Source organism: Bos javanicus, chromosome 3, assembly GCF_032452875.1.
Source record: "Bos javanicus breed banteng chromosome 3, ARS-OSU_banteng_1.0, whole genome shotgun sequence".
Taxonomy (NCBI): Eukaryota; Metazoa; Chordata; class Mammalia; order Artiodactyla; family Bovidae; genus Bos; species Bos javanicus.
This window is the reverse complement of record NC_083870.1, coordinates 3204410-3348588: the sequence shown is the minus strand read 5'-3', so window position 1 is coordinate 3348588 and position 144179 is coordinate 3204410. Positions and strand designations below refer to the sequence as shown.

The 144179-nt window shown below is 41.9% G+C and overlaps 2 protein-coding genes across 3 annotated transcripts; one reads left to right on the top strand and one right to left on the bottom strand.

Annotated features, from left to right (window-relative positions):
- The first annotated feature begins 75508 nt into the window (after nt 1-75508).
- MGST3 (microsomal glutathione S-transferase 3) lies at nt 75509-99224 on the top strand. Its single transcript, XM_061399786.1, has 6 exons — nt 75509-76124; nt 93562-93685; nt 94811-94884; nt 95696-95753; nt 98130-98202; nt 98982-99224. Exons 2-6 carry the CDS (start codon nt 93569-93571, stop codon nt 99116-99118), a joined length of 459 nt encoding a protein of 152 aa, XP_061255770.1. The 5' UTR covers nt 75509-76124; nt 93562-93568; the 3' UTR covers nt 99119-99224.
- A 15118-nt stretch (nt 99225-114342) lies between these two features.
- Nucleotides 114343-143418, bottom strand: ALDH9A1 (aldehyde dehydrogenase 9 family member A1). 2 transcript variants are annotated; one of them, XM_061399766.1, is made up of 11 exons: nt 143046-143418; nt 140964-141109; nt 130619-130748; nt 129684-129818; nt 128158-128354; nt 127363-127503; nt 123916-124104; nt 123596-123683; nt 119814-119955; nt 116840-116952; nt 114343-115097 (listed from the first exon to the last, which is right to left on the bottom strand). In XM_061399766.1, the coding sequence occupies exons 1-11, from the start codon at nt 143230-143232 to the stop codon at nt 115003-115005; spliced, it is 1563 nt and encodes a 520-aa protein (XP_061255750.1). In that variant the 5' UTR covers nt 143233-143418; the 3' UTR covers nt 114343-115002. The 2 variants fall into 2 exon arrangements, with proteins under 2 accessions (XP_061255750.1, XP_061255755.1); XM_061399771.1 differs by lacking the exon at nt 143046-143418 and adding an exon at nt 142888-143002.
- Nucleotides 143419-144179: the final 761 nt, after the last annotated feature.

Below are 144179 nucleotides of genomic sequence, written 5' to 3'. Positions count from 1 at the left end.
ACTGACTCAATGGACATGAGTTTGAGCAAACTCTGGGCGATGGTGAAGGACAGGGAAGCCCGGCGTGCTGCAGTCCATGGGGTCGCAAAGACCTGGACACGATTTAGCGACTGAACAACAACAATAAATCTTCAGTAAATGGTTATTATTAGTAACCAGTTTGTACCTAGAACTTGAGATCTCTCTCCTGATGGCCAAATTCATGCAGAGAGCTGTCACCGGGCAGGATCCCCCGAAATCTGAAAGTAAGCTGGTCATCTTTGTCAGCTCCTTCAACCCTGCTCCTCCTCTGTGTTACAAATATTCATCCAATCATCCAAAGTAGAATCAAGGGACGCACTGTATAATTCTCTCACTATCCTACTCCCCACATCCATCTGCCATCAAATCCTATAAGATAAAGTTCCCAACAATTCAACTGGTATAAAAAGCCCCTTATTATCTTGTTCCAGCTTCTCTGCCCAATTCCCACTAGTTCTTCTATTCCCCAATATACTCACATGGCCCACTCCAGCTTCATATCAGGTACCTACCATTCCTCACAAACAGCAAGCAACTGGATAGAAGTACCTTTGTATATTTCATTCCTTTTCCTGGAATGTCCATCTTCTTATGCCCAATATGGATAATTCTTGCTTGACTTTAATGACTCAGCTTGTGTCACCTTCCCATGAAGCCTTTCCTGGCTGCCAATGGGCAGTCAAATGCCTTTCCTTCTGCTTCTATAAAAAGGTGTATTGCCCTACTGTGACAGTTACCACACTGGAATTATTGATTTGCTTTGTCTCTTTTCTCTAGTAAATTGTAAGGCATTCACAAGCAAGGACAATGTCTTATGGCCCAACTCTCTCCCTCAACCCCCAATCTAGCATAATATATAGTTCATAGCAGGTTTTCTGCCAATGTTTTCACATTTAAATGAATAACTAAATGGTCAAACAAAATAAGATAATCCTAGAAGGCTCATGCCCTGTTTTGTCAGCATGATTAATCATAAAATTCATAATAAAACAATTCAAAAGGTTTTCTGATTTAGTCCATACCTCTGGAACAATAAACAATAGTTTTTCTATCTTATTTTTCAAGATATGTATCTTTTCAAGCTAATGGGTGGTTTTTATTTTCTCCTTCATGCTTTCCTAAATGTTCTCTGGTAAACCTCTTGATTCATATCAAATCAGTCACCTGATAAAAAGAAAATTTAAAGGAAAGCCTGAAAGAAATTCGTCTTCAAATATGAGGACTTAATCCAAATGGTTGGGTAATGTGACGTCTAAAGATCATAATTCAAATTGCCAAATTGTCATTGTACGGGGTGTTGAAGACCAGGGTGGAGGATAAATTCCAGGTAGCAAGATATTTTTAAAAATTAATAATTTTTTGAGCTTTTTATTTTAAACTGGGCTTCCCTGATAGCTCACTTGGTAAAGAATCTGCTTGCAATTCAGGAGACCCCGGTTTAATTCCTGCATCTGGAAGATCCACTAGAGAAGGGATAGGCTACCCACTCCAGTATTCCTGGGCTTCCCTTGTGGCTCATCTGATAAAGAATCCGCTTGCAATGCAGGAGACCTGGGTTCAGTCTGTGAGTTGGGAAGATCCCCTGGAGAAGGGAATGGCTACCCACTCCAGTATTCTTGCCTGGAGAACTCATGCACTGTATAGTCCATGGGGTCGCAGAGACATCACTCAGACATGACTGAGTGACTTTCACTATTTTGTATTGGGGTCTAGCCGATTAACAATGTTTTGATAGTTTCAAGTGAAAAGTGAAGGGACTCAGCCATACATATATATGTATGCATTCTCCCTCAAACTCCCCTCCCATACAGGCTGCCACATAACAAGAAAAAGATAATAATTTTTAAGCACATCCCTCTAATTCAAAGACAATAGGTCCTACTAATCCGGGATGAGGATAAGAAAATTAATTCCCAGTGAGCTTATAAGATCAGTGCTTGATACCTATCAAACGTCTCTTTTCATGGAGGCTGTGTCTATTTTCATGCAATTTCTTGGGGTCAGCCTCACTACCCCTTCTTCCCTATACCTAGATTCTTGGTGATCAAGGATGCTGTAAAGCATCTTATCCTGCCATTAATCCACAAGGCCCCTGCCCAAACCCACCTCCTGGGAACCTTGACTCCGAGCCTGAGCTGTCTCCCCAAGTGTCTGAATGGACAGCAGCTCTGGATTCTGGGCTGCCTTTAGCACTTTAGGGGTTGATACTATCCTCCATTCCTGAACTTTTCAATAAAAAGCTCTCTTGCACGTTGAGAGAATGAACCTCAGATAATGAAAGGCACAAAGAAAGGAAACTCTGAGGGACCAGCCTGCCCAGAGATCAGTGACTTAGACAATACTGCCACCCGTCGGTCAAAAATAAAAGTATATCTGGTCTCACCAAATCTGGAGTGATCTAATGGAAGATTTCAGCTTCCCTGCTGGCTCAGACAGTAAAGAATCCACCTGCCGATGCCGGAGACCTGGGTTCAATCCCTGGGTCAGGAAGATCCCCTGGAGAAGGAAATGGCAACCCACTCCAGTATTCTTGCCTGGAGAATCCCCATGGGCAGAGGAGCCTGGTGGGCTACAGTCCATGGGGTCGCCAAGAGTCGGACATGACTGAAGCGACTTAGCACATAGACTTAGCACAATGGAATATTTCACATAGATTTGGAATGGGCAATGGCTGAATTTTTATTACCATTATTACTGGTGCTTTGACAATAAGCCTTTTATAACATAATCACAATTACAGCAGGCCGATGAGCAGGGGCTGTGGCAGAAATTGAGGTTCTGGGAATTGGAGGAGGAAATAGTTTGGAACCTAAAAGAGAGTAAAGGGCAAGAAAGTTTGGGCAAAGTGCCCCAATGATGAAAAATAGATGAAAAACACAGAAAATAGCAGTCTTGGTAGACTGAGTGACTCCCATACACCACCAAACAACTGGCCTAGGTAACTTCACATGAGGAATGTAATTTAACCCCTACTAAAACCCCACTACCAAGGGAACATTTCATGCGAAGATAGGCTCGATAAAGGACAGAAATGGTATGGACCTAACAGAAGCAGAAGATACTAAGAAGAGGTGGCAAGAATAAACAGAACTGTACAAAAAAGATCTTCATGACCAAGATAATCATGATGGTGTGATCACTCACCTAGAGCCAGACATCCTGGAATGTGAAGTTAAGTGGGCCTTAGAAAGCATCACTATGAACAAAGCTAGTGGAGGTGATGGAATTCCAGTTGAGCTATTTCAAATCCTGAAAGATGATGCTGTGAAAGTGCTGCACTCAATATGTCAGCAAATTGGGAAAACTCAGCAGTGGCCACAGGACTGGAAAAGGTCAGTTTTCATTCCAATCCCAAAGAAAGGCAATGCCAAAAAATGCTCAAACTACCCGCACAATGCACTCATCTCACACGCTAGTAAAGTAATGCTCAAAATTCTCCAAGCCAGGCTTCAGCAATATGTGAACCATGAACTTCCAGATGGTCAAGCTGGTTTTAGAAAAGGCAGAGCAACCAGAGATCAAATTGCCAACATCCACTGGATCATCGAAAAAGCAAGAGAGTTCCAGAAAATCATCTATTTCTGCTTTATTGACTATGCCAAAGCCTTTGTGTGGATCACAATAAACTGTGGAAATTCTGAAAGAGATGGGAATATCAGACCACCTGACCTGCCTCTTGAGAAACCTGTATGCAGGTCAGGAAGCAACAGTTAGAACTGGACATGGAACAACAGACTGGTTCCAAATAGGAAAAGGAGTATGTCAAGGCTGTATATTGTCACCCTGCTTATTTAACCTATATGCAGAGTATATCGTGAGAAACGCTGGGCTGGAAGAAGCACAAGCTGGAATCAAGATTGCCAGGAGAAATATCAATAACCTCAGATATGCAGATGACACCACCCTTATGGCAGAAAGTGAAGAGGAACTCAAAAGCCTCTTGATGAAAGTGAAAGAGGAGAGTGAAAAAGTTGGCTTAAAGTTCAATATTCAGAAAACGAAGATCATGGCATCTGGTCCCATCACTTCATGGGAAATAGATGGGGAAACAGTGGAAACAGTGTCAGACTTTATTTTTTTGGGCCCCAAAACCACTGCAGATGATGACTGCAGCCATGAAATTAAAAGACACTTACTCCTTGGAAGGAAAGTTATGACCAACCTAGATAGCATATTGAAAAGTAGAGACATTACTTTGCCAACAAAGGTCCATCTAGTCAAGGCTATGGTTTTTCCAATAGTCATGTATGGATGTGAGTTGGACTGTGAAGAAGGCTGAGTGCCGAAGAATTGATGCTTTTGAACTGTGGTGTTGGAGAAGACTCTTGAGAGTCCCTTGGACTGCAAGGAGATTCAACTAGTCCATTCTAAAGGAGATCAGTCCTAGGTGTTCTTTGGAAGGAATGATGCTAAAACTGAAACTCCAGTACTTTGGCCACCTCATGTGAAGAGTTGACTCATTGGAAAAGACTCTGATGCTGGGAGGGATTGGGGGCAGGAGGAGAAGGGGACGACAGAGGATGAGACGGCTGGATGGCATCATGGACTCGATGGACGTGAGTTTGAATGAACTCTGGGAGTTGGTGATGGACAAGGAGGCCTGGCGTGCTGCGATTCATGGGGTCACAAAGAGTCAGACACGACTGAGCGACTGAATTGAACTGAACTGAAAACTCCACCAGACTGGATACTTCCGTGCCCTTGACTAGAGTGGAAGGAGTCAAAGAGGTGACAGATTTGCATAAGCTCAATCAGTCATTCAGTTCAGTCACTCAGCTGAGTCTGACTCTTTGTAATCCCATGGACTGTAACACGCCAGGCTTTCCTGTCCATCACCAGCTCCCAGAGCTTGTTCAAACTTGTTCAAATGTCCACTGAGTCAGTTATATCATCCAACCAGCTCATCCTCTGTCATCTCCTTCTCCTCCTGCCCTCAATCTTTCCCAGCATCAGGGTCTCTTTCAGTGAGTCAGTTCTTCACAACAGGTGACCAATGTATTGGAGCTTCAGCTTCAGCATCAGGCCTTCCAATGAATATTCAGGACTGATTTTCTTTAGGATTGATTGATTTGATCTCCTTGCAGTCCAACAGACTCCCAAGAATCTTCTCCAACACCACAATTCCAAAGCATCAATTCCTCGGCGCTCAGCTCTCTTTATGGTCCAACTCTCACATCCATGTATGACTACTGGAAAAACCATAGCTTTGACTAGATGGACTTTTGTTGGCAAAGTAATGTCTCTGCTTTTTAATATGCTGGTTAGATTTGTCATAGCTTTTCTTCCAAAGAGCAAGCATCTTTTAATTTCATGGCTGCAGTCACCATCCCAGTGATTATGGAGCCCAAGAAAATAAAGTCTGTCACTGTTTCCATTGTTAACCCATCTATTTGCCATGAGGTAATGGGTCCCAAAACCATGATCTTCATTTTTTGAATGTTGAGTTTTAAGCCAGCTTTTTCAATCTTTTTTTTTTTCACTTTCTTCAAGAGGCTCTTCAATTCTTCCTAACTTTCTTCTATAAGGGTGGTGTCATTGCATAAGCTCACAGCTCAGCAACAGCAGGGCTGGTTTGAACTCAAGTCCATCTGCGCTATTCCCAAAGTCCATTGTCATACTATTGTCCAAAGCACCTGTTCTCACTTCTCAAATTTGTGTGCATGCATTCTAAGTCGCCTCAGTCATGTCTGACTCTTTGTGACCCTATGGACTGTAGCCTACCAGGCTCCTGTGTCCATGGCATTCTCTAGGCAATAACACCGGAGTGGGTTGCCACGTCCTCCTTCAGGGGATTTCCTGACCCAGGGACTGAACACAGGTCTCTAATGTCTCCTGCATTTGAAGGCAGGTTCTTTACCACTAGCTCTACCTGTAAAGCCCCAAATTTGTAGGGCAGACATTGAGTCTATAAGACAATTTTCTTGTTTTGATCACAATGTCCTACTGGGGTGTCAGATAAAGGAAGTTGTTGCTTTGGGTTTAAAGTTGAAATGTTGAACAGAAGAATGCATACCCTTGGAAATCTGGTGCCAGTGATGCTCCATACCCAGCAAGGGCTTTTTTCTCCTCTTACATGCCCCATTTCTCTCTCCCCTCTGAAATCCTCTGCTTAACTACAGATACAGTAACAGTTTAAAGCCATGCTCCCAATTCAACAGCCACTGACTACAAGTGGATGCTGAGCACTTGAAATGTGGCTTGTCCAAGTTGACATACACTGTATGTGTAAAATATCAGATTTCTAAGACATCATACATAAATTAAAACATAAAAATACTTCACTAATGATTTTATATTGATTACATAGTGACATGATACTATTTTGAATATATTAGATTAAATAAAGTATATTGTTAAAATTAATTTCACCCACTTCTTTTTACTTTTTAATGGAACTACTAGAAAAAATTAATTACATATGAGGACAGCACTATATTTCCACTGGAGAGTACTGTGGTAAAGTCATGCAAACATGCTTTCATTAAGGCATTCCCTACATTAATTAGTACATGATCATGTGAAATGAAATCTATTTCTTCCTTAATTGATAGACAGAAAACTGTCACCTGAGGTTCAGTTAAGACAGTTGTAATTATAAGGCAGGAGTTTCACATTGTGAGGAAACTAATGAAGTCTGATTTTCTCAGATTGCATCTTACAAGTGACTGAAGAGTTCACTAATCATCCCAAAGTTTGTATCCTACAGATCACATTAATAATAGTGTAATTTATATAAAGAAGCATGTAGCCTATCAGACTTAACAAAGAACTTCACATTCTTACATTAAAGAAAATAGAACCATTGCTGTTCTACTCAGAGGTGTGTTCCTAATGCTGTATCATCTTCTCATCCCTAATTAGTTCAGTGCCTTTAAACTGGTGGAAAGCTCATTGTACCCTAAGATTAAAGCAGTTCAACCTCCAAAGCTCAATTTCAGGCTAACCAGCTTTCTTGACAGGTTTTTCTTATCTCATAAAAAAACAACCCTGGAAAAATGCCCTTAAAGAAATATACAAGCCCATGAACTCCTAAAGATAGCATATATTCAAAGTTCCTAACTAGAGACCTAAAGAACAAGTTTAGTCAGTGGCTCCCCAGGGTGACAAATCATTAGTGCAAACCACGTGGCATTACTGCCTCTGCAGGACCCTCAGGACAACAGTGACCTGAGACTAGAACACGCCAGCAAGGATGAGAGTCAGCAGAAATGCTTCCTGCCTGCCCAAGAATGTTAAAGAGCCTCTACCTCCCTTTGCCTTGGAGACAGGCTCTCTGTCCACAATGATGCTGAGTTTCCAGTCAGGAGGAGGATGCACTGATTGACTCCTCAGGTTCACCTTCAAAACCAGACTCTGACTTTCAGCTCTCTGCAGAAAGGAACACACCCAAAAAGTTAAACTGAAGTAAAAAACAACCTTGGTCTGAGGTCTCCTAGGAACCCTTTGCAGGATGCAAACTCAACAGCTATCTTCTGCCAGCTCTTCTCAATTTTCTCTGCTATGTGTGATATTTTCCATGGATGAGACCAGAGATGTTGGTTGTAAATGATAGACAGATGTTTAAACAATTTTGTAGCTGAAACATGATAATTTCCAGAAGCCCCTTTTCTGTACACAGTGTCTTTCAGTAAGACCCACCACAAAGAAAATGAATTGTACAAGAGGAATGGCAGAAGATCTGGAAATTAACCAGGAAACTGGATCATAACATGCCTCAGAAAAACAAAAAACCATTAATTGGAAACAGGCCAGTTTTAGGGGTCAAGAAAAGAATACACCCTGAGTTCTCAGCAACTGGCTACATTTCACAGTCAGTAACCTCCAACTTGTCAGGGAGGATTGTGGTTAATGCTGCGAAAGACATGTGCTGAAAGGTTTCTAGTTGCCCTTAAATTCCTGAATTTCTAGTCAGGATATCATACCACACATGTGCAAAGGAGAAAAGTCTGGTTTAAATGGGACCTGCTGTAAGTAAACCCAATATATAAAATCTTATAAAAATCAATACATTAGAAAGTGGTCATTTATATCAAAACAGTATAACTTCAAAATATTTTAAGTGAAATTTTTCTTATTCAGATATTAGGTTGAATCACATTAAATTATCAATACTTGACTATTTTGACCAAATATAAAACAAAATCCTGGTGGTCCCATATGGTTCAATATATACATTTCATTAACAACAAAGAGGCTACAAAATTTTAAAGAGGGAATTAGGAATGTCTACTAACTCCAAAGTGGTAGTAACAAAAATTCTTTTAAAGCTTCTCAAATAATAATTCAAAATCAACAGAAAAATATGTTAACATTTTCAATTTTGATCTACAAAATCTTTCAGTAACACAATATAGCCTGTTTAATTTGAGTACCACTCGATATAATCATTGATGACTAAGAATTTTGATAATAATTTGGTAATGTCTAAAATAACTGTAATAAACTTCATATTTATATTTTTCACATTTCAAAGTAGCTTTAATTGAAATCAATTAAGTCATGCCCCCAAATCCTTTGTGAAAATGAGACAAAGATGGAAGAGAGGGAGAAAAAAAGGGAAAGATAAACTAATTTTGATTATTAGAATTTATACATCTAAACAAAGTTTGTCTTTCAAAGGAGTCACCATAGGAAGCTATATGTCTACAGGTGATATGACCACATAGCTCAAAATGTCTGTGGAATTCCTCTTGGAACTGCCTTCAAAGCTATATAAGAAAAACAGTACAATGTTTAATAGTCATATTTCTTCTATCCTTCTTCTTGCTTTTAAAATTCAAACTAGGATCAGCCAGCTACTAACCTGCTACTTCACAAACTTAGATCCAAATGCTTTGGGGTTATAATATTTGCTGAAATACACATACAATTTGTCCAGACTCATAGAATGGACAACACAAAGAGTGAACCCTAAGGTAAACCGTGGACTTAGGGTGATGATGATGTGCCAGTGCAGGTTCCTCAATGTAGATAATAAGTGTAATAAAGATGCTGATAATGGAGGAAGCTATGCATGTGAGGGGTGAGGAGGTACATGGGAAATCTCTGCTCCTCAACTTTGCTGTAAACCTGAAACTCCTCATTAAAAATAAATTCTTAGTTTAAAAAAAAGGAAAAGATTTTCCTGGTGGCACAGTGGATAAGAATCTGCCTGCCAGTGCAGGGGTCATGGGTTCAATCCCTGGTCGGGGAGGACTCCACATGTATCGGAGCAACTGATCCCGTGTGCCACAGCTACTGAGCCTGCATGCTGCGCTACTGAAGCCTGCATGACTTGAGCCGTGCTCTGCAACAGCAGAAGCCACAGCAATGAGCAGCTCAAGCACAGCAAAGTAGAGTAATGCCTGCTCACCGCAAGTATGGAAAACCCACACAAGCAAGAAAGACCCAGGGAAAACAAAATTCAATAAATAAAAATTCAAAACAAAATTTTAAGGAAAATATAAAATATATATATAATTAAAACTATTTGGGAGAAGGAAATTTGTCTACACTGAGGTTGTCCAAGAATGATCCCATTTCCATTTTTGTCTGCTTAACCCTCCTCATCTCCATTAGTTCCCTCCACCTCTGAGAAGAAAAAAGCAATCTGCTATCTTTGCTGTTGTTTAGTCGCTAGGTCGTATCTGACTCTTTGTGACCCCATGGACTGTAGCCTGCCAGGCTCCTCTGTCCACGGATTTCCCAGGCAAGAATACTGGAGCGATTTGCCATTTCCTTCACCTCTGTTACCTTTAAACCAAGGTAATCAGGAATGAGATGGTGGGAAAAACGTCCCGAACAGTGGCCAACTCCTATCCCACTCCGAGTGACTTCAGAATGTTCCTTTACTCTTCTTTGTACCTGTTGACGTGTATGAATATGGTAGAGATTTCAGAATATGGCAAGGATTTGTCACGTAGTCTCTTCTCTACATAAGAAGAAATACAAATGTCGAGCAAGCAGATAAATGACAAGCAGGGGAGTGTTTTTCTCATAGAAAATGTAGGGAGATCTGACTGCCAAAGTTTTCACAGTTTACTTATTTTAAAAATTACATTGACCCATAAAATAAAAGTATTTCTTATGCCCATCTGAAAGTAAGTGGGTTTTTACTCTGAGGTTGACAAATAAAAATACTTTGGAAATAAAGAATGAAAGAACTGGACATGGAACAGCGGACTGGCTCCAAATTGGGAAAGGAGTACATCAAGGCTGTATGTTGTCACCTTGCTTATTTAACTTATATGCAGAGTACATGATGTGAAATGCTGGGCTGGATGAAGCACAAGCTGGAATCAAGATTGCCAGGAGAAATATCAATAACCTCAGATATGCAGATAACACCACCCTTATGGCAGAAAGTGAAGAGGAACTAAAGAGCCTCTTGATGACAGTGAAAGGGGAGAGTGAAAAAGCTGGCTTAAACTCAACATTCAAAAAACGAAGATCATAGCATCCGGTCCCATCACTTCATGCCAAATGGATGGGGAAACAATGGAAACAGTGAAAGACTTTATTTTCTTGGGCTCCAAAATCACTGTGGATGGTGACTGCAGCCATGAAATTAAAAGATGCTTGTTCTGTGGAAGAAAAACTATGACAAACCTAGACAGTATATTAAAAAGCAGAGAGATATTACTTTACCAACAAAGGTCTGTAGAGTCAAAGCTACGTTTTTTCCAATAGTCATGTATTGATGTGAGAGCTGTACCATAAAGAAGGCTGAGGACTGAAGAATTGATGCTTTTGAACTCTGGTGTTGGAGAAGACACTTCAGAGTCCCTTGGGCTGCAAGGAGATCAAACCAGTCAATCCTAAAGGAAATCAGTCCTGAATATTCATTGGAAGAACTGATGCTGAAGCTGAAACTCCACCTGATGTGAAGTACTGACTCATTAGGAAAGACCCTAATGCTGGGAAAGATTGAAGGCAGGAGGAGAAGGGGACGACAGAGGATGAGATGGTTGGATGATGTCACTGACTGGATGGACATGAATTTGACCAAGCTCCAGGAGTTGGTGATGGACAGGGAAGCCTGGCGTCTTTGCGGTTGCAGAGTCAGACATAACTGAGCGACTAAACTGAAAGAATAAAAATGAGAGAAATGGGGCGATGGAGGCGATTCCATCTCTCCTGTCAATCTGGAAAGGCTTGCTTGAAGAAACTAAGGTTAGTGTCCTTGGCATGACCGGGGTCCACCGGGCTCCACGCTCGTCCAAACTGCAGACCAGGGCCTGACCTTCCACGGTTGCTAAGGCAACAGGCCGCCTCTGAGGTGCTGCCTCTGACCTACCGGTCCCGGCCTGGGGCTTTCATTTCCACCCAGTTTCCAGCGACTATAACGCCGCCGAGAGACTGCCCAATGGGATCGGCCCTCTCTAACGGGCCCTCTGTGATCCACGAATCAAGTGCTGCCGATAAAGCCCGAAGCTGAATGGTCAATTCCCAGGGAGGGCGGGGTTGGGGAAACAGTAGCTGTACGGAAATAGGAGCTGCTTTTCGGGGGCTTTGTGAAATGGCTGTTAGTCACTGATACCCGGTGTTCCATTTAGGGCAGAGGACGGGATCCTCAGTGGGGGTTCCTGTGGCGCTAGAAAAGCAGGGTTGCCCCAGGGAGCGAGAGTCCCCTGGACTCCTACTGGGATATGGGAGAGACCTCCTTGGAGCCCACTCCTGGCTGAGGTCCTGTTAGGTCCTGGCAGTTCCCTCTGCCAGCATCTGATTAACCCCGGGGGAAGTGACTGTATCACCAACCTCAGGGTTTGCTCCCTTATATAGAAAAACAAAACTGTTATTATTGTTGCCCTTGGGAGGGAACAGTAAGCAGCAGGTCATATGAAAATCTGTGTGAAATGAAAATATCTCCCGCCATATTAATAAATAAGAATCGTCAGAGCCATCAGCGATTTCTGGCCTCCAAATGTGAATGAGAGCTCCCAAAACTGATCCAGCAGATGCTGCCCCTCCACCACTGTGGTTGCTGAGGAGCTGGGGGAATGCAAGAAGCTAGGAGAACAGCTTTGGCCTCAGATAGCTGAGGTGCAAAAGAAAGGAATGAATTCAGTGAGCCCAGAGGCTTGCATGCTCGCATACAAAGAATGCTAAATTCCTTAACTTGAAACCTAATCTTTGTCGTTCAGACTGCCTGCTCCCTTTGTTGCAAACTTGTATACAGCCTGACTCCTGCCTCCTGGGAGCAATTTTCTCAGAGGTACTGAGGTGCTGTTTCCCAGGCTCGGAGTCCTAAACATTCCCACCAAACCTCTACTTCCCGTTTGTGACTATATTTTTTAGTTGACATCTGTAATTGAAAGTTCATGGAAGAGCTGAACATGCAAGGGAAGTATTAGTAAGATTCTAAGTTGAAGAAGAGAATGTTTTGATTTGTTTTTCAAACAAAGAGAATACCGTCAGGAAGAAAGCGAATGCAGTGAGATGACTGGTATTCTGCCAGCCCAATTCTACAGACCAGTGAGGCCTCCTAGCAGGGACCAGGGCTTTTGGGAGAAAAGAAAGACAAAGATGATGGAAGATAACAAGGAAAAAAGAAGAGGGAAATATTTGAAAAGTCTGGAAGAAGAAAGGAAACAGCTGAGCCAATGGAAAACAATAGAAGAAAAAGAAAAGTTTCTGCTCTGCAGTAGAATGACTGTATTTTCCAACCCAACTTCAGGATATATGAACAAAAGCCACTGTATTTGTAGAGGAAATTAAGGCTGATTTAAATTCGTCCTGCCCCTGAAAATCCAGGATGTATGTTTGTCCACCCTGGGGTTGATTAAAGACATAGACCCATAAGCCTGCCCCAGTGGAGTAAGGATACTGAAAGTCTAAATGTCTGGAGAATTCTCATCTATCAGCACTCAGAGTGGGTAGGGTGTAGTCCTCAGGAAGTCTCAGAATATGGTCAGTCCTTTATCAGAATTATTTTAGATTCACTTTTATTTTTTCATCAAATGCACGTAAAGCATGGACTTGTGCTTCTCTTGAAATTGTGCTGACCTTGTCCTTTTCCTGAAAGTGTACCTGCTCCAAGAGGAATAATAATAATGTTTTTAAAGCCCTATATGCATGACCTCTTTGTACTTTTCAAATCATTGTCTTATGCCCTTCCCTCCCCTTCCTACATTGTGCCTGATGCAGTCACCCTCGTTCTCACAGTAGCTCACAGTAGTGACTTCATGTAGCTCTCATTGTTACACTATTTTTTATTTCTTTTTCAAACTTTTTTCTGGTTTCTGGAGAGGATGTTGTTAATTCTTAACTTACTACATAAAGAGTTCCTTTTCCAGAAACATTATTAATGCAAGGAACGGTCTCTCTTTTCCATAATGGATATATATCAGTGCTTCTTACCTCGTGTGTTGACAGTCTTTTCGCTCTGTATTATGAAACTAGCTTCACTGTAATTACTTTTCACTCTCTTGAGAAGCTCTGCTAGTCAGTTCTCCATTTGCCCCTCAAGAGTTTCTCCTGTTTCATCTTTGCGTTTTGAGAGCTGGGATCTATACTTATTTGGAGTCAAGTGCCTTGTTCCTCACAGAGCTCTGAAATTCTATAGCAGAGTGAAGGGTGTAATTTTCCAACAACTTCAGTGGCAGTTGTTTACTTTCTACTGTTTCCTGACTCTTTCGCTTTCCAGACAGCTGATCCAGCTTAATGATGTTTTAAGCCATTCTATCCACTAGTATTTAGAAAAGTTGTATCATAGGCTTTCAAGTCCTCTGAGAGTACAAGCAAGACTGTTAACATCTATATCTTAGATCTGTTGGCTTGAGGTTCTCAGTATCACTCCCCCACCCCCATATGGGCAGATGGTGTGTATTGTTCTTTGATTTCACTTTGTATCCACCTAATTGGACTTCTGCATGCTAAGCCATAGGAAGGAAAGAATTGAGTAGGAATCACCTCCCCCAACTGCTGTTGTTCCATTATTTTTTAAATGTCAAATATTTGAGACATACCCATTTATTCCTGAATCAGCATAATCTGAGTGTTTGGAAAATAAGTGTTAGGAGGAGACGAAAAGATGAGGGAAAAAAAGCTGAAGTGAAAGACTTCTCTCCAGAGCTCGGGAGAAATAGCTCCAGAGGACAGACTCTTCTATAAGTAGTAGAGTACACAGAGGAAGAACCAGAGTTCACAAGCAGATCTGAACTCAGCATGCTAAGTGGAATGTAGGTATGAGGGAGATGGTGCAAGCTGGGGGTCGTGAGCACAAGCATCTGGGTTCACATCCTAGCTCTGGCATCTACTATCTGGGTGACCCTAAACAAGTCGCTCAGCCTCAGTCTCCTTACCTGTAAAAGGGAGGTAGAATGGTTCCAGCCTCATAGGGTTGTTGTGAAGATTAGTGGGTTAATTATATAAATTGTTTGGAATAGGACCTGGTCTTTGGAAGTGCTAAGTAGGTATTAACTACTGTTACTATAAAGCCATAATCTCCAAACCACAGCAGTTTGCCACCATGTGTCTCTAACAGAGGTCATACATGGTGTCTCAGATACTAATTAACCAAACAAGTTTTTGCTTAAAATTTAGTAAAAGCATGGAGAAGGCAATGGCACCCCACTCCAGTACTCTTGCCTGGAAAATCCCATGGACGGAGGAGCCTGGTGGGCTGCAGTCCATGGGGTCGCTAAGGGTAGGACACGACTGAGCGACTTCACTTTCACTTTTCACTTTCATGCATTGGAGAAGGCAATGGCAACCCACTCCAGTGTCCTTGCCTGGAGAATCCCAGGGACTGGGGAGCCTGGTGGGCTCCCGTCTATGGGATCGCACAGAGTCGGACACGACTGAAGTGACTTAGCAGCAGTAGCAGTAGTAAAAGCATCCCAATCCATTTTCATTTCTCCTGCAGTTCAAGGGTGAATATGAACCCTCATGCATTGAGGATGGAATTTCCCAACAGTAGCTTCACTGTGACCGTATTAGTGACAGCAGCAGCAGAGAAGGAAATACATGAGGGCCTTCTCTATTCCCTGCCCCTTTCCCCTATGCCTCTCAGAATTCCACAATTAGATCCATTGCTGCCAAAAAGAGGCCAAAGAAATCAGTGCCCTGAGATTCATCACTGAAACTACACATTGCCGTGAACATGATTCACGTGATTTTGACTTTCAAACGTAGGTAGAGATAACAGGAAGTGGAAAGGTGCAAGGGAAGGTGGAGTGATTGATGGAAACTGGTAAGGTAGGCACAAGGTGGCACAGGGTGGTAACCAGAGTGCTCCTCCCCAGTGACTGCATTTGCACTGAGGGCTGTTTCTGCTGCCCTGACTCTCTTAACATCTTAATATTCTGAAATGCTCTCTGCATCACCTTTCTCTTCCATTTTCCACAATCTGTGGTCCCTTCTCTTTCCCTAGTCCCTCTTTTCTTTGAAAAGTTCTCCTCAGTTCTCACTGTTACACTGAACATGTGTTCGTTCCTCTCTCAGTTGACTCTGGTGGCAGGTCCTGTACTCAGCAACTCTCCACTTCTGGAAGGTGGGCTCCTCCAGCATATCTCTAAGTCATATTTTCTTTTTTTTCTAATTGAAATTGATTTACAATGTTAGGTTAGTTTCAAGTATACAAGCACAGTGACTCCCATATATTCTTTTCCAGATTCTTTTCCATTATAGGTTATTACAAAATATTGAATTTGGTTCCCTGTGCTATAAAATAGGTCCTTGTTGATTATTTATTTTATGTATAATAATGTGTATTATATACCAACCTCCTAATTTATCCCTCCCCTCTCCTTTCCCCTTTGATAACCATAAGTTTGTTTTCTATGACTGTGAATCTCTTTCTGTTTTATAAATACATTTATTTGTATCTTTTTTCTTGGATTTCACATGTAAGTGATATCTGATATTTGTCTTTGCCTTACTTCCTGTAGCTATGTCCATTTATGTTGCTGCAAATGGCATTATTTCATTCTCTATGGCTGAGTAATATTGCACTGCATATACACAGATAGATGGATCATATCGTCTTTGTCCACTCATCTGTAGATGGACATTTAGGTTGCTTCCATGGCTTGACTATTATAAATAGTGCTTTTATGAACATTAGGATTCATGCTTTTTTTTTGAAATAGATTTTTCTTTGGATATATGCCCAGGAGTGGCATTGCTAGATCATATGGCAACTCTATGTTCAGTTTTTTTAAGGAACCCCCATACAATTCTCCATAATGGCTGCACTAATTTACATTTCCACCAACGGTGTAGGACCTATTGTATAGCACAGGGAACCAAATTCAATATTTTGTAATAACCTATAATGGAAAAGAATCTGATATCTGTCCTGGTGTTTTCCGAATTTAACATTAAGAAGCATGGGTTCTCTAGATTGGGGGAGTGTTATGGCCTGAACTGTGTCCTCTCAAAATTCACATGTTAAAGTCCTAAACCAGGCTTCCTTGGTGGCTCCATGATAAAGAATCTGCCTGCGGTGCAGGAGGCCTGGCTTGTGCTCTGCAATGAGAAGCCATAGGAACCACACGCACCCTGCTTGCCGCAACTAGAGAAAACCCTGAGCAGCAACAAAGACCCAGAACAGCAAAAAGAAAAAAATCCTAAATCCCACTACCTTAGGATGTGACCGTATTTGGAGATAGGATCTTTAAAAAGGTAGTTAGAGTAAAAAGAAGTCATATGAGTGGACTCCAGTTCAGTGTCACCAGTGTCTTTATATGGGGTTTCTCTAGTGGCTCAGATGGCAAAGAATCTGCCAGCAGTGCAGGAGACCTGGCTTCGATCCCTGCATCAGGAAGATTCCGTGAAGAAGGGAATGGCTACCCACTCCAGTATTCTTGCCTGGAGAATTCCATGGACAGAGGAGGCTGACAGGCTAGAGTCCATGGGGTTGCAAACAATCAGACATGACTGAGTAACTAACGTTTTCACTTTTTCAATGTCTTTAAAAGAAGCAGAGATTAGGACACAAATACACACAGAAGCAAGTCACATGAAGACGTTGAAAGAGGATGGCCATCTGTAAACCAAAGGAGAGCTCTTAGAAGAAACGAGCCCTGTTGGTATCTTGACCTGAGACTTCTAGTCTCCAGAACTGTGAAAAAATAAATTCACATTTAGTCACCCAGCCTGTGTGCTTTGGCATGGGTCCCAGCAAACTAACATCAGGAGCATTATCAAGACATGTCCCTTATTATCATTGTCCTTGTCCTTTATCCAATGTCCCTTGTCATTATCAAGACAGGCCCTTTCCTGATGCCTCCTACCAGATGCTTACCTTCATCTACTTGGCAGCCTGGAATGGCCAGTTATTAAGACTGGATCTTTCCTGGTTTGCTTATGGGGTCAGGACACTCAGAATCAAACCTGTATAAGTGTTGGTACTTAAGACCCTACTTGCTGCTGCTGCTGCTGTTAAGTTGCTTCAGTCATGTCCGACTCTGTGCAACCCCAGAGACGGCAGCCCACCAGGCTTCCCCGTCCCTGGGAGTCTCCAGGCAAGAACACTGGAGTGGGTAGACCCTACTTACTGCTGCCTAATACTTAAGGTACTTACTGAACATTTATCAAGTCCTAGGGCCATGGGACGGAGAAGGCGATGGCACCCCACTCCAGTACTCTTGCCTGAAAAATCCCATGGATGGAAGAGCCTGATAGGCTGAAGTCCATGGGGTTGCTAAGAGTCGGACACGACTGAGCGACTTCACTTTCACTTTTCACTTTCATGCATTGGAGAAGGAAATGGTAACCCACTCCAGTGTTCTTGCCTGGAGAATCCCAGGGACGGGGGAGCCTGGTGGGCTGCCGTCTATGGGGTCGCACAGAGTCGGACACGACTAAAGTGACTTAGCAGCAGCAGGGCCATGGGAACATAGAGAAAAATCATCTAGGGCTAGAGAAGAAATCTTTCCTGAAAAGATGGTAATTTAGACAACTTTAAAGACTCAGTAGCAGTTGTTAGAATGGGAATTGTTAGAGAAGGTTGGGTGGGGATAAGAGAATTCAAGCAGAGAAAACAGCTTGTACAAATATACAAAGATGTGGAAGAGTAACATGTTGAAGGAATAGAAGTAATCCTCAGTGACAGAAGTGAAGAGTCCGTGTGACCTGTGGCATAGGGACAGGCAGGAAGTCAAACACCAGGGTCTGTTTTTTTGGCTGTTCTGGGTCTGTTGCTGTCCGCAGCCTTTCTCCAGGTGTGGCAAGTAGGGGCTACTCTCTAGCTGCGATGCGCAGGCTTCTCGTTGTGGCAGCCTCTCTTGTTGTGAAGCCTGGGCTCTGGGTACACAGGCTCAGTAGTTGTGGCCTGCAAGCTCAGCTGTCCTGTGGCATGTCTTCCTGGACCAGAAATTGACCCAGTGTCCCCTGCATCGGCAGGCAGATTCTTTACCACTGGACCACCAGGGAAGTCCTCAAACACCGAGGTTTCGTGGACTAAGCTGAGGGATCTGAACAGACTAGCTTTGGTAGGACTTGAATACTGTCTCTGGAACATTCACCTTCAGGAAAGCATGAGGTGAATTAGAGAGGAGGAAGTAGAGACTCAACAAACTTGGATACAATTTTTTTTAGAAACTATACTGAGAAAGGAAGGAGAGGGCAGTAGCTAGAGGAAAGGGAAGGTCAAAGTGAAGAAGAGCTGTGGGAGATGGGCCAGTAAAGAAGGTAAGATCCAAGAGCGTGTGTAGTTATGGTCAGAGGCTTATATCTCTGAGGAGACAAGAGAGGAGGGAACCCAGAGTGAACATGGAGCAATCAGACCTAGACAGGCAGAGGGATATCCCTTCTGCCACTAACAGAAGGAGAGAACCTAGTGTTGGGATGCTTGAAGGAGAAAAAAATTGGCCATGCCCTGCAGCATATGGGATCTTAGTTTCCAGACCAGGGATTGATCCCATGCCCCCTATATCGGGAGGGCAGTCTTAACCACTGGACCACCAGAGAAGTCCCTTTTTCCCCCTATTTCCTCTTGTGAAGGAGAAAATTTGAGCAGGAAAAAAAGAGGATAAAAGTTGAGAGGAAAAAAAAGAGGATAAAAGAGGAACTCTTTGCAGGCAGTCTTCGTTTTCTCAGGGAAGTAGTGGGAAGGTCTTCCAGATGGTGTGAGAGGAGAGCTGGGGAGAAAAGGGCCTGAATGATGGTATATGTTTTAAACACATTTCAGGGGATGGGTGGAGAAGTCACTAGCTAAGTACTCAGAATCAAATGAGAAATGCTTAACATTGGAAATTATCATACTTTGTGTTCCCTTAAAACCAGACCCTGACTAGGGATTTAACTACAAGTAGTTTCTGGGGAAGAAAATGGCAACCCACTCCAGTATTCTTGCCTGGAAAATCCTGTGGATGGAGGAACCTGACAGGCTACAGTCCATTGGGTCACAAAGGGTCGGACATGACTGAGAGACTTCGCTAGTTTCTGGTGTTGGGGAGGAGGGCTTTCCTGGTGGCTCAGATGGTAAGGAATCTACCTGCAACACAGGAGACCTGGGTTCGATCCCTGGGTTGGGAAGACCCCCTACAGGAGGGCATGGTAACCCACTCCAGTATCCTTGCCTGGAGAATCCCATGGACAGAGGGACCTGGTGGGCTACAGTCCATGGGATTACAAAGAGTTGGACATTACAAAGAGCGAATAAGCACGGTGCAGCACAGCTTCTTGGGGAGACAATTCTGGGAAACACCAGAAGAGAAGGGGAAAATGAAGCAGAAAAGGGACAGCAACTAAAAAGTTATCACTGTGGTAACTATAGAGAAAAACACATTCTTCAATGTTACCCCACTCAGTGGGGAAGGGGATGGAAAATTCAGACACCAAGTCCTGATGGCCATTGGTTAAGGGGGCTGGAATGTGCTGGTTATCTGTTAGAATGTGAAAATGTTAGTCTCTCCATCGTGTCCAATTCTTGGCAACCCCATGGACTGTAGCCCTCCAGGCTCCTCTGTCCATGGAATTCTACAGGCAAGAAATACTGGAGTGGGTAGCCATTCCCTTGTCCAGGAGATCTTCTTGACCCAGGGATCAAACCTAGGTCTCCTGCATTGCAGGCAAATTCTTTGCCATCTGAGCCACCAGGGAAGCCCCTGGTTATCTGTTGCTATAGAACAAATTACCCCGGACTTACGGGCTCTGAACAGCAATAACCATCTCTCACAGTTTCCATTGGTTAGGAACTTAAGAAAGACATGGTTGGGCTATTCTAGCTCAGGATCTCTCCTGTAGTTATTGTCAAATGGTGGCTAGAGATGGAACAGCAAGGGGAACCAAGTCAGCTAGGGGATGGGCCAGCATCTCTGTCTCTCCATAGTCTCATGGCTCTCCACTGATCATTTGCCATGGGCTAGTTTGGGCATCCTCAGAACATGGTGTCCCTGAAGCAGTCAGACTGCTTACCTGGTAGCTGGAAGAGGGCAAAGGACAGTAGTCCAGTAAGCAAGGTATAAACTTCTCTGCCTGTTGACCTAGCCTCAGATGTTATACAGCATCACTTCTGCCATGCTCTATTGGTTGAAATAATCCCAAAAGCCTGTCCAATTTCAAGGGAAGAGGACTTAGACCTCACTCCTCAATGGGAGGAATGTCAAATTCACACTGTAAGAAGAACATGTTAGGTAGGAAATATAGTTACCTATCCACTGGAAGATACAAGGCTGCGAGGGGAGTAGTGTCAGAAGGAAACATCAGGTAATTCTCCAGTACCTGTAGCATACTCACTGCTTCTCCACCTTGTGGCTAACATCAAGTGTACATCATGTCCATGTAGACTATGCTTCACCAACCAGGGACTGCACTCAGGCAGAGAGTACTTACTGCTGGCAATTGCAAATCTTAGTTCATGAAAATAAATGCTGAGAAGGATATGAGTGGCCACCTACAGCATCTGCTATATTGACCACACATTTGTTGTAAGAAGGGAGTATTGTTTCCTCCCCCCACACTACTACAAATTTGTTTTGACTGATTAGCATGACTCCTAACTCCCCCCATTTCCTGTTAAGGTGACTTGATTAAACACTACTGTGCCCATTCTTCCATGTTCCATTGGCTTCCATGTTCCTGTCCAGCCTTTACCAGCCACTGTCTTAAATACTCTGGCAGTCTGTACCTTCCCAGTCCTTCTTGCATGATTGTTTGCTCATTGCAGCTCTATACCCTTTCTTGAACTCCAACTGTTGACCCTGACCTAGATTTGGTTCATTAACATGGTGTAAGTTCCAATACAGTCTTAAAGAAGAACTTAATTCTTAAAGAAGAACTTAAGTCTTAAAGAAGAACTTTAAAAAGCTCAGGCCTAAGGCCCACTGGGGCCTCAGCAGGATTCAGAATTTCTAGTCGAATTTCTAGTCAAATTTCTAACACTAATCCTTTACCTATCCCAAACTAGGCTTTCCCAAAGGAGTACCTCCAAAATATCTATCCACTCCATCAGGGTCAGTCCTCCTACCTTCACCCAAATGTCCATAACCTGAAAAGACCAAAGATTTTAGCAATTTGAACCAATTCTCCAAAGCTTCCAAAGGAAGGCATGTCTCCACCTAAGAAGGCCCAGCTAGACCCGTCCACTGCAACCCCTCCGGATCCACTCTTCCTGGTCATCTCTCACAAGTCAGTACTGCCTCCCACACACCAGCCGCATCAACACACAGCTCTCCTCTTCCACCCTGACCCAACAGCTCTCTCTTGATTTGTTGGGGATTAAGTCTCACATTTCACAAAGATAACAAAAGGAAAGCAGAAGCAGATCACTGGTTGCCCAGGGCCAGCAGTGTGGTGGGGGAGGGCCCATCTCTGCAAAGGAGCACAAGGAAATTTTTTGAATGATAGAAAAGTTCTATACCATCACTGGGTGATGGCTACACGAGAGTATGAATTTGTCAAAACTCATGGAGATACATGCTTTGAATGGGGGCATTTTAATGTATGTAAGTTATACATCAATAAAGTTGATTATTTTAGAAGAGGGGTAGTAATCAATCAACCATGGGGCGTGCATGCTATTAATCTGACCTACAGGGTATGGCCTTCTCTCCAAGGCCTTCAGTACCAATGTCCTCTGAGAGGAGGCAACCTGGACAGTCTTCCCTTTTTCCCAACATTGCATCCCACAGGATCTACCTTGGGTGTCTTCCCCACATCTGTGTGGATGGGGACAGACCATTTCACAAACACATATAAACACACTCCACTCCACACCCCTAAATTTGTATGACAAAATATACGCTAGAGCATAGGCACTTAGTTATGTGTTGAATGAAAGAATCAGTGCACTAAGTTAGAGTAGATGTATGAGAGACACCCAAATAAATACATGAGATTGATTATTGATTGTTTGATTGGCTTATCTATTATTTATTTTTACTCTATCAGTTTAAATTATGGACTTCATCCATAATTGTTCATTTTCTTTCAGTTATTTCAGCTAAAAGTAGAACCTATCCTACAAAATTATAGGATTAAGAAGCATTATAATAGATGCTGCTGCTGCTGCTGCTGCTGCTGCTAAGTGGCTTCAGTCATGTCCAACTCTGTGCGACCCCATAGATGGCAGCCCACCAGGCTCCTCCGTCCCTGGGATTCTCCAGGCAAGAACACTGGAGTGGGTTGTGAGTACCAAATTTTTAAGTGCTAACTTAGAGGTATATAAGGGTTGAACTAATCCTAAAATAAAAATGTTGGGAAAAGAAAAAGGAATTGAATGGTTTAAAGCTAAATCTTAGAAAGTATTTTGAATATCTGAGACACTTCACCTAGATATAATGGATATTAATTTAGTGCTTTTTTGTTTAGCAATCAAGGTGCATTCCAAGGTGAGGATGCAAAGATAAATACACATGGTTTGGAGCATAAAGGTGTATACCAGAAAAAAAAAAATGTGACCAACTAAAGATTAAATCATTTTCCATTTCGAAAATAACAGCTGAAGTGTATCCTGCATTATTTGTGGTATTGCATTTTTATGAAGTGAACCAATGACTTATTTTTATCACAATCCTCTTCACATCATTATCTGGTAATGGGTGCTACAAAAATTCTTATTAATTGTTAACATTTATTTTGTGAAGTTACTTTATGTATTTCTAAAGCATATTCATTTTCAAACCACTCATTGTTTCCACTACTAGTTTAAAACTGTAGCTTATAATAAAAAAAAAAGTATTATCATATTTCCATGGCCAAATGCCATCCCCAAATCATTCCACTTATTAGTACTTTGTAATTTCAAAAGGGATGCACCTTTATCTGACTTTTTAAGGACTGATTTCACTGGATGACACACTCTGAAGAAATTGCATGTAGTTAAAATACAGTTGTAATAATATTCACCGTGGAGGATACTCACAAAATCATTGCAACTCAGGAGGTTTTCATGCTTTGAATGCTATTGTCCCCATGTGCTAGTTTCACCTGAAAAAAACTGAATTCACTAATGTGTATCTAAAAGTTAAACTGGGTGATTTATTACTGCTTAATCAAAAAAAAAAACAAAAATACCAAACAGGAAAGAGTAAAATAGAAAATTGAATCCATCCCATGTAATTGAAATATTTTTTTACAAAGATTTGTTTCATGTGTGTGTGTGTGAATTTGCATGAACACTGTACTAGGCTTCAATGTAAAAATGTGTTTCCCACTGGGAGAAAGTGGTCAGAAAAGACTGGAAAAGACAGCCCCTGCTGTTTTCAGTGGTTTGGCCTTCAGTAGTATTGATTACTCATGTGATTGCTCAATTGAGATCAGGACCAGAAGAGCAGATAAGAGAGCCTGGGTTGTTGCCTATATTTTTTAAGATATACGTATTTGTTAATGGATTTTAGACTGTGAGGGGTCTTCATTGCTCCACACAAGGTTTTCTCCAGTTGCAGGGAGCAGGGCTGCTCTCTATTGTGGTGTGCGGGCCCCTCCTCACAGCGGCTCCTCTCGTTGCGGGCATGGGCTCTAGGGCCTCAGTAGCTGCGGTGCATAGGCTCAGTAGTTGTGTGGCAGGGACTTGGTTACCACATGGCACGTGAAATCTTCCCCAACTGGGGATCAAACCCATGTCCCCTGCATCAGCAGGCAGATTTCTAACCACTGGACCATCAGGGAAGCCCCCAGATTGCCGTTAGAGCAGTGTGGACCTGCATGGCTGCAGACTATTTATCTTAAAACATAGCCAATAATCATCTACATTGGTATGAAAGTTTTCAATGATGAAGCCTCCTATAGGAGCTGCCACTAGGTGAGAAGCGTTTCCAGTCTGAAAGTCTGCTTTCAGAGGAGGAGTCCCGTGGACCCGCAGCTTCCATGTGAAAAGTGCATGAGTTTCTTCCTCATTAGGTCGGTTTTCACCCCAGGATACGTGTGTGCCTGCAGAAACCGGTTTCTTCTGATATTCATGCAAAGCACCCAACTCTGACTCTTGTGTCTTTCATTTTCTCTCTTCCCTTATGCAATACCACCTCTCCTTTTGAGGCCATCCAAATGACATTTGAAAAAATGCTTCTGGTAATTTGTTGCTATATTTTTAAGTAAATTTCTATTTATGGATAAGTAATAGAAGTGTAGAACTCAAGTTCATGAGTGTAAAGCCTCTCCTTTTCCTGTCCTCCAGCCAACCACTTTCCTTCCCAAAAAATGATTGTTTGTTTGTTTTTTAATTTTTTAAGTGGTGGAAAATTGGTTTACAGTGTTGTGTTGGTTTCTGCCATACAAGGACGCGAGCCAGTTATAATTATATATACATGTGCTCTCCCTCTTGAACCCCCCTCACCTCCCCCATCCGACCCCTCTCCTGCTGCTGCTGCTAAGTCGCTTCAGTTGTGTCCGACTCTGTGTGACCCCATAGACGTCAGCCCACCAGACTCCCCCATCCCTGGGATTCTCCAGGCAAGAACACTGGAGTGGGTTGCCATTTCCTTCTCCAATGCGTGGAAGTGAAAAGTGAAAGTGAAGTCACTCAGTTGTGTCCGACTCTTCGAGACCCCATGGACTGCAGCCTACCAGGCTCCTCCACCCATGGGATTTTCCAGGCAAGAATACTGGAGTGGGGTGCCATCACCTTCTCCGTCCCACCCCTCTAGGCCATCCCAAAGCACTATGCTGGGCTCCCCGTGTTGTTTAGCAACTTCCCACCAACTTTTTTACACATGAAGTGTGTGTATGTCAATGCTACTTACTCAGTTCGCCCCACCCTCACCTTCCCCTGCTATGCCCATACGTCCATTCTCTACTAGGTTCATCAATAACATTTTTCTAGATTCCATATATGTTCATTAACATATGATGTTTATTTTTCTCTTTCTGATTTACCTCACTCTATATAAAAGGCTCTAGATTCATCCACCTCACTACAACTGACTCAAATTCATTCCTTTTTATGACTAATATTCCATTGTATAAATGTACCACAAATTCCTTATCCATTCATCTGTTGATGGACATCTAAGTTGCCACCATGTCCTGTAAATAGTGAATGTATTGTAAATAGTGTAATATATTGTAAATAGTGTAATATATCATAAATAGTGTAAATAGTGAATTATTGTAAATAGTAAATACCCCATTGCAATGAACAGTGGGGTACACGTGTCTTTTAGAATTGTGATTTTATCAGGGTGTATGCCCAGTAGTGGGATTGCTGGGTCATACGGTAGATTTAGTCCCAATTTTTAAGGACTCTCTATACCATTTTCCATAGGCTATATCAGCTTGCATTCCCACCAACGGTGCAGGAGTGTTCCCTTTTCTCCATGTCCTGCACGTATAGGCACCTTTTCTTTGACAAAGAAGGCAAGAATATACAGTGGAAAAAAACAGCCTCTTCAATAAATGGTGCTAGGAAAACTGAACAGCTACATGTAAAAGAATGAAATTAGAACACTTCCTAACACCATACACAAAAATAAACTCAAAATGGATTAAAGACTTAAACATAAGGCCAAAAACCATAAAGCTCTTAGAGGAAAACATAGGCAATACAAGTCTTTGATATAAATCACAGCAAGATCCTCTTTGACCCATCTCCTAGATTAATGGAAATAAAAAATAAATAAAAATGGGACCTAATAAAACTTAAAAGCTTTTGCACAGCAAAGGAAACTATAAACAAGATGAAAAGACAACTCTCAGAATGAGAGAAAATAATTGCAAATGAAGCAACTGACAAAGGGTTAATTAATCTCCAAAATATACAAGCAGCTCATACAGCTCAATATCTGAAAAATAAACAACTCATTCCAAAAATGGGCAGAAGATCTAAACAGATATTTCTCCAAAGAAATGAATACATGAAATAAATACCTGAAAACATGCTCAGCATCACTCATTAGAGAAATGCACATCAAAACTACAATGAGGTATCACCTCACAGCAGTTAGAACGGCCAACATCAAAAAATCTGTTAACAATAAATGAGGCAGTAAATGTTACTAGGTTCCCCCTCTCTCCACCCCGCTGAGTAGCAACCACTCCCACATTTTGAAGTTGGGCTGGGAAGGAGGTTCCTGGAAACCGATTTTGCAATCCTGGGCTCCTGAGGCATGAAAAAGTTTGGAGAGAGAGTTGGAGAGTCACAGATTAGGAAAGAGCCGCTAGTGTCTCGCACCTGCAAGCCCCTTGGAGGTGATGTTGGCCCACCTCTGGCCCTATGACGGCACCACCTTCTTCTGATCCTTCTGTGCCCCTGGGAATGAATCACCATGCCTTATCATGGACAAGCTGGTCCCTAGAAAGGAGGTGTGCCCTGGGAGCTCCCTTGTGCCTGCCTCTCAGTGCCCCTTCTTCTTTCAACTTAGTATCTCACACCACATTCACTCTCTGAGAAGCAGCAACTCCATAGGTTCAATCAGTTATCTGCCCATTAGGCTGCTTTCTCACAATCCACCTCCCTCCTTTCCACAGGTGTTCCCTTGAGATTGATGGCCAGTGCAGTATCACCAGGCTCACCTGGGGTTCTGCTCCCTGCCACACCTGACACTCAGGGGCATGATGTGATCACTACCCAGGCTCTGAGCACCGCAAGGAACTGCACATGTCCAAAATGGATCTTCAGGCCGAGTGCAGAGCCTTGGGGACAGAGGTTAGAAGAATAGCTGTGGTCCAAAGCCTGAGCAAGTGGCTGCTGTGGAAGGAGGCTCACTGAGGGAGCAAGGGCAGAGAGAGAAGCAGGAGCCAGAGGAGGCCTCAGAGCTGTGGAGCACCCAACAGAGCATCCAGGAGGCAGGAGGGCCTGCAAGCTGACCAAAGCTGAATTTCCAGGAATGCTCTAGGACCAGCACTGCTAAGCCCTGGGAGGAATGTCATGGAAAGCTAGGATTCGTGAAATGCCATGACAGCAAAGGTCCAAGAAGTCCCAGCCAAGGGTGTGGGAGGCAGACACAGAGCTACTTGCTGAGAACTGCATGTTCAGTGCAGGGTTGGGGTGGGGAGACTTCCTGCACCTGGGGGAGAATTATTACCTGGCATATCCTGAAGCTTCAGTGTTGGTGCCCATGATGCTCAGGCTGGCAGAAGGCTTGACAAGCAACCATAACATCCTAGAATTCCCACGTGTGATCCCAGTAGATTTGGAGTGTGAGATAATAGAGTATCTGGGTAAGTGTTTTCAGCCCTAATATCATCCTAACACATTGGAGTGGGTGGAAGAGTTCTCTGAGCCTGTGTGAGGGATCATCACAGTAATGGGGATGAAAAGAGCTGGTCACCTTGACCGACCATATGGACCAGTCCAGCACACACACCAAAGACATGCAGGGAAGCTTGCATGGACTCTTTCAGCAAAGATGTAACTCAGTCACAAAGACACACCACCTACAAGGAAAGATGGGAAATGTAGGCTAATGGAGAGTTACAAACTGAATGTTTGTGTCCCTACAAAATATATAGTCCCCAATGCAACTGGATTTGGAAGAAGAGCTATTGGAATCAGGTGTACTTCAGGTCATAAGGGTAGAGCACCCATGATGGGGATTAGGATCTGTAGGGACTTTAAGTCTTTTTATGAAGAGAAAGAGAACAGAGTGTGTGCTCTCTCTTCCCTCCCTCTCCCTCCCAACTCCCCTCATCCCTCTGCCTTGAGAAGACAATGAGATGGCAGCCAGGAAAAGAACCCTCACCAAAAACTACATCTGCTGACACCTTGACCTCTGACTTCTAGCCTCCAGAACTGTGAGAAATAAATGTCTATTGTTTACTCCATCCAATCTATGGTATTTTGCTTTAGCAGCCTGAACTAAGATGTGGAGTAACAAAAGAAGTAAAGAATGAGTTTTGGTATATAGTTACATATAGCTTACTTACAGTCTCTTTCACACTAAGGAAACATGTCATGTTCATTACGCTGTGTTTAAGAAGGGGTCAATCCCATTGTAATTGACCATCCACAATGTTCGCCATTTACTAATACACAAAATAAGGGAAAGGAAAAAAAACACAAACACTTTGTTACGTGATGAGCAATATCTACAGAGCCATCCTAATGTTAACACTGATTATTTGGTTTTCAACCTTTAGTCTCAAACAATTAACAAGTCACTGGAGAGTTAACCATAGAACAGTAGGTGAATGTCATCCATCTTGATTGCATGCATGCTAAGTCACTTCAGTCGTGTCCAACTCTTTGCCACCCTATGTCCTATAGCCTGCCAGGCTCCTCTGTCCATGGGATTCTCCAGGCAAGAATACTGCAGTGGGTTGCCATCCCCTCCTCCAGGGGATCTTCCTGACCTAGGGATCAAACCCGCATCTCTTATGTCTCCTGCATTAGCAGATGGGTTCATTACCACGAGCGCCACCTGGGAAGCCCTATCCATCTTGACTAGGTCAAAGTAAAAGCATAGCTGAAAGATATAAAGAAGTAGAAGATGGAAGCAGTGGGGAGGGCAAAGTGAAAGTGCAAAGGTCAGAGGTGGGAGAGGTCACAAGATACTACACCTAGCAATAGACCTTAGTGGGTCATTTAACAGTATGCAGGTGACCGTGGAAGCAGAGAGGAAGGTACATAATGTGCAGAGTGAGGACAGGGCGATGAAAGTCAACTCTAACAGCGTACAGTCAAGAAGCAATGTTTACAATGGATATATTGATATATATAATATATAGAGGTAAGGAGGCAACTCCCAGAAAAAATTCAAATGTAAACAGAGTTCAAAAGTAGTTGTTCCAGGATAGCAAGATTGGGTGGGCCAGAAAATGTTGCTTTTTTATAATACCTGATTTATTTAGCAACTGTGCATAATCTGTATTAGTGAAATTTTTAAAAATAAGAGAGGCCAGTTGTTATGCATTTGAGAGAGTTATCCATTCAAAACAGTAAAAATGAAATATATTGTGTTATTTAGGGGCCTTTGTATTTCCAGAAAATGGAGCCATTTCTTGAGGGTGTAAGATAGCCAGTTTTACTACACCAGTTCCCATTTCTATCTGAAGGAGGCCATGTCCACCTCCTCCCTACAACCACTGCAAACTAGATTCCTGCAGCTTGCACTGTACGTAAATAAAGGGTAACTAGATATCACTTATATGTGGAATCAAAAAAATAATACAATTTAGTGCATATACAAAACAGAAGCAGAGCCCACTGATACAGAAAATGACCTTATGGTTACCACAGCGTGGGCAGGGATTAGGGGCACAGGGTTAACAGATACGAACTGCTATATACAAAAATAGACAGCAAAGACGTACTGTATAGCACAGGAAATTATGCTCGTTATCTTTTAATAACCTATAATACAATCAGTAAAGACACCAAATCACCACGCTGTGTACCTGAAATTCACACGATATTGTAAATCAACTATACTTTAATTAAAAGAAAAAGAATAGCCACTCAACAAGTCACTAGGTACCTTATGATTTGCTATGAAATCAGACTTTGCCCCCAGATATTGGCCCTAATATCTATTGTTTGCCTAGCTTGCAATTTTATGTGTGTACAGAGCATTTCTCCGCAATCAAAAATCCACACAAACATTAAACCTTTGTACCCTTGGCACCTAAGCCCATTAACCTCTGTGCGAGATAGCCACATATTAATCCTTCTTCCTTCACCCACAGAACCCTGCTCAAGTGTGCTCCAAGTGTCCATGTTCTTTGTGCTTGTATATCTATGTATGGCTTTGATTTTTTGGTTAAAGAAAAAGAAAATGTTTTGCTTTCTAAATGTTATGCTTACTGAAACCTAGGCATGGACCAAAATTTAAAAATGTTTTTTATGCTGGAGAAAAAACCGGTACCAGTGAAACAAAATGGAGAATCCAAAAATAGACCCAAACACATATGGCACTTTATATTTTGGTAACACTGGCATTTCAAACAAGTCACAAAATCATAGACCCACAAAAAAATCATTAGCAGGGGGAAGCCACGTCCCTATATTTTGGTGCCTCAAAGGTTTCAAACCTAATTATCAACAATTGATGCATCAGGAGTTGAACATAAAGTAAGCAATACAACTTCAAAGAGAAAGCATGAGTGACCATGGGAAAGGCCTTTCTAAAAAGGAATTAACCATCTGTATATGAGGGAGGTGGGAGGGGGGTTCAGGATGGGGAACACGTGTACACCGTGGCAGATGCATGTTGATGTATGGCAAAACCAATACAATATTGTAAAGTAAAAAAAAATAATAATAATAAATTTAAAAAAATAAAAAGGAATTAAAACCTAGAGTTCATAAAATTTTTAAATTGGTATATTTCAATACCAATAAATTTTTCTGTATGGAATTAAACTAGTGTAAACAAAGTCCAAAGATCAGTGTCAAATTAAAATAATATATTTTATTTTAATATAAGCTAATATATTTACAACATGCATACATGCTAAGTTGCTTCAGTCATGTCCGACTCTTTGCCCCCCAGGGGAACCGTGCCCCTCAAGCTCCTCTGTCCATAGGATTCTCCAGGAAAGAATACTGGAGTGTGTTGCCATGCCCTCCTCCAGGGGATCTTCCCGACCCAGACATCAAACCTGAGTCTATTAATTCTCCTGCATTGGAAGGTGGGTTCTTTTCCACCAGTGCCACCTGGGAAGCCCAATTGCAGCAACATACATGGCAAAAAAGGTCTAATTTCCTTAATTTATAAAAAGCGTGTAAAGCTAATAAGAAAAAATTGACAAATTAAATATGACAATAGGCAAAAGATGAGAACTGGCAATTTTCAAATAAAACAGCTTCATCCATTAAATACAAATGAATAAATAATAAAACTTACTAATTACTAAATAAATACAAGTAAAAATTAAATACCTATGGGGTTGACAAACATTTAAAGTTCAATGATAGTCACTGTTGTTGAAATGTAGATATATAGGCTCAGATTACTGCTGTGCGTCTACAAACTGATGGACTCAGGGAGGAGTAACTATCAATATTCACAGTACTTTGACTTAGCATTTCCACTAATGAGGAAATATACTACAGATATAGTTACAACATCTTATGAAGATAGTCTATGAGATTAGATTCCTTAGAATATTTGTAATAGCAAAAAATTTTTAAGGAGGGAGAGAAAGAGAAAGAGCTACAAATAAATTATCAGCAGGAAATTTGTAAAAAAAAAAAATTATAATTTAATAGTCTGGCAGCGCCAGGTGTTGGCAAGTTTTCCGAGAAATGGTTTCTTCTGTTCAGGGATGTGGGGAGGGATGGGTGCTACATAGAGACAGTTTGGCATTTCCTGGTGAAACTGAGATTCTGTGACCTAGAAATTCCAGTCCTAGAAATATAATCTTTAAAAATTGATGCATATGAGAATCAAAATACATCTATATGTTCATAAAAACATTTTCTACAATAAGCACAAACTGGAAACAATCCATATATCCATAAATATTAGAACTGACTTTTTTAGTGAGATTTAGTTATACAATGGAATAACTCAACATTCAAAAGATGAAGATCATGGAATCTGGCCCTATCACATCATGGCAAATAGATGGGGAAAAAGTGGAAACAGTGACAGATTTTATTTTCTTGGGCTCCAAGATAACTGCAGACGGTGACTGCAGCCATGAAATGAAAAGATGCTTGCTCCTTGGAAGAAAAACTATGACAGACCTAGAGAGCGTATTGAAAAGCAGAGACGTCACTTTGCCAACGAAGATCCATATAGTCAAAGCAATGGTTTTGCCAATAGTCATGTGAGAGCTGAACCATAAGGAAGGCTGAGTGTTGAAGAATTGATGCTTCCAAACTGTGGTGCTGAAGAAGACTCTTGAGAGTCCCTTGGATAGCAAGGAGATCAAACCAGTCAATCCTAAAGGAAATCAACCCTGAATATTCACTGGAAGGACTAATGCTGAAGCTCCAATACTTTGGTCACCTGATACAAAGAACCAACTCTGGAAAAGACCCTGATACTAGGAAAGATTGAGGGAAAGAGGATAAGAGGACAACAAAGGTTGAGATGGTTGGATGGCATCACTGACTCAATGGACATGAGTTTGAGCAAACTCAGGGAGATAGTGAAGGCAAGGGAAGCCTGGCATGCTTCAGTTCATGGAGTCACAGAGAGTCACACATGACTTAGCAACTGAACAACAACAACTATCATTCAGTAATAAAATAAATCAACTCAGCTACAGGCCACCAGGGCTTCCTAAGTGGCGCTAGTGGTAAAGAACCTGCCTGCCAGTGCAGGAGATGTGGGTTCATCCCTGGGTTGGGAAGACCGCCTGGAGGAGATCATGGCAATCCACTCCAGTATTCTTTCCTGGAGAATTCACAGACAGAGGAGCCTGGTAGGCCACAGTCCGTGGCGTTGCAAAGAGTTGAACATGACTGAATGACTTATGACACATGCATGCACATGCCACAATATGGATGACTCTCATAAATATAATGCAGGAAAAAAGAAGCAAGAAGCAAAATTCATAAAATGTGGTTCCATCTAAATACAGTTTATAAACAGAAAAATAAACTGTACTATTAAGAAATGCATCCCTGAAGGTAAAAATTTTTTAAATGCAAACAAATTATCACAAAAGTCAAGATAGTTTGAGTTCAAGTTCTAATAGATAGAAATAATGCTGTAATTGAGTAGGAGTCCACTGGGCATCTTTAGGTGGTAGCAGTGCTCTATTTCTTGACCTGAGTCATATCTAAATAGTGTGTATATGAGTGTGCATACATGCATGTGTACATAGTATATATTTTATATGCAACAGTAAAATAAGAGCAAATGAAATTCTAAATCTACTATTGGGATATCCTTAGATGATTACAATACCCTCATCAAAGAAAAGAATGAGATAACTCTAGCTTCCTTTAGATTTTTTTGAAGTATAATTGATTTAAAATACAATATTGGGCTTTCCTGGTGGCTCAGTGATAAAGAATCTGCCTACCAATGCAGGAGACACAGGTTCAATCCCTGATCCAGGAAGATCCCACGTGCCACGGAGAAACTGAACCCATGAGCCACAGCTATTGAGCCTGCACTCTGGAGCCCGAGAGCTGCAACTGCCAAAGCCAGTGCGCCCTGGAGCCCATGCTCTGTGACAAGAGAAGCCGCCACAAGGAGAAGCCCACACACTGCAGCTGGAGAGGAGCCCCTGTTCCCCACCACTAGAGAAAAGACGTGCAGCAACAGAGACCCAGCACCACCATAAATACATAAAATTCTTTTAAAAATGTGTTTCAAGTATACCAAAAAGTGATTCAGATATATGTATTTCAGATACACACACACACACACACTTTCTTTTCCATGATGGTTTTGTGTAAGGTATTGAATATAGTTCCTTGTATTATATAGTAGAATCTTGTTGTTTACCTATAGAACTTTGTATCTGCTAATCACAAACTTCCTCTTTATCCTTCCTCAAGCCCTTTTCCCCTGTGGTAACCATAAGTCTGTTACGTATGTCTGTGAGTCCGTTTCTATTTTTCACATAAACTCGTGTGTAACGTATTTTAGATTCCACACATAAGTAATATCATATGGTATTTGTCTTTCTACCTGAGTCACTTCACTTAGAATAATAATCCCTAGGTCCATCCATGTTGCTGCAAATGACATTATTCCATTCTTTTTTATGACTGAGTAGTATTTCATTATATATGTATGTATGCATATATGTCACATCTATACATATATATACACACACATATGTATGTGGTCACATCTTCTTTATTTATTCATCTCTCAATGGACATTCAGGTTACTTCTGTGTCTTGTCTATTGTAAATAGAGCTGCAATGAACATTGAGATGCATTTATCTCTTTGAATTATACTTTTCTCCAGATATATGCCTAAGAGTGGGATTGCTGGATCATATGGTAACTCTGTTTTCAGTTTGTGAAGGAACCTCCATACTGTTCTGCATAGTGGTTGCACAAATTTACGTTCCCACTAACAGTATAGGAGGGTTCCCATTTCTCCATACCCTCTCCAGCATTTATAATTTGTACGCTTCTTGATAATGGCTATTCTAACCAGTGTGAGGTAATACCTCATTGTAGTTTTGATTTGAATTTTTCTAATAATTAGCAATGTTGAGCATCTTTTCATGTTGCTGTTGGCCAAATGGACATCTTCTTTAGGGAAATGTCTATCTAGACCTTCTGCCTATTTTTTGATTGGGTTGTTTGTTTTTTTTGATATTGAGCTGTGGGGCTGTTTATATGTTTTGGAAATTAATCCCTTTTTGGTCACATCTTCTGCAAATATTTTCTCCCATTATGCAGGTTGTCTTTTCATTTTGCTTGTGGGTTCCTTTGCTAGGCAAAGGCTTTTAAGTTTAATTAGATGCCATTTGTTTATTTTTGTTTTTATTCATATTACTCTAGGAAATGGTTCCAAAAAATATGGCAATTATTTAAGTCAAAAGGTGTTCTGGCTATTATTTTCTCTAGGAGTTGAAGAGTCTTACATTTTGATCTGTAATTCACCTGGAGTTTTTTGTATACAGTGCTATCGAATGTTCTAATTTTATTCTTTTCTATGTAATTGTCTAATTTTCCCAACTCCACCTATTGAAGAGACTCTTTTCTCCACTGTATAGTCTTGCTTCCCTTGTTATAGATTAATTACCCATAAGTACATGAGTTTATTTCTTGGATTTCCATCCAGTTCCACTGATCTACATCTTTGTTTTTGTGCAAGTACCGTGCAGTTTTGATGACTGTAGATCTGTAGTACAGTCTGAAGTCAGGGAACCTGATTACTTTGGCTCTGTTCTTCTTTCTCAAGATACTTTGGCTATTTAGGGTCATCACATCACATTGTGTTTTCACACAAGTTTTTAAATTATTTGTTCCAGTTCTGCCAAAAATGCCATTGGTCCTTTGATGGAGATTGCATTGAATCTGTAGATTGCGTTGGGTATTATGGTCATTTTCACAATATTGATTCTTCCAATACAAGAACATGGTGTATCTTTCCACCTGTGTGAGCTTTGACTTCATTCATCAGCACCTTGTAGCTTTTGCAGTATGTCTTTTGTCTCATTAGGGTGGTTTATTCTTAGGTGTTTTTTGTTTTTTGTTTTGATGTGATGATAAAGGGAATTGTTTCTTTAATTTCTCCCTCTGATCTCTCATTGTTAGTGTATGTAAATAAAGCATTGTTAGTGTATGTAAATAGCATTTCTGTTATTAGTGTTCTGCAACTTTACTGAATTCATTGATAAGGTCTAGTAGTTTTCTGGTAGCGTCTTTTAAGATGTTTTATGTATAGTATCATGTCATCTGCAAATAGTGACAGTTTTACTGTCACTTTTCCAATTTGGATTCCTTTTATTTTTCCTTTTTCTCTGATTTCTATAGCTAGGACTTCTAAAACTGTTGAAGAGAAGTGGTGAGAATGGGCATCCTTGTCTTGTTGCTGATCTTAGAGGAAATGCTTTCAGCTTTTCACCATGGAGTATGAGGTTAGCTGTGGGTTTGACATATGTGGCCTTTATTATGTTGAGGTGTTTCCTCTATGCCCACTTTCTGGAGAATTTTTATCATAAATGGATATTGGATTTTATCAAAAGCTTTTTCTGCATGCTTTTATTCTTCAGTTTGTTAATGTGGTATATCACATGGATTGATTTGCATATACTGAAAAATCCTTGGATCTGTGGGATTAAGTCCCACTTGATCACAATGTATAATCCTTTTAATGTATTGTTGGATTTGGTTCACTAATATTTCTTTTAGGATCTTTGCATCTACATTTATTAGTAATATTGATCTGTAATTTTGTTAGTGATAGTGACCTGTATTTTGGTATCTTTAGTCTGCTTTTGGTGTCACGGTAATTGTAGCTTCATAGAATGAGTTTAGAAGTGTCCTTTCCTCTGCAATTTTTGGAATAGTTTCAGAAGGAGCGGTATTAACTCTTCTTTAAATGTTTGGTGGAATTTGCCTGTGAAGTCATCTGGTCCTAGACTCTTGTCTGTTGGGAGTTTTCAAATTATGGATTCAATTTCAATACTTATGATCATTCTCTTTATGCTTTCTATTTATTCCTAGTTCAGTCTCGGGAAATTTTACCTTTCTGGGAATTTGTCCATTTCTTCTAGATTGTCCATTTTACTACTATATATTTATTCTTTGATTTCTTCAGTGATCTATTGGTTGTTTAATAGCATATTGTCCAGCCTCCATATGTTTGTGTTTTTTGCAGCTTTTTATTGTAGTTTATTTCCAATCTTATGGCATTGTGATCACAAAAGATGTTTGCTATGATTGCAATTTTCTTAAACTTACCAAAGCTTGATTTGTAACCTAGCATGTGATCTATCCTACAAAATGTTTTATGTGCACTTGAAAAGAATATGTATTCTGCTGCTTTCAGCTGGAATGCTCTATGCTGCTAAGTCACTTCAGTCGTGTCCGACTGTGTGACCCCATAGACGGCAGCCTACCAGGCTCCCCCGTCCCTGGGATTCTCCAGGCAAGAACACTGGAGTGGGTTGCCATTTCCTTCTCCAATGCATGAAAGTGAAAAGTGAAAGGGAAGTCGCTCAGTTGAGTCCGACTCTTCGCAACCCCATGGACTGCAGCCTACCAGGCTCCTCCGTCCATGGGATTTTCCAGGCAAGAGTACTGGAGTGGGGTGCCATCGCCTTCTCCGGGAATGCTCTATAAATATCAATTAAGTCTATCTGGTCTGATGTATCATTTAAGGTCTGTGCTTCCTTATTGATTTTCTGTCTGAATGATCCATTGATCACATCCATTGATGTGAGTGGGGTCTTAAAGTGCCCCACTATTATTGTATTACTGTAAATTTCTCCTTCTATGTCTATTAATATTTGCCTTATATATTCAGCTGCTCCTATGTTAGGTGCATTTATATTTACAATTTTTATATCATCTTCGATTGATCCCTTGATCAAAAAGGTAGTATCTTTTTTGTCTCTTGTAACAGTCTTTATTTTAACATGTTATTGAGCAGGGGATTTTTGCAGAAACTAATGCCTCTGGCCAGTGATTTGTTATGTAAGCAAATATTTAAACGTCTCCAGTTGATAGCATTTGGGTAACAAAAGATGTATTAATATATCTCTAGTCAGTAAGTTGTTAAAGCACATTTTGTCTGATATAAGTATTGCTACTTCAGCTTTTTTCCCCATGTGCATGGAATAGCTTTTTTTGTCCCCTCACTTTCAGTCTGTGTGTGTCTATAGATCTGAAATGAGTGTCTTATAGGCAGCAAATATATCGGCCTCTTTTTTTAATCCATTCAGTTAGTCTGTCTTTTGGTTGGAGTATTTGTTTGTTTACATGTAAGGTAATTATCAACTTCTATGTTCTTATTGCCATTTTGTTAATTATTTTTGGATTTGTTTTTGTAGACCATTTTCTCCCCTTCTTTTGTTCTCTTCTGATGTGTTATGTTTGGATTCCTTTCTTTCTTTTTTGTGTGTATATCTATTGTAGATTTTGGTTTGCAGTTACTTTGAAGTTTTAGCATAGCAATCTATATACTGGGTTAGCCAAAAAGTTCATTTGGGTTTTTCCTTAACAGTTTACACAAAACCTGAATGAACTTTATGGCCAACCCAGTATATACAAGATTATTTTAAATTGCTGGTCTCTTAATTTCAAATGCATTTTAAATACCCTGCATTTGTACTCTCCTCTCCTCATAGTTACTGGTTTTGATATATTTCATATATAACTATTTTTTGTATCCCTTAACTGCTTATTTTGTATACAGATGATTTTGCTACTTTTTTATTTGAACCTCCTTATTGGTTTGTGTGTGTGTGTTTTCCTACATTTACTATTTGTTTGTCTTTACTGGTGAGCTTTTCCATTTCTTAATTTTTTTTTTCTCTATTTGTGGCCTTTTATTTTCAGCCTAGAGAAGTTCCTTTTAGTATTTCTTGTAAAGCTGGTTTGGTAATGCTGAATTCTTGTAGATTTTGCTTGTCCATAAAGCTTTTGATTCTTTCATCAAAACTGTATGAGAGTCTTACTAGGTAAAATATTCTTGGTTGTAGCTTTTTCCTTTTTTATCACTTTATATATATCATGCTACTCCCTTATGGCTTGCAGAGTTTCTGCTGAAAAATCAGCTGATAGCCTTGTGGGAATTCCATTGTATGTTATTTGTTGCTTTTCCCTTGCTGATTTTACTGTTCTCTCTTTATCTTTAATTTTTGTCATATTGATTACAATTATCTTCGTGTATTTCTCTTTGGGTTAATCCTGTATGGAACTCTGAACCTCCTGGACTTGTGTTACTATTTAATTTACCAAGTTAGGGAGGTTTTCAGCTATTTTTCTCTTCAAATATTTTCTCAAGTCTTTATCTCTCTTCTCTTTCCAGGACCCCTGTAATGTGAATATTAGTGTGCTTGTTGTTGTCCCAGAAGTCTCTTAAACTATCCTCGTTTTTTTTTTTTTTTTTCAGTTTAGCAGCATGAGATAGCTCTTGAAATATTCCTGTATAACGTCTCTATGTTCTTATTGCCATCTTATTATGCTGTTCAGAAGCAGAAGATATTAAGAAGAGGTGACAAGAATACATAGAAGAACTATACAAAAAAGATCTTCAGGACCCAGATAATCACAATGGTGTGATCACTCACCTAGAGCCAGACATCCTGGAATGTGAAGTCAAGTGGGCCTTAGAAAGCATCACTACAAACAAAGCTAGTGGAAGTGATGGAATTCCAGTTGAGCTATTTCAAACCCTAAAAGATGATGCTGTTAAAGTGCTGCACTCAATATGCCAGCAAATTGGGAAAATTCAGCAGTGGCCACAGGACTTGAAAAGGTCAGTTTTCATTCCAATCTCAAAGAAAGGCAATGCCAAAGAATGCTCAAACTATCACACAATTGCACTCATCTCACACACTAGTAAAGTAATGCTCAAAATTCTCCAAGCCAGGCTTTAGCAATATGTGAACCGCAAACTTCCAGATGTTCAATCTGGATTTAGAAAAGGCAGAGGAACCAGAGACCAAATTGCCAACATCCGCTGGATCATTGAAAAAACAAGAGAGTTCCAGAAAAACATCTACTTCTGCTTTATTGACTATGCCAAAGCCTCTGACTTGTGGAGCACAACAAACTGTGGAGAATTCTGAAAGAGATGGGAATACCAGACCACCTGACCTGCCTCTTGAGAAATTTGTATGCAGGTCAGGAAGCAACAGTTAGAACTGGACATGGAACAACAGACTGGTTTCAAATCAGGAAAGGAGTACATCAAGGCCGTATATTGTCACCCTGCTTATTTAACTTCTATGCAGAGTACATCCTGAGAAACGCTGGGCTGGATCAAGCACAAGCTGGAATCAAGATTGCAGGGAGAAGTATCAATAACCTCAGACATGCAGATGACACCACCCTTATGGCAGAAAGCAAAGAAGAACTAAAGAGCCTCTTTATGAGGAAAGTGAAAGAGGAGAGTGAAAAAGTTGACTTAAAACTCAACATTCACAAAGAGTCACAAAGAGTCTGACACGACTGAGCAACCGAACTGAACTCAACTGAAGGTCTCTGAGATATTACGTGAAAGAAACAAAGTGCCAAATTTTTCAAAACCAGAAGTATTTTGTGTAAATTAAAGTTAAAGATACATAAATGATAGATACATGGATGCATGCATGCCTAAGTGTATACACTCATATATAAATAGATGAATAGATACATAGGTAGATATATAGATTAAAACAAAGATGGTAGATTGAGAAATAAATCGTTGGTAGATAAATACAACATAGACATATGACAGATGCATAAATAGAAAGAAAGATAGATACATTGATCCCAAGATACCTAAATAGATACCTAGATGATTGCACAGGGAGAGAGAGAGAGCTGTACATAGATAGATCATAGACAATAGATTGCTAGGTGAATGGATACATAGATACCTAGATTACATACAAGAATTACATATAGACAGGAAGAGAGGTACACAGAAGTATGATATAGAGGTATATAATAATAGATAAATTAACTCATAGTTACATAGATGCAGAAATGATGATTAAGATATATAAATGATAAATAAAATGCATGTATATAGATTTGGGGAGTTTGGGAGGGAATTATAGGAAACTTTATATGGAAACAGCCATAAAATATGTAGAATTATTTTTTAGTATATGACATTTTGATTTATTTTTTAACATGAAGCCATATTGAAGTGGGCTTCCCAAGTGGCTCAGTTGAAAAGAATCCACCTGCCAATAAGGAGATGCGTGTCCGACCCTGAACCTAGAATATCCCCTGGAGTAGAAAATGGCAACCCACTCCTGTATTCTTGCTTGGAAAATCCCACGGACGGTGGAAACCTGTGGGCTACAGTCTATAGTGTCACAAAGAGTCAGACACAACTAAGCTGGGAAAGGCACACATATTAAAATATTTATATATATATATAGGCAAAAGATGATAAGAATGTACACAAAATGTTAAAATTAATAATGCCTAGTAATAGAATTAAGGATGATCTTATTCCATTTTACCCCTTATTTCATTTTCTCAACATTTCAACCATAAATTCCTATTTTTAATTTTTAAATATTCATATATCTCTTTCTTAAATGACAATACAAATAAAGCACAGACATACTTGACTTTAAAAAATAAAAGGACACTGGAGTCATTACTCACTTCATTTACAGAGAGAGGTGACTTCAGCAAATGTTCTAGTGAGCTTTTTATCTGAAAGGCTGTGTGAGGGGGGTCAACTGGTCCCACTACCATCTGCATGGGTGTCTTTTGCTTCAAGGTCCATTTGATAGGTGAGAATGTGTCAGAGAATATGGCAGGCTCAGAGTTAGGGAAGGCACTCTGCTTTCAGGCAGAGCTAAGACTTCAGTCACTCACAAACCTGAAGCCAAATCTAACAGCCCAGCAAATCAGAACCACATTGCTCATTCATTCATTCACTTACCTACAAACATTTATTCACTTACACAAACGTTTATTGGACATCTACCAAATGCTGAAATGACCCCAGAGCCTGGGAACATAAATATGAAGAGTTTCCCTGAAAGAATATTGTATTATAATGGAGGAGAGAAACAATCATGTGATTACTAATAAAAAATTATAGGTATTAAGTTCTGTGAAGAGAAACATTCAGTTCAGTTCAGTTCAGTCGCTCATTCGTGTCTGGCTCTTTGCGACCCCATGAATCACAGCACACCAGGCCTCCCTGTCCATCACCAACTCCCAGAGTTCACTCAGACTCACATCCATCGAGTCAGTGACACCATCCAGCCATCTCATCCTCTGTCGTCCCCTTCTCCTCCTGCCCTCAATCCCTCCCAGCATCAGAGTCTTTTCCAATGAGTCAACTCTTCACATGAGGTGGCCAAAGTATTGGAGTTTCAGCTTTAACATCATTCCTTCCAAAGAAATCCCAGGGCTGATCTCCTTTAGAATGGACTGGTTGGATCTCCTTGCAGTCCAAGGGACTCTCAAGAGTCTTCTCCAACACCACAGTTCAAAAGCATCAATTCTTTGGTGCTCAGCCTTCTTCACAGTCCATCTCTCACATCCATACATGACCACTGGAAAAACCATAGCCTTGACTAGATGGACCTTTGTTGGCAAAGTAATGTTTTGCTTTTCAATATGCTATCTAGGTTGGTCATAACTTTTCTTCCAAGGAGTAAGCATAGCTAGTTATAATAAAAAGTTATAGGTATTAAGTTCATTGAAGAGACATATAGCAAGCAACTTGTCTATTTTAGATGGGTTGGTCAGGAAAGACCTTTCTGAGATGGTAAAATTTGGGCAGAGACTCAAGTGAAGAAAGAAAACAGTGAGGCAAGGATATTGGGAAAGTACATGCCAAGTAGTGAGGAAAGCAAAGGCTCTGAGGTCAGAGCAATATCAGTGTGTTTGAGAAATTGTCTGATGTCCACTGTGGCTTGAGAAAAATTATAAAAGATGAAGTGAGAGAGTCAGAAGAGGCCAAATCAAGTAGGATCTTGTGAGCTCTGGATATTATTTTCTGTGCCATTGCAGTGTCAGCCAAGATCTTAACTAATACTGTTTCCACTGTCATAAGGTCGCTGGGTTTTCCAGTTGTTTGATACAAATGCATTTTCTCCTGAAGCATTCTGGGAAGTTTTTCAGTGATAACTCACTCACCATACCTTCCACTGACTGGAGGTATCTACCCTGCAGGTCCCTGGCATAGTTTATTGCTTATGAGTGCTTCTTCATTCCAGAGCTTCTGGCAGTATCCCTCCAGCTTCACTCTGTGAGCTCACCTCTTCTCTCCTTGTAGTGCTTCCTGCTCTCGCTCTCACAATTATGATTCCGGTTTACAAGAATCACTCAAGCGTCCTCTTATCAAATCCTCTGGGAGTGCAGGCTGCCCCCCATTCAGCAAGCTCACCTCTCCACCATTAGCATAGTCAGCCAGTCTTAGCCTCTCAACGTGGGCCAGACATCGGTTCCCTGTGTCCATAATTGTAAGAGACATTTAACTAGTTCTTGAGTGGTCCTGAAGAAGACCCTATCCTTAGGCTGGTGTTCCTCAATCTCGACACTACTGACATTTGAGGCTACACATTTTTTGCATGGTGTGGGGGACTATCCTCTGCATTGCAGCATGTTCAACAGAATCTCTGGCCTCCAAATACCAGCAGCATCCCTCCTGTCATGACCATCCAAAATGTCTCCAGACATTGCCGATATTCCCTGTGGAGAAAAATCCCCACAGTTGAGAATCAATTTTAGTCCTAGGCTGCAGGTGAAGGGGAAGCATGCTTTCCTGTGGGAATACAGTGTGACTCTTGCAAAACTCGAGGCAACAGCTCTCTGAATCAACTTCAGACTCCACCTCGGCCTTTGCTAGGAAAGAGTCACACCCTAAGTGGTGAAGGTTCAGGGCTTGCAACACCAGTTTTCAGTACTTCTCCAAGTACTACAAAGGTCCCTGGCCTCTCCTTGAAAAACTTGGGAGTATTTGAAACCCAGAGTCCTAAAACCTCAGTCAAAACTGAGATAGCATAGCCCCATTCTCATAAGCTATTATCAAGTTATTTTTGGAGGGAAAAAAAGGAGCATATGCGTACATCACACTCATTTACTGTTAATAGTACGTTCTCTGCATAGAATATCTCTGGGAAAGTTCACAAAGAATTGAAAGATAGTGTCTATTTTTTCTGAGGAAAGGAACTAGGTGATGGGACAAGAAAAGACAAAACTCTCCATTTTTGAGTATCTTGAATTCTAAACCATATTATTATCTATAAAGTTTCTTTTAAAAAGGAAAAGAGCAAAGAATTAAAAAAAAATTTTTTTTAGAACCTTTTAAGGGGAGGCAGGATTGCATGAGGAAAAACACACATGGAGAGGCTAAATTCTGGGAATGCAAGATGGCCCAATTATTCTGTGGGTTCTGTTCTAACTCCAAGCATGCTCTGGGGTTAAAATGAAGTCAATGAAAGCAACTTGTGCAATTTTTATACAATTGCAAGTTCACAGAATGTTCCCTCTAAAGGATGGATTTAAAAGCTTAACTATTTCCACCATGAGGCTACAAAATCAATGTATTTATTCATCCTTTCTTTCAACAAGTATTTGAGTGCCTGTTATGTGCCAGGCACTGTTCTAAGTGCTAAGTATACAGGACTGACCAAAACAAAACCCCCGCTCTCATATATTCTAAAGCAAGGAGAGGTCAGAAAATGTAAAATAAAAGTAAGTAAATTATAAAGTATCAAAGAGTGAGAAGTGCTAAAGAGAAAAAGGAAATTGTAGAGGACAAATAAGGAGTTCAGGTGGGGGTCATGTAATGACATTTTAAATACGGTGGTCAGAGAAGAATTCAATGAGAAGATGACTGTGGGATTGGGCAGATTTTCAGACTTTCACACAGGGTCACATGCTCAGAAGGGCCCATACTTGTTTTGACACACTAACTACCTATTAAGGGTTTTGAAACCCTTAATAAAAAGAAAGTGAAAACACTGCTTAAAACTCAACATTCAAAACACTAAGATCATGGCATCTGGTCCCATCAGTTCAGTTCAGCTCAGTTCAGTTGCTCAGTCGTGTCCAACTCTTTGTGACCCCATGAATCACAGCATGCCAGGCCTCCCTGTCCATCACCAACTCCCGGAGTTCACTCAAACTCATGTCCATCGAGTCGGTGATGCCATCCAGCCATCTCATCCTCTGTTGTCCCCTTCTCCCCCTGCCCCCAATCCCTCCCAGCATCAGGGTCTTTTCCAATGAGTCAACTCTTTGCATGAGGTGGTCAAAGTATTGGAGTTTCAGCTTTAGCATCAGTCCTTCCAATGAATACCTAGGACTGATCTCCTTTAGGATGGACTGGTTGGATCTCCTTGCAGTCCAAGGGACTTTCAAGAGTCTTCTTCAACACCACAGTTCAAAAGCATCAATTCTTTAGCATTCAGCTTTCTTCACAGTCCAACTCTGACGTCCATACATGACCACTGGAAAAACCATAGCCTTGACTAGACAGACCTTTCACTTCATGGCAAACAGATGGGGAAACAATGGAAACAGTAACAGACTTTATTTTCTTGGGCTCCAAAATCATTGCATATGATGACTGCACACATGAAATTAAAAGATGCTTGCTCCTTGAAAGAAAAGTTTATGACCAATCTAGACAGCATATTAAAAAGCAGATACATTACTTTGCCAACAAAGGTCCATCTAGTCAAAGCTATGGTTTTCCCAGTAGTCATGTATGGATGTGAGAGTTGGGCCATAAAGAAGGCTGAGCATCAAAGAACTGATGCTTTCAAACTGTGGTGCTGGAGAAGACTTGAGATTCCCTTGGACAACAAAAAGATCAAATTAGTCAATCCTGAAGGAAATCAACACTAAATGTTTACTGGAGGGCCTGATGTTGAAGCTGAAACTCCAATACTTTGGCCACCTGATGCAAAGAGCCAACTCATTGGAAAAGACCTTGATGCTGGGAAAGATTGAAGGCAGGAGGAGAAGGGGATGACAGAGGGTGAGATGATTGAGTGACATCACTGACTCAATGGACATGAGTTTGAGCAAACGCTGGGAGATGATGATGGACAGGGAAGCCTGGCATGCTGCAGTTCATGGGGTCGCAAAGAGTCAGACATAACTGAGCGACTGAACAACAAAACAGTTTTTAACAAGAAATCCCAGATTTTCATTATATTGGCCCTGCATGTTATATGGGGGATCCTACTTTCAGATAACTGGGGATAAGCTTTGCAGGAAAGAGGAATCACAAAGAGCATATCTGGAGTTTTCAAGAAGCAAGGAGGTCAGAGAGACTAGAGATGAAGGCAGGACAGTGATGGGTGATGATGTGACACATAATGTGAAGTCATCCTCTGGGTGGGATGGAAAAAAAAATTGTGGAGTTTCAGCAGTGGAGTGACACAACAGGTTTTGTAAAAGAATAGCTCTGGATTTCCATTGAGCATAGATTATAGATGGGCAAAAACAGAACTGAGGATACCATTAAGAGGCTACAGCGATAATCCGAGAAAGACATGGCTTGGACATGATGTTAGAGTGAAGGTGCTGAGAGGTGGTTCGATTCTGGATGTGTCTTGGAGGATTCGCCTGATTTCATTTAGGGTCAGAGATTGAAATAAGAGTCAAGGGTGGCTCTAAAGTTGGCCTGAGCAACTAGAAGGATAGAGTTGTCATTTTTGGAATAAATATAGAAGGTTGTGGGAGAAGTAAGTTTTCCAGAAAACTGGAGGAATTCACTTTAGACATTTTAAATTTGAGCTATTTCACATCTAAAAGGAGATATCCAATAGGTAATTGAGTATCTACATTGAGAGTTCCAGGGAAAATCTGCATTGACAATATGTATTTAGGAGTAATGAGCTCAAATGGATAACATTTAATGTCATGGGAGTAAATGAATCACCATACAAGTGTACAGAGAAAAGAGGTTCAAGGTCTGAGTTCTGAGGGTGCTCTACGGTAGAGGCAGAATATGAGGGGGAAGCAGCAAAGGAAGGCTCCTGATGCATGCAACATATAGAAAAATTACCATCCAATAAAAACCAACTGAGAAAAATATCCTTTAATATATTGAAGTATAAGCGGCATTCAGCACTGCAGATGTACACGGTTTTCACCTCAGTCCAGGCTTTGGTAAGAGCTCCCAATTTAAATGACATACTAGCAAATGAAATAACTGGCTAGCAGAACAACAATGAATTCCAAGCCATGGAAATGATAATTATTCTTATTGTGTTGTTTCTAATAATTTTTTAAATTTCTAGGAAATAGTCGATTTATAGGGTGACCACCAACCCCAGTTTCCCTGAAATAGAGGCAAATCTCAAGATGCAGAATTCATGCTCAATGTGGGAAATTAACCCAATGTGGTATCAGTCTTTTATTCAAATCCAGTCTTTCCAGGTAATATCTTGTTCTTTCTCATCTGCAAAAATATGAGTAATACAGGGTTGTTATAAGATAAAAATATTGTACATCAGAATGCATGACATTTAGTGGTTATTCAATAAATGATAATATTAGGAGAAAACCATCTTGTATACCTCATTAAACCCTAAGGACACCACTAGCATATGGCAAGCAAATTTTTTGGAGTTCACAGTTATGATCCAGAGTTACAAAGGAACATTAACTTATATTTATCATATTTCTGTTTAGCATCATTATCCACTGAGAGGTACAGGGAACATGACACAAAATAAAGAGAGACGCCCAACACAATATTTGATTCTATCATAAATACAGCATTCTATTATTCTATGATGATATTTATACCATCATAATAATATTAACACTGACTATTGGCTTTCAAATTATAGAATAGACAAATTATGGGGAAATTAACCATAGTTTCAGAACAAAGTATAAATGCTATTAATCTGAATATTGTCAAAATAGATCAATAGCTATCAAAAGAAAGGGAGTGAAAATGAGGTAAAGAGAGGCAAAAAGTAGTGGAATTACCAAGATCCAAAGTGTAAAATTAAATACTATCTCTTGTTTATGGAAAATGAAGCAGAGGTTTAAATATACGTTTTGAGCAACTGAGACTAGTGGTAGGACCCTTTCAAAGGGTGGAGAAATTGTAATTAATGGAGGTGAAATAAAACTTTGCTCATCATAGAATGGCAAGGTGTAAAGATCAGTTTTTAAAATGGTATAAGGTTATTGTTGAGAAATGTAGCAATCGCCATCACAGGAAAAAATAGAAATGATTAAAATTTCAGTACTTAAAGGCATTCAACTTTTCAGAAAACTGAGCTATTGGTGGTGACTCATTTTTGAGTGAGTAATAAAATCAAACCAGTTCCTTCTCCATTCAGAACCTGGGCCACTATCAATATAGCTGCTGAAAACTGGATCCTCATACCTTGATTCCACTTTATTTAGATAAGACTGACTAATGAGCCAGCTACTGTATTAGTTGGCGAGGGCTGCTTTTAAGAAAACATCATGGACTGAGTGACTTAAAGAACAGAAATTTATTTTCTCACAATACTGGAGGCGAGAAGTCTGAGACCAAGGTATTGTCAGGGTTAGTTTCTGGTGGGGGCTCTCTTCCTGGTTCTATAGACAGTCACCTTCTCACCAGGCCTCCACATGGCCTCTTCACCACAAGTGCATGGGGAAAGGGAGATCTGTGGTCTCTCTTCCTCTTTTTCTAAGGATCACACCTCCACCCTCAGCACTTCCTTGAACCTTAGTTATTGCTCTTAATACCTTATCTCCAAATATAGTCACATTACAGATTAGAACTTCAGCATAGAAATGAGGGTGGTGTGGGGTGGGCACACAGGTCAACTCATAATACTGACCATTTTTATTTGTAGACTTTTTCATGATGGCCATTCTGACCAGTGTGAGGTGGTACCTCACTGCAGTTTGATTTACATTTCTCTTATAATTAGCAACGTTGAGCATCTTTTCATGTGCCTGTTGGTCATCTGTATGTTTTCTTTGGAGAAATGTCTATTTAGGTCTGCTGATTTTTTCAACTGGGTTTGTTGTTATTGTTGTTGTTGTCATCGTTTTTCAGTTTTATAAGCTGTTACCATATTTTGGAAATTAAGCACTTGTCAGTCACATCATTTGCAAAAATTTTCTCCCAATCTGTGAGTTGTCTTTTCATTTTGTTTATGGTTTCCCTTGTTGTACAAAAGCTTATAAGTTTGATTATATCCCATTTAAATTATTTGCTTTTATTTCAATTGCCTTCAGAGACTGACCTGAACCACTGGTACAATTTATGTCGAGAATGTTTTGCCTATGTTCTCTTCTAGGAGTTTTATATGGCAACTACTATTTTTTAATAAAAATCAAACCTCCTCCCCAGGATAACAGCTCTAACATACTAGTTGCTAACTTTCTATGTTGTACATTATCTGTATGCAAAGTGTTCCTTTCCAATTTAGCTTCAGCAGAAACTTCAAACCACACAAGTAATCTAGTAGCATTTTTCCCAGGTTTCAGAGGGTTGACAGTTTTCCCATTCATCAAGAAACTTTCCCAGCAGTTCAATTGCATTCTGAGTGTCTGTATTTGTTTTCCATTGCTGTATAACAAATTACCGCAAATTTAGCAGCTTAAAACAACTTGCATTTACAGTCTCATAGTTCCCGTAGGTTAGAAGTCTGGCACAACATAGCTTGGTTCTCTGTTCTGGGTCTCATGAGGCTGAACCAAGGTGTCCTGCTATGGTCCCATCTGGAGCTTTGGATCCTCTTCCAAGTTTATCTCGGTTTTGGCAGAATTCAGTTCCTTTCTGTTGTAAGGCTGAGGTTGTTGTTGACTGTCAGCTGGGGGTCACCCTCGACTCCAAGTCTTCCTTGGGTTTTAGCCATTTGGCCCCTCCATTAACAGTTCACCACATGGCTGTTTATCTTCTTCCAGGCTAACAGGAAAATGTCTCGATGGTGTTTCACCTTTTAAAGGGCTCATTTGAATCTAATCCACAGATCACATTCAAATGTTGTCAATTATCCCAATAATACCTATTATAGGTTCAGGATCTCATCCAAGATCATATACAATATTTAATTGTCATGTCTCTTTGATCTCAAGTTCTTCAAACCTTCCCAACGTTCATGACCTTGACATTTCTAAAGAGAGCAAGCCAGTTACTTTCTTGTTGTTATTGTTCAGTTGCTAAGTCGTATCTGCTCTTTGAGACCCCATGAACCACAGCACACCAGGCTTCCCTATCCTTCACTATCTCCCGGAGTTCACTCAAAATTGTTTAGTAGGTGATGCTGTCTAACCATCTTATCCTCTACCACACTCTTCTCCTTTTGCCTCCAATCTTTCCCAGCATCAGGGTCTTTTCCAGTGAGTTGACTCTTCACACCAGGTGTCCATAGTATTGGAGCTTCAGCTTTAGCAATAGTCCTTTCAATGAATATCAGGGTAGATTTCCTTTACAACTGATTGGTTTGATCTCCTTGCTGTCCAAGGCACTCTCAAGAGTCTCCTCCAGCACCATAATTCAAAAGCATCAATTCTTTAGCACTCAGCCTTTCGCATAATATACTCTACATAGAAGTTAAATAAACAGGGTGACAATATTACTACAGTGATTGCAAAATGTTTCTATTAACAAGTCATCATTCCCTCTACATTTATAAGTTGGCATCTTACTCTAAAGCACAATTTTCCTTTCTCCCCCAATTATTTTTCTTTATTTATGCATTTATTTATAACAGTGAGGACTCATGGATTTCTATTTTATTGGGAGGACTGCATTTGTTATTATTATTATGTTTTGATGCTTGATTTGTCCCAGATTTAACCAAAGGAACATGTTTTTAAGCTGATTCTTATGTCTCTATGGCATTTTACTTATTATTCTTTGAGCAACTTTAACTGTCAGGCACAAAAATGATCTTCAAGGCTCATCTTATACTTTTCCCCCCACATCCAGAATCAACCATTTATCCAAGGATCATTACTTTTAGTGGAAAAAAAGTATTTAGAAACCAAGATCTGGGCACTAATTATAGTCATTGTTACTGGAATATTATTGCTTTTAGTTCCTTACAGGAAATAGAGCCAGAAATATATGAATATACATCTATAACATATAAATCTATATTTATATCATTCTACTTGTTCATATTCAAAACAATGAGTTCACACCAATATTTCCAATTCCAAACTAACACCACAGAGTTTTTCCAACCTCTGCTTTTCCATAATTGTAATGTCTTTCTCAGATTATGAGAAACTTGGATTGCATTATTCCCAACACATTTGCTCTTCAGTCAGTTCCCAAGTGTGTAAGCAATCTTGTGACCATTCGGGCTGTCTTCTTGGCCCTGGCATTGGCAGCCCCAACCATGCTGGCTGAGCCTTTGGCCCCAGTCCCTCCCAACACAGCAACCACAAAGGTAAAATCCTCAGCCTAAGCCATCCTGGCCATGCTGGTTAGTTCTTCAGTATTGCTACAACCATTCAGCAGCCAAGTCTTCATCCCCAACTCTATTAATCATATTAATTGCACCAATCAAAAAGATAAATTTTTTTAAGTCTAAGTAGTGATCCCATGCTTAAAATTGTTTAAAAGATATCAGTGGGATGAACATAGATGCAAAAATCCTTAACAAAATTCTAGCAATCAGAATCCAACAACACATTAAAAAGATCATACACCATGACCAAGTGGGCTTTATCCCAGGGATGCAAGGATTCTTCAATATCCACAAATCAATCAATGCAATACACCACATTAACAAATTGAAAAATAAAAACCATATGATTATCTCAATATATGCAGAGAAAGCCTTTGACAAAATTCAACATCCATTTATGATAAAAACTCTCCAGAAAGCAGGAATAGAAGGAACATACCTCAACATATTAAAAGCTATATACGACAAACCCACAACAAACATTATCCTCAATGGTGAAAAATTGAAAGCGTTTCCCCTAAAGTCAGGAACAAGACAAGGGTGCCCACTTTCACCACTACTATTCAACATAGTTTTGGAAGCTTTGGCCACAGCAATCAGAGCAGAAAAAGAAATAAAAGGAATCCAAATTGGAAAAGGAGAAGTAAAACTCTCACTGTTTGCAGATGACATGATCCTCTACATAGAAAACCCTAAAGACTCCACCAGAAAATTACTAGAACTAATCAATGAATATAGTAAAGTTGCAGGATATAAAATCAACACACAGAAATCCCTTGCATTCCTATACACTAATAATGAGAAAATAGAAAGAGAAATTAAGGAAACAATTCCATTCACCATTGCAATGAAAAGAATAAAATACTTAGGAATATATCTACCTAAAGAAACTAAAGACCTATATACAGAAAACTATAAAACACTGGTGAAAGAAATCAAAGAGGACACTAACAGATGGAGAAATATACCATGTTCATGGATTGGAAGAATCAATATAGTGAAAATGAGTATACTACCCAAAGCAATTTATAGATTCAATGCAATCCCTATCAAGCTACCAACAGTATTCTTCACAGAGCTAGAACAAATAATTTCACAATTTGTATGGAAATACAAAAAACCTCGAATAGCCAAAGCAATCTTGAGAAAAAGAATGGAACTGGAGGAATCAACCTGCCTGACTTCAGGCTCTACTACAAAGCCACAGTCATCAAGACAGTATGGTACTGGCACAAAGACAGAAATATAGATCAATGGAACAAAATAGAAAGCCCAGAGATAAATCCATGCACATATGGACACCTTATCTTTGACAAAGGAGGCAAGAATATACAATGGATTAAAGACAATCTCTTTAACAAGTGGTGCTGGGAAAACTGGTCAACCACTTGTAAAAGAATGAAACTAGAACACTTTCTAACACCATACACAAAAATAAACTCAAAATGGATTAAAGTTCTAAATGTAAGACCAGAAACTATAAAACTCCTAGAGAAGAACATAGGCAAAACACTCTCCAACATACATCACAGCAGGATCCTCTATGACACACCTCCCAGAATACTGGAAATAAAAGCAAAAATAAACAAATGGAACCTAATTAAACTTAAAAGCTTCTGCACAACAAAGGAAACTATAAGCAAGGTGAAAAGACAGCCCTCAGAATGAGAGAAAATAATAACAAATGAAGCAACTGACAAACAACTAATCTCAAAAATATACAAGCAACTCCTACAGCTCAATGCCAGAAAAATAAACAAACCAATCAAAAAATGGGTCAAACAACTAAATAGACATTTCTCCAAAGAAGACATACAGATAGCTAACAAACACATGAAAAGATGCTCAGCATCACTCATTATCAGAGAAATGCAAATCAAAACCACTATGAAGTACCATTTCACGCCAGTCAGAATGGCTGCGATCCAAAAGTCTACAAGCTATAAATGCTGTAGAGGGTATAGAGAAAAGGGAACCCTTTTACACTGTTGGTGGGAATGCAAACTAGTACAGCCACTATGGAGAACAGTGTGGAGATTCCTTAAAAAACTGGAAATAGAACTGCCTTATGACCCAGCAATCCCACTGCTGGGCATACACACAGAGGAAACCAGAAATGAAAGAGACACGTGTACCCCAGTGTTCATTGCAGCACTGTTTATAATATCCAGGACATGGAAGCAACCTAGATGTCCATCAGCAGATGAATGGATAAGAAAGCTATGGTACACATACACAATGGAGTATTACTCAGCCATTAAAAAGAATACATATGAATCAGTTCTAATGAGGTGGATGAAACTGGAGCCTATTATACAGAGTGAAGTAAGCCAGAAAGAAAAACACCAATACAGTATACTAACGTATACATATGGAATTTAGAAAGATGGTAACAATAACCCTGTATACAAGACAGCAAAAGAGACACAGATGTATAGAACAGTCTTTTGGACTCTGTGGGAGAGGGAGGGGGTGGGATGATTTGGGAGAATGGCATTGAAACATGTATAATATCATATATGAAATGAGTCGCCAGTCCAGGTTCAATGCACGATATTGGATGCTTGGGGCTACTGCACTGGGATGACACAGAGGGATGGTACAGGGAGGGAGGAGGGAGGAGGGTTCAGGATAGGGAACACGTATATACCTGTGGCGGATTCATGTTGATATATGGCAAAACCAATACAATATTGTAAAGTTAAAAATTTAAATTAAACTAAAAAAAAAAGATATCAGTGGAACAGAAGAGAGAATCCAGAAAGAGACCTAAATATGCATAGTGTTTTTGTTCATAATAAAGATATCATTTCTGATCAGTGAATTTATATGCAATCTAGTCAATGGGGTAAATAAAATAGTATTGGGGGAATTGAAGAATATTAGGAAAAATAAGGTGGATTCATATGTCACTGTTTATAACAAAATTGATTACAGATGTATCAAAGATTTTACATAAAATAAATCTGTACAATTCCTACATAAAGCATGAATGAATTTACAATAGGTTCTGGAGTGGGAAAAGACCTTTCCAAGAAAGATATCAAGGCACTGAGACATAAGGCAAAAGTTTGATAAATTTAACCATACCAAATTTATAAATTTCTCCTTGATAAATAAATAAATACATTAATAAATAAATCCTAAAACTCATTAAAAAATTGGGGAAAGATATTTGAAGTACAGGAAAATAAACAACAGATATCCTTAATTTGTGTAAAAAGTTATACAAGTAGAGAAAATAAATTCAAATAACAAAAGCTAAACAGATAAATAAACAAAGGATTTTACAAGAAGTTAAAAAATAAATAAAAGTATAGATGGGATCTTCAGCCTTACACAAAGGCAAAGAAATGAGAACCAAGATGATGGAATACAGTATTTCTCCCATGAGACTGGCAGGAAGGCTTCATGGATCCATGGAGGTTGTGAACACCCATAACTCCCTCTGGAGTTGTTGAACATGAAATACAGTCATTCTCATACATTGTCCTGAAATGTTGTTGAAGGGTAAATTTGTCGACACCTCCTGGAGAAAACTTTTGACAGTTGATTTCAATATTTAAAATGTACAGACTCATTAACCCTACAATCCCACCTCTAGGTGCTTACCCTAAGGATTTACTGGCAAAATATGCCAGAGTATCTTTTCAACTTTTCAAGAATATTCACTGCAGCCTTTTTCACAAAATAGAGGAAAAATAATGGAACCAATGAAATTGTCTACCATAATGGGCTGGTTAAACAAAGTATAAGTGCATTCAACTGCTGCATTAAAAATGCCACAATTTAAAGAAAATGTGTTCTCAGTGCTGATATGAAAAGATTTCTGATGTTTTTGTATTATGTTAAAAAAAAAAGCAAAACAAATAACATAAATTTAGTAGAACCCTTCTTGTACAAACAAAAATATTTATATTGAGAGATGAATATAGACATGCAGCTATGAAAAGATTTTTTTTAAGTCCCTCTGAAACAAAGGCATAGCAGGAAAGCAATAGCCTTATTCGGATAATGACCTTAGAGCTAGCTTCTTTTTGACAGAGAAAGCCTAACAGGGGGTCTCTGAACAAGAACAGTTTGATCTCTTGCAGTCTGAGATACATTTAAGAAATGCCCCCACTTCTGGGCTCTATCTACTTTATCTAGTCATTTTCTACTTGAAAACAGGTCAGTTCTTGCTTGGACTCATCTCTCTCTTGTAATTTTATTTTTAAAAATATAGGGACTTCCCTGGTGGTCCAGTGATTAAGACTCTGCACTTCCACTGCAGGAGGTGCAAGTTCAGTCCCTTGTCAGGGAACTAAGATTCTGCATGCCATGCAGTGCAGTCCAAAAAAAAAAAAATATATATATATATATATATATATATATTTATTTATTTATATACATATATATGTTTTTATTTTTACAAAATAAAATAGTTTTATAAAATAGTTTTTTTTTTACTTTGAGTTTACTTGATTTACAATGTCATGTTAGTTTCAGGTGTACAGCGCAGTGATTCAGATAGATACATATTTTATTTTCAGATTCTTTTCCCTTATCAGCTATTACAAAATATTGAGTATAATTTCCTGTGCTATATAGTAGGTCTTTGTTGGTTATCTATATGCAGTAGTATATATCTGTTAATCCCAAACTCCTAATTTATCCCTGCCCCACTTTCCCTTTTTGTAACCATAAGTTTGTTTTCTGCATTTATGGATCTATTTCTGTTTTGTAAATAAGTTCATTTGTGTCCTTTTTTAGATTCCACCAATAAGCAATATTATATATTTGCCTTTGTCTGACTTACATCATTTAAAATGATAATCTCTAGGTCCATCCATATTGCCACAAATGCCATTATTTCATTCTTTTTGATGACTGAGCGATAACCTCTTATACATATGTAGACATATGTATGTATATATATATATATATATATATATATATATGTGTGTGTGTGTGTGTGTGTGTGTGTGTGTGTGTGTGTGTCTGTGTGTGCAACTATATCTACTTTATCCATTCATCTATTGGCGGACATTCAGGTTGCTTCCATGTCTTGGCTATTGTAAATAGTACTGCTATGAACACTAGGGTGCATAATCTTTTCTAAATAGATTTTTCTCTGGATGTATGCCAAAAAGTGATATTATTAGATTGTTTGGTAATATTTTTAGTCTTTTAAGAAACTGTTCTCCATAGTGGCTGCACCAATTCACATTTCTATCAACAGCATAGGAGCTTCTCTTTTCTCCATACCCTCTCCAGCATTTATTATTTGTAGACTTTTTGATAATGGCCATTATGACTGGTGTGAATTGATCATTCCTTGTGGTACTGATTTGCATTTCTCTAATAATTATTGATATTGAGCATTTTTTTCATGTATCTCTTGGCCATCTATATGTCTTCTTTAGAGAAATGTCTATTTAGATCTTCTGCCCATTCCTTGAGATCTTCAACAATTTCTTGAATTGTTTATTGCTTTGATATTGAACTGTAGAGTTGTTTATATATTTTGGAAATCAATTCCTTGTCTGTCACATCCTTTGAAAATATTTCCTTCCATTCTGTAGGTTGCCTTTTCATTTTATTTATGATTCCCTTTGCTATGCAAAATTGCTATGCAATTTTAAGTTTATATTTCATTTGTTTATTTTTGCTTTTATTCCCATTACTCTAGCAGATAAGATCAAAAATGTATTAATTCAATTTATGTCAGAGCATTCTGTCTGTTTTCTTCTAAAAGTTTTATAGTATCCAGTCTTACGTTTAGGTCTTTAATTCATCTTGTGTTTTACTTTTGTATACGGTGTAAGAGAGTGTTCTAATTTTATTCTTTTATATGTAGCTGTTCAGTTTTCCCAGAAGTTACTGACGAGATTTTCTTTGCTCCATTTATATTTTTGCCTCATTTGTCATAGATTAATTGACCACAATGCATGGGTTTATTTCTGTGCTTCCTGTCCTGTTCCATTGATCTATATAACTGTTTTGATGTTAGTATCATATTGTTTTGATGACTATAGCTTTGCCGACAAAGGTCTGTCCAGTCAAAGCTATGGAGAAGGAAATGGCACCCCACTCCAGTACTCTTGCCTGGAAACTCCCATGGACAGAAGAACCTGGTAGGCTGCAGTCCCTGGGGTCGCTAAGGGTCGGACAGGACTGAGTGACTTCACTTTCACTTTTCACTTTCATGCATTGGAGAAGGAAATGGCAACCCACTCCAGTGTTCTTGCCTGGAGAATCCCAGGGACAGGGAAGCCTGGTGGGCTGCCATCTATGGGGCTGCACAGAGTCAGACATGACTGAAGTGACTTAGCAGCAGCAGCAGTCAAAGCTATGGTTTTTCCAGTAGTCATGTATGAATGTGAGAGTTGGACAATAAAGAAAGCTGAGCACTGAAGAATTGATGCTTTCAAACTGTGGTGCTGAAGAAGATTCTTGAGAGTCCCTCAGTCTGCAAGGAGATCAAACCAGTGAATCCTAAAGAAAATCAACCTTGAATATTCATTGGAAGGACTGATGCTGAAGCTGAAGCTCTAATACTTTGGCCACCTGGTGCAAAGAGCCAACTCATTAGACAAAACCCTGATGCTGGGAAAGATTGAAGGCAGGAGGAGAAGGGAATGACAGAGGATGAGCTAGTTGGATGGCATCATCAACTCAATGGTCATGCGTTTGAGTGATCTCTGGGAGATAGTGAAGGACAGGGAAGCCTGGAGCGCTGCAGTCCATGGAGTCACAAAAAACCAGACATGACTGAGTGACTGAACCTTGGGATAAATAGCCATTTTTAAGATGTTGATTCTTCTCATCCAGGAACATGTTATATCTTTTCATCTGTTTGTGTCATCTTCAGTTTCTTTCATCAGTTTCTTATAGTTTTCAGAGTAACGGTAGGTCTCTTGCCTCCTTAGGTAGTTTTGTTCCTAGGTATTTTATTGGCGAATGAGATTGTTTCTTTAATTTCTCTTTCTCATCTTTCATTGTTACTGTATAGAAATGTCACTAATTTCTGTGCATTAATTTTGTATCCTGAAACTTTACCGATTTCATTGGTGAGCTCTAGTAGTTTTCTTATAGCATCTTTAGGATTTTATAGGTATAGTATCATGTTGTCTGAAAATGGCGAGAGATCTACTTATTCTTTTCCAATCTGAATTCCTCTTATCTCTTTTTCTTCTCTGATTGCTGTGGCTAGGACTTCCAAAACTATGTTGAATAATAGTGGTGAGAGTAAATACCCTTGTCTTGTTCCTGATCTCAGAGAAAATGCTTTAACCTTTTCATTGTTGAGTATGATGTTAGCTTTGGGTTTGGTTTATATGGCTTTTATTATGTTGAGGTATGTTCCCTCTGTGCCTACTTTCTGTAGAGTTTTTATCATAAATGGATGTGGAATTTTATCAAAAGACTTTTCTGCATCAATTGAGATGACCATATGGTTTTTATTCTTTAATTTGTTAATGTAGGGAATCACACTGATTGATTTGTGGATATTGAAAAATCCTTGGATCCCTGGGATATATCACCCTTGATCATGGTATATGATTCTTTTAATGCATTTTGTATTCAGTTTCCTAGTATTTTGTTGAGGACTTTTGTATCTGTGTTCATCAATGACATTGGCCTGTAATTTTCTTTTTTTGTGATATCCTTGTCTGGTTTGGTATCAGAGTGATGGTGGCCTCAGTGAATGAGTTACAGTGTTACAGTGTTACAATGAGTTACAGTGAGTTACAGTCAGTTACAATGAGTTACAGTGTTACAATTTGCATCTTTTTGGATTAATCTCATGACCATTTTGTAGTGTCTTTCTTATCTCTTTTAGCCGTCTTTACCCTAAAGTCTGTTTTTTTCTGGTATAAGAATTGCTACTCCTGCTTTCTTTTGTTTTCCGTTATGTGGAGTACCATATCCCATCCCCTTACTTTCTGTGTGTGTCTCTAGATCTAAAGCAGGTCTCAGATAGTAAATATACAGGTCTTGCTTTTGTATTCATTCATCCTGTCTGTGTATTTTCACTGGACCGTTGAATCCATTTACATTTGAGGTAATTATTGATATGTATGTTTCTATTATCATTTTGTTAATTGCTTAGGATTCTTTAGGTCTTCCCCCCCCCGCCCCCGCTTTCCTCTTTTGTTCTCTTCTCTTCTGATTTGATGATAATCTTTAGTGTTTGAAATCCTTTTGTGTGTGTTGTTGTTGTTATTGTTGTTGTTGTTTAGTCACTCAGTCATGTCCGACTCTTTGTGACCCCATGGACTGCAGCATGCCAGGCTTCCCTGTCCTTATCTGTCTCCCAGAGTTTGCTCAAATTCATGTCCACTGAGTTAGCGATGTCATCCAAACATCTTATCCTCTGTCATCCCCTTCTCCTCCCGCCTTCAATGTTTCCTAGCACCAGGATCTTTTCCAGTGAGTCAGCTGTTCATATCAGGTGGGCAATGTACTGGAGCTTCACCTTCAGTATCAGTCCTTCCAACGAATATCCAGGGCTGATTTCCTTTAGGATTTGATCTTTTTACTGTCCCAGAGACTCTCAAGAGATTTCCTTTAGGACTTGATCTTTTCACTGTCCAAGAGACTCTCAAGAGAGTATATGTGTATCTACTATAAATTTTTGGTTTGCAAAACCATGAGGTTTGGTTATAGCAATCTATTTGTACACACACAAACACACACACACGCATGATTGTTTTAAGTTGCTGATCTTCAAATTTCAAATGCATTTTAAATATCCTGCATTTGTACACTCCTACCTAATGCAAAGAACCAATTCATTGGAAAAGACCCTGATGCTGGGAAAGATTGAGGGCAGGAGGAGAAGGGGGCCACAGAGGATGAGTTGTTTGGATGGCATCACCAACTCAACCGACATGAGTTTGAGCAAATTCTGGGAGATAGTGAAGGACAGGAAAGCCTGGTGTGCTGTAGTCCATGAGTTTGCAAAGAGTCAGACATGACTTGGAGAAGGCAATGGCAACCCACTCCTTTTCCATGCAAGTACTCTTGCATGGAAAATCCCGTGGACAAAGGAGCCTGGGTAGGCTGCAGTCCATGGGGTTTCTAAGAGTTGGACACGACTGAGTGACTTAACTTTCACTTTTCACTTTCATGCATTGGAGAAGGAAATGGCAACCCACTCCAGTGTTCTTGCCTGGAGAATCCCAGGGACGGGGAGCCTGGTAGGCTGCTGTCTATGGGGTCACACAGAGTTGGACATGACTGAAGCGACTTGGCAGCAGCAGCAGCAGCAGCAGCAGCAGCAGCAGACATGGCTTAGTGACTAAACAACAACCCCACATGATTACTGGTCCTGATATCATATTTTACATCTAATTGTTTTGTGTCCCTTTACTGCTTACTGTGGATACAGGTGGTTTCTACTACTTTTGCCTCTGAACCTCTCTACTAGGTTGTGAGTGTTTATTTCCTACCTTTACTGTATGTAGGTTTGCCTTTACTGGTGAGCTTTTCCATTTTGTAATTTTTTTTTGTTTCCAGCTGTGGCCTTTTTTTCTGCTTAGAAATTTCCATTAGCATTTGTCATAAAGTTAATTTGATGATGCTGAATTCTTTTGCTTTTACTTGTCTGTAAAACTTTCTATTTCCCCATCAAATCTGAAAGACCTTACTCTTAGAGTTTTCTTCATTGAAGGTTTTCCCCTTTAATCACGTTAAATATATCATGCCAGTGCCTTCTGATCTGCAGAATTTCTACTGAAAAACTCAGCTGATAGCTTTATAGGGATTTTCTTGTATGTTATTCATTGCATTTCTCTTTTTATTTTTTAGTGTTTTCTCTATCTTTAATTTTTATAAACTTGATTACTATGTGTCTTGGTGTGTTTCTCTTTGGCTTAATTCTGTATGGGACACTGTTAATCCTGTGTGAGACTTGGGTGACTGTTTCCTTTCCCATGTTGGGGAAGTTTCCAGCTATTATCTCATCAAACACTTTCCTAGGCCCCTTCTTTCTTCTCTTTCTGAGATGTGTATAATGTGAATTTGGGGCCATTTGATGTTGTTCCAGAGGTCTCTTAAACTGCCTTTATATCTATTTATTCCTTTTTTCTTTATTCTATTCCATGGCAATGATTTCCACCACTCTTCCAGCTCACTGATCCATTTTGCTGCTTCATTTATTCTGCTATTGATTCCTTCTAGTGTTTATCATTTCAGTTATATTGTTCAACTCTATTTGATTGTTCTTTACATTTTCTAATTCTTTGCTAAAAAACTTCTTGTAAATTTTTGCTCTGTGCATCTATTCTTCTCCTAAAATTGTGGCTCATCTTTATGATCATTATTCTGAACTTTTTCTTAGGTAGATTTCTTATTATTCCCGGGTTTTATCTTGTTCCTTCATTTGGAACATATTCTTTTGCCATCTCATTTTCTTTAAATTTCTAGTTATATTTTCATGTATGTGGTAGGTTAGTTACATTACCCAACCTTGAAGAAGTGGCCCTCTGTATGGGGATGTTCTATCTATCTCAGCAATACACTCCCCTCTCATCACCCAAGGGCCAAGGACCAGCTGATCTGGGTAAGTTCAGACCTGTGTTTGTGGACTCATTACTCAGGCTGTAAGGTCCTAGTTCTCTTGCTTCTGGTATCTGGCTCTGGTCCAGAGGCTTCTGCAGGCTTTCTGGTGTGATAGGTTGGTGCCTGCCCATTGGTGGGTGAAGCTGGGTCTTGGCCCTCTGGTGGGCAGGGCTGTGTCAAGGAGCAAGTCTATAGGTGGCTGTGGGCTCCAGAATTCTTTAGGTAGACTGTCTGCTGATGGCTGGGGCCAGGTCTTGGTGCTAATGTCCCACAAGATGTCTGCTTCCATGATAGCTTAGGCAGATGAACACTTCGTAACATCTCCATCATCAGTGCCCATGTCCCAAGGGTACATGATAGTCACCCTCTGCCTCCTCAGGAGACCCTCCAAGAACAGAAGGAGGTCTGACCCAGGTTCCTATGAAGTCACTGCTTTTGCCTTAGGTCCTGATGCACACAAGACCATATACGCACCCTCCAGGAGTGGAATCTCTATTCCCCCAGTCCTATGGAGCTCCTGTGCTCAAGCCCCACTGACCTTCAAAACCAAATGTGCTGGTGGCTCCTTCTGATGCTGGACCTCCAGGCTGCAGAGCCTAACATGGTCCTTAGAACTCTCACTCCCATGGAGAACTTCTGTACTTTAACTATTCTCTAGTTTGTGGGTTGCCCGCCTGGGTGGTACGGCATTTGGTTATATCACAAGTGCACCCCTATTTACCATCTCGTGTGGTCTCTATTATATATCTTTGGGGGTAGAATACCTTTTCTGGTAAGTTCCAGTCTTTTTATCAATGGTTATCCAGCAGTTAATTGTAATTTTGATGAGCTTATGAGCAGAGGTGAGCTCAAGTCCTGCTCTACCGTCTTATCCCAAAGTCCCATCTTTCTTATCATTTAGTCCATAATGTCTCATTCACAATTCTGAAACCAAAAAAACTCTGAAAACCAAGGTTTTCTATGGCTCATTTCTATAACTTTATAATGGTGAAACTTGACCTAAATTGATGTAGATTATATACAGTTTTTATTTATCCTGCTTAACATGAATGATCATACATCTAACTGCAGAACTAGAAATGTATTTGATTATGGGGTGCTGCCCCCAACTCTGCTAGGGTGTTTTATACTACACAATACATGTACTACTAACTTTCTAAACTTCAAAAAATTCTGAATTCTCAAACACATCTGGCTCCAAAGTTTGTAGATCTACACTTTGCTAAAAGGAGCAAGTGGCAGCCAACTCACCCTAAAATTCTGGCTCTTTCCAACTGCTTCTTCCATAACTACAGGCTCAGGAGAAACCTGTAACTGCCTTCCTGGTTATATCAGAAAGTGTTGTACCAACTGCATTTCCCTCAGATAACAATGATCTAAAGCTCTCCATTCCCTCACTGCATGCTCCCAAACTGCTAAGTCAGTGCTACATATTTTTGACTTTTATTACAGCAGCACCTCCTCCTAATTCTAATTTCTATATTTTTAGAGTAGTCTGAACTGCTGCAATAAAATAGAATACCAAAGTGAAATGGCTTAATCAAAATAAACCATTATTTCTCACTCATGTAACATCCTGGGAAAGCTATTCCAGGTTGGCAAGCAGCTCTCTTCATAGAATCACGCAGGGCCCAAGGCTGATAGCAGCTCTACCATCCAAAGCTACTCTGGTCATTGCCATTCTATCTCAGGAGAAGCGAGAAAGGAAAGTGCAAGTAGTCTTCTGGGTCAGGTCTGGAAACAGCAGACCTCGACTTTTGTTTACACTGCATTACTCACACAGCCACACCTGCCTACAAGAGAGATTAAGAAATGAAGTACAGGGAATTCCCTGGTGGCCCAGTAGTCAGGACGCTGTGCTTTCACTCTCAAGGGCATGAGTTTAATCCATGGTCGGGGGACTAAGATCCCACAGACCACATGGCATGGCCAAAAAATAAATAAAAATAAATTAAAAGGAGCTGGACAATCTTTGCCAGCTACCATTTATGTACAACCAAACATTCCTGATCACACCTGTTCTAGCCAAGGATGAGCTTGGCTAGGTTATTCTTTGGGATTTTTAGGGATGCAAAATATGGCAGAAATGGAAAAGGAGGGGCTAGTGATCCCTGGGGAAGGGAAGAAGGCCAGGGGAAGAATTTGGGAGAAATCTGGAAGAGAGGAATGAATGTGAACATCTGTGACATATAAGGAATATAAACACAGTTGGAAATGAAGCTTTTCAGAGTCACACTGTAAACTTAAGTCCACTTTGTGGTATTCAGGAAAAATGCAAAAAAAAAAAACCCTGAATAATTTTGAAATTGCTTTTTGACTAATGAGTTATTTATTTGGTAGCAACACAACTTGAAGCCGTGATGGGTCATAGATTTACATGTGCAGTAAGATGCTAAACTGGAAGTTTTGATTGAGACACCATGTATGAGATACCAAAGTAAAAAGAAAGACAGAATATCGTGCAGAAAGGTGTGAGCAGGCTTCCAAAACCCAATTAAAGGAGTAATGCCTGTCAAAGGTACAAAAAGGTTTGAGGGGTTGAAGATCAGAAAGGACTTAGGGAAAGGCTTCTGTACTGAAGTTCCAGCCTACCCCAAGGGGTATGTATAAGCGAGTGGTGCTTCCCGTGTACCTCAAGCATGGTGGGAGCACCTTTAAGGACGCTGCTTTAAGAGCTTATTAGAGGTTCCCTGGAGGGAGGGCTGTGTGTTTATTGGTGTGGAGAACGATAAGTTGAATAGATGAAAGAGCAGATTGCACTGGAAGCCAGCTTGCCTCCCTGATGAGGGTAAATGGTGAACGAGTGCTGCTGAGGACCACATGGAGGCCACCACAGGGAGCTGCAGCCCATCTGAATTCTGACTAGCAAGGGTCTCCTTGAAGGATGGTGGGAAGCCTACTGAAAGGCTGACCAAAGACACCACAGGAAAACCAGAGGCTGAGAGAATGATGTACATAACCTGTATCATGAGAAGAGCCAGCAGAGATGCTGCTGGAGAAGCCAGGAGAAAGGCCCACAGAGAGTCAGCCATAATGACCTACCAGACCCAGAGAGTCCTAACCTGTTCATTCATTCAACAGGTATGTATTGAGCACCTACTGCACGCCAGACTATGCTCCAGGCCCTCCAGCGTGTGTCAGTGAGCAGTGGAGCTTGCGTTCTTAAAGAAACAGTAGGGGGGGGAAGACAAACAATAACAAATGACATGATGAATATATGAATTACAGAGTGTGATAGATGTTGAAAAGTGTTAGCGGGGATAAGATGGGAGTTATACTTATTTGAATGTACATATATAAATTTTATATTTAAAAAATATTTTTAACAGGGTAAGGATAATGGTAGTTGCATTTTTTCCAACTTTAAATTTATAACAATTCCAAACTTACAGAAAAGTTTTAAGAATATTACAGAGAACTCCCATATGCCTCCTATGTACATATATAAGTATATATTACATATTATCTATATATTATCAGTATCGCTCACAGTCTTATTTAATGAACTGTAGCTTATTACTGTCTTTATTTATGTTAAAAATCAAAATTTCTTACCACATCTTTACTTTTTAGCACAACAAAAATTTTCTAGGCGGCCCTGGTTTTCAGCCATTTTCCCAAGAATCCCTGGGTTCTCCCTGTGGGGAATGGCATTTATGTATTTAATTTCTTTTTGGCTGCACCAGGTCTTGGTTGCTAGGCAGAGGCTTTCTCTAGTTGCAGAGCACAGACTCTAGGTGCAGGGGCTCAGCGGGTGTGGAACGCAGGCTCTAGGGCTCCGGGGCTTCTTTAAATGCAGCGCGTGGGCTCAGAAGGTCTGGCTCTCCAGCTCTAGATCAGGGGTTCAGCAGCTGCGGCGCATGGGCTTAGCTGCTCCATGGTGCACAGAATCTTCCTGTATCAGGGATCAAACCCATGTCCCCTGCATTCGCAAGTGAATTCTTATCCACTGTACCACCAGAAAAGCCCAGGAACGGTATTTAGAAATCAAAGTAATCAAGATCTGGGTCCTAGTTGTGTTCCTTGCTACTTGGATGTCATTACCCTTTCAGCAGACAAAGTTATAAATATTTGTATATATATATTTATATACATACACACATATACTATGATCTGAATATTTGGGTACCCTCCTCAAATTCACCCTGCTTATTTAACTTATATGCAGAGTACATCATGAGAAATGCTGGGCTGGAGGAAGCACAAGCTGGAATCAAGATTGCCGGGAGAAATATCAATTACCTCAGATAGGCAGATGACACTACTTATGACACTTTCTACTTATGGCAGAAAGTGAAGAACTAAAGAGCCTCTTGATGAAAGTGAAAGAGGAGAGTGAAAATGTTGGCTTAAAGCTCAACATTCAGAAAACTAAGATCATGGCATCTGGTCCCATCACTTCATGGCAAACAGATGGGGAAACAGTGGAAACAGTGGCTGACTTTATTTTTCTGGGCTCCAAAATCACTGCAGATGGTGATTGCAGCCATGAAATTAAAAGACACTTACTCCTTGGAAGGAAAGTTATGACCAGCCTAGGCACCATGTTAAAAAGCAGAAACATTGCTTTGCCAACAAAGGTCCATCTAGTCAAGGCTACGGTTTTTCCGCTGGTCATGTATGGATGTGAGAGTTGGACTATAAAGAAAGCTAAGCGCTGAAGAATTGATGCTTTTGAATTGTGGTGTTGGAGAAGACTCTTGAAAGTCCCTTGGACTGCAAGGAGATCCAGCCAGTCCATCCTAAAGGAGATCAGTCCTGGGTGTTCATTGGAAGGACTGATGCTGAAGCTGAAACTCCAATACTTTGGCCACCTGATGCGAAGAGCTGACTCATTTGAAAAGACCCTGATGCTGGGAAAGATTGAGGGCAGGAAGAGAAGGGGATGACAGAGGATGAGATGGCATCACCTACTGGATGGACATGGGTTTGGGTGAACTCCGGGAGTTGGTGATGGACAGGGAGGCCTGGCGTGCTGCAGTTCATGGGGTCACAAACAGTCGGACACAACTGAGCGACTGAACTGAACTGAACCTCAAATTCACGGGTTGAAATTTTCACTCCAAGTTGATGGTATTAGGTGATGGGGCCTTTGGGAAGTGATTAGGTCATGAGGGCAGAAAGAATAAAGTGAGAAATCTGAGACCCAGAAGAGAGCCCTCCCCGACCATGCTGGCACCCTGATTTTGGACATCCAGCCTCCAGAACGGTGAGAACTAAATTTCTGTTGTTTATGTAAGGCACCAGTCTGTGGTATTTTGTTGCAGCAGTCCAAAGAGATCATATAAATATATATTTACATATATAAACACATAAAAATATGGGAGGTCACTCACATTTATTTGCCTGACTGATAAATATGTATTTTTCCTCTTTCCCAAGAGAAAGAAGAGAGAAGTTGAGCCAGCTGTGTTCAGTTTATTCTTCCCAGAGTCGCCAACCAGGTTAAGTCATTCTACCTCCCTGGGGAGAGCACGCGCAGGGGCAAAGAGGGGAGCCAGGAGTTGCAGTAGTCGAGCTCTCTCCACCTGGAAGGAAAGGAGCGTGGAGATAGATGTGCTTTCCTAGTACTATTTCCCTAGTAAAAGATATCATTTTCATTTTTTATCTCCCTTCCTGTTTATATATATGTATATTAAACAGTCTCTCCACTTCTTCCATCTACCCCTGGCTGGCCAAAGATTGCCTTCTTTAGTCATACCATTTCTTAGAGCATCAGATTTTCTCCTCATTTTTATAATAAATTATATACATTTACATACATATTTTTCTTTTTATAACGAAGAGCCTGTGCCCCTTTATTTTCCTACTTCCCCTCACAGCCAAACATTATCAAAGAGTTGTCTATACACTGTTATCTCTGCTTCCTCATCTGCAATTCTCTTTTCAATCTACCTTCAGTCAAACTTCCTTCCTTCCCCATCTCTCCTCTGAAGCTGTCCTTATTCATGTCACTTCTCTTTCCAAACTTTACTTGACCTTTTGGCGATATTTGCCAGCTGACCACTCCTTCCTCCTCTCTCTCATCTTGGTAATGTCATTCTCTCCTGGTTTCCCTCTGACCTCATTGGTAATGAACTCTTACCTCCTTGTTTTCCTATGCCAGTTCTTCCTGCTTGACCAACCTCCAAATGCTGAGGAGCCCAACAGTAGGGATCTCTATCCTGACCCCATTCTATTCCATCCATGTGTGACTTTAAATACCATCCACGTGTCTTTCACTTCTAAAGTGTGCCTCAAGCTCAGACTGGGAGCCAGACTCTTATGGTAACTATCTTCTCCTGGATATCTAAGAGGTATCTTAAAGTAAGATGCAGTGGAAGGGATCAGCTGGTTGGTCACCAAGTCCTTTTTAATACGTGTTTATTTATTGGCTGCACCAGGCCTTAGTTGCAGCATGTAGGATCTCCCATCTTTGCTGTGGCAGGTGGGATTTTTAGTTGTGGCATGTGGATCTACTTCCCTGATGAGGAAACAAACCTGGGCCCCCTGCACTGGGAGCGTGGCGTCTTAGCCACTGGACCACCAGGGAAGTCCCCTTGAGCTCCCAGCCAAGCATTTCCTAGCTTCCCATGCAGCCAGATGTAGCTCTAGAGCAGGACAGGGTCACAAGATAGAGCTTAGATTCATGAGTCAGTACACAAAACATTACCCACTGAATACCCACATTGAACTGTTTTATCAACAATAAAAGAAAAATCTATTGTGTTCTGCCATTGCTATTTGGAGGTTACTTGTTCAACAGCAATTAGCTTACCCAGACTATTAGAGATGTCAAAAGCTGAGCTTGACTCCCTTACCCAAATTCTTTCCCCTACCAACTTGATAATTCCTTGATAATTGATTTCTTTCTCCATTCTGCTGCAAGACAAAAGCCTTGATTTCTTCCTTTTCCTTATCCACACATCCAGCCTACAAGCAAGCTCTCTTGGTTCTATCTTTGTATTATTCCAGTTTTGCTAAAGTAACTTACAAACTCAGACTTGCAGCGAGATACAGTAAATATTTATGTCTCATGCAGAAGTTGGCAAGCTGGTTGTGCTTGTGCTAGGCTTGGCTGACCTTGTTTTCAGCCAAGTTTGGCTCCATATTGCAAATCAGGTTTGGGTCTGCAAGCCATGTATCCCATTCTGGGACTCTGAGTGAAGAAGCAATGCTTCCTGAAAAATGTTCTTTTCATGGTGGATGACAGAAGCACAAAAGAGACAACAGAAGTTGTTCCTGCCTCCTAAAGCTTCAGATTAAAATCTCAGTCACAATCTGTGACTTATCTTGTTTTTACTGGCTATTACTTCCTGGCATCTAGTAGATACTCACGAATGCTTACGAAACTAATGTTAAATGAGAAGATTCTGGAAAAGCAGTTTAAGGCTAGACTATTAAAGAATCTTGGAATATTGTGTAGGAAAGTCTGGACTTCATTCTAAAGCTATACGTCAGTCACCAAAGGAGAGGTCTGCTTTGAAAAGGTAACTATAATGGTTTCTGGGTGATGAATGTTTAAAAAGAATCCAGTGAAAAGGTTACAGTCATTGTCTAGATTAGAGGAGACTTGAAGCCTAAACTAGGGCAGAGGGATTAGAAAGGTGACTGCTTTGAGGTGTCATCAACAAAAATCAGTTAGTAATAGCATTAATTAAGTGCCCTTAGTAGGCTCAGGCTTCATGCTATCTTTACAGGAGTCAAGCAAAATAGTTATTAGTATGCTAACTTTGCATTAAAAAAAAAAAAAAAGGCTTCAGAGAACTTATACAATTCCCCCCCGCCACCCCACCCAGAATCACACTGCTAAATAAAACACTATTCTGGAATTCCATTGCAGGAGTATCTGATTTCCTAGGACAAGGAGTGGAAGACAGTTATCCAGCCAAGATAATTGTTCAGACGATGTCCTTTGCTAATATACATACAAGTTTGCTGGGAAGGTAATGAGCGTGGTTTTGGTTACCCTGTAGCTTAGAAGCCTGTGATACAGTAAACTGTTCTGCCTGAAACAGAAGCTGACTCTTGTTAACTCACTGACCAGGATATTTCCTGAAAGGCTATGGGGACTCACAGAATCAGTGGTAGGCTGGAGGCACAGGCTCCATGAAAAGGTCATGAACCCAGGGAGTTCCAGACAATGAGGCAACAAGAACTAGCCATCTATATATTCATGAAACAGATGTTTATTGAGTGCGTACCCCGTATCAGGCACCTCAGAGCCCTGGGGACACAGCTGCGAAAATTCCAGAAGCATCCTCACCTTCATGCAATTTTCATTCAAATGAGGGACTTGGGTCATAAATAAAGCAATTGATTAAATCCAAAAATATGTCAGATGGTAGAAAATAAAACAAGGAAGGGGGATAAAGAGTGCCATGAGGAGAGAGAAGTTGCAGTTTTCAATGGAGTGGTCAGAAAAACCTCTCCAAGAGTTCTGGTCCATCCACTGCTACAGACACATGAATGAATGAGAATTCCAAGTGTCCCCTTGTTGCTGCTCATTCTCTTGAGTGTCAGAGTCTTAGAGTAATATTTGACTGGCAGAGATGAAGACATGTGCCTAACCCCTTCAGTTCAGTTCAGTTCAGTCGCTCAGTCGTGTCCAACTCTTTGCGACCCCATGAATCACAGCACGCCAGGCATCCCTGTCCATCACCAACTCCCGGAGTTCACTCAGATTCACATCCATCGAGTCAGTGATGCCATCCAGCCATCTCATCCTCTGTCGTCCCTTTCTCCTCCTGCCCCTAGTCCCTCCCAGCATCAGAGTCTTTTCCAATGAGTCAACTCTTCGCATGAGGTGGCCAAAGTACTGGAGTTTCAGCTTTAGCATCATTCCTTCCAAAGAAATCCCAGGGCTGATCTCCTTCAGAATGGACTGGTTGGATCCCCTTGCAGTCCAAGGGACTCTCAGGAGTCTTCTCCAACACCACAGTTCAAAAGCATCAATTCTTCGGTGGTCAGCTTTCTTCACAGTCCAACTCTCACGTCCATACATGACCATTGGAAAAACCATAGCCTTGACCAGACGGACCTTTGTTGGCAAAGTAATGTCTCTGCTTTTCAATATGCCATCTAGGTTGGTCATAACTTTTCTTCCAAGGAGTAAGCGTCTTTTAATTTCATGGCTAAAGTCACCATCTGCAGTGATTTTGGAGCCCAAAAAAATAAAGTCTGACACTGTTTCCACTGTTTCCCATCTATTTCCCATGAAGTGATGGGACCAGATGCCATGATCTTTGTTTTCTGAATGTTGAGCTTAGCTCCTCTGAAATGAGGCAGAGGAAGAATTGCCCTTCAACTCCAATATTTTAATAAGCACTATCTCCAAAGAACATACAGAAAATGAGAGCTTTTCCCCAAAGAGAAGAGGATTTGGACTCTAAACCACCCAAATAACCACAGGAGTGGATGTAATCAATAAGGCAGAGTCAAAGACAAGATTCGTCAAAGAGAAGAATGAGAATGAAATAAAGGACAGTGCCTTAGAGAATCCTGGATAAGTTTTAAGATTCAAGTTGATGAAGAGGAACCAGTAAAGGAAAGCAGGAAGAAAAGCATCTGGAGGGAGCAGTGTTTGAGAATCCAATGACAGAGAGCTTGAGAGGTCAAAGGCAACCTTATGGAGAAGCTTGGAAGAAGACACTGTAAATGGAGAAAAGAACCAACAGTGAATGAAATGGGGATAAAGTAACCTCTGAACCAAAGTGTTCCATAATTCATGCTGCTGTAAAGGAACCTGAAAATTACACTAACCTGTGTCAAAAGGAGTGTAGGACTTCTGCCCTCACTTCACTGAACTTCACAGTAACCTTGTGAGAAAGAGCTTATCCTCACTTGGAGATGGAGGAAAATGATATCGAATACCCAGTGTTGGAGATTATAAACCTTTTCCTGGAGTACATCTTGTCAATAGATAGCAAAATACCTTAAACGCATGTATTTTCTGACCCTTCCTCTTTAAAGGAATTTAGCCAAAAGGAATAATCAAAAGCATGCACACAGATTTATCTACAAGGTTGTACACTGGCTGTAATAGTAAAGAATTGAAAACAAGCTAGTTCCAACACGAGGGGATTGGTATGTCCATGCTGTGAAATAACATGCAGTCAGTACCAAATGAATGTTGAAGAATGAACTATTCAAGAAAAAAAAGAGGAAATGGTTTACAATTTATGAAGCAGAAAAAGCAGAGACAACAAAAAGTATATACAGTATGATTCCATTTTTGCTTCTTATGGTTTCCTGCCACATTTTCCAAAATGTCTGCAATAAACAAATACTACTTTATAAAACAAATATTGTTTATATATACTGTTAATACAGATCTCTCCAAGAAAATTAGAGATACCAAGGGAATATTTCAGGCAAAAATGGGCAAAATAAAGGACAGAAACACTATGGACCTAACAGAAGCAGAATATATTAATAAGAGGTGTCAAGAATACACAGAAGAACTATACAATAAAGATCTTAATGACCCAGATAACCATGATGGTGTGATTGCTCACCTAGAGCCAGACATCCTGGAATTCAAAGTCAAATGGGACTTAGGAAGCATCACTATGAACAAAGCTAGTGGAGGTGATGGAATTCCAGCTGAGCTATTTCAAGTCCTCAAAGATAATGCTGTTAAAGTGCTGCACTCAATATGCCAGCAAATTGGGAAAACTCAGCAGTGGCCACAGGACTGGAAAAGGTCAATTTTCATTCCAATCCCAAAGAAATGCAATGCCAAAGAATGTTCAAACTACCACACGATTGTACTCATCTCACACACTAGCAAAGTAATGCTCAAAATTCTCCAAGCCAGGCTTCAACGGTACGTGAACTAACTTCCAGATGATCAAGCTGGATTTAGAAAAGGCAAAGGAACCAGAGATCAAATTGCCAACATCCACTGGATCATATAAAAAATCAAGCGAATTCCAGAAAAACATCTAGTTCTGCTTCATTGACTATGCTAAAGCCTTTGACTGTGTGAATCACAACAAACTGGGAAATTCTTAAAGATATGGGAATAGCAGACCACCTTACCTTCCTCATGAGAAATCTGTATGCAGGTCAATAAGCATCAGTTAGAACTGTTGCTGAAACAGCAACTGGACATGAAACAATGGACTGGTTCCAAATTGAGAAAGGAGTATTTCAAGGCTGTATATTGTCATCTTGCTTATTTAACTTATATGCAGAATACATCATCCAAAATGCCATACTGGATGAAGCACAAGCTGGAATCAAGATTGCAGGGAGAAATTTCAATAACCCCAGATATGCAGATGACACCACCCTTATGACAGAAAGCAAAGAGGAACTAAAGAGCTTCTCAATCAAAGTCAAAGAGGAGAGTGAAAAAGCTGGCTTAGAACTCAACATTCAAAAAAACCAAAATCATGGCATCTGGTCCCATCACTTCATGGCAAAAAGATGGGGAAACAATGGAAACAGTGATAGACTTTATTTTGGGGGGCTCCAAAATCACTGCAGATGGTGACTGCAGCAATGAAATTAAAAGATACTTGCTCCTTGGAAAAAAAGTTATGACAAACCAAGACAGCATATTAAAATACAGAGACATTACTTTGCCAACAAAGGTCCATTTAGTCAAAGCTATGGTTTTTCCAGTAGTTATGTATGGATGTGAGAGTTGGACCATAAAGAAGGTTGAGGATGGAAGAATTGATGCCTTTGAATTATGGTGCTGGAGAGTCCCTTGGACTGCAAGGAGATCAAACCAGTTAATCCTAAAGGAAATAAATCAACCCTGAATATTCATTGGAAGGACTGCTGCTAAAGTTCCAATACTTTGGCTACCTGACGCAAAGAGCCAATTCATTGGAAAAAAGACCCCAATGATGGGAAAGATTGAAGGCAAAAGGATAAGAAGGGAACAGAGGATGAGATAGATAGATACCATCACTGATTCAATGGACATAAATTTGAGCAAACTCTGGGAGATACTGGAGGACAAAGGAGCCTGGGGGGTCCTGCAGTCCATGGGGTCTCTAAGAGTCAGACACAACTTAGCAATTGAACAACAACAATCTGTGTGATTAAGTACGTATTTGTGTCCAACAGGGATAACTGGGAAAGGAATGGCCAGAATTACTCTCGACTCTTCAGTCATTCCTTCTACCACCTCAGGCTGCCTTCTCATATAGAACAGTCACTAAGTGTCTTACTGCTGGTCTGCTGCAATAACAAAAATACCATAGTATGCGTGACTTAAACAGTGAACATTTATTTCTCTAAATTCTGGAGCCTGGGAAGGTGAAGATCAAGGTGCTAGAAGATTTAGTGTCTGATGAGAACCTTCTTCCTGGTTCATAGATGGCTGTCTTGGCTGTGTCCTCACACAACAGAAGGGCCAAGGGAACGCTCTGGGGTCTCTTTTACAGGGACATTTATCCCATTTGTGCACGGCCCACCTTCATGAATGGTTGGATGGCATCACTGACTCAATGGACGTGAGTTTGGGTGAACTCCAGGAGTTGGTGATGGACAGGGAGGCCTGGCGAGCTGCGGTTCATGGGGTCTCAAGGAGTCCGACATGACTGAGCGACTGAACTGAACCCTCGTGATCTAATAGCTCCCAAAGGCCCAACCCATGAATACCTTCAGAGAAGGGATTAGGTTTCAACATATGAAATGAGGTTGGAGCAGAGAAGAGTGGGGGGTGGGGGGGCATGGGGAGGGGTGGCGGGAGGTAGACAAAAAGACTACAACAAAGAACATCCTCAATCTATGGAAGTAAAGGAGTGGGGAAATGTCCCTCAATAATGTACAACTGCTTTCCTTCCTTTTTATTTGCAGTGTTCAATGAAAACTGTTCTTTGCCAGAAACCCTAAAATACAAGGGGTTCCCTGGTGGGTCAAATATAAAGAATCTGCCCGCAATGCAGGAGACCAGGGTTCCTCCCCTAGGTTGGAAACATCCTCTGGATAACGGAATGGCTACCCACTCCAATACTCTTGCTTGGGTAATTCCATGAACACACAGGAGCCTGGCGGGCTACGGTCCATGGGGTCACAAAGACTCTGGGCAGGACTGAGCGAATAACACCTTCACTTTCACTTTACTGAAGAAGCTGAAAGCGTGAGACTGGTCGGAAGTTGTTGAAACAATAGTAACTATTTTATGAGCCCTCAAAATACTTCCAGGTACGTGAATACGACAAATTACTAAAACACCTACCCTAGAGCCTTTCCACGGAGAAGGCAATGGCACCCCACTCCAGTACTCTTGCCCAGAAAATCCCATAGATGGAGGAGCCTGGTAGGCTGCAGTCCATGGGGTCGCTGAGCCACTTCACTTTCATTTTCACTTTCATGCATTGGAGAAGGAAATGGCAACCCACTCCAGTGTTCTTGCCTGGAGAATCCCAGGGACGCGGGAGCCTGGTGGGCTGCCGTCTATGGGGTCGCAGAGAGTCGGACACGACTGAAGTGACCTAGCAGCAGCAGCAGAGCCTTTCCAAGATCAAGATTCCAACCTTTCTACACCTCGACCTAGAAGCACAGGCTCTCATTGAGAGAGAAAGTACCCCTACATAAGAGACACTAGGGTTTGCCCACATGCGGTGATCCCTAGTAGGATGTGGAGTGTCCAGAGTAAAGGGGTGACGGGCCCACTTAAGATACGTGAAAACTAGATAAGAATAAAAAAAAAAAAAAGATACGTGAAAACTGGAAACTCTGGTGCTTTCTGCAGTGGACTGTTCCGGAGCTGAGTTTACAACACTTATAAGTAAGCTCCATTCTTTCCAGCTTGACCCAGCCTGCAACCCTCACTTAAAATCTCACCGCACCATGCCTAGACTAGAGGGCCTAACTGGGGCAGAAATTCGCTATCAAGGATCTATGGGTCCCTGAGGCAGTGCGGTCTCGTTTCCGGAGAGCTGGAGCGGGCGAGCGGGCAGCCTGTGTGAAGATGGGGGCGAATGGGTGCGGCCATCACGCTCGAAGTGCTAGGTGCCGGATTTTGGAAAACCTAACAATATTAGAGAAACACACAGGCTCGAACATCCCTAAACCCTTCATCTGGTGAATGCAGCAATCTGGGACCGTGAGCGTCTACACCAAACTAAACGCGGCCAGAACACACGCACCCCTCCCGGGCAACCTCTGCTTGGGTGCCCTCCCACTTCGCGCAGGCGCCGTGCAAACCTGTGGTTCCGCCCTCACCGCAGAGCGCCTAGAAGCGGACTACGGTGGCTCTGCTAGGGATAAATTATCAAGGTCCTACCGTGCAGCCTGGGTCGGGAAGTTCCCCTGGAAAAGAAAATGGCAACCCACTCCAATATTCTTGCCTGGAATATCCCATGGACAGAGGAGCCCGGTAGGCTACACTCCATGGAGTCGCAAAGAGTCGAACACAACTGAGCGACTTCACTTCACTTCATGCAGCAAATGCAACCCGAGAAATATGAACTGGCTGGGAGAGTTTAGGGAGGCGGCCACGATGGCATTTGCAGAAACAGATAAATGTATTTGGGGGTGGGAGGGTTAAATCTCCCTGGAGAATGAAATGGCAGTCCATTCCAGTATTCTTGCCTGGAAAATTCCATGGACAGAGGAAGACAACAGTAAGGAGGAAGAAAATTTAGACTCTGGCTCAAAACCTGGGGCCCGGGGGTGGTACTCTGAAGTCCCTCTCGGGCACCCAGAGCCCTGCCTTGGGGGTGTGGCCTCGTGCTGCTCGGGGTTGGGGCGGGACTGCCCCGGGCCACGCCCCACTCTGATAGAGGCCAAGGACGCCGCACCTACACTTCCGCTGCGCACTGCGTTCTGCACCGGGCGAGCGAAGGTGATCCAGGTGAGTCCCGGCCCTTGCGGGCAGCGAAGAGGGTGGGCCTCGGGGGCACTTAAGCTTCTGCTCTGGGCACTGCCCATATCTCTGCCATCCCTAGCTGAATAGAAGCTCGCTCGCTGGGTCCCTTCTTTTTTCTACCTTTGCATCCCCTTTGCCCTCCATCCTCCCTATGATGTAGTGAGTTTGGAGCGTCTAAGTCAGACTAGCCTCGCTATCTAAAACTCAGGGAGATTCTCAAGGTCAACGCTTCCTCGGTTACTTCCTTTTCTCTCCCCCGTTCCCTGAGCTGTGTGGACCCCGGGCGCTTTCTTTCTGCCTTCCGGAGCCCACCCGACCTTGCCAACTGCATCTCTGGTGCACAGGATGGGCGCGCAGGGCACTGCAGGAGCAGCTGGCAGTGCAGGCCTGATGGGTGACACAGGTTTTTAGAGTGGCCTGAGAGCGCTGCGCCAGCTGCGGATGTGCATGTGTTGCTAGGAAGTTTCCGGGAGGGCCTCCAAGGGAATTGTGTTTATTTTCCTCCGGCCTCATAGAAACGTTTTTCCGTATGTTTGTATTGGAACCTACGAGTGGGTCACTTCCTACCGCCGCCTTAAAGCAAGAGTGGAGGCGGAATCTTCGTTTAGATTCTGTCTTGAATTTCAGAGGAGCCCTTCATCTGATGTGGCTGCAGGGAGCCCTAGGGCCCCAGCGGTGGGGCAGCTGCAGGGCGGTGGAAGGGGCTGGGGGCTGATTGGTAGCTTATTCCCCGATGTTCTGGCTTCTGCTAACACTTTCCTCACGAAGTTTACCGCTTCGGGGACCAGAGTGTGGGAAAGGAGATGAAAGAAAAGCAGAGACAAAGAGGGTGGGTAGGAGAAGAGCCTCGGGCTTATGGCTTTAATCCCTTAACAGAGAAAAGGGGTTCTGGAGGGAAGGACTCCCAACTGCCCTGCAGATGTGTGGCTCTTTGCAGGTGCTGTAGACCTGGGCGTGGTCGTGTGGAATTGCCGCAGATGTTAGATTTCTCTGTCCGTGGGAGCTGAAGCAAGGGCACCCCATAGGAAATGATCATTGGGAGTCTACAGTTTCTGGGAAGCACCCAAGGTTACTGGTCAAAATTACAGTCTGTGCTTAATTTAAGTCAACCAATTCAGTAATGAGCATATAGTACCCGAGTCAGGGAATTGTTTATTCTCACAGGAGTTAAATTTAACTGAATTTAATACGTTTATATCTAAAATCCAAACAAATGCTTTCTGCCAGAGAAGACATTCTGTTAAGCTTCCCTCCTGACACAGTGTTACAGAAATAGAAAACTTTGTCAAGCCATTCCCCACCCCACTCCCAAATGATGTTGCTATATATAAAACAGATACTGGTAGAGGTACTGTGTCTAATCATAGAAACCGCATTTCGGGGGCTTACATAGCCGCCGTCCTCGTTAGTATAGTGGTGAATATCCCCGCCTGTCACGCGGGAGACCAGGATTCGATTCCCCGACGGGGAGGCAACACACCCTTTGGGGCTTCCCTGGTGGCTCAGAGGTTAAAGCGTTTGCCTGAAATGAGGGAGACCTGGGTTCGATACCTGGGTCAGGAATATCCCCTGGAGAAGGAAATGGCAACCCACCCACTCCAGTACTCTTGCCTGGAGAATCCCATGGAGGGAGGAGCCTGGTAGGCTACAGTCCATAGGGTCGCAAAGAGTCCGACACGACTGAGCAACTTCACTTCACTTCACTTCACTTTCCATACATAAGGAACAAAACTGGAGAAGGGCAGTCTTACCCCTTATTTAGACTTAATCCTGCCAGTTTAGGGTTCTGCAGAGATGCAGTCCGTGAAGGAGAACCTCTTAAGCTGGAGAATAGTAAAGGAGCTGAACCTACCTGGGGAAATCTGGAATGAAGTGAATGACAAATCAATCTGTGAAAAAGTCATTTAGTGCTAGCTGCACAGATAGCAATATCTAAATATATTCCCTATGAAGTGAAGTGAAGTTGCTCAGTCGTGTCTGACTCTGTGCGACCCCATAGATGGCAGCCCACCAGGCTCCCCCATCCCTGGGATTCTCCAGGCAGGAATACTGGAGTGGGTTGCCATTTCCTTCTCCAGGAGATCTTCCCAACCCAGGGATCGAACCCGGGTCTCCCCTTTTGCAGGCAGACACTTTACCATCTGAGCCACCAAGGAATCTATATTCCCTATCAGTTCAGTTCAGTTCAGTCACTCAGTCCTGTCCGACTCTTTGAGACCTCATGAATCGCAGCACCCCGGTCCTCCCTGTCCATCACCAACTCCCACAGTTCACTCAAACTCACCTCCATCGAGTCGGTGATGCCATCCAGCCATCTCATCCTCTGTCGTCCCCTTCTCCTCCTGCCCCCAATCCCTCCCAGCATCAGAGTCTTTTCCAATGAATCAACTCTTCACATGAGGCGGCCAAAGTACTGGAGTTTCAGCTTTAGCATCATTCCTTCCAAAGAACACCCAGGGCTGATCTCCTTTAGAATGGAGTGGTTGGATCTCCTTGCAGTCCAAGGGACTCTCAAGAGTCTTCTCCAACACCACAGTTCAAAGCATCAATTCTTCAGCACTCAGCCTTCTTCACAGTCCAACTCTCACATCCATACATGACCACAGGAAAAACCATAGCCTTGACTAGACGGACCTTTGTTGGCAAAGGAATATCTCTGCTTTTGAATATGCTATCTAGGTTGGTCATAACTTTCCTTCCAAGGAGTAAGCGTCTTTTAATTTCATGGCTGCAGTCACCATCTGCAGTGATTTTGGAGCCCCCCCAAAAAAGTCTGACACTCTTTCCCCATCTATTTCCCATGAAGTGATGGGACCAGATGCCATGATCTTCGTTTTCTGAATGTTGAGCTTTAAGCCAACTTTTTCACTCTCCACTTTCACTTTCATCAAGAGGCTTTTTAGTTCCTCTTCACTTTCTGCCATAAGCATGGTGTCATCTGCATATCTGAGGTTATTGATATTTCTTCCAGCAATCTTGATTCCAGCTTGTGCTTCTTCCAGCCCAGTGTTTCTCATGGTGTACTCTGCATATAAGTTAAATAAGCAGAGTGACAATATACAGCCTTGACGTACTCCTTGTCCTTTTTGGAACCTTTATTTCTATTTAAATATTCTGAATCTGTATTCAGAACAGCCTGGCCAAGCACAATTGATCATGAACCATTTACCTTTTTTTAAAGCAATATTTGTTTAAAAGAATATACTGCTATGGTTTTTTGCAACTGGTTTCATTAATACTACTTATGAGTATACTTATAATACTACCTATGAGTATACTATCCTTTTGAAAAAGAAGAATTCAGAAGTTACCAGGTAGGTTACTACTATGTAAAATAGAATTTTTGTATTGCCCTGTCTCTTATGTTGTCTACCTATTTTCCATGGGGAAGTTATACTACGTTCCAAATATATTTGCAAATACCTTTAAGGATTTCAGCATTTAGAATCACCAACCCTCTGTTACCCTCTTAGTTCTTTCTTGAGTCCACCTACTTATTAACTGGAACTTGTATTCTAATATTTTGGTGCCTTAATTCAATCTGTTTTATTTAACAGCCAAAGAAATTTATTTTTATCTATATGCTTTTTTTACTTCTCCAGCCTAAGAAATGTGAAGGATTGTGACACAGCTTCCTTCTAAGTACAGACAGGCCTGAAGAGTTAGACTCTTGTTTCAGACAAGTGCTGCTGCCTGTGCAGTTCCTCCATTCAGAATCACTCTGAATGGAGACTCATGGGAACTCAGCAGCTACTAAGAATTAACTACAGTCCACCCACATTTCTTGTGATGGAAAGTCCAAGTGGTGTCAGTGTGACTCATTAGAGGTTTTTTTTTTCCTCTTCAGGAAGTCAGAGTTTAGTTTCATTCTGCCCCTCCATTCCTATATAATGCTAATTAAGGGACAGGTTGTATGGGAATCATGATATAAAAAAGAAGTGCTAATTTCTGTGCTGCTTTGCTCCTTACAAACCTGTACGCCTGAAAGATTAGAGGGTTTTTTTTTTTTTTTCTGTAATATCTCCTCTTGTCATACATAGTTGCTGCTGCTGCTAAGTTGCTTCAGTTGTGTCCGACTCTGTGCGACCCCATAGATGGCAGCCCACCAGGCTCCCGCGTCCCTGGGATTCTCCAAGCAAGAACACTGGAGTGGGTTGCCATTTCCTTCTCCAATGCATGAAAGTGAAAAGTCAAAATGAAGTCACTCAGTCGTGTCTGACTCTTAGCGACCCCATGGACTGGAGCCCACCAAGCTCCTCGGTCCATGGGATTTTCCAGGCAAGAGTACTGGAGTGGGGTGCCATTGCCTTCTCCAACTGCAGTGCTAACACTCATTAAAAAGAAAGGAAAAAAAAACCCCAAACTTGGACCTTTTCCAAGTTTTTTTCTTCTTCCAATTAGAAAGCTCTTGGGCTTTAATCAGTCACAGGCTTGGAGTTAATTATTAGCTTTCTATGCTCGTTAATATAGTTTATCCTCAGGAGAGGGTCTGGGGAAGTAGCAAAGTTCTGAAGAGGTTAAGTGTGATCAAACTTGCTCCCCAACCTTGTTGAGAAAGGATATATAGCCAAGGGTTTAGAGCACGACTCTCAAGCCAGACTGCCTGGCTGTGTGTGAATCCAGGCTTTCTCCGTGATAGCTGCGTGTCCTGGGCAAATGACTTAACCTTCTCATGTTCAGTTTCCTCATCTGCAAAATGGAGTAATAATATATCATAGGGATGCTGTGAGGATTTAGATGAGTTAATATTGATGAACTACTTAGAACCGTGTTTGACACATAGTAAATAATATATGTACTACTAGTACTGTTATTAATAATCGTTGATTTTTCCTACCACTCTTCATCTAGTCTGTATCACTACCCTCCAGCCAGCACTGGTCTCCTTTTTCTCCCTTATACAAGTGAAGCCCTTTCCTTTGTGCCTGTGTACTTGCTGTTTTCTCTACTGTGTTCTCACATCTCACATCACATCCTTCAGAGACCTTAGTTCCGTCTCTTCTCCTCCTGTTCTATGGTCCTCCCAAGTTGCCTTCCTCCTTTTGACTCCATTTTCTGGCATGTCAGGACCTCCTTTTTCTGTCTTGATGACCACTGTGACCCTGCACTGCACGTGCTACCCAGCATTCAGTAGGGGATAACACAGGGAAGGCCTCATCTTGAGGCCATACTGAGGAAGGTGGTAGGTGTGGCCTTCGTTAAAGTGAGCATTCCATCTGATGAAATGGTTTGTTCTGAATAGATTGTATCAAATCAGCCCCCTTGAATGAATTGTTGTTGTTCAGTCTTTGTAACCCCATGGACTGCAGCACACCAGGTTTCCCTGTCCTCCACTATCTCCTGAAGTTTTCTCAAGTTCATGTCCATTGAGTCAGTGATTCTATCTAACCATCTCATCCTCTGCCGCCCTCTTCTCTCTTTGCCTCTCCCAGCATCAGGGGAATGCGTTGTTACAAGAGTTTTATTCTCTTCTGCGTTCTCCGTTCTCCCCCTGTCCTCTGAGGTTGGTGCCCTTAGACCATGGGACGTGTTCTGCAGCCTCTCCCTGGGATCACGCCTCCCTGGAGGCTGGGCTCCAGATGGTCCATGGTGGCTCAAGGCCTCTAGGTCAAGGCATCAAGGAACTCTCACCCATAGGGTCAAGAATTCTTGGGTCAAGACTCTGTTTGGGAGAACTCATCATTGCACAAACAAGGGAACCCAGGATTTGTTCAGTCTTACAATCTAGTATTTTCGATTCCTGAAGAGCTGACTTAGCGGTTCTTCCCAAGAGCAATTCCACTCGGCATGTGTGTTCAGTGTGTTTTCACGCTGAAGTCAGAGTCCAGAGAAGAAGAGAGCAAGTAATTTGCTTTGACCTTAACAGAGTATGACTGTCAGTGCAGGCTCATCCAACATAACCAGGAAGCATTCACTCAGGCGTCAGCATCAAGCTGGTCCTTCACCAGCCCCTCTCTTGCTCCCAGCGAATATAGTGGTATAGCCATTTGTCCTCAGCACTGACAGTTCACCAAAACATTGGAATTAAAATGACATATGTGAGGCTTCCTTATGGCCCAGCGGTAAAGAATCTGCCTGCCAATGCAGGAAACATGGGTTCGATCCCTGATCCAGGAGGATCCCACATGACTGCAGAGCAACTAAACCCACTGCCCCACAACTACTGAGCCTGAGCTCTAGAGCCCAGGAGCTGCAGCTACTGAGCCCACATGTTGTAACTGTTGATGCTCCTCAACAAGAGAAGTCACTGCAACGAGAAGTCCGTACACTGCAACTATAGCGTAGCCCCCTGCCTGCCACAACTAGGGAAAGCCTGCACAGCAACAAAGACCAGCACAGCTAAAAAAGATAAATAAGTATTTTGTTTTTTAGTGACATGTGGAACTTGAATATTTTATATTCCAAGCTCTGGCTACTTAATCTTCAATGGAATAGATTTGGATTGTAGGACATGTATCTCTTAAAAACACAGCTCTTCCATTCCCCTAACTGACAGCTGACGTCCACCTTCTGAGTGTTCTGCTAGCAGTGTTGATGAGGAATTAAAGAATGTGAGAAACTGGGAGAGAACCACTTTGTGATCTGCCTCTGCTGTTTGCCTCACTTGAATTAATAATTGAGGCTGGAGACGTGATGGCCTGCCTATTCAACTGACTTTTCATTTTTAGCCCTTGGAGAAATGTCTACTGAATATGCAAAGCAATTGTGGAGAATAGTTTTGCTTTCCTTCTCTTAACTGTCCATGTCTTCCTTTTAAAATGTAGCTGCCATTTGAAATGTTGACTCTCAAACAGATTTTACCATCTGTTTAGCATAGAAGTTACCAGACTGGCATTTCGAAAATGTAGGATGAGCCCAAAGAAACTCTCTTTTTTTCCTCTCCCATCATGGAAATAGGGAATTACTTTCGTGCTACTTCTCTCCAGGCTCTTAACTTTCTCCATGTAGCTTTATATGGGCACAGCTGTCTTGCCTGGAAGTAATTTTGAGGCCTTTTCCTTTGTAGATGTATTTGGAGGCAGAAACGAGGCTGGACAACTACTTCATTCAAAGGGTATAGGCTGAGTAGACCTCTGCCACAACTTCCGAGTTTTTGGAACCACCTCCCAGTGCTGGGTACTCATAGAAGTCCATTTGATATGGTCAGATGAAGCCCTTTAAGTTACCATCTTTGTAGTATTCTCATGAAAAAATACCATGTAAAATGTAAAGTAAGGAAGATTGGATTAATAGCACAGGCAGCCAAATAAGGATTTTAATGAAATACTGGGGAATGGCGCCAAGTCAGCTGTCAGTGCTCTAGCCTTGTCCCAGTCCTGATGCATTAACAATAATAATAATAAAAAAGCTGTGGAGAAATTGCTGTACCGATGGAGAAGAGCAATCTTGCAAATGGAAGTAGGGGTTACCATTGCCCACTCTGGCTTTTATTTATTTGTTTGAGGGCAGAGAGAGAGTTGAAAGTTGAAATCCTCTCTCCCTTGAAATATTTGCTTGATTTACATTTAGTAAAAGATAAGTTGTTTTAACTTCATGGCTCAAAAGTCATAAATTATTTGAGACCATTGCCCAGTGCTCCAGCTTGCCTTTTGCTCCATTTGTGCACTGCTGATTGTGCCTGGGGAATTTCTATTGGCAGCTCAGAGGGAGTGGAGTGAATAGTGAAGGAGAGCTTTACCCCAGGAGTACTCTGCTGGGTGTAGTTCAGGAAGTTCTCTGATTAATCCTTTTGTAACTGAAGGAACCCCTGCCCCAGGGAGATAAGGGGAGTGGTGGCAGAAGCCGGAATCGGAGGAAATAGTAAGTGAAGTAAAGGACTTCAGTGGTGGTGTTTCTAGGAGAATCAGTCAGTCATTCCTGGAGGAGAGTGCCTTAGCCAGATAGCATAATGAACCCCATGAACTCAGGCACTGCAGAAGAGCATATCTTCTAGGGGTGAGACAACACAGCCTCATTTTAAGTCCAAGCTTGATCACTCCTAAAGTGAGACTTGACAGTGGTGCCTTGTGGCTTTTTAAAAATCCACTGCCTATTCACTGGCTGTACCAAAGACCTGTTGCTCCAAGTACTGCTCCTTCCACCGCAGACTTCAAGGCCCCACCAGTCACCAGGGCACCAGTGTTTTCTGATCTCCCCCTAGAAACCCACTGGTCTGGTCCCATGCCCCACCTGCTTAGCTACGCTTCCTGGTTTTTTTCCCTCCAACCTGATATGTGCTCAGAAAGTTATGTTTGGCCAGTAATAAACATTTTGATAAATAAAAAAGTTACAAGCAGAAATTCTGCTGTTTCAATATGTATATTACAGGAGTAATTTGGTTTCTAAGGTATTCTCAAAATATGCAAACATCCAAAGGTAGAGCCTGAGGCTGGTGAGGGTCCGTGGGGAAGAACAGCTGCCTGGGAAGGGGTAGGACTCGCACAGGCCGTATTGGTGGGATTGGACAGTGGGAGTGAATTCAGGAGGGAGCACTGCCCGAGATGTATTCCCTCACAGCCCACTTGTCTCTTGACCTTCGACACATGGACTCCACTTTCTACTATTCCCCTAAAGCCTGGCTGCACAGGGTCCCCCTCACCAAAGCCAAGAGCATATTCTGTTCATGATTCTTCACAGAGGGGTCCACTTCTTTTCAGAATTCTTTCTTCCTTACCTTTAGGGTCTGTACTACTCCTGCTCCATTTTCATACCTGGAAAACTCTTTCCATGTGTTGGAGTTGAATCCACCCCAAGGCTCACGTGGTTAAAGATGGTCATGTTTGCTTAATCAAACACCTTTCCCTTTGGAAAGTGATGCTTCCTCTGCTAACACTTAACAATTCCATACCCTTTCTTCTGCTCATCTCATTTTAGTCCCTTGAGGGAGAAGCAGGAGAAGCAGCACTCTCACCATTCACTGGAGTCCTGGCCTTTCCTCACCCAGAGCCTTTCTTCGCACTTGCTTTTGCCTCTGACTGGAATGTTCTTTTCCTCAGTGTTGCATGGCTGTTTCTTCTACATCCATCTGTCAGTGCAGATGTTGGCTGCAGAAAAGCGACCTTTCCCAGACGATCCTGCTGTAGTAGCCCCCTCCCCTACCCATCCCCTTTCACCACTGCCTTGTATGTTCTCCATAATCGTCATTCCTGAGGACTTCCCTGGCGGTCCAGTGGTTAAGAATCTGCTTTGCAGTGCAGGTGATGCAGGTTCAATTCCTGGTTGGGGAACTAAGATCCCACATGCTATGGAGCAGCTAAGCCTGCATGCCGCAACTAGAGAATCTGTGCACCACAATGAAGGATCCTGCATGATGCAACTCTGACCTGATGCAGCCCCACGCACACACACACACACAAAGTCATTGCTCGCTCAGATTGACTTGGCATATTTCTTGTCAGTCTTCTGACATTAGAATGTCCGTGCGTTGAGATCAGGGACTGCATCTTGTCCACTGCTATATTCGCACACCTAAGCAGTGCCTGGCATAGAATAGACACTTTGTATATCGTGGTTGAATAAATGAATTAAATGTTCTCATGCTGTCCACACTAGGAAATTAAGTTCTTCTGTCAGTATGCTGTCCACATCCGGAATCTAATAGACCCGCCTTTTGCCAAATTTGAATCTATCCCAAACTATCAGAATTAATTCCTAAGTCAGAGCACATAACTGATTTGTAGAAAAGTCAATATCCTCCTTATTTAGGAGGTATTCACATAGATGGACAGAGACGTGTACTTGCCAGGATGTACAATATGTCTTTGTGTTTGGATCAGCATTTAATAAGTGTTTGTACTAGATGCTTAGTCTAGCTTATCTCATTTAACTCCTCAAACCATCCTGTGAAGTAAATAGTATTCTCCAATTTGGCAGAGAAATTAAATGACATTTACAAGCTCCCAGAGGTGGGGTCTGAACATGAGTTTATCTCCAGAATTCTCACTGTCTGTGCTTCCTTAGATTTTCCCATGGCAGAAGACAAATCATAAACGGTATTCAAGTCTGCTAGGAATAAAAACATTCCCAAAAGGATTTCTGCTATTAAGTAAGAGACAAGAATTTTGTAAATAAAAAGAAAAACTAATTCTTTTTAAACCTTCAGTTTAATGTTCTCTCAACTGTTTTGACTTAAGTGTGCCGGGAAGTAGTTAACTAGAAACAAATACCTCTATAGTTACTAAGTGAGGAGAGAATAGAAACACTTCTGTCCTATTTCTGCCTTTCCCCAACCCCTTTAGTTTCATTTTTGAGAGGAGTTTTTTAAAATATTTGTTTTGGCTGCATCAGGTCCTAGTTATAGCATCTTTTGTTGTAGTGCGGGCTTAGGTGCCCCTCGGCATGTGGGATCTTAGTTCCCCAGCCAGGGATCAAACCCACATCCCATTGATTGAGAGGTAGATTCTTAACCAGTGGACCACCAGGGAAGCCCCTGGTGGGCAGTTTTTGTACTTGGTTTCTGATCATTGCTATGAAGGAAAAATCTGGAATTGACTATTTGTTTTCTTATTTGCCTACTTCCTGCAATAGAACATGAGCTTCCTGAGGGCAGGGGCCAAATCCAGCTTATCATCTTCTCTCTTACACCAGCCCACGGAGCAGCCGTAGTAAGCACGCAATATACCCGACAAGTAAATGAACACACACTCAGCCCCGTGCAGTATGAGGGTGTCTGGCTACAGGGAGGGCTTGCAGGACTAGAGTTTGCTGATTTCCATGGTCTGTACTAGAAGCCTGCTTCCTTCTGGATACTCCTGCTTGTCAGATAACCTGTTACAACATGCTGGCTATTAAGAGTTTGGGGAAAGGGGCATGTGTGTAGTTATAAGCTATGTTTGCTCTCTTAAAATGGTAATTCAAAATTATAAATTCTTAAATGTATCCTATCATCGTATATTCAAACATCGCCTTTTATCACTGAATCAGGGCAAAGACAGTTAACGGAACATTAGCACACACAGTGTGACCTGATAAATAACATTCATTGAGTACTTACTGTGTGGCAGGTAGCTTGATGGGTGTTTAGAGACAGTGTCCCTATTTAGCTTTACAACTATTATATGAAGTGGGGTAGGTGCCATGATCATCTCCAGTTAACAGGCGAGGAAGTCGAGGCTGCTGAAAAACACTGAGTAATTTTCTTGAGGACCCACAGCTAGGGGTATGAGATCCAGGTTCCAAACCCAGCCAATTTGATTTCAGAACTGCACCCTTACCTGCAAGGCTGTGTACTGCACTCAGTGGGTAAGTAACAGGGTTCAAGCTAAAAGTCAGGTCTGACTCTTTGGCTCCATTATAACATACTGCCTGTTCCTCTGTCTCCTCAATTACTAATTATTGTCAGGCCGTTTTTTTTTTTGCTGGTTTCTTTTTTAAATTTACTTATTTTTAACTGGAAGATAATTTCTTTACAATGTTGTGTTGGTTTCTGCTATACATCAACATGAATCAGCTATAGGTATACATATGTCCCCTGCATCGTGAACCTCCCCACCCTACCCCTCTAGGTTGTCACAGGGCACCGGTCGAGCTCCCTGCGCCAGCCAGCAGAGTCCCGCTGCCTATCCCTTTTACATATGGCAATGTATATGTTTTAGTGCTACTTCCTCAGTTCATTCCACCCTCTCCTTCCCGCACTGACTCCACAAGCGTATTCTCTACGTCTGCATCTCTGTTGCTGCCCTACATATAGATTCATCAGTACCATTTTTCTAGATTCCATATATATTCACGAATACATGATATTTTTCTCTTTCTGACTTACCTCACTCTGTATAACAGGCTCTAGGTTCATTTACCTCACTAGAACTGACTCAGATTTGTTCATTCTTATGGCTGAGTAATACTCCATTGTGTGTATGTACCACAGCTTTCTTATCCATTCCTCTGCCGATGGACATCTAGGCTGCTTCTGTGTCCTGGCTATTGTAAACAGTGCTGCAGTGAACGCTGGGGTACATGTGTCTGTTAGAATTGTGGTTTTCTCAGGGTATGTGCCCAATAATGGGATTGCTGGGTCATATGGTAGTTTCCTAGTTTTTAAAGAAATCTCCATACTGTTCTCCATAGTGAGTGACTTTATCAGTTTACAGTCCCGTGAACAGTACAAGAGGGTTCCCTTTTTTATCCTCATTCTGTCTAGCATTTATTGTTTGTAGATTTTTTGATCATGGCCATTCTGATCGGTATGAAGTGAAACCTCATTGTAGTTTTGATTTGCGTTTCTCTAATAAGTGATGTTGAGCATTTTTCCATGTGTTTCTTAGCCATCTGTATGTCTTCTTTGGAGAAATGTCTGCTTAGGTCTTTGTTAGGCCATTTTTCATATAACTTTTTGGCATATATTTGCTCACTTTAGACATTCTGCTGCTGCTGCTAAGTCGCTTCAGTCGTGTCCGACTCTGTGCAACCGCATAGACGGCAGCCCACCAGGCTCCCCCATCCCTGGGATTCTCCAGGCAAGAACACTGGAGTGTGTTGCCATTTCCTTCTCCAATGCATGAAAGTGAAAAGTGAAAGTGAAGTCACTCAGTCGTGTTTGACTCTTAGCAACCCCATGGACTGCAGCCTACCAGGCTCCTCCATCCATGGGATTTTCCAGGCAAGAGTACTGGAGTGGGGTGCCATTCCCTTCTCTGCTAGACATTCTAGAAGGTACAAAGGAAAATCTAATTCAGCCATCTAAAAATAACTATGCTTATGATTTTGATATTTTCTTCTTTAATTTTTTCTATCATTGAGAAAACTAAGATATACACTTCGTTGTCTTTTTTTAACCTAACACTATATTTTAAATCTGTTTCACCATCTGAAATATTTCACTGTTTTTGCTGATTCTATTCTATTCTATTTTATGGCCATGTTATTTATTTAGGTAGTCCTCTTTGTTTGGACATCTGTACCATTTCTGTTTTTGCTGTTATAAACAGTGCTGAAGTCTTTGAACCATATCTGTTTGCCTTCCTGATTACTACCCTAGGATAGATTCCCAGTAGAATTATTGAGCATTTTTAAAATACGAACAGTATAAAGTATACTACCTTGCTTTCAGGCTGTTCTCCAGATGGTTCTGTTTTACATGTCCCCCAGAAGCATGTAACACTGCAAAGTAACTAAATAAATTTTTATTTGTACAGATCATAAATTTTAATCTTTACAGCTGGTGTGTGACTAACCTTGAAAACTGCATGAAAATTAACAAGTGCTATTATACAACCAAGATAGTTACAGAGTAATCTACACTGGTCGTGAAAGTTCACTTCCAAAAGGACCGATATGTGTCTGTCACCATGTAGAAGGCAAAGTCTAGGGCAGAGTTCCCACCCCAAGAACCTTATCTTGCTGGGTGGATATATGGGTTGCTGGAGACACAGAGCAGGTATGTAATCAACGAACCATGGTGTGCAGTCCGAATGAGTGCTCCTGTCAAAGAGAGGTTTATGTTCCACATATCAGCTTCGCAAGCCTGTGCCGTGGGACCTATCTACTAGCTGCGGGTGGCCCCGCCTTGGGTGTGGCTGCTGTGAGCTGAAGTGCCTCCCCTTTCCCAGTGCACACACCCAAACCCACGACAGGTTGGGAGTGTCCAGCTCTCTGTCCTGGATTTCTCAGAAAATAGGGATTTGTCAAATGAAGATATTTTTTTTTTGACCCCTAAGTGAATTAAACGGATTCTTTTCTTAAAGGACAAGCTGTAAGCATTGTCAATCCGCATGGGATTTGTGTCTTCATCAGCTATAGTGACAGAGCTTTTCTCTGTGCTCTGATTTCTTTCTCCAGGAATTCATACACCCAATTGCTTCCATTGTTTCAGTAGATATCTTAAGGGGGATAAAAAGGAAACTGACATGGGTTAGGCACATACTTTATGCCAGGCACTGTGCCAAGTGGAGGGATGATTTTGAAAGCCACCTGGACTTACAGCTTGTTTCGTTTATTCTACAGCTTTCTATAAGCACACACTCTGTGCTTGGCATGGAGGATGCTGGACAAACATGGTCCCTCCCTCGTGGGAGCTTAGTAGCTGATACAATTGGCCGCTCTCTCTATTCTAGCCCTGATCACACCAGCTGGGAAGTGCTGGCTGCAGTGCCTGTGAAGCAGGACTCCTCACTGGGTAAAAGTGCATGGTGGCGTCTGGGCGGGCTGAACAGGCTTGGCTCCTGCACTTGTGCAGGCGTGTCCATGGCCCCTGCAGGGAGAGCCTCGTGGAAGGCCTCCTCTCTCTTCCTGCCCCTGGCACATTTACAGTTTCCTGACCCATTACACCATCTTTTGCAAACCACCTACTTTAGCATCGGACTCTAGGTCCCCCTTCATGTAACTTCTCTGCCCTGCAAAGGTCTTGCTCCTGCTTCTGCTTGTCCCCACCCCGATTCCTTTTCCCCCAGTACCTATCACCACAGCAGCGTATGAAGAGACACATTTTCATTAGGGTGTGACTGCCTGAGCATGTCCCCCGAAACTGCATTTATATTGTGGAAGAGGAACACAGTAGTAAACATTAATTTCTAATTGCAGATTTTCTTAAATATTCATGTATTAGTTATTAATTTGACTGCACTGAGTCTTAGTTGCGGCATACAGGATCTTTAGTTGCAGCATTAGAACTCTTAGTTGCAGTATGTGAAATCTAGTTCCCTGACCAAGGATCGAACCTGGGTCCCTTGCACTAGGAGCATGGAGTCTTGGCCAGTGGACCACCAGGGAAGCCCCAAATTGCAGATTTTTGAGCAGTTGCCTTTCCAAGTTCATTGCCTGCAGTAGAAACATATCCTCAAAAGGCACTTCTCTGTCCTGCCACCTACCTTCTTCTACCCAAACCCTTACAGGCCAGAAAAACAGAGGCCAGTGACTTGGCCACGAATTCTAATGTTTTGCTAGGGCTAGTTGGAGTATTTGGGGGAAAGTTCTATAGACTGTTCTGGTCTTAGCTCTGCCTTCACCTCGCTACCTGTGCCTCTATTTCCTTTTCTGTAAAATGGAACTTACGGGATTTGGGGGAAGATTACAAGCATGCTGAAAAGTCACCAGGTGACCCCAGGCTGTGAGGGAGCCCAGCCTGCTGTCCAAAGCTGAGGTCTGAATGGACTTTCAGCTTGGAAACTTGGATCTAAACCAGATAGTGAAGTAAAAGTCATTCAGTCGCTCTTTGCGACCCCATGGACTATACAGTCCATGCAATTCTATAGACCAGATTACTGGAATGGGTAGCCTTTCCCTTCTCCAGGAGATCTTTCCAACCCAGGGATCAAACTTAGGTCTCCCGCATTGCAGGTGGATTCTTTACCAGCTGAGCCTGACCGTTTAATTCTTAAACAGGCAGCTTTTGGCAAAGTCAGAGACAGCTTCATTTTCAATAGCCTGTTTGGCCTAGATGTGTTGAACTCCAGGGTAATTAGGTAGTCGTGTTTATTTAATTTTCAAAGAGGTGTTTGGTATTCACTCTGTATTTTTGTTTTGCTATCTACTACTAAAGCTTTCTCCCCAAGCTGATTTTCTAAACTCTGAAAATGACTAACTGTAGAAGAGAATGAGGGCAGGGGAGCTTGGAGGGGAACCAGAGACTCCTTGCTCTCTGCAGCCACACGTGATGGCCCAGGAGAGGCTGACCTGGTGGTGACTTTGGTGCTGAGTCATGGGAATGGCCCTTTCCAGAATGTGTCCGCGGTCCCAAAGAAGAGCGTGGTGGGTACCCCTCAGCGAGCAGCTCCAGGTGAAGAAAGACTATAGCAAGGGAAACTGCTGGAAATTATTGTGAAACATGGTGAGGGGTGAGCAGATTTTAGGATTTTGTTTTCAAATGTTATTTTGCAGATGTAAGGGAAACTTAAACTTTTAAAGAGCTGAGCTGTTTACAGGCCCCAGATTCCACACTGAGAAAGATGCTGTGACTCCAGTGTCAAGTCAGCTCTGAATCGTCAAGTGGAATTGAAAGGGGACATCGGAACCTAATCAGAATCTAAATTTAAATCCCAACTCTGCTACTTTCTCTTTTAGACCTTTGGAACATTACTTAACCTCTGGGCATTCTTTGGAAGATGGGGAGAATACTATCTGGTAGGGTTGTTAGTGAGGATGACTGGAAACATTTTGGAGCAGGGTAGTCCTCCCAGGCTTACGGAAGAGATGGTAGCCAGACCGTTAGCAGGGATGGAAGCTCTAAGCTGAAGGCAGAACACACACATGAGCTGTCAGCCTGCTGGCGGGCCAGCAGCTGAGAGCTCGGGAAGCCTTGTAGCTATTTCTCTTTATGCTGCTGTGCTCTTTGGACATCTGGTGATAAAGCTCAGAGAAGTTGGAGGCAGCACTAACTACTTTGAGATTATTAGGGCTTCTTCCCAACCACCAAGTTTTCTTCTCCTTGGCATTCCTTCTTTCCCTCCTGGGGCAGGACAGGAACTCAAAGAGCTGAAACTGCCGAACACTGAAAAATGCTGAGATGAGCTTTTTTTTTTCTCCAAACATCTTATTAAGAAATTTTTGAAACATGCAGAAAAGTTGAAAGAATTGTACATTTATCATATATATATTTAACACAGGTTCTAGAATTAATATTTTGCTATATTAGCTTATATCATCATTTTTGATGCATTTCAAAGTAAGTGGCATTGCAGGCACCAGGACGCATCATGAGGTTAGTTTTGAAGTATTGATTTGATGAACACCTTGGGTTCTCCATGGAGAAGGAAATAGCAACCCACTCCAGGGTTCTTGCTTGGAGAATCCCAGGGATAGGGGAGCCTGGTGGGCTGCCGTCTATGGGGTCGCAGAGTCGAACACAACTGAAGTGACTTAAAAGCAGTAGCAGCTTGGGTTCTCCAAGAGCTGCTCAGAGCCCCGTTCTGCTTTCGAAGCACTAAAAACCATCCCTTCCCTTCCAGCGTGATGTTCCTGCTGCCACACTAGCACGTGCCTCAGGGTCCAAGCGAGGCCTAGAGGTCCCTGCCCTCAGTGTCCCCCATACCACCAGACAAACGAAAGCCCGGAGTCATTATGCACTTACTGGTTTATACCCTCTTCTCTCTCTCTTTCTGTTTTTCCCTTTTTGTCTGTCCATCTCCTTCTGGTAATCTTGTAGCATTTTGCCTTATGAAATATTTATTTGAATTGTGTTTTTTAGTGGCCAGACCATCCTATGGCAATGACCACTGCAGTGGTTTAGATAAATCTCATAAATGCAGTGTAGATCAAAGGAACTCCAGCACAGAAGAGAATGTGATTGTGAACTTTTCTGTGCGTATATTGCAGACTTCAGTCATTTTTTTAAAGATTCTGTTGGGTGGTTAACATCTCTGACTACCTCTTAGAACCATCAGATCACTCACACCTCTTTTTGATCTGTAGGGATACACTTGCTGGTTACAGAGCATCGCACTCCTGAGACCTCCTGTGGCACAGCGCCCATAGTGCCGGGCTGCACCCTAATGTGTTCTTTCTCCCACAGAGTCAGGATGGCCGTCCTCTCTAAGGAATATGGTTTCGTGATTCTAACTGGTGCTGCCAGCTTCTTGATGGTAACTCATCTAGCCATCAATGTTTCTAAGGCCCGCAAGAAGTACAAAGTGGAGGTGAGTGGGAACACATGGTGCCCTTATAGGCGTGTCGGGGGCAGGAACCCGTTTTCAGCCACAGAGGCAGAGGTGAGATGCTAGTGATGCTAGTGACGTTCCTGTTAGAAACTCTGCCCCTGTCTGGCGGGAGGAGAGAAAGAAGTACAGGCCCCTGCTAGAGGGTCTCTTCAGTCTTGTTTCTCTTTTGTCTCTTCTGTAGAAAAACCAGGTGTGCTTTTGTCTGGAGCTCTTTGCTGGGAAGAGAGTTATTTTCTAAAGGAGGTTAAACAGGGAACACCCTGGTGGAGCAGTGGTCAGGACTCCATGCTTTCACTGCTGAGGGCCCAGGTTCAATCCCTGGTTAGGTAACTAAGATCCCACAACCTTTGAGGTGTGGCCAAAGATAAATAAAATTTTAAAAGGGGGGGTTAAATAGCAGTTGTTTTCTGGGGTGCCCATTTAAAATGATGTCTTCTGGTGATTTTCCTGTCTCCCTAGTAGAAAAGAAGCACGTGGTGCCACAGTTATCCCGTGCTTGGACATTAGACGTAGGGGGCAGGTCTGCTGAGTGCTTCCTTTAGTTCCAGCTAATCTAGAAGGGATAATTACTGAAGCTGTCCCTGGCGAGCAATTTTAAATGTCTACTCTGTTGAATAATTATAATTAGGCTCCCTAAGCAGAACTCCTTTTAAAGTTCTCATGTCCAGTTTCTTTTTTTCAATGCACACATCCATTAACATTCTCACACACAGTTTCCATTCCCCCAGTAAGGGAACCTTAAAGGCTGTGGTATCTGATTGACTCTTGGGGACGGAGCTGTTTCCCAATTACTGCTCGTAGTGCATATCAAAGCCACCCGTGACGGCATAATGTCAACAAGAGCGCTGAATTTGGCTCACGCTGCCTCCACCCCTTGAATGGCACAGACATACGTCCTTGTTCTGGATATTAATAGACCCAGATTGAATCTGCCTCTGAGAATGAGACCTCTCTCACTGCATGTATTTAAGCAGAAATTGAATGATCATCTACCAAAGTTATGACAGAAGATGCTTTGGGATACATTGTCTTTAGGGCTGATTTTAACTCTCAACATTGAATGCTACACTTAACCATATGATCACACACATTTTGTTTTAACAGTATCCTACCATGTACAGCACTGACCCTGAAAACGGGCACATCTTCAACTGCATTCAGCGAGCTCACCAGAACACGTGAGTGCTGGCCCTGCTGGGCCCCTGAGACATCTGCAGAGTGGGAGCTTTCTGTCCTACACCTCAACCCTTGGTTTGCTGAGTAATTGGGATGATGATCATGGATACTCATTAAAAGTATTGTAAAATGTGTTTATGAACAGATTAAAATAATATTAACCAAAATTAAGAGTTGTTAGGATGGTGAGAGACTGGATAACCTTTTCTTTCCATTTCTTTTTTTAAATTGAAGTTGATTTACCTTGTGTTAATTTCTGCTGTGTTACTTTCAGCAAAGTGATTCAGTTATACCTACATTCTTTTTTTATGTTCTTTTTCATGACAGTTTTTTTACAGGCTATTGAATACAATTCCCTGTGCTATATAATAGGACCTTGTTGTTTATCCATTCTGCATATAATAGCTGACATCTGCTAACCCTAACCTCCCACTCCATCCCTCCCCCAACATGTCTTTAATGCTATGGTACTCTTCTGCAGTATTTGCAACAAGTCCACTCTAAAGTGATGCTGAATGTCCCAGCCTAGGGGGTGAGAGGCTTTGAGCTCTGTAAGCAAGTTGACTCTAATTCACCTCTTCACTTTGTTAGCTTTGAGGTCTTGGACTCACTGTCTTCTGAGTTACCTCTAATCCCAAGCAAAGCAAAAGAAGGTGGATGATCTTAGTGGTCCGGCCTTCCGCCTCTACTCAATGATTATTTTTACTCTCATTTCTAACTTGGCAAGTAAGAATGTAAAGTTCTTAGTTTTACATGGACATACTTAAGTAGGGTGCTTTTCTTAAAAAAAAAGTTGTTTTCTTTCTATTCCAGGTTGGAAGTGTACCCTCCCTTCTTATTTTTTCTAGCTGTCGGAGGTGTTTACCACCCAGTAAGTACTGAGCGCGCACAGCACAAGTGGTTTTTTTTGGGGGTGGGGGGGTGGAGAAGGGAGGCATCTGATTAGATTTAATAGATTTAATTCACTGAGTCTTTGGGGAGGGAAGAGGAAATGAACATTCAATGAACATCTTTGATGTCTAGGCACCATATATTTTAAAGAATTAAATTCTGTTACTTCTTACAGTTTCTTAAAGCAGGTAGAATTTTTCCTGTTTGTTTTTTTTTTTTTTTTAACAGATGAGAAACCTCTTGAATGTTGTATAACTTTCTCAAGATCAAATAACTAGAGTAAAAAAAGTCATAATTTGAACCCAGGACTGTCTGCTCCTAGAAGGCTCATGTTTATCGAGTTTTCCTTTGCTGTATTTATTCAGGCAACAGAAATTTCCTGGACACCTGAGGTTACTGCAGTGACCAAAACAGGCACAGACTCCAGGTCTCATGCACTGACTCTTAATTGGGGTTACAGATGAAAAAGTAATGCAAGTATTGGGTTGGCCAAAGAGTTCATTTGTGTTTTTCCACGTCTTATAGAAAATCCCTAACAGACTTTTTGGCCAACCCAATACATCGTGTCAATTCAATTCAGTCGCTCAGTCATGTCCAACTCTTTGCGACTCCATGAACCGCAGCACGCCAGGCCTCCCTGTCCATCACCAACTCCCAGAGTCCACCCAAACCCATGTCCATTGAGTCGGTGATGCCATCCAACCATCTCATCCTCTGTCATCCCCTTCTCCTCCCACCTTCAATCTTTGCCAGCATCAGGTCTTTTCCAATGAGTCAGTTCTTCGCATCAGGTGGCCAAAGTATTGGCGTTTCAGCTTCATGCATCGCGTAGTATGTTAGAAAGTGGTGCACCCCACAGAGGAAACACAAGTGGGCATGGTGGAAAGGGAATGCTGGGGGACCAGTGCTGAGGGGTGCAGTCAGGAGGCATTCCTTGCTGCGAAGGAGACACTTGGGCAGTTGGTAGGGAGCACATGCCTCCAGACACCCCCAGACGGGAGGTGGGCAGAGGAGGCCCTGGAGCAGGAGCCTGTCTGGTCTGCCTGGTGTGCAGTGAGCAGCACGGCCTCAGTGGTGGGCAGGGGGTGACGGCAGGGCCGAGGGGGCACCTCGGCGCCTTGTAGGCTGCTGTGGCCCTGTGAGCCCTGGATTTGGTCTGCACTGCACCTTATCTAAATAAAGCAAGGTTCTCTGGTTAGTTGCCATTTGGGTCTTGCTTTGGACAGAAACTTTCCTTTCAAGGGGCCAGATTTCCCCTCCATTTGGTTGTGACCAGAGGACTGGTACCTCACATTTAGGGTTCTGAGACTTCCATAAGCCTCTGCTCTGCACCCAAACCCTGCTTCTGTCCCGCACCCCGGGATCCCGTTCCTTGAGCTTAGTTCTTTAAAAATACCCTAAGACTGCTCTGAGGACAAGCGCCTAACGCAGCTCCTGGGTTTACAGAGCAACCTAATGAGACTACAGACCTCCTAGATAGAGACATATGTGCCTGGGTGTTTATTTATGGTTGTTTCATACTCCTACCGATATTTAACACTCCCTAAAATCATGGAAACAAACAAACAAAAACCCTGAAGTAGGAACCTCACCCCACTGATGACAGTGCTGAGTTGGAAAGATGCTTGAGGACAGCGGCACTCCATGACTCACGTCCTCACACCTCTTCTCTCTCTTTCTCCCTGGCCTCCTTTGGACCAGAGGGGTTGTCACCCCAGGAGGGCAGCCAAATGGAAGGATTTTTCCATCTCACATGAGTTTTTCCTCTGTCTTCTGAAGGGTGTTGGAAACGGGGAGACTGTCCCCTCCCAAGACTGCATATCCTGAGGTTCACAACATAGCACCCCCTCTGGCTTTTTCTGGGAGAGCCCCACACTTGGGCATAGGGCGCAGCGTAGCCCCTCAGAGCCCTCTGGAAGCCCTCACTGATGAAGCAGCCCTCAGCACGGAATGCCCAGGCCACTGCTCACAGCGCTCCTCCCCCAGTCCTGCCTTTCCGTTGGTTTCCTCTCCTGTTGCTCTGCAAGCCCTAGGCCTGCCTCTCCCAGAGCAGAATCACTGTGCTCTAGCACCCTGACCCCTCCAAGGCAAGCCCGGCGGTTCCTGCCATCCCACCTCCCGAGGAGAAGGCAGGCCAGCAATCACCTCTCAGGTCTGCGAGCAGTTCATGGAAGGATCACAGTGCTTTGATTTTCCTGACTGAAAACAATTTCATTCTACCCTCATTTGGTAGGGAGTATTTTACCATATCTATGAAATTGTTAACTTTTTATTAAAGTATGTCATCAATCCTAGATGTTAATAAACATCTGCCTGTTTCTTGAATGAAAACACTGACAGAGCCCTTCTATTTTAGCGTATAGTTTCTGGCTTGGGCTTGGCCTGGATCGTTGGACGAGTCCTTTATGCTTACGGCTATTACACAGGAGGTAAGGACACGCTGCTGTCTGCCAAGGAAACATTTAAAATCTTCTGCTACTGTACTTTCCTGTTTAGCAAGGCTTTTCAAAAAGCAAAGTAACTTAATTTACTTTGTCTTTCTGTAACTTGATAACCAAGTTGTAGCTATCAAAGTAACTTGATAACCAAGGTGAAAGATTGGTTATCTTCTTTCCTTTTGTTAACCTTTGAATAGAATTTAATAACAAAGCTCATGTTTATTGAACATTTTCAATGTGTCTATTGCTGTTCTAAGACCTCAGCATATGTTGTTTAACCCTATAACAATTCCATGACATAGATAGTATTAATATATAAATGAGGAAACTGAGGTTTAGAAAGATTAAGACTCCAGGTCTCAGAGCTACTAAGTGTAAACTAGAAAGCCAGGATTCAAACCCAGGCAGTCAGACTTCAGATCTGCTCCTCAGCTGTACTATAAACAGTGTTTCTGAGAGACAAGTGAGGAAGAGACTCTTCTGGCTGTGCTTACCTTTTGGAAGAGGAAAGAAGTTCCCAAAGATCCTAAAGCAAAGGTGCTCTAATTATTATCCTATAATTTGCTTTAAAGTCCAATACTATTGTGACACACAACTTTCCACACAGTATCTGACAATTGCCAGCATAGGCTAAAGAGTTGGCTGACCTCTTAAGACCAAATGGTCTAACGTACAAGCCCAAGTGCCTTGATAGAATGGCTGGTGGATGTTGACAGCATTGTAATTGTGGAGCGTCCCCAGTAACTTCTGTTCCTTCCTCTTTCTTTTAGAACCCAGAAAGCGGCAGCGGGGAGCCCTGAGCTTCATCGCCCTCATTGGCCTGATGGGCACCACTGTGTGCTCTGCCTTCCAGCATCTTGGTTGGGTTAGAACCGGCTTGAACAGCGGGTGCAAGAGCTGCCATTGAAGAATTATAGGGTTTTTTGAAACTCTCATTCATTTGAGTGACTTTTATTTTCAGTTACATTTTTTTTCTTGAATAAAATCTTAGCTGGCGTGAGCCTCATACCTAACCCTGACTCTATCATTTAATTCTTTTTGAGTCTTTATCTAAAATATAAGTATCCTGTTCCTACTACATGAGTGAGGGGCCACAGGTATTAAGCACCCCTTCTACCCTGCCAGAGGATCTTTACTTAAGGTGTGAGCTGAGAAAATGTCTAATTGTGAAAATATTTGTAATCATGCCCACTGAGCCACCTGGGAAGGCCCCCCACAATCATGCCATGGCAGTAAACACCTGAGGCTTGACGGAAAGTCTTTTTGTGCTAGTTGGGATATGAGATTCTCTTATCACTTGCTAATATATAGAATGACAATAGGATTTTTTTTTTAATCTCTACTGAAGACTGATTCTAATAGTTAAAAACTGAAAGTGAAGTTGCTCAGTTATGTCTTACTCTTAGCGACCCCATGGACTGTAGCCTACCAGGTTCCTCCATCCATGGGATTTTTCAGGCAAGAGTACTGGAGTGGGGTGCCATTTCCTTCTCCAGGAGATCTTCCCAACCAAGGGATTGAACCCGGGTCTCTCACGTTGTAGACAGACACTTTACAGTCTGAACCACCAAGTGACAGACTAAATTGAAGATTATGAAAGTTAATAAAGATGAATCTAATTTTCTGCATGTGTATGCTAAGATCTGCTTGCATAGGTACAAATGGAGGACATCCTTAGCAACAAAAATACAGTAGACTTAAGCAGCTTTGCTGCCTTGGGTTTCTCTTGCCTTGGACATGGGGTATCTCTTCATGGCTGCCTCCCCTGACCCTGGAGGTGGGGTAGCTCTTTTCGGCTGCTGCCCCTGACCTTGGACATGCCCAATGTGCTACTGGAGATCAGTGGAGAAATAACTCCAGAAAGAATGAAGGGATGGAGCCAAAGCAAAAACAACACTCAGTTGTGAATGGGACTGGTGTTAGAAGCAGGGTCTGATGATGTAAAGAGCAATATTGCATAGAACCTGGAATGTTAGGTCCATGAATCAAACTGGAAGTGGTCAAACAGAAGTGGCAAGAGTAAGCGTCGACATTCTAGGAATCAGCGAACTAACATGGACTGGAATGGGTGAATTTAACTCAGATGACCATTATATCTACTACTGCGGGCAGGAATCCCTTAGAAGAAATGGAATAGCCATCATAGTCAACAAGAGTCCAAAATGCAGTACTTGGATGCAGTCTCAAAAACGACAGAATGATCTCTGTTTGTTTCCAAGGCAAACCATTCAGTATCAGAATAATCCAAGTCTATGCCCCAACCCATGGGGTCGCTAAGAGTTGGACACGACTGAGCAACTTCACTTTCACTTTTCACTTTTATGTACTGGAGAAGGAGATGGCAACCCACTCCAGTGTTCTTGCCTTGAGAATCCCAGGGACGGGGAGCCTGGTGGGCTGCCATCTGTGGGGTTGCACAGAGTCGGACACAACTGAAGTGACTTAGCAGCAGCAGAAGCAGCATGCCCCAACCAGTAATGCTGAAGAAGCTGAATTTGATTGGTTCTATGAAGACCTACAAGACTTTCTAGAACACCCCCAAAAGATGTCCTTTTCATTATAAGGGACTGGAATGCAAAAGTAGGAAGTCAAGAAACACCTGAAGTAACAGGCAAATTTGGCCTTGGAGTACAGAATGAAGCAGGGCAAAGGCTAATAGAGTTTTGCCAAGAGAACACACTGGTCATAGCAAACACACTCTTCCAACAACACAAGAGAAGACTCTATGCATGGACATCACCAGATGGTCAACACCAAAATCAGATTGATTATATCCTTTGCAACCAAGGATGGAGAAGCTCTATACAGTCAGCAAAAACAAGACCAAAAGCTGACTATGGCTCAGATCATGAACTCCTTATTGCCAAATTCAGACTTAAATTGAATAAAGTGGGGAAAACCACTAGACCATTCAGGTATGACCTAAATAAAATCCCTTATGAGAAATAGATTTAAGGGACTAGATCTGATAGACAGAGTGCCTAGTGAAATGTGGACAGAGATCTGTGACATTGTACAGGAGACGGATCAAGACCATCCCCAAGAAAAAGAAATACAAAAAAGCAAAATGGCTGTCTGAGGAGGCCTTACAAATAGCTATGAAAAGAGAAGTGAAAAACAAAGGAGAAAAGGAAAGATATACCCGTTTGAATGAGAGTTCCAAAGAACAGCAAGGAGAGATAAGAAAGCCTTCCTCAGTGATCAATGCAAAGAAATAGAGGGAAAAAATAGAATAGGAAAGACTAAAGATCTCTTCAAGAAAATTAGAGATACCAAGGGAACACTTCATGCAAAGATGGGCTCAATAAAGGACAGAAGTGGTTTGGACCTAAGAGAAGCAGAAGATATTAAGAAGAGGTGGCAAGAATACACAGAAGAACTATACAAAAAAAGATCTTCACAACTCAGATAATCACAATGGTGTGATTAATCATACTCACCCAGAGCCAGATATCCTGGAATGTGAAGTCAAGGGCCTTAGGAAGCATCACTACGAACAAAGCTAGTGGAGGTGATGGAATTCCAGTTGAGCTATTTCAAATCCTAAATGATGATGCTGTGAAAGTGCTGCACTCAATGTGTCAGCATTTTTTATTCCAATCCCAAAGAAAAGCAATGCCAAAGAATGCTCAAACTACCGCACAATTGCACTCATCTCACATGCTAGTAAAGTAATGCTCAAAATTCTCCAAGCCAGGCTTCAGCAATATGTGAACCGTGAACTTCCAGATGGTCAAGCTGGTTTTAGAAAAGGCAGAGGAACCAGAGATCAAATTGCCAATATCTGCTGGATCATGGAAAAAGCAAGAGAGTTCCAGAAAGACATCTATTTCTGCTTCATTGACTATGCCAAAGCCTTTGACTGTGGATCACAATAAACTGTAGAAAATTCTGAAAGAGATGGGAATATCAGACCACCTTACCTGCCTCTTGAGAAATCTGTATGCAGGTCAGGAAGCAACAGTTAGAACTGGACATGGAACAACAAACTGGTTCCAAATAGGAAAAGGAGTATGTCAAGGCTATATATTGTCACCCTGCTTATTTAACTTATATGCAGAGTACATCATGAGAAATGCTGGGCTGGAGGAAGCACAAGCTGGATCAAGACTGCTGGGAGAAATATCAATAACCTCAGATATGCAGATGACACCACCCTTATGGCAGAAAGTGAAGAAGAAATAAACAGCCTGTTGATGAAAGAGGAGAGTAAAAATTTGGCTTAAAGCTCAGCATTCAGAAAACTAAGATCATGGCATCCAGTCCCATTACTTCATGGCAAATAGAAGGGGAGACAGTGCAAACAGTGGCTGACTTTATTTTTCTGGGCTCCAAAATCACTGCAGATGGTGATTGCAGCCATGAAATTAAAAGACGCTTATTCCTTGGAAGGAAAGTTATGACCAACCTAAACAGCATATTAAAAAGTAGAGACATTACTTTGTCAACAAAGGACTGTCTAGTCAAGGCTATGGTTTTTCCAGTAGTCATGTATGGATGTGAGAGTTGGACTATAAAGAAAGCTGAGTGCCAAAGAATTGATGCTTTTGAACTGTGGTGTTGAAGAAGACTCTTGAGAGTCCCTTGGACTGTAAGGAGATCCAACCAGTCCATCCTAAAGGAAACCAGTCCTAGGTGTTCATTGGAAGGACTGATGTTGAAGCTGAAACTCCAATCCTTTGGCCACCTGATGCGAAGAGCTGACTCATTTGAAAAGACCCTGATGCTGGGGAAGATTGAGGGCAGGAGAAGGGGACGACAGAGGATGAGATGACTGGATGGCATCACCAACTCAATGGATATGGATTTGGGTCGACTCTGGCAGTTGGTGATGGACAGAGAGGCCTGGTGTGCTGCGGTTCACGGGGTCATAAAGAGTCGGACACGACTGAGTGACTGAAATGAACTGAACTGAACTGAACTTGCTTTTCCTATGATGCAGCGGATGTTGGCAATTTGATATCTGGTTCTTCTGCCTTTTTAAAATCCAGCTTGAACATCTGGAAGTTCTTGGTTCATGTACTGTTTAATCCTCACTTGAAGAATTTTGAGCATTACTTTGCTAGCATGTGAGAGAGTACAATTGTGCGGCAGTTTGAGCATTCTTTGGCATTGCCTTTCTTTGGGATTGGAATGAAAACTGACCTTTTCCAGTCCTGTGGCCACTGCTGAGTTTTCCAAATGTGCTGGCATATTGAGTGCAGCACTGTCACAGCATCTTCTTTTAGGGTTTGAAATAGCTCAACTGGAATTCTATCACCTCCACTAGCTTTGTTCATAGTGATTCTTCCTAAGGCCCACTTGACTGTACACTCCAGGATGTCTGACTGTCTTGATTATTGTAGCTTTATAGTATTGTCTGAATGCTGAAAGGGTTATCCCTCCAGCTTTGTTCTTTTTCCTCAGGATTGCTTCAGCAATTCAGGGTCTTTTGTGGTTCCATATAAATTATAGGATAATATGTTCTATTTCTGTGAAAAATATCATGGGTAATTTGATAGGTATCACATTAAATCTGTAGATTGCTTTGGGTACAATGGCCTAGTGTTTTAACAATATTAATTCTTCCAATCCAAGAGCATGGGATATCTTTGTATTTCTTTTAATCATCTTCAGTTTCCTTTATCAATGTTTTATAGTTCTCAGCATATAAATCTTACACCTTCTTGGTCACATGTATTTCCAACTATTTTTTTAATGTGATTTTAAGAGGGATGTTTAAAAAAAAAAACTTTCTATTATTTCACTGTTGCTGTAAAGAAATGCAACTCATTTCTGTATGTTAATCTTCTGTCCTGCTACCTTGCTGAATTCATCTATCAGTTCTAGTACTTTTCATGTGGAATCTTTAGGATTTTCTACATCTATTATCATACCGTTTGCAAATAATGACAAATTTACCTCTTACCTTCCAATTTGGATACCTTTTGTTTTCTAATGGCTGTGGCTAGGATTTCCAGTACTGTTGTGAACAGAAATGGTGAGAATAGGCATCCTTGCCTTGTTCCAGATTTTATCAGGAAGGCTTTCAGCTTTTCGCTAGAGTATCATGTTAGCTGTTTGTCATAAATGGCTTTTACTATGTTGAGATATATTCCCTGTATACCCACTTTGGTAAGAGTTTTTATCATAAATGTACGCTGAATTTTATCAAATGCTCTTTTGCATCTATTGAAATGGTATGTAGGTTTTGTCTTTTGTTGATGTGGTGTATCAAACAAGGACTGATTTGCACATGTTGAGCCATCCTTGGGACCCTGGGATTAATACAGCTAGATCAGTGTGTGGTCCTTTTTATGTACTATTGGATATGGTTTGCTAATATTTTGTTGAGAGTTTTGTGCATCTATATTCATCAAAGATATTGGCCTCTAATTTTCTGTTTTGGTAGCGTCTTTGTTAGGTTTTGGTATCAGGGTGAGGATGGCTTCAAAGAATGACTCTGGGAATTTTCCCTCCTCTTCAGTCTTTTGGAAGAGTTTAAGAAGGATTGATATAAGTTCTTTTTTGCCTGGTAGAATTTCCCATGACACCATGTCCTGCCTGCCATCTGCCACACACAGTGGGGTATCACTCCAGGACCTTGCTTCAAACACGTAAGATCCCCGTACCCATTAAGACACTGAGGTCTCTGTTGCTGACTCCCGGCTCTTTCTTCAGTCTCAAGGATGGATAGGTATAGGGCTTGGAGGCCTGCAAAATACAGCCCAACAAGCGTCAGAGCCAGCAAGGAGACCAAGGAAACTCCCGTGAGCACAGACATTGGGAGATAAGGATGAGTGGTGGAAAGTTGGGGGGACTGTCCACTAGTGTGTGGGGACCAAAAGTTGCAGGGGGTAATCCTGAAAGTTGTGGGGCAATCCTGGGAGTGGCTGTCTTTGATGAATGAGAGCCACCAAGAGAGCACGGAGAGTAATGGCCCCTAATGGCTCGGCTATTGTATCCAACTGAACCTTTTGTAACTGGTTTGGTTTTCACCTTGGGTGTGTGCATGAGTCCCCAGTACCTGAGTCTAAGCCCTGTTGTCTCTCCCTGGTTTTGACCCTTGTTGGAGGTCCTAGTAACTTGAATGATGATTCATGTTCCCCTGAAACTGATGTATATGAATGTGAGTGATATGTATTATTATTACTGTTATTTGTTTTAACTGAATTGGCTGTTTAGAAACTGGGGGGGAGAAAAAACCCTGAAGATGCCCAAGATGGGACTCTTGACATTCTAAAACTGGTTTTGGCATGTCTTTGTCTCCAAATGGCATGGCTGAGATTGGTTTCTGGATGAGCTCTGTTTAACTGGCTTAAAAGAAATTAAGCACTTAAATAAATTTTCAGAAAGTATAAAAGAAAGTGGCTAGAATGAATTTCAATTTCAGGTTCACATGACCTAGGAAATATTCAGTACTGAATCGATATCTGGTACTGAAGCTACTTAAGCTTGTTGGTTTGATTAATACAGATATGTCTTTAGAGTCCAGAGGAGGCAATGGCACCCCACTCCAGTACTCTTGCCTGGAAAATCCCATGGACGGAGGAGCCTGGTGGGCTGCAGTCCATGGGGTCACGAAGAGTCGGACCTGACTGAGTGACTTCACTTTCACTTTTCACTTTCATGCATTGGAGAAGGAAATGGCAACCCACTCCAGTGTTCTTGCCTGGAGAATCCCAGGGACGGGGGAGCCTGGTGGGCTGCCGTCTATGGGGTCACACAGAGTTGGACACGACTGAAGCGACTTAGCAGCAGCAGTCTTTAGAGTCATCAATGATAAATGTGATACTTGCACTTCTGTTGTATACCTAGGTTTACTAGAGATCGAATAAGACCTTATTATGTCTGTTGCAAATCTGTCTGCAAGGAAGACAACTTAATATGATGAAACTTTAAGGAAATGTACATGAGATAAGAGCTTTTGGATAAACTCCCTAGGAATAATTATGTTTTGTGAATGCCTATCTAAAACAGTCTCTCCAGGTTTTGACAATTTAAGTTAAATGAAGAGAATTCATTAACTATCTGGGTCATTTCAAATAGGAAAAATTTTGGAACATTAATTGCTAGCTGGGTCTAAGTTTACCTACCTTTGCCTTCTTAGGAGAGGAAGACTAAAGCATAAGTTTTCCAATCAGGAAATTCTGGAATGAGAAACAGTTCACAATTACTTGATCCTTGGTTTTTGCTAGAGACTAAGGTTTTTAAAGCACAAGATTATAATCAGTCATAATTCTAGTTATTGTAACTGAGTTTCTGTATTGATTACATTATAATCAAGTTTAACTGGGCCTTTTAAAGTCTTCTGTCATTTACAGGCAGTTATTGTTGTACTCTGATGCTTTTGCAAAAAGTACTTCAAGAAGATTCAGAGGAAGGACTTTTTGACAAGTACAGGTTTCTGTTAAATCTCAAATCATATTGCTGAACTGGGTAAGTAACCAGAGAATGCTAATGGAAAACCTGGTGACTTCATAAAAAGTTGAAAGGACTGGTAGCTGAGTTAACTGGTGAATATGGTTATAATTTTTGTGCGGTTTTTTGTTTGTTTTTTTTTTTTGTCTGGAGTATGATCTGTGTTTTCCAGATATAGAGAAGCCCTTCCTTGAAGTTAATTATGACTTAACAGCAATTTGGTAAACTATACCTGTGGGTAGAACTGAAACATTCTTCTTTTCTGCCTGGTCCCTTTAGAAATTGGAGATTCTTGGGTTCCAAGCAACCTTATCAGGTAAATGGGAAAGACTCTCTCTTGGCATGTTCAGGAATCTCAGTATTTGGGGGCCTGCTGTAAGAGGGGATTCCACTGAGGCAGAGTCTGATGGCGGACCCTGGCTTGGCTTTCCTGGCCTCGAAAGGCCTTTTGGGAATTCAGTCTGAGACGCCTGAGGAGTTCCACCACAGCCAGTTTCGAGGGGCCTATGCAGTCAATTGACAAATCAGTCTTGATTTGGCTGTGTTTAGTGGAAATGAGGGTAATTTTGGAGAGAAAAATACGTTTCAGTGGATACTAAATTCTAGTACTGTTAACTGAAGTCTGGATTTATGAAAGTTACTCTGTTAGCCACACTTTTGCCTTGATGTTCAGGAGGAAATGAAAATTCTCTAGTGAAGCTGTCATGGAGTATAAATACTCAGGATATGTAACACTGCTTGCTTTACCTCTATTGCTAAAAGCACATGTACCATGTTTGTAACAATCTGGTGTAACTGACAAAGTATGTAGCCTCTAAAATATTTCCCCATTAACATACCTCAGAGCTTATCAACAGTGTCTGATCAGTTTTCCTGCAATGTAGCGAAATAGGCAAATATAAAGGAGGCCTGGCTGGAGGAACATGGTCTGGACACAGTGCAGGCAGCATTCGCCCTTGCTTTGAAGGACATATACTTTGATCTATCAAAAAACTGCAATCAAAAAGGGAAAGGATGGGGAAATCTTCACATACAGATATATGGAGAAGTCATTCTGACTTAACATATGGTTTAACTTAAACTTTACTGACTGGAGGAACCTGCATGGCACAGCTGCTCTGGCCATTGTGGAGGGGAATACATTTGAAAGTCCAGATGGAGGAGCTGTGGTTCAGACATCTAAGGTAAAGCTAGGTGGCCATTGGAGATGTGATTTTGGACATGTTCCTGTATATTACTGGAAACCCGAGTTTTCTGAACTGCAGCACAGACCAGGACAGCTGTGGTATCCTCTCAGAATGTGGACATTGCTTGTGTTTTGCTTAACAGTCCTCTTTTCCTAGCGCTGTGCCTGTCAGACGTCTTACATTTCATCCCTAGCCTGAGCAGAGGACGTCTGAGAACCTCACTGAGAAATGAATCAGATTGCTAGGGGCATTGCAAGAGGCCACTGTTGTCTTCCTCTGGACTTCTGTGAAAACTTGATCTGGCTCATGAGACCACATGGGGGAGGACTGACCACGGGGGAGGGGAAATACTCTTACCAGCTTCTGCTCCCACATGCCAATATGCCACAAGGACCTGTCAGCAAACGTTACCACACAATACCGCTCACACTTTGCCAGGGTGACTGCCCATGAGCCCCTTATCCCAGGCTATGCTCTGTGGGCTGGAATAGGGCTGCACATACAAGTCCAACTAGGAGAATTAACTGTTTTTCATTTGGGAAGACCTAATGTGTGCGCTCGGAGAAGGTGATGGCACCCCATTCCAGTACTCTTGCCTGGAAAATACCATGGATGGAGAAGCCTGGTAGGCTGCAGTCCATGGGGTTGCGAAGAGTCAGACACGACTGAGCGACTTCACTTTCACTTTTCACTTTCATGCATTGGAGAAGGAAATGGCAACCCACTCCAGTGTTCTTGCCTGGAGAATCCCAGGGACGGGGGAGCCTGTTGGGCTGCCGTCTATGGGATCGCGCAGAATCGGACATGACTGACGCAACTTAGCAGCAGCAGCAATGTGTGCACTGCTAACAAAACACTTCTGGCTAGAGCACTAGAATGTTTCCTTCAGAGCTAGGGTCTTCCCTGCCCCATGCGGGTGGCTCTGGGTTTGTGAATGCCAGGGGTGGCCTTACCTTCCTTGTAAGCAGACAGGGCATTGCTGCTCCTATTGGCTTCCTCTCTATTAACCCAGTTAGTGCTTGGCTCCAAAATCTGTCCCCATTCTGGCAAATGATTTTTCTTGGCACACTAGGTATCTTACTGTTGATACTCTTTGGCTGCTGCCATCTCTATTTGTGGTATTTGGTTGGTTGCAGTGCCCCGCTACACACCTGTCCCCAGGATCATGGAACAGAGGTGGACAAAGACTGTGAGGGTCATGCAGGGGATGTAGGTGTGGAGTGTATGAGCAGGTCCCCAGGATGGCTGTTCTCCTGCTTCCTGTACATCCCCTGCTTGACAAGGGCCTGTACCCTACTCACATGACTGACCTTCCTGTACACTTGCCCCCACATCAGCTAGTGACTGTTCTAATCTTTAGATCAGTGTATCTCCTCTGTGATCACTTATCAAAGCAGCGGTGAGGAGCATGACCCTCTGCCAGTTTCCCTGGTAACAGATAAGACAACCTAACCTAACCTCAATCCCCCCGTAACTGGTAACCTCCCCTCGGGAGCAAAGATTGCCACCATGTCCTGCCCCCTTACTGCTGCACACAGTGGGAGCTTGCTTTAGACACGTAAGATCCCCCATCCATTAAACCACCGATGTCAGTCACTGACTCCAGGCTCATTTTTGGTCTCAAGGATGGGCAAGTACAGGGCTTGTGGGCCTGTGGGGTGCAGCCCAATGTTTCTAAGTGATACTCTAACTGGGTAGAGTATCATAGGTTGTAGATTTTTATCTTCCAGGACCTTTATATCTTCCCACTCCCTTCTGGCTGATAGTCTTACGGAGGATCCCTTGTAACTGCTTTTCTCTTGCTGCCTCTAGGACCCTCACTTTAACTTTTGTCATTTCAATTATGTCTTGGGGGAGGTCTGTTTGGGTTCATCTTGTTTGGGACTGTCTCAGCTTCCTATACTTGGATATGTGTTTCCTTCTTTAGGTTTGGGAAGTTTTCAGCTAATTTCTTTCAGATACATGTTTGACCCCCTTTTTTCTTCTCCTTCTGGGATCCCTATTATGTGTAGATTGGCTCACTTCATGTTCTCCCATAGGTCTCAAATATTGGTTTCATTTTTAAAATTTGTCTGATGTTCTGATAGGGCGAGTTCCATTATTTTATCTTCCAGATCACTTATTCACTCTTCTGCATTATTCAGTTTGCCCATGGCCAGGACCGTCGGTGCAGGTCTCTGTTCCGCCTGCCACAGTGCAGCCGCTGCACTCTCCTCCAAGCCTCTGAAGCTCCCTTTGTGTCCCGGCTGATCCCCCAGCCACTGAAGGGGCTTCCCAGAATGGGGGAACATTTCCTCTCTCACAGCTCCCTCCCAGGGCCACATGTCCCATCCCAGTTACATTTTTCTTTTGTCCTACCCAGCCATCTTTCCTACAGCTCTGGTTATATGAGATCTGCCAGCGTTCAGCAGGTATTCCGTGAGAACTGTTCCACACGTTGACTGTTTTAGATGTATTTGTGGGAGGAAGAGACTGCCACATCCTTCTGGTCCATCATCTTGACCTCTGCCCATCCTTGCTGTATGAGGCTCTGAAGAATCAAACAACGGTGCGTGCAGTGCCCAGCTCTGTCCCCACCAGGGCTAAGGGCCAGCTCAGGCTCCAGCACGAGGTGCGGGAGAAAGCATGAGCGCCACCTGCTGGTGAAACTTCATCAAACGTCAGCAACCAGTGTTCCAAGGACCCCACCCACCCAGAGTTGGCCCCGTTTCCTTTTCTCCGCTATAGCATTTGTTTCCAAAGATGCTCTCCTAACTCAATCGAAAACAGCTCTCTCAGTTTCCTCTCTTAAGCCGCGCTGTCCAATTGAACTTTCTGATATGATGGAAATATTCATCTCCACTGTCCACTACAGGAACCACGACCCACGTGTGCCATGGAATACTTGAAATGCGGTGAGAGCAACTAAAAGGCTGAGTTTGCATTTAGTTTTGTGTTTAAATAGCTACATGTGGCTAGTGATAGCACAGCAGTAGAGCAGTGGCTCTCAACCTTGACTGTCCCCTAAATTCACCCTGGCAGGAACATTTTAAGAATACAGACAAGTTAGGCCAAATCCCAAATCAATTAAATTAGAATCTATTTTCAAAGCTTTCTCTGGGTATTTCAGACATGTGGCCAAAGTTGAGAACCACTGCTCTAAATACAGTGTTTGGCAAACTATTGTGCATAAGAATCTCCTGAGGATCTTGTGAAAATACAGACTCTTGATTCATAGGCCTGCTGCCCTGGGACCATACTGTGTACCAGGGCTCTACCCAACCCTTCTAATCCGTTCACCTAAACAAACACTGAGTACTTCCTGTGAGCCCAGTGGCACGGCAGTTCTGGCTTTTAGAGTTTCCATTCTAGCCAAGCATGTAATCTCAAATAGTGATAAATGTTTTGAAGTAAATAAAATAGCACAGTGGGATGAGGGTGTGTACCGTAGATTTAAGGAGGTAAATGTTTACTTTTGGGCTTTCAGCTTATAGGGAGACCATGGGAAATCTGGGAAAACATGCTCTCTGGGGAAGAGGGACAGTGAACATGAGGTTCCTGAGGCAAGAACGAGTCTGGCAGAGTAACGCACAGGTGAACAGAGGAAGTGAGATCGCAGGACACGGTGGACACAGTAAGGAACGTGGATTGTGTTCTAACTGAAGCCACAGTCGGCCTTAAGCAAAGCATGAGGAACTCTAGTTCACAGTGAGAGACTGCTCACTGCTGATCTGACTTGATAGTTTTTCACAGCATCTCTTAACTGCTAAGGCTTAGTCTCCTTTTTCCCCTTTGCAGATTTTTTCCCCTCAATACCCTAGAAAGAAAAACATAGGTCTTTAGGTATTAAAAAAAAAACAAGGAATTATATTCACTTCAAATGAAAGCCAAATTCAGAACTAGGCACTTTGGAGAAGCCAAGGTGGAGACTGCCATTGTAAGAAGCAAGCAAGGGCTCGGGGCTGTCCAAACCCCCATCTCTGGAAGCTCCTGGTAGGATGGCTTCCACGCTGCTGTCAGTACACTGTAACCAACTTTCATTCTGCCAGATTCTTGCCTTAGGCAGCAAAAGACTCCAAGGTAAGAAATAGAGGAGCAGGTAGAAAGAAGGGGCCCAGTGGCTACCTTTTATCTGAAAAAGACCTGCCCAAGTGAGAGATTGCTTCTATATGGAATGAAAAGTCAGACCAGAGATCAGCACTCTGAGCTACTGCAAAGGAGTGAGCCAACATGAGTCTTGGTTTTCCTCTTTCCCATCAATACAACTCCAAGACAGTTTCTATCAATAGCAGTTAAGTGATGCTTTCCCACAGGAATTTGTCAACCAAAGAAATCCTACAATGCATACGAAGGAACATGAGCTGAATACATTTACACATGGCTTCATCAAGATACAGGGTTAATAGTTATTACTTCTAAGAAAATCTTGGGAAAGATATGCACCCAAACATTAACAGTAGTTACCTCCGGAAGATCAGATTAGATGGGAGGAGGGAGAAAGAAGGATACCTTCTGCTTAACTTTCAAAAGTGAATCAAAATACTAGTGGAGAAAAAAAGATTCCAGAATTTAACTAGATGACACAACTTCTTCTAAACCAAAGGAAGGCCTGGCCCCTAGGCTAAATCATGTTTCCTTAAATGCATTTTATATATATATATATATATTATTGTCCTAAGATGCTTCATTAACAGCTAAGAATCTTTGTTCAGGCCAATTTGTGAAATACAATAGCTGTTAACATCCAGAACACATTGGACAAGGCTGGGGTGGCAGCTGGAATAATGCTCCTCATCAGGTATGCCCACTTCCTAATTTTTGGGACCTTTGAATATTACTTTATATGGCAAAAGGAGTCTTTACAATATGACTAAGTTAAGGGTCTTGAGATGAGAGATAATTATGGACCGTCTGGTCGGTCCCCAATGCTGTCACAATTGTCGAGAAAGAGAGGGAGATCTGCCTACACAGAGGAGGGCAAGGGAAGCAGGGAGAGACCTGATGCTAAGCTGTTGGTGCTGAAGGCAGAGGGGCCATGAGCCACAGAATGCACTCTGGAGACTGGAAAAGTCAGGAGGAGTCTCTCCTAGAGCCTACAGAGGGAGCTGGGCCCCGCCAACACCCTGATCTGCCCAGTAAAACCATTGTGGACTTCGGACTTCCAGAAACATGAAATAATAAAGGTGTTGTTTTAAAGTCCCCACGTTTGCGGTAAACTGTCATAGGAAATGAGTACACAGAACTAAGGACTAGGAAGCGTGCAAGGAGCAGAAAGCACAAGAATAACAACCCCACATTCCTGGGTTGGAACCCCGCTCCTCAACCTATGACTTGACTGTGGTCAAGACTTTTCCAATTCTGAGTTTCTTCATCTAAAAACTAGGGCTAAGAACTTCCTCATGTTCAGTGTGAGTATTTGATGAGAAGGGAAGTAGCAGACAGAACACCTTAGCTGCTTTCTCTTCAGAGGGATTACTAGAAACCCGTCTTATCCAGGCGGCTGCCACTGCTGAAGTCACACCAGGATCCTGAGACATGGAGTGAGATCCCTGTTGGCCTTGCTCAGTATCCATAACCCTGTGTGCAAGTATCCATCGAGAGAGGACCCTGTGTGCAAGTATCCATCAAGAGAGGACCCTCTGCACAAGTATCTGTCAAGAGAGGACCCTGTGTACAAGTATCCATCAAGAGGACCCTCTGTGCAATTATCTATCAAGAAAGGCTGATTCAACTGTTCTCATCCTCTAATTACAGTGTTTGCCCACCACAGTACATAAACAGATGCAGGCCCAGTAACAAGAATCATCCCTTGCCTATTGGCTACTGTGATGTTTATGTGTCGATCAGACTGGGCTATATGGTGCCCCAATGTGTCTATGAGGGTGTTTCCAGAAGAGATCAGCGTTTGAACTGGTGAACTAATAAATAAGCAAAGCAGATGGCCCTCCCCACTGTGGGTGGGCCTCATCCAACCATTAAACACCCCAACCAGAACAAAGGCACAAGAGCGGCAGATCCAGCTTCTGCTGGAGCCGAGTGTCCGTCTTCTGCCCTTAGACGCCGGCAGCACTCCAGGTTCTCAGGCCTCAGGACATGGACTGAATTACACCACTATCTTTCCTGGGTTCCAGCTTGCAGCCAGAAGACTATGGGCCTTCTCTCTCAGCTGCCGTAATAATCACATGAGCCAACTCCTGTAAGAAATCTTTGCTTACACTCACCTGTTCTACTCTATTGGTTCTGTTTCTCTGGAGAACCCTAATACTATTAAACCTAAATTACTTCCCTGAAAGGCTGGTAAGGCAGCAAGGTAAGGATTGCTGCAACAGTCTGAGCAGTCACTGTGAACTGACAGCCCTTCAAAGGCAGGCCCTGTTCTTTGGGGCTGGGAAGAAAACGGAGCCCAGAAGTCTTCGTGGGCCATTGATAGTTCGTTACAGCAGCAGAAGCCTGCCTGCGTGTACTCACTGCAAAGAATGTCAAATCCTCTGTCTTGAACTTTAGCCCATCCTGTGTCCCTCTATAGCCCTAAGATGTGTTTAGCTTCAAAACATGACACTGAAAAGGCTGTCAGTGTGATTTATTTAGTTTTAGCATACTGCAGTGGCATAAAAAGGATCTGTACATTTAAAAGGAAACCCTTCCATTGTAAGAGAGCAAGCTGTAACTCAAGGATTGGAGCTGATTCCCCCTTCCCCAACCACCACCCCACCACCACCACCACCACAGCGCTGGCTCTGGCCAATCAGCGTCCACGGCCCACTGACCTGCCTGTTAGCCAAGCCCGCTGTCCCCACTATCAGCCTTCTCTGCGGGATGACAAGGGACCGTGGACTTAAAAACACCAAGGAGCAGAAATCTCTTCTGATACGCCCAGGAACCTCTAAAGGCAAGTATTCTTTAAAGTATGCTGAAATGAACCCATGAGTGGGTGGGCTCCATGGGAGATGGACAATCCTGGTCCTCCCTCTGTTCTCTGGAAAGTTGTTAGTGACTCTCAAAGATTATTTAGAGAAATCAGCTTTGAGGAAAATCAAGCTTTCCTGATTAGTATATAAAAGACACTTAAGCACATTTTCACTTAGGAAAATGACTGAGCCATGAAGAGCATCACTGAACCATTTTCTTATCCTGAATGACCAATATTCTGGGTCTGAACCAGCAGGCGGCCGCACTGCCACAGTCGTGCAGCTGGCTCTCGTTATTCACTGGTGTCACCGCGTGTTCAAAAAGCAGACTCCACGTCACCCATCTCCACACACACGGTCTTCAGCTGTGAATAGTACTCAATTGTCACCCGGCCGTTCTCTCTGCCGAATCCTGAAAGAGAGAGACAGGGTGAGGATGTGCCACTGGCGGGCCCCAGCCACGGCGGCCTGCAGAGACGCGCAGGGCCTGCTCCCGGGCTGGGGAGAGCGCAGTGGCACAGCTTCCGGGAGCCCGTCCTCCCCGCAGGCTGTGGCTGTGGAGCCAGACGTGCGGAAAGTGACCTGCTGGCCTTCAAGGACAGGGACGGGGAAACACTTAGCTTCATTTCTTACCAGTATGAACCTTAACTTCCAGTATTTACTTTTCTGGGCTAAGGTCTAAAATGTTCAGATTTCCTCATCAAACATTAGAGCATTCTCTACAATTATCAACCTGATGCCTTTAAAGGTCAGTGCTAACTTAAAACCTAACTCTACATAACACACTTAGTAACCTCCTCTTATATTGAATCTTTAGGAGCACCAACTATTTAGACTCTGCCCACTCATGTGGGGAGTGGACCCTATAGGCCCTCAGGCTACTCAAAGCCAAGACACCACGCAATCCCTTGTAGATGAGGCTGCGTGCTACAAGGACAGCCTTCCTTGTGCTCCTGCCCCAGGCTGAGGCAGGCTCTGCATCCTAAGGCCTAGGCCCAGCCTCCAAAACTGCGTGTCTCCAGGGGGCACCATTCCAAAGGCGACACACTCAAAGGCCGGTAGGGCCTTCTCTAGCTTTTGTTCCTTTTCAGAGCCTCTCAGCGTGGAGCTCACCAGGCACGTTAGGCCAGCTTTCTGTCCTCTCATCTCATGTAGAACTATCCATGGGCACTGATGCAAAGATGCAGATTAGGAAGGGAGAGCTGGGTGCAGAGGCCCCACTGAGGCCACAGCTACAGATTCCAAACAATCTGAGGGTTAAGAATGAACAAAACAGAGTCCTGATTCCTACCCTGCATTTGAGTCTGTGTGATACCTTCCCCGCGTAATCCCACAGGGACAAGAATCTAGAGATGTATGAGTAGAGAATGCCAGGGTGATACCAAACACAATACCAATAAAACTGTCAAACAAACACCCACCACCTCACCATTTTTTGTCGGTATTTATGTGTTTGCCAACACTGCGACGGCTATAAATACCTGCCAAGAGACTAGGGGTCAGACCCTTAGAAAGGTACGTCTACAAAGTCCAAACCGATTTTCATATAGTCAAAGTGTTAGTTGCTCAGTCATGTCCGACTCTTAGCTTCCCCATGGACTATAGCCCACCAAGCTCCTCTGTCCATGGAATTCTCCAGGCAAGAATACTGGAGTGACAGCCATTCCCTTCTCCAGGGGATCCTCCTGACCTAAGGATTAAACCCAGATCTCCTGCATTCCAGGCAGATTCTTTACCATTTTAGTCACCAGGGAAGCCCACTTCACAAAACTGGTGTAATTAGCAACAAGTGCCAAAGAAAAGAACCTCAAAGTAATGGCTATGTTCCTGATGCCTCAAATCTCCTAACAGACTATTATAAGCTTGCTATGGTTAGGACATCTCAGAATGGTTTTATGCTTACAGCAATTATCGACTGTGAGGAAAAAGTAATGCTACTGTTCACAAGCCAACTTATACATCAGAACCTTCTGGAGAACTTCTGGAAAAAATAAAGATGCTTGGCTTCCATTCTCATGGATACAGTGGGCCTGGGAAGGACGAGGAATTCATATACATTTTGGTAATTCTGATACACATACAAGTTTAGGAACCTGATCTGTTATGACCAGTGTCTCCAGAGACAAGAATTTTTCACAATTCCCAACTCCTCACCTGACTTCTTATATCCACCAAAGGGCAACTCCACTGGACTGACATTGTAGTTGTTAATGAAGCACATTCCAGCCTGGAGCTCCGCCACCACTCTGTGGGCGCGCTGGATGTCCCTATGAAGAAATAAATTGCATTGGTTAGTCATAGTTTCTTTTGCTACAACTTTAACAGGAAAAGTGAGACTGTCACTTCTAAGAGTTTCAAAACATTGACAAATTCTTATTTCTTCACAATGTGTTTTAAAATCTTATACCATCCAGGCAAAATAGGTAAGAATTGGAATTTTGTAGTCTCATCCAAAAGCATCTATAAAATATGTAGCAGCAACAAGGGTGCTAAAAACAATTCAATGGGGGAAAATAATCTTTTCAGCAAACAATGCTGGAGCAACCGGATGTCCACATGCAAAGGAATGAAGAGCCAGCCCCTTCTCACACAGCGCACAAAAATTAACTCACATGGATCACTTAACTAAAGTATCAGACTGAAAACCATAAAACTCTTCAAAGAATACAGGAATAAATCTCCATGACCTTCTGTTAGACACAACCTTCTTAGACAAGACACCAAAAGTAACAGATTAAAAAAAATAGAATAATTTTGATCTATAAAAATTTTTCAATTTTGTATCGCAAGTGAGATTATCAGAAAAGTAAAAAGGCAACTCACAGAAATGCAAATCAAAACTACAAGACACTGCTGCATATCCACTGCTGCTGCTAAGTCACTTCAATCGTGTCCGACTCTGTGTGACCCCATAGATGGCAGCCCACCAGGCTCCGCCATCCCTGGGATTCTCCAGGCAAGAACACTGGAGTGGGTTGCCATCACTAGGATGGCTAAAATCAAAAGAACAGATAATAGCAGTTGCTAGTGAGGATGTGGAGAAACTGGAATCCTTAAACACTGCTGATGGGAAAGTAAAGTACTGCTGCCACTTTGGAAAACAGTTTGGCATTTCCTCAAAAAGTTAAACAGAGAGTTTCCATATGATCCAGCAATTCTACTCCTGGGTTTATACCAAGCAAAATGAAACATGCACACAAAGAAATTTTCACACAAAAACTCATAGATGAATGCTCATTGGAGCACTATTCATAACAGCCAAAAAGTAGAAATAGCCCTAATGTCTATCAATTTGTGAATGAATAAACAAAGTGTGATATATTCATACAACAGAATATTACTCAGTATAGAAAAGGGCTTCCCTGGTGGCTCAGATGGTAAAGAATCCGCCTGCAATGTGGGAGACCTGGATTTGATCCCTGGGTTGGGAAGATCCCCTGGAGAAGGGCATGGCAACCCACTCCAGTATTTTTGCCTGGAGAATCCCATGGAGAGAGAAGCTTGGTGGGCTACAGTCCATTGGGTCACAAAGAGTCAGACATAACTGAGCGACTTTCACACACACAGTAGCAGAAAGGAATAAAGTTGTGATACAGACTACAACGTAAATGAACTTTGAAAAGAACCTAGTAAATGAACTAAATGAAAGAAGCTAGTCATGAAAGGCCACATACTGTACGATTTCATTTATGTAGAATTTTCAAAATATGCAAATCTATAAAGACAGAAAGCAGATTAGTGGTTGCCATGGGTGGGGGGAGGGAGAATGCAGAGTACCTGTTAATGTTCTTGGGATGACAGAAATGTTCTAAAGTTAGATTATAATGACGGTTGTACAATCTATAAATACACTAAACACTACTGAATTGTATACTTTAAATGAGTGAATTATTTGGTAGGTGAATTATCCTAACAAAGCTGTCTTTTTTTTTTAAAAAGGAGTTACCATCCTCTGTAACTGGCCTTTGTATTTTGGTGGTGCGGCAAAGTAGCAGGAAGGACATAATCCACTCTCTCCTCACATCAACACGAGCAGCTCCTCAGAGACGGCTTTTAGGACAGTGAGACTGCTTTGTTTGACACGACAGCACTGGGTCCGTGTTATACGTGTGCAAATGCACAGAACGCACACCAAGAGTGAGCCCTCACGTGAACCATGGTCTTTGGGTGATAATGACGTGTTCATGGAGGCTCATCAGTTCTAACAACTGTACCACTCTGGTGGGCGATGTCGATCACGGGGAGACTGTGCACATGTTGGGGCGGAGAGACTGGGAAATCTCTGTACTTCGCACTCAATTTTGCATTGCACCTAAAACTGCTCTAAAAAAACAAAGTCCGTTAGAAACAACAACAAAAAGGAGCTCCTCGTTCTTTCCTTCACAACTCAACTCATCAGGTCCTCAAGGGAGACTTGGGTCTTCCTCCCCAAGTTCCTCACCACAAAACTACAAAAAACCCCCCAAACTTGTATATAACTAAAGAAACAGCATATTCTCAATTGTAAAGCAGTCTTAGAAAACTGCCTACTATTGCCAAAGACAAATCAGAGTTTGTATATAATCAAACAATCTGCAATCATTTTCAAAGAATTTTACTCCCAAATCACTGTTTGCTTTTCAGCGGTTTAAGTTTATTTACCAAGATAGTAATCACATTACTTACAATAGTTAAAATTGGAAACAGCACCCTAAATACACACTAGAAGGCCTATATGTGTTACAATGCATCCCAATTTAGGGACTACTATAAAGCTATTAAAAATCATGTCTTTGAAAACTACTGCCAGTATTTATATGCTTACAGGTTTCTAAATTCCTTGACATGTATTTTTTAATAGGGACCTAACACAATGTTTTACATAGATCAGAAACTTAAATACTTATTCAATGAATGAATAAAAAAAAGAATAGGATGTATCAATAAAGCTAATGGCTTAATTTAAACTCAACAGTAGGGTTCCGGCTGTGCTGCTACGTTGGCATCTTCTGACTCTACCTGAAGCAGATAGAACATGCTGATGCAAATGCAACGAGGGCAAACGCCAGTGGAGGAATAAGATGAATATCTAAGGAGACATAGCAGCCCCCTTCCTTCAAAGCTGCGTGGAGTGTCCTTCCCCACCTACCTGGTGAAGACACCAGCAGCTAGTCCAAAAGTGGTGTCGTTGGCTCTTTCCAGAACCTCAGCTTCAGTGTCAAATGATAAAATGGACATAACTGGTCCAAAGATTTCTTCTTTTACACAGGTCATGTCATCTCGGCAATTAGCTGCAAACATTATTTTAAAAATCAAACATCAGTGAAGGAATTATCTGAATTCCTTTTAACATGCTGGCATGTTAAAATTCCTTGTTCATAGTAAACAGCGAAATACACAGCTTTAGAAAAATTTCAATGCAACATTTCCAGTGTGATTATAAATCAGAGCATCCTTCCTGCATGATCATGAACACTGCATATTAAGGAGTCATGGCCTTTGTGTTCATTCTACATCTACTTTTTTTTATATTCATCATAAAGACAAAGTTAGGGCTTCCCTGATGGCTCAGATGGTAAAGAATCTGCCTGCAACACAGGAGACCCGAGTTTAATCCCTGGGTCGGGATGGTCCCCTGGAGAAGGGAATGGCTCCCCATGCCAGTATTCTTGCCTGGAAAATTCCATGGACAGAGGAGCCTGGTGGGCTACAGTTCATGGTGTCTCAAAGAGTCGGACACAACTGAGCAACTAACACTTTCACTTTTCAAGGACACAGGTAATGAGGTGGACAAGGATATATGTACAAGGACTTCCATCACAACACTCCTGTGACAAGGAAAACGAGAAGCAGCAAGCAAGGCATCTAAAATCGATGGGATGCTCGTGTGAACAAAACACACCCCAATGATGAACTTCCATAAAGCCGCGAAAAGTAATGTTTTTGAAGAAAATAAGCAAATGCTTATGATGAAGAGTCACTGAAAAAAATACAAACTGTACATATATCCCAATTTCTGTTAAAATGTCATACAAGATTAATATTTTTTACACTTTTTCACTTTTTCTTAATAACTGTGATAGTAGAAGGAGAAACAGTATTTTTAAAGAGAAAATACAATGTACAAACATAAACAGAAATAACTGAATGGGTGTTCAATTAATATGAAAATGTACTTAAGTGATTAACTCCCTAAAATGATTAAATTCACACTTGACTTTTTAAAATACACATGTATACCTAAAGAAGCTCATATATTTAGATGTGCAACAGTGAACCCCAGTGACCTTCAAGAGAATGGTGCTTTTATCTCACTGTGGCTGAGAAACAGCTCATCTCAGCGCTGGCAACCATTGCAAGGAGTGAGATATGCGTCCGTAAGGCTGTGTGATATATGTAAATGCTGAGGCAGGAAAACAGCCTTAGAGCCCTACTATAAATACCAGCTTTACACCAGCCAAAGCTAAAAACCAACTACTCACATATCTATAAAGATGAGGACTCCAAAATCTCCTCAGAGATAGATCAGAGCTTGTATATACAAAGTAAAAACAGCTCTTTGTTCCTCTGTATGTAACAGTGTACTTTGGGGACACCGAAATTATCTACAAAGGTATATTTAATAATTTTAGGTGGTGATTAAGGATAGTTTGAAAGTGAAATGAAAGTGAAGTCGCTCACTCATGTGCAACTCTTTGCAACCCCATAGACTGCAGCCTACCAGGCTCCTCCATCCGTGGGATTTTCCAGGCAAGAGTACTGGAGTGGGGTGCCATCGCCTTCTCTGCAAGGATAGTTTACTATGATCTAAATCTCTGAAAACTGCTAGTCCATATACCATGTTTAGGGAAAGTGTTAGTTAGAATAGTAAATGATTCATGACAGTTCATTACCCAACTGTCCCAGAATACAGTTCGTCTTACGCAGGCTGATAACAGAGTGTGGCACTGTGTGCAGTATGCTCTACACCAGAGTCAAGAGATGAGGGGATAAAGCAGCAGCTCATATGTGAGAAAAGAGAGGTCCCTGCACTGTACTTCAGCCCCAAATCTAGTAAATGAATCTAAAGATTGAGCCTCTGGAGTCAGTCTCAAACTTTAATGTGCACAAAAACAAACTGAGAACTTTCTTTCCCTTTTGAACTTTTTATTTTGTATTGGAGTATAGCCGATTAACGATGCTGTGCAGTTCCAGGTGGACAGCGAAAGGACTCGACCATACATGTACATGTATCCATTCTCCCAAAACGCAGGTCTTGAGGTTCTAGCCCCTCAGAGTTACATTTGGGGGTCTAGGGCAGAGGCCAGAAATCTGCCTCGACTAGTTTTCCAAGCGATACTGACACTGTGGACCACAAATTGGGCTTTCAGAATCACTAGGATGAAGTGGAGGTAGTTAGCTCCCTGTTCTTTACATAGGTTCACAGCTTAAAAAAAATTTTTTTTTCCTAATTGCAAAATACACATTCTCAATTTAAGTCTGTTGTAGTGAGAGGGATCAACCTAGAACTTGTTACATAGAGTGAAGTAAGTCAGAAAGAGGAAAACAAATATCATATACTAATGCATATTTATGGAATCTACAAAAGGTACTGAGGATCCTATTTGCAGGGCAAGCATAGAGGCAGGCATCTTTACGATACAGAGTTGCGGACACAGAGCGAGGGTCGGCAGGGAGGAGAGGGTGGGACGAGTTGGGAGACCAGCGTTGACCCACCATGTGTAAACAGACAGCGAGAGGGGAGCTGCTGTGTAACAGGGAGGTGAGCCGGCCAGGATGGGTGGGGTGGGGGGCGTGGGAAGGAGGCTCAAGAGGGAAGGCACGGATCTATACTTATAGCTGATTCACACTGTATAGCAGAAACCAACACAACACTGTAAAGCAATTATCCTTCAACTAAATAAACAAACATAATCTACAGAAAATCTGTAATATTCAGCAATGCATGAAGTTTAACAAAAATCACCTTTACTCCAAGCATCTAGAGAAGTAAACCCACTATCAATATTATGATGCATGTTCTCTGCTCCTTCTTTGTCCCATGCACATATCTGGTTTTTCAGATTTGGGATAATACCACATACACTATTGCTTAACCTATATTTGCTATTTAAAAACATAATGTAAGTTTTCCTTCTTCTTTAACAGCTACAAGCTAGTTCATGGTATGGATGCTAAATGCACAGCCTTTAAGCCTCAGTAGTTGCTTTTCTAGCAAGGGCTAAAGGTTAAACTGCATCAAGTCAAATACCAAGTGTTGAAAAGTGGCACCACTATCAACCTCAGGGACAAAGTCAGCTGAATCTATCTTCAAGATAAGGTGTAAGGAATTATACTGCATTATTTCATCTATATATAGTTTTTTAAAGCCAAGAAGACTGGCAGTATTTTTACAGTAGATACTAACACCCCCACCGTCTAAAACAGTGTCCCCGCAGGCAGGAGGGGAGGAGACGGATGAGAACAGCAGGATGACCACACACTTGACTGTCCAAACCCGGAGACTGTTCAGACTGAAAGGAAATGCTAACAATTATTATATCAGTTAAGTTTTAATATTAGTATACTGTCTGACAAATTGGTTTTATTATACTGATGATCTAAAAGTTCAAAGTAAAACACACTCTTTACCAAGTTGCTTGAGAAAAGAAATTCACTATTTAAGTTTTAATCAAACATGAATTTTCATTTTGGTTCTAGAACAACAGGTGTGTGCCTAGTTAAGTCCCAGGTAACTGATAACACCATCCAAGAAGAGGAGGGGCAAACAGGAGGCTTCCACGGCAACAGAGAACTTCTACTTCTCACATCTGAGTAGCGGCGACACACAGTTCCGACCCTTGCCTTACACCATATGTACAGTTTATAAATTTTTTTGTGTGTCTAACATTTAATTCAAACTGTTTAAAAGCAAACAAGAAGAGGACATACTTAACACACAAGGTCTCATGTAATACCCATCCTTTAATTTGGGGTCTTCAGGTACAAAGACGTCTCCACCACATAACACTTTAGCACCCTGCCAAAAAAGAAAGGAAGAATGCATACTTTATGTTAAACACACAACCTCAATATGCATTCTGGAAATGCTACCTGTGTCCTGAACGAATGGACACTTAAGTCACTCTACTGCAAGTGCAGTGCAGAATACGGCTCCCAGATGGACATGACCACAGGGAAGCGCGCAGAGCAAGTAACCCAGGAGGAATTACCCTTCCCCTCATCTCGTCGCATCTCTACTTGTTTCTTACCTGCTCCTTTGCCACTTTAACAAACCCAAGGACTCGCTCCAGATGTGGTCGGTTGATGAGGGGACCCATCCTTGTATCTTCCAGAAGGGGATCTCCAATTTTTATCCTTTGCGTCTGTTTCACCACTTCCTCTGTAAATTGATCAAGAATTTCCTTTTGCACAAATACCCTTGTACCATTACAACAAACCTAAAAAACAGACACAAATTATATGTAAGTAAGGGGTAAAAAGCTTCCCTAGTGGCTCAGCAGTAAACAATCTGTATGCAGTGCAGGAGACACAGGAGACATGGATTCAATCCCTGGGTCAGGAAGATCCCCTGGAGGAAGAAATGGCAACTCATTCCAGTATTCTTGCCTGGGAAATCCCAAGGGCAGAGGAGCCTGGTGGGCTACAGTCCATGCGGTCACAAAGAGTCAGACATGACTGAGCACACCACAAAGGGGGGAGAAAGGAAAAGGGAAAAAAATCCAGCAGCTTTAAATTTAAAAGAAACAGGGGACTTCCTGGTGGTCCAGTGGCTAAGGCTCTGTGCTCCCAATTCAGGGACACAGGTTCCATCCCTGGTTGGGGAACTAGATCCCACATGCAGCAGCTAAGACCCTGTGCAGCCAAATAAAAAATAAAAGAAACAGTATACTGTGTTTAAAAGTTAGTTCCATTTCTAAAAAATTATCACCATACTGAACAGGATCACACATGTAATTGAAGGCATGCTACCCTACATACAAACTCTCTGCCCCTTGAAATAAAAGTTAAGCCTTTGTTTTTGTTTAAATTTCCTTAAGGCAATTAATAGATCTACATGTCTCATAAGACCTCTCCTATTTTCTCACCTCAGGTGTTCAATTTGGTTGTATATTTTGAGGTTAAGAGTAGAAGGAATTGAAGAGTACGAACAGATCAAGAACTGAGATCCTGAGTCTAACAAAAATCTAGAGCATTTCATAGTCAATGTTTGTCTTTAAAATCACAAATAATGAGGAATGCCCTGGTGGTCCAGTGGTTAGGACCCCATTTCACTGCTGGGCCCCAGGTTCAATCTCTGGTCAGGAAACTAAGTAAGATCCTACATCCTGTGTGGTGCAGCCAAAAAAATAAAATAATAAATTTAAAAATAAGATCTCAATTTAAAATAAAGTGAATATCATAACCATATTGAAGGGGGTGGTGAAAGAAGAACTGACCCATCAATTTCTGAACACAGATTTTAACTATATACCCTTAGGCTAAAACCAAAAAGAACTATAGAAAGAAGGTTGCAAGCTAGTCAGAAGGTTTGTTTTTCACAGTAATGCAAGTGCAAATCTGAAACTATTATAAACATATTCTAGGACTGAGCAATTACATGTATTGTGAGTAATGGATGCTAAATGTTTCAGTATCAGAGAAGGAAATTATGAACATGGAAGGGAGGAGGCTAAAATAAACCTTGCAACACTGGAATGATGGGAAATATCTGTATAAACTTATAGTTATTAATATAGACAGATATAAATAGATATATGTGTGCTTACATACACATATGCCAAATATCAATATGTATTTCCTGGCTCTGGACTCTTGAGAGGACATAGAAGCGATAATACTCCAGCAGAAACAAGTACATCTGGCACCCAGATCTTCATTTCTAAAAACCGTTTACCATTAAATGGAACCAAGTTTTCTTAGAGAAATAGCTCGTTCCAGAGTTCCACCACAGAAAGCACAAGATGTGTTTAGAACACCTTGCTATGCCAGGAAGTAAAACAGTGCTCAAAGAATAATGGGGACATATCAAAAAGCCATAGAAAGAGGCTCCCGCCAGCAGAATCTTCAATTATTTGAGCATCAAAACAAATAGTAACAGTAACTCACAGAATGAGGTAAGAATCCATGGGTTCATGCTGATAAAAGTAAATGAATGAAAAACAAACTAGGGAGATGGGGAAAAAGTTCTTTCTTTCAATAGGCAGTAAACTAAATAAATGCAGAAGGAATAACAGAATTAGAAAATCACCACTTGGTGACCACCAGAAAAAGATGTTCTAGTGGACATCAAAGGGTGCTAAAACCAGCAGATCCAAGTTTGATAAGGAACAAGGTAGTCTCACTTGATCTCCTACAAGACACTCATTAACTTCAGAGGAAAAAACAGCAACTTCAAGATAAAGACCCACCTTAAGCAGGTGATCAAAGTCAGCGACACCACTGTAAAATACCATTTTTTGCCAAAAATCCATAAACTAAATCCAATTAAAAAAAAAAAACAACAACTAAACAGACCCAAAATGAGGAACATTTTACAAAATAAATGGGTTGGTTCTTCTAAAATGTCAAGGTACTGAAAGATCAGAATGACTTTAGAACTATTCCAGATTAAATGACATTAAACAGACACCACAAGTAAATGCAACACATCTTCCTGGATTAGATCTTGAGCCAGCAAAAAAGAAGCTGTTTCTAAAAGGACATTAGTCAAACAAATGCAGAAATCTGAATAAGGGTTATGATTGAATAACAGTACTACATTAACACCAAGTTATGGATTCTACTAACCATTGTGCTTATTTAAGAGAAGGCAATAGGCTTCCCTGGTGGCTCAGAGTGGTAAAGTGTCTGTTTGCCATGCAGGAGACCCAGGTTAGATCCCTGGGTTGGGAAGATCCCCTGGAAAAGGAAATGGCAGCCCACTCCAGTACTCTTGCCTGGAAAATCCCATGGACAGAGGAGCCTGGTAGGCTACAGTCCATGGGGTCGCAAAGAGTTGGACACGACTGAGCGACTTCACTTTCACTTTTTTTGAGAAATACACATGAATGGAGAGGTTACAGATCTTCTGTCTGCAACTTTCAAACAGTTCAAAAAAATATAGTAACATGCATATGCATGCACAGACAGTAAGTGAAAAGTCAAAGTGTTAGCTGCTCAGTCGTGTCCAACTCTTTGCAACCCCAGGGACTGTAGCCCACAAAGATCCTCTGCCATGGCATTCTCCGCAAGAATACTGGAGTGGGTTGCCATTCCCTTGTCCAGGGGGTCTTCCTGATCCAGGGATTGAACCCAGGTCTCCTGTATTGCAGGCAGATTCTTTATTGTCTGAACCATCAGGGAAACCCATGAAAAGACAGACAGAATGGTAAATGTGATAAAATGTTAACATTGAAGAACCTGGTTCAAAGGTATATGAGAATTCTTTGTATTATCTGTGCAACTTTTCTGTAAGTCTGAAATTATTTCAAAATAACAAGCTTTAAAACAAGCTGTGGGAGGTTCAAAAGGGAGGGGATATGTGTATACCTATGGCTGATGCATGTTGAGGTTTGACAGAAAACAACAGAATTCTGTAAAGCAATTATCCTTCAAATTAAAAAATAAATAAATTAAAAAAAAAAAAACAAAAAAAACATGCTGTGATATGAAAGGTGAAGACTCCCTCTAAACCTCTTTCAGGGTCAGGTACACACCTCGCCTTGAGTAAGGAAGTTGGCCATCAGCGCCCCCTTCACAGCATTCTTCATGTCACAGTCTGAGAAGATGATAAGTGGAGACTTGCCTCCGAGTTCCAGGGTGACAGGTTTGATTCCTTTAGCAGACATCTCCATGATCTTACAAGAACAAAAGCACCGAGAAGTTGAACACCAATGAGATTACATGTTATAGGTTAACTCGACCGTGACCCTGAAAAGTCATGTTGAACTACGTGTGACCTGCAGCCTTGTTCTCAATATACTCTGTCCTTAGTCTACTTGAAATAGTCTTTTCCAGAACACTGAAGAGAATCTACAGAATTGCATATTCTTAAGAGGGAGTTCATTTAAGACAACCTGTCAATTCATCTGTCATGGGCAGAAATTCTTTTGTATTGCTCTAACTGTGTTCCAGGCTGACAGATCTCAGAGCACAAATTAAGGTCAAAACGATGAATCTGAACAAACTGGGAAAACACCCTTTATTCAGAGGCGGCAGCTACAGATGAGGTAAGTTACTGAAGGATATGAGTGGCAGCCCAGGGTCTGACCTCCCAGACACAGGCAGAAGACGACTCCCGTCCCCAGGGGGCCTAACACACCGAGCTGCTCTAACTACTCCTTCACACTTCTCAAGTACACTTCAGACCTTGGCCCAGTAATCCGTACAGCCTCCCTGCCAATACAAGCTAGGTAAAATCAGAGGCTAAGCCTCCAACACATGCTCTGGGGAGGCCTGACAGAGCCACACCGAGATGTCATAACCAGATGCCCCTACTGTTTCACTCTCACCTTTGAGCCGGTGGGCACGCTTCCAGTGAAGGAGACTTTGGCCACATCACGATGCTGACACAGGAACTGGCCTGTGGCAGCCCCTCCCTGCACCACGTTGAACAGCCCAGGAGGGACTCCAGCCTCAGTATAGATTTCAGCCAGCAGCAACACGGACACGGGTGTGAAGGGAGAAGGTTTAAAGACCATGGCGTTACCTGCATTACCGAGACAAAAATACAGAAAGATTTTTTAAGACTGAAGATCCTCTGAAGACAGGACAAGGAGGACACATCAAGAACAACTCCAGTTGAGAAACACTGTATGACATCCCTTATATGCGGAATCTAAAAAAAATGATACAAATGAATTTATTTATAGAATAACAGAGACAGACTCACAGACTTAGAAAACTAACTTATGGTTGCCAGTGGGGAAGGATGGAGGGCAGGGATAGTTAGGGAGTTTGGGATCAACATGTACACACTGCTGTATTTCAAACTGATAACCAACAAGAACCTACTGCAGAGCACATGGAACTCTACTCAATGCTATATGGCAGCCTGGATGGGAGGGGAGTTTGGGGTAGAATGGATACATGTATATGTGATTGGCTGAGTCCCTTCACTGTTCACCTGAAACTGTCACATTGTTAATCAGCTATATGCAATATAAAATTAAAAATTAAAAAAAAAACAACTCTAATTGTTTCCTGTTCCCCATAAAATGCTAGGCCAAAAATTATTATTAATAAGTAAACCTATCTTGTTCTTCCCTCCTTAGTTTCTCTCATGAAACAGACCAAGCCACACACTTGCAATGTCTCAACCAGTAATGCCTTATGTATCTACAGCTTTTTACATATATTAACCTCATTTAACATTTGCAACAGCAGTATGAAGTAGGTATGATTAGACCCATTTTATAAAAGCTGAAACTGAAGATAAGAAAGATTAATTAATTTGATGCGAGTCTGCAAGGCTAGTAACTTAATTATATTTCTCCTCTATCACAGAGAAATGGGCAAAACGAACATGAGGCAGCAACAAGAAAAAAGCTGCATTTCAATACAATGTCTTAATACTAGACTCTTTTAACCTGAGAGTTTTTTCTAAGACATAATGTCTTCTTTTCCCACAGATTCTTCGCTTTAAATAGTGCAAGAAATCTTTTTATTAATCAACCAAAGCTTCTCTAATGGAAACCTTGCCTTTCATTTCTCTTAAGACACAAATTAAGTTTGTCTTCTGCTTCCTAAATGAAGTGAAATTCCCAAGTGCTACCTGCTACACAGAAACGAATGCTCAGAATTCTTGTCCATAAAGGAAGAGAACTTTCAAGTGCACAAATCTAATTCATTTGACAGTAATAATAATAATAATAATAAAATCTCCAAGACCAAAATTAACTTTCTTCCTTCCCACAAACAAAAATAAATAAAAATGGGAATAATGTATAACCTCAAAGCTCCCTAGGGGGCAGGGCAGGGGTGAAATCATGCCAGGGAGAAAGGGTAGCTCCCAGGCGGAAGAATAATCCATACTTACCACAAGCCAGAGCTGGAGCCGACTTCCAGCAGGCGATCTGAAAGGGGTAGTTCCACGCTCCTATTCCAACACACACCCCTAGTGGTTCCCTTCTGGTGTAACCAAAGGATCCACCCGGGAGCTGGATGTGTTCGCCTAAGAGGACAGAGAGGGTACAGAACAGTGTAGGCCGCCTGCCCCAAGAGTCCGCCAGTGCCTGGACTCACTCTGGACTCCAGCCAGACCACCCACCCCCAGCCACTGGGCTCTGGTCTTTTGTTCATTCTAGTTATTCGTACATTGCTTCTGCATGTTCTCTCCACATAAAGAATCCTTATTATCCTTCAAGCTAACGTTCATTCAACTCAATATAATCCTCTAAAAATTTACCAAGCATCCACCACATAATTCACAGGAAATGGAACAGAAATGGGGAGAGACTTGGCAGCTAAACAGTCCCAGGACCCTGAACCTCAGCCTTCTCACCCCCACTGACCTCCTGGGCCTGGCCAACCCAGCCAACATGTGAACTGTTGGACACTTCCTAGACAGTAAAAGAAAATTTTTGCTGAGTAAGTACAACTAATAAATATGATGCACTCACTGAGTCTTGCAAGAACTGGTTTTTGCACAACCTTGTCTATGCCTCAGCTACAAGGTTAGGGGCTTTATATACTGGGCTGGGCAAAAAGTTTATTCAGGTTTTTCCATACAATGTTATGGAAAAACTACAACCCAATACATCATCTCATCTAATCCCTCTAATAACCAATAAGATAGGGACGATCTCCCGTTTAAATAAAGGTAAGTAATTCTCAGTGACACCCAAGTAGAGAGTGTTAAGTCCAAGATTTTAACTCAGGTCTGTCTTAATTCCAAAACCTGTACCCTACTCCACCAGGCTCTGCTCCCCTGCTTCCTATAAGCTGGTCACAGAAGGCGAGGTGTGGGCTTACCAGCCATGGATCCTGCCAAGCCTGCATAGTACTCCAGGCACTGCCAGGAAGTGTCAATGTCCCAGCGGGCCTCAAAGATGGACTTCCCATTGTTGATAGTCTCCATAGTGGCAATTTCATCCCTCCGTTCCTTTGGGCAAAGCAGAGAACTAGACTGAAGACAAATCACCATACACCTCAACATATTCAACAATCAAAACAGAATACATTGCCTAATTTTTCAAAATAGAAACAGCTTGAACTTCCAAAAGAAAGGAATGGCTGGACATCTGGAAGAGATGAAAGTTGTTGCTAAACAGCACCCTGTCCTCCCCATCAAGTAACTGTCACAGATACAAGACCAACACCTCATTCCAAGATTAGTTAGAAAAGGACTGTTCTGAGAAATATTATATATGTACACCTGCACCAAATATGTACAGATATTTGTGCATCAGGTTTTCCTGGTGGCTCAGACAGTAAAGAATCTGCCTGCAACGCAGGACACCCGAGTTCGATCCCTGGGTCAGGAAGATCTCCTGGAGAAGTGAACGGAAACCCACTCCAGTATTCTTGCCTGGAGAATTCCATGGACAGAGGAGCCTGGAGGACTGCAGTCCATGGGGTCGCAAAAAGTCAGACAAGACTGAGTGACTAACACACTGCATGTATACAGTAAGAACAAAGAGTCCTTAGGAGAACTGTACAAAACAGCCAGATACACATCAACACAAATGGGTTTAATTCACCCAAAGAAATGCAGCATGCCAAAATCATAAGATAATTATTTTCTAATGCTCATTACTCATCAATTGTCTTTTCAAATTCTGTTTCCAGATGTGGTTTACACAACTTAAACGTACTACAGATGGCCAAAAACGAACAAAAAGATCTTGGAAATCAGACCTGAAAAAATAAATAATGTCCCCAAAGGAGATGAAAAACTTGAATATGGGGGTTTCCCTGGTGGCTCAGTGGTTGCTACAAAAGTATTGCAATTTTGGACTGTGCATTTTAAATCATTGTAACTAGGCTCAAATACATCTTTTTTAATCAAAATAGAAACTATGACAATCAACACATTTTTGCCAACAAGAAATAAGTTTGTTTATTCTTATAGCATAAAAATCCATGCTTCAGGATTCAACAAACTCCTGGAAAGCATTTTCTGCTTCCTGCTGGTTATGAAAGCATTTTCCCTGCAAACAGTTGTCAAGATGCTTGAAGAAGTGGTCGTCAGTTGGCAAGAGGTCGGGTGGAATATGGCAGATGAAGCAAAACTTTGTAGCCCAATCCTCTCAATTTGTGAAGCTTGTACAACTTTTGGTTGTACAGTGTGCAGTCGGGCATTGTTGTGGAGAACTGGGCCCTTTCTGTTGACCAGTACCGGCTGCAGGCATTGAAGTTTTCAGTGTATCTCATCAGCTTGCTGTGCATACTTCTCAGATGTAATGGTTTTGCCAGGATTTTGAAAGCTATAGTGGATCAGACCAGCAGCAGACCACCTAACAACGACCATGACCTTTTTTTGGTGCAAATTTGGCTTTGGGAAGTGCTCTGGAGCTTCTTCTTGGTCCAACCACTGTGCTGGTTGTTGCTGGTTGTCATATAAAATCCACTTTTCATTACACATCATGTCCTGATCAAGAAATGGTTTGTTGTTGCACAGAATATGGGAGGACAATACTTCAAAAGGATGATTTTTAAAATTTTTGGTTAGCTCATGAGGCACCCACTCATCAAGTGTTTTCACCTTTCCAATTTGCTTCAAACGCCAAATGACCATAGAATGATCAACTCTGAGTTCTTGTGCAATTTCTCATGTAGTTGTAAGAGGATCAGCTTCGATAATGGCTCTTAATCGGTCACTGTCAACTTCTGATGGCCGGCCACTATGCTCCTCATCCTCAAGACACTCATCTCCTTTGCAGAACCTCTTGAACCACTGCTGCACTGTATATTCATTAGCAGTTCCTGGGCCAAACACATTGTTGCAAGCTGTCTGCACTTCTTTATGACCTATTTTGAATGCTAATAAAAAAGTCATTCGAATTTGCTTTTTGTCTAACATCATTTCTATAGTCTAAAATAAATACAAAATAAACGGCAAGCAACAAGTCATTAGCAAAAAAAAGAGAAATGCGCATTAAAATGATGTATAACATAACCACATTTAAGAACGTAATCCAGGATCAAATGGCAAAGTTCAACAATGCAAAACTGCAATTACTTTGGCACCAATCTGTGTCTCCTAGACACAGGTTCGATCCCTGATCTGGGAAGATGCCACATGAAGCAACTAAGCCTATGAGCCACAACTATTGACCTATGGTCTAGAGCTGGGGAGCTGGAACTACTGTGTCCATGTGCCACAACTACTGAAGCCCATGTGCTCTAGAGCCCACGCTCTGCAACAAGAAAAGCCACTGAAATAAGAAGACGGCATGCTGCAACGCAGAGTAGCCCCTGCTCGCCGCAACTAGAGCAAAGTCCTCATGGCAACAAAGACGTAGCACAGCCAAAAATAAATAAAATTATTTAGAAAATCTGAATATGTAAGAAATAGGTATTTGCTATTACAGATCTGATTTTCATTAAAAAAAAAAACACTGTGGTCAAAATCTGTACATAAAACATGAATTGAACAATTGACAAGAAAGATGCATCTCTTACTAAAACTGACAATCAGTATGGCTGACCAGAAGCAAAATGAAATTAACCGAAATTAACACAAGTGTCTAACACAAGAGCTACCAAGTACAGATCTCAGAAAGCACGGAAGGATGAAATACAGGAAACGGCACTTTGATCATGATAATTGGACATGGTCTATTTCTACAAAGACTGGAGGTATGAAGTGCTTTGATTCGTTCATTCCACATTTGTTGGATTCCAGAAAAGATGACAGAGTAGGACTTGAGCTCAGCTCCTTTCATGAAAACACCAAAATCACAACTAACTGCTGAACAGCCATCAACAAGAAAGACCAGAACCTCCCAAAAAAGCTATTCTGCATCCAAAGACAAAGAAGAAGTCAACAAGATGGTGCGGGGCGGTACACTGCTAATCTAGTCAAATCCCACACTCACCAGGTAGGTGACCCACAAATTGGAAGATAATTATATTGCAGAGGTTCTTCCACAGGAGTGAGAGTTCTGAGCCCCACATCAGGCACCCCAGCCTGGAATACTGGCATCAGGAGGAGGAGCCCCCAGAGCATTTGGCTTTGAAGACCAGCGGGTCTTAATTATAGGGACTCCACAGGAGTGGAAGAGACAAAAACTTCACTCTTGGAGGATGCACAGAAGATCTCATGCACACCAGAACCCCAGGAAAAAGCAGCAAGTGACTCCATAGGAGCCTGGGTCAGACCTACCTGCTGGTCTCTGAGTGTGTCCTGAGAAGGCAGAGGGTGGCTGGCTTTGGTTTACAGTGAGGACAAGGACATCAGTGGCAGAGGAACCACAGAATACTCACTGGCATGAGCTCTCCTGAAGGCTGATATTTTGGCACCAAGACCTGGCTCCCCCAACAGCCTACAGGCCCCAGTGCTGGGATGCCTCGGGTCAAACAACCAACAGGGCGGAAACACAGCCCCATCCACCAGCAGACAGGCTGCCTAAAGTCTTCTTAAAGACTAAAGCCACGTCTAGACTCATCGCTTGACACGGCCCTGCCCACCAGAGGGCTAAGACCCAGACCCACATACCAGTAGGCAGGAACCAGCCCCTCCCTCCAGGAGGCCTGCAAAAGCCTCTAAACCAGCCTCATCCATGAGGCAGCAGATACCAGGAACAAGAGGAATAACTCCCCTGCGGCCTACAGGATGGAGACCACAAACACAGAGAGTTAGATAGAGGAGACAGTAGAGAAACATGTTCCAGATGAACATGTTCTGTTCCCCAGAACAACAACCAAGTGAAGTGGAGCTAGACAATCATTTCACACTCTTTACTAAGAAAAAGGACAGATCCAGTCTCTTCCTTCAAGGAGCTCACTTCTTAAAAAGGAAGTTAGTAAGTGCTAAACAAAATTCTGCAATTACTGAATAGACATGTTTCTTCAGAAAGGATGATTTGTTTACATCCAAATATAGTCTAAATTAAACTGCCTTTCAAACCAACAATTTACCTTCTCTTTCCTGATTCTATACTCACCAAAACAATTTTTTAACAATTAATTAATTTTTCCCAGTTACTGATACTAGAAAGAGGGTACTTAGGAAGACAACAGCCATTAGTTCTGATGTAACAGTTCTTGAATTAAAAGACACTTACTCCTTGGAAGGAAAGTTATGACCAACCTAGATAGCATATTCAAAAGCAGAGACATTACTTTGCCAACAAAGGTCCGTCTAGTCAAGGCTATGGTTTTTCCAGTGGTCATGTATGGATGTGAGAGTTGGACTGTGAAGAAGGCTGAGTGCTGAAGAATTGATGCTTTTGAACTGTGGTGCTGGAGAAGACTCTTGAGAGTCCTTTAGACTGTGAGGAGATCCAACCAGTCCATTCTGAAGGAGATCAGCCCTGGGTGTTCTTTGGAAGGAATGATGCTAAAGCTGAAACTCTTTGTACTCTTGAAACTCTTAATACTTTGGCCACCTCATGCAAAGAGTTGACTCACTGGAAAAGACTCTGATGCTGAGAGGGATTGTGGGCAGGAGAAGGGGACGACAGAGGATGAGACGGCTGGATGGCATCACTGACTCGATGGACGTGAGTCTGAGTGAACTCCAGGAGTTGGTGATGGACAGGGAGGCCTGGCATGCTGCAATTCATGGGGTCGCAAAGAGTCACACACGACTGAGCGACTGAACTGAACTGAACTGAACTGACTGAACAGTTCTTTAACCAGGTGTGAATCATCCCACTTCTTGATGTGTTGAGTATGATCAATGTAAAACACATTTTCAAAAGGCAGGGAACTAGTCCCTAAAGAGGAAGTAGGCACCAGTTCACTAATCAGCATAAACACACTGATGAAATCAGTATGTTACACTTCAAACACATGAAGAAATATTAAACTGACAAAAGTGAAATGCTGTTGTCTTCCACATTAATACAAGCATGAACAGACGAGAATTAATCTATGACTACTGCTGAAAAGCCTTGGAATATTTACTAAGAAAGGAAGTTTCATTAAGATTTTTTTTTTTTGGTAAAGAATGGACAGGCAATTAGTTTTGAGGACTATTTCAAGGTTTCAACTCAAAGAGAAAATTCAATCTATTGGCTGGTTTTTTGAAATTTTTCTTGTCTTATTCCAGCATCCTCTATCCTCATGCAAAAGGTTATTTCTAAAAAGCCATTGTGGGGCCTTTTGACATACCTTGCTGCTGCTACTGCTGCTAACTCACTTCAGTCATGTCCGACTCTGTGCGACGCCATAGACGGCAGCCCACCAGGCTCCCCGTCCCTGGGATTGTCCAGGCAAGAACATTGGAGGGAGTTGCCATTTCCTTCTCCAACACATGAAAGTGAAAAGTGAAAGTGAAGTCGCTCAGTCGTGTCCGACTCTTATCGACCCCATGGACTGCAGCCTACCAGGCTCCTCTGTCCATGGGAGTCTCCAGGCAAGAGTACTGGAGTAGGGTGCCATTGCCTTCTCCTTACAAGGATCATAAAAAAGACACTGATGAAAACTATCAAGCAGTCCAAGGGAATCTCTAACACTTAATACTGCATTCAGGGAAATGGGATTCCTTTGCCCTCCTGGGATAAGGAGGGCAGAAGGGAAAGGGGAAAACAATGTAAGCTTCCTGCCCCTACTAGCTCCAAGAGCCACCATAAAACAAAACTGTCCACCATGACAACGCACTGCGATGAGCATCTCTTGGGAAGCATGTGCTTCATATCTACCCCTATCCCTCTCTTGGCCACCCCGCTTCTCATGTGACTTGACCACGGGTCCACTGGATGAAAGGGAAGAAGAAAAGCCCCATCCCCCTCCTTCATTTCAAACCGCCAAGCAAGCATTAAGTGTCTAGTTTTTTTATAAGAGAACAGCATGAGCAAAGACATGCCCATTCAACTCTAATAAGCCTGAGCCCCTGCTTGCTTCAAGAGGCAGAGCTGAGCAAAAGAACGGCTGAAGGCAAGTACATAAGCTACACACGCACTCTTTTCTATGTGTAAATAGTGGTAAAATACATTATAGTTTTAAAATACATTTCTCTCTCCTTTTAAAGCCAAATGACAGCGACTTTCCTAAGGAGGCTCCAACTTAGAAATGATTGGCGCCTACCATTAAGATCTTTATAATTTGATAAAAAGCATCAAAAAATTCAAAGTGAAAAGGGAAACTTTTTTCCCTTTTTTTTGAAACCATCACATACAATGGTATGTGTAACTAACACATACCAAAAACTGTTCATTTCACTAGGAGTCCATAGGCTTCCAGCTAAGATAGAGTAATAGGGATCAGATTTAGGCTCCATCCTCAAGCAACTAAAAATACCAGATAAAATACACAAAACAACAATTTTTACAAAACAACAATTTTCAGACACTGGACATTGGACAGCTCAGGACAGTGATCCCTGAGAGAAGGAAACAAATGAGGTGGGCCCTACATATGTTCTTGCCTGCTTCCTGGAAAAAGTCTCTATCAGAGAGCCAGTAAGAGGGCCTTAGGTGGGACCCAACAGATACTCTGAGTTAAGGAAACAGGTTGGGCATTCAAGGACTATGTGATGGCTACAGTATGCATTCTAGGGATAGGAGAGAAGAGAGCTGCACAGAAGAATCCCAGAGATCCCCCTTAAGTCTTCATCTGAGAACTGGTCAGTGTGAGGACCCTACCCAAGGCTAGGAAAAAACTAACCAAGAAGGTGAAAAGGAAAAAAAAAAAAAATCCCCAGAACTCACATAGGGGCATGAACAATTCATGTTCCCACCAGTCATGTTAAGAAAAACCTCACTAGTACACAGAGCATCAAGCTAGGTATTCAGAAGGGTATTCAATAGTGGGGGAAAATAAGCTGTTCTGATCACACCTAACAAAGAACAGGAACAAGTCTTGCAAGGATCAAACTAATTCCAAGTAACTTCACTGTGTCCCAGAACAAAGCTCATTAATGTTTTAAAGTACAAGAATATTCAGCATCCAACACATAAAAATCACAATGTTTAGTGATAACAAATTACTAGACAGGCAAAAGATAGGAAAGTTATATAACATTTAACCAGGAGGAAAAAAACCAGTCATCCAAAACAGGAAAGTTACATAACACCTAACGAGGAGGAAAAAGTCAACCAATAGAAAGAGATCCAGAGCTGGTAGATGTCACAATTAGTAGATGGGGATATTAAAAGTTATTATGACTATATTCCATGTGTTCAGGAAAGTAGAGGAAAACATGAACATGTTAAGGAGCAACATGGAACAACAACAAAAAAGACTCACGTTGCACGTCTAGAGATGAAAAATACACCAGACGGGATTAACAGCAGATCAGATACTATGGAAGAAAAGGTAGGTGAACTTTACGTGTAACAATGCAAATTACCCAAAATGAAACACAGAGAGAAAAAACTGCAGAAAAAAATGAACAGATCATTAGTGAGCTATAGAACAGTTTCAAGTAGCCCAAGGTATATGTAATTGGAGGCTCTGAAGAAGAGGAAATAGAAGAGTGGGGGCAGAAGAAATATCTAAAGAAATAATAGCCATAATTTTTCCAAATGTAACTATATATGTACAAATTCAAGAGAAACTCCAAACAAAAGAAATATAAAGAAAACTACATCAAAAGACAATGAACTTGTTTAAAACTGATGACAAGAAGAAAATCTTAAAAGCAGCCAGAGAGGTAACAAATATTTAATAGAAGGGAGCAAAAATAAGAATGACAGCAGACTTCTCTTCTGAAACAAAACAAGTCAGAAGACAGCAATGCAACATCTTTAAAGCACTGAAAGAAAAAACTGTCAATCTAGAATTATTTATCTAGAACTCTTTTTGAAAATGAAAGCAAGGACATCCCTGGTGGTCCAGTGGTAAAGAATCTGCCTGCATGCAGTTCAGGGGATATGGCTTTGATCCCTGGTCCAGGAAGATTCCATATGCCTCGGGGCAACTAAGCCCATGCGCCACTCCAGAGCCCACAGGCTTCGAGTACTGAGCCCTAACGACAGCAACGACTGAAGCCTGCAAGCCCTAGAGCCCGTGATTTGCAACACAGGCAACCACAGCAATGAGAAGCCTGCACACTGCAACTAGAGGGCAGCCCCTGCTGCAGCAGCTCCAGAAAGCCCACATAGCAGCGAAGACAGCACAGCCAAAAACAGATAAGTAAAAAGTGTAAAACTAATATAAATAAAGGAATAATGAAAGTGAAATAAAGACTTCAGACATACAAAAGCTAAAAGAACATCTCTAGCAAACCTGCACATGAAACATGCTAAGGAAATTTCTTCAAGCAGAAATAAAAATGGTAACATAGAAATCTGGGCCTTCCCAAAGGGATGAAGAACACTAGTTATGTTAAAAATGTGAGTAAATATAAATATTTTTATCTTATAGAAGATAATTGTGCGTAGTTTAAAAATGGAAAGGGCAAGGAACTATAGATCATGATTAAATTCAAAAATCACTGAAAGAAAACAACCAGGGGCTAAACTGTAGGTTGTGGTCAGGGGGTGGGATCTGTTCAGTCATAGAATAATTTCAGGTAAAGGTGGATCCAGGGCTTCCCTGGTGTTTCAGGGCTAAAGAATCTGAATGCCAATGCAGGAGGCGCAGGTTTGATCATCAGTCTGGAAGGTCCCCTTGAGAAGGAAATGGCAACCCCCTCTAGAATTCTTGCCTGGGAAATCCCACGGACAGAGAAGCCTGGAGAGCTAAAGTCCATGGGATTGCAAAAAGTCAAACAGGACTTAGTAACTGAACAAAAACAACAACAGCAAAGGTAGATTCAGGCCATGATCATCAGACAAGAGCTTTCGAGAAAGACAGTAATATATTTTTGACTGTAAAAAATTATATAAAATATTAAAGAAAACGGAATGAAGAGTTTAAAGAAAAAGAAAATTAACATTAGACAGTCGATTTCAGAGCAAAAAAAAAATAGGTACTACTCAGGATTTTAAAAATAATTTTATAATAATAAAAGAGCCAGTTCTTAAGAAGGTAAAACAAACCAAATGCTTATGCACAAGCAAAAGTGAGAGGCAAGTTAGAATAATAAATTATCAGCTTTGAGTTACAACTTTTAATCTCCCAAATTAAAAATAAATTTTGATAAAAGAAAACACCTTGTTGGGAGAAAATTCTCCAGGAATATTTTGACATTACTGCATGGTGTAGGCTTTCAGCAAAGGCCACCGGCAAGCGGACTGAAAAGCAAAGGCCTTGGAAGGCAATGACAGCATCTCCCTAAAGACGGAGGTCTCTGAAAAGATGTGGAGATAAAAAGCTCTCTACTTCCAGTTCTTGGAGACTTCTGCTTACATTCCAGGGTAATAAATCTAGTGATACCTTTCCCCTTAACCTTGGAGATCTGCTCAGTGAGTAACATCTCATTAACCTTAACAAGTAACCTTTCACCAAAGGAGAGAATGGGCAGATGTGCCCCTTATAAGCTGAGTCTCTTAATTTTGGGGTTCCTCTCCTACAGTGCAACCCACTGTATGCAACAGGGTAACATCTAGCGCTTACTGCATCACCCCATGGGGACTGGGGCTCAGAAAACTAGTACTGAAGTATTTTGCTGTGAGTAATAAACTCTCTCTCTAATCCAGAAAACTTTATGTTTCTTGTCAGAATACCCATATAACCTTGCAAACAGGGTAACTCTCAGACCCCCAGTTTCTGACATAACACACTGGTAAGGAAAAAAGTCATCACAGTCCTACACTGAGAGATATCCCTGATTTATATTTTGGTGTATATCCTCTGAATCTTCTAATTTTCTGTAAAGACAATCTAGTACTTTTGCCTTTTAAGACTGTAAAAAGCTAAACTTTATTCCATAAGAGGGAAACAGGAATGAATCTATGAAATCTTCTAGGCAACTAAGGCAGAAAATTAACCTGAAAAAGAAAAGTCAACTTCAGAGTCATCAGAGGAAAGAGTAAACATATAGTTAAAAAGAAAAGGAGACAAGCTACAAAGGATACATTATCATTACAACAAAGAAGGAAAAGAAAGCCTGCCCAGGGAGATGTCACAAGGAGCCTAGAGCCAGAAAGAAATCACTGAAGGAAAGCTTGTTGTACATATCAAGGTGAGCATATGGAAATGTTTTTGGATCTCATCAAAAAGGTATCACTTAATAATGCACCAGTCTAATTGCAAATCATCACAAAAAAAAAATCACAGAGCAATGCAAGAGGACTTTTCTGGAAGAGATTAAATTAAAACATACCCTTATTATCCTGGCAGCCTCCAAAAGGATTCGGCAACGCTCCATGCCAGATTTTTGACTCCATATTTTAAAGGCAGCCTTTGCATCCTGAACAGCCAAATTTACTTCCTTTTCTCCTGAACATGTGAAAGTAGCTATCACCCTACCTATAAATACAGGGAAAGTCAGTGTTAATTTCAAATGTTTGCCACATATTTTAAATAAAGTATTGTGTATCCATTTTCTTTTCAGTGATCCTCTTCCTGTTTTTAAGTATAGTCTGATTTAGTGACTACCCCTAAAGTAACAGCTTATCTTTTAAAGAATCTAATAAAAGTTGAAGACTTGTCTTCAGAAAAATGTACTATGTCTCTTGCCTAGCACACCTTGAACTCTGGGGTAAGAACTCCTGCCCTCCTCTATTTCACACTTGGGTTTACTAAGGTTAACTTCCTGTCAGTTATTTCACAATGCTCTTTAACAGTATTTCAGAATCTCAGAGGTCTTCCAAAATCAAAGTATTCACACTCCTGGGTTATGAACTCTGATTTTAAATCACTGGTCTGTGTTCTATGTAAATCATGTACTACTACTGATACTTGATGAACATGGTTAATAAATAGAGGATCAAGAAAAGATATTCCTAAAAGCAAGAAAATTTTTTTCTCAAATATGAGGGAAAAAAATCCCAATCTCTCATTTTCTTCTTGTTTTTGTTGTTCATTTACTAAGTCACGTTTGACTCTTTGTGACCCCAGGGGCTGTAGCCTGCCAGGCTCCTCTATCCATGGGATTTTCCAGGCAAGAATTCTGGAGTGGGTTGCCCTTTCCAACTCCAGGGGATCTTCCAGACCTAGGGATCGAACCCACATCTCCTACGTTGGCAGGTGCATTCTTTACCACTGGGCCACCTCGGAAGCCCATTTCATTTTCTTACTTCAATCCTATTCCCTACACTGGGCAAAATATAAAATGATCAGTTTTTCTAGACCCAAATCCTAAGGGTTGTGACTGACACTACTAAAAAGAAATCTCTAGGATGTCAGTTAAGGGTCTTCCCTCCCACAAGAACATCTGGGACTCTGCTTTTTCCAGATTTCACAAACCTGTATTATAAATTTGAGTAGCCAATTGATAGAGGTAGTGGCTAAGAATCACACAGAACACACTGTAGGCAGTTAAAATAAAGAGCAATTTTTCTGTCTTTTGTATCAATATGGGAGTGGGAAATCAAGAGGCCTAAAGGAGAGCCTGATGGTGGCTGTGGGCCCTTCCTGCTCTGACAAGTCGCTGCTCTGTGGTTTTCTGTAATTTATCACACCTAAATTCTCCAGTCTCTTGAAATTCAGTTTTATTCGTCTGGGGATATACTATTCGGTTTGCACAAACATTTATATTTCTCTCCTCGCAAACATTAAACCTAGCAAAACAAAATAAAAACAAAAAACTTCTGCCTCATTTGCTTTGTGATCTTTGGCCTTCCCAAGGCCTGGCACAGTGCTTGGCACACATTAAATACTGGATAAAAGCAGAATTTTTTATGTCCCTTTCCCAGCTCTGGTTCGTGTCCGGAAATACTTTAACACTAGGGGATGGCAACAAAGTAATCATTCACGCTCATTACAACCATCTGTGCATGCTCCTCCATTTTGGCACAAGTATTTCTTTTCACCCTGTCCTAGAACTCTTCTAAGTCCACCGTTGAAGACATTACTGAGATCCTACCTTTAAAATTTAATAATTAACACAAAGACACTACCTTACCCACCGGGGCTCTGTGGACTCTGTTCAGGCTGTTGTGAAATTAACCTTGACCCCACCGCGCAACTCACGAGCTGCTCCCCTTTTCTACGACTCCTTCCTGCCCCGGTCCAGAAGCTCCCGTGTTTGCGCAGCATCCTTAGCTGCCTACACAGATAACTTTATACTCTACACCATCACCTACCCGTGCTCAGTAAACGTCTGTTCATTGCACTACTCGAAGCTTCGGGAAGTTAGAATAGGTTTCACCCCTGGGGCGGGGGAGCGTCAGTCCGCGCCACAGCTTCGCCCCTACCCTGGCCCCCTCGACCCGGCCCCAGCGCCGTCCCTCCGACCCGTTACCGGTTGCTGGCTCGAAAGCCTTCTCGGTGCCGGAGGCATCCACTGGTTCCACGCGGGCCCCGCCACGGTAATTGAGCGGCTGCGACACGACGAAGGTGCCAGTGCTCATGGCGGCGATCCGAACAGAAGCTGGCCTGAGGGTGCGGGAAAGCGTACACAGTGCAGCCAGGCCAGCTCGGAGAAACATGGGGAGCAGGAGCCGCGGAGAGGGCCAAGCCTGAGGGGCGGGGCCGCGGGGGGGGCGGGGCAGGACGCGGGCTGAGGGAGGGGCGGGGCCGGGCGAGGGCTGGGGCAGTGCGGAGGGGCGGGGCCGAGGCAAGACGCGAGCTGAGGGAGGGGCGCGCCCGGACTAGAGTTGAGGGGCCTCCAGACAAGGGCCCGCCTTCCGGGGCGGAGTTTGCAAGACTTCCGTGCAGTCAGTTGGCTAGTCGGTGGTCCAGGTCGGCTCCTCGCTTAGCCTAGAGGCTGGGTGGCACATCAGTCTTACACATAAATTCACGCACGCCCACGCACTCACTTTCTCCCCCTCACTGTCTCCAGAAAGTGAAAGTGAAATCGCTCAGTCGTGTCCGACATGGACTGTAGCCCACCAGGCTCCTCTGTCCATGGGATTCTCCAGGCAAGTGTACTGGAGTAGGTTGCCATTTCCTTCTCCAGGGGATCTTCCCAACCCAGGGGTCGAACCCCAGGCCTCCCGCACTACGGCAGACGCTTTACAGTCTGAGCCACCAGAGAAGCTCAGTATTTATAACAAGAGTTTTCAGGTACATCACTACATGTAATCAGCCTAGGGTCTTCTGATCATTTGGTCTAAGGAAAGGGGAGGATTAGATCCAGTGATTAGGATTACCCATTTCCACTGCACTAGACACCGTTGAACCCCTGATGAAGGAACTAAGATCAAAAGATCACACATGCCATGCCAGGGCGTGTGTGAGTGTGTGTGTGTGTGTGTGTGTGTGTGTGTGTGTGTGTGTGTATAATGAAAGAAAGTGAAAGTGTTAATTGCTCAGACCTGTCTGACTCTGCGACCCCAAGGACTGTAGTCCGCCTGGCTTCTCTGTCCATGGGATTTTTCAGGCAAGAATACTGGAGTGGGTAGCCATTCCCTCCTCCAAGGGATCTTCCCAACCC

Bases quoted from the DNA above. Each gene is read 5' to 3' on its own strand.
- ALDH9A1 (XM_061399766.1), bottom strand. From the start codon at position 143,232: ATGTTTCTCCGAGCTGGCCTGGCTGCACTGTGTACGCTTTCCCGCACC. The intron at 129,819-130,618 runs GTAAGCCCACAC...CTGTCCTCTTAG, and splicing joins CTTGGCAGGATCCATGGCTG to GCGAACACATCCAGCTCCCG. The intron at 124,105-127,362 runs GTGTGTACCTGA...TCTGTTTTTTAG, and splicing joins ACTTCCTTACTCAAGGCGAG to GTTTGTTGTAATGGTACAAG.
- MGST3 (XM_061399786.1), top strand. From the start codon at position 93,569: ATGGCCGTCCTCTCTAAGGAATATGGTTTCGTGATTCTAACTGGTGCT. The intron at 93,686-94,810 runs GTGAGTGGGAAC...TTGTTTTAACAG, and splicing joins GCAAGAAGTACAAAGTGGAG to TATCCTACCATGTACAGCAC. The intron at 94,885-95,695 runs GTGAGTGCTGGC...TTTCTATTCCAG, and splicing joins CAGCGAGCTCACCAGAACAC to GTTGGAAGTGTACCCTCCCT.